Below are 144,179 nucleotides of genomic sequence, written 5' to 3'. Positions count from 1 at the left end.
CCAGGAAAATGCTGGGGCTGTACCTTAACTAAGGCCACGGCCGATTACTTCCCATACCTAGGCCTTTCCTATCCCATCGTCGCCATAAGGCATCTGTGTCGGTGCGACGTAAAGCAAAAAAAAAAAAAACCACCTTGATTATTGTGTTTTAGTTGACATGACGAAAGAAGAAACACTTCAACTTCAACTTCAACGAGCACTGAATTCCTGCCTGCGATTTATTTAAATTATCGGGCACGATGTTCATATCATCCCATAATGTCAGGCTCTCTCATGGCTGAAGCATGATACACATTTTAACGGTGGTGTTTAGAGTGTTAGCTGAAAATCAGCCACTGTATATTTCTTATAAATTCACTTTTTTATCATCATTTAACAACTTAAATACACGTTCGAGATCCTTTCTTTCTATTCCAATGCACCGAAAAAATAAAATTAATAGATCATTTGTGGTAACCGGTGCCTGCCAGTTCAGGCCAGAGAAAGTAGCACTTTATCAGGATTTAAGGTCACCTGCCGAGACTACCTACAGAGGATAGCTGACTGAATGGTTGAAGTATGAATTTGTGTGTGCCAGAGAAGTAGTCCGTTTTAAGTTTATAATATTAACTAGTTTTAATATTAATTTAGTTAGTACTTTATTAAAATTCATTTTCAAATCTAATAATTTACGTAGCTTTAACTATTTTAAGTGCCTTAGTATTTTATTTAAGATTTTGATTAGTATGTGGTTAAGTGTCAGACAGTGCCTCGAGCCCTACCTTCACCACTGTAAAAATACAATAATAAAATTAATTTAAAAATCTGTGCCTATTGACATTCTCAAACCTTTTCTGCCGAAATAAAAGTATATTAACTGTGTTAACGTTGTATATTTCAGTTTTCTGTTTCATTATATCAATATTGGTATGTTATGGGTTAATAACCTCTGGATTTTTTCCTTCATATACTTACGCACCAGCCCTGTGGTACCCCATTTCGGCACTTCTTGGAAGGGACTAGTGATTCAGCCGACCGGGGAGCTTCCAGCCAGCCTGGAGGGCATGGCCGGCAATTCCGTGTATTGTTCTTGTCGGCCGACTTACCTGTGAGTTTGTTGCAGATTGAACGGGAATGTTCCTCTTCTTGCCACCTCGCGAATGTTCTGGTTCACATCACCCGAGCTGTAAAAAGAGGGACTAGCCGCGGACAGTCAGTCAGTGTTGGCCTCCGTGGTGGAGTCAGTGTGAGACTCAGAGTGTCGGGTTTCGGTGGCTGGGCTGAGGGCGACTGAGGGCTGTCGCTAGTATCTCACTGAGGTCTGAACGAGGAAATGGGGCGTGTGTGTCGGAGTGTGAAGCGAATAGCTGTATTGCAGACGTGCGGAACGGAAGACTGTGTAGTACCTGAGAGTACTCTGTATTTGTGGAGACTGAGGATCAGCGTGATTCAGCGAGGAAAGCCGCTATCGTGTGAGTGTGAGTGTAAATGGACCTGTATTAATATTCGCTGTTGTGAGTATCGTCCTGCTGTTGAAAACTATTGAACTGTTGCTGTTTGGTTGTTCACTGCATATGGCTGTGTGAATTACTGGACTGTCTCTGGGGTCGAACCGACGAACAGTCATCGTTTGTTAAGTGTCTTGTAGCCCTATGTTCAGATACAGCGGTCTACACACAGCTGCCGTATAAGGTGACTAGACTCGGAGAAGTGAAAATAAGGATTATAGCCAGGCAATTCCAACCGGCCGGGACTCCCTGCTGAGTGTACAGAAGAGAGACTTGTAAATAGACGGCAATTCATGGTGGTATGTGTGTGTATGTGTGTGTACATTTATTGGGCCATCTTCAAATAAATTATAATAATAAAACAGACGCTATTTTATCATCATCACCATCATCATCATCTGTATCTGTTTATCCTCCAGGTTCGGTTTTTCCCTCGGACTTAGCGAGGGATCCCACCTCTACCGCCTCAAGGGCAGTGTCCTGGAGCTTCAGACTCGTGGTCGGGGGATACAACCGGGGAGTATGACCAGTACCTCGCCCAGGCGGCCTCACCTGCTATACTGAACAGGGGCCTTGTGGAGGGATGGGAAGATTGGAAGGGATAGGCAACGAAGAGGGAAGGAAGCGGCCGTGGCCTTAAGTTAGGTACCATCCCGGCATTCGCCTGGAGGAGAAGTGGGAAACCACGGAAAGCCACTTCCATGATGGCTGAGGTGGGAATCGAACCCACCTCTACTCAGTTGACCTCCCGAGGCTGAGTGGACCCCGTTCCAGCCCTCATACCACTTTTCAAATTTCGTGGCAGAGCCGGGAATCGAACCCGGGCCTGCGGGGGTGGCAGCTAATCACGCTAACCACTACACCACAGAGGCGGACCGCTATTTTATCCGTAACAATATATTCAACCATTTCCCTATTAGAGTCGAACAAACATACAAATAATCACGGAAGCTGAAACCACTAATATGGCTTGTGATCACCTATTACGGATAAATAATTCACAAAATTGCAAAATAAAACAGAATTACGTGTTCGATCCGGCTTTGTAGTCGATACGGTACAAGAAGAGTAAAGATAAGTGTTCAATAGATCGCATTGTAACCGGGAGAGTTGGCCGTGCGGTCTGGGGTGCGCAGCTGTGGGTTTGCATCCGGGAGATAGTGGGTTAGAGCCCCACTGTCGGCAGCCCTGAAGATGGTTTTCCGTGATTTCCCAATTTCGCACGAGGCATTTTCTGGGGCTGTATCTTAATTAAGGCCAGGGCACCTTCTTTCCCACTCCTAGGCCTTTCCTATTCTATCGTCGCCGTAAGACTTATCTGTGTCGGTGTGGCGTAAAGTAAATTATAAATTTAAAATAACCACATCGTACCCGTTGGAGTGATCGAAGCGATCGAAGAAAGTAAGTGAAGCGGTTCCATTATCTCGCATCGTCCAAGTGAATTCTTTTATTTGGGTTTCACACGGTCATTCTTTTCTGTGTGTGTGAGAGAGAAGCACCGTGTTGATCTCTGTGCTGCGTATAGCCTTGTCGGGATAACCACAAATACACTAATAACTAGGGAGCGGATTTTTATGTAATTACATATTTTTTTGCGTAAGTTTTAACGCAAGTTACGAAGTTCATTATTCCTATTGTGCATCCCCAAGTGTAAAAACTGAATCTTATTTCACATAAAAACACATATTTTCACATTTCTTAAATGTAAATACATATATTAAGAAAATGTATAATAAGCACATAAAACGGCAATATTTGTTGATCAATAAAATTTAAAATGCTTCTGTGTTGTAAAATAATGCTCATATTTTCATTTTACGATTACGGTATTGTTTTTAACGGTGTATTTAACATCATGTATCTAAATGTTTCGGCTATTTATGGACTTCCTTCCATTAGTTCTAAAACTTGCTGGTCACTGGCTACGTCGTTACATTTAGACAGCGATTTGATTTGCTGCACAAGATGTTTCCTTGCATGATGTCATTCCAACTCTTTATGAGTCAGCCCTCTCGGGTTTTGTTTATAGAATATCAGCGAAAGGCAATCACGGAGACATAAGGTGACGTAATTCCGTTACGACATGGGAGACTCGGAAGAATATTGCCCCACCATTATGTAGTGGAATCTCTCACTCCTAAGAGTAAAGTTAGCTGTTCGGGTCCATATATCATTCCCGTGGTCGTGTGATTTTGTCTGGATTTATAAGAAATCTTTCCTTCAGTGTCCGCTGCTATTTTTATTGAAACAGTGATTCACCGTAAATGCGTGTGTCGTAACCTGCAAAATAATGCCAAAAGAGAAGTCGAGTACAAGGTCGCGTCTTCAACAATATATAGTGGAATTTAAAAGCATTTTCACTACCGATGGAAAAGTATTATTTTGCCAACCGTGTGGTAAAACAGTAAGTGCAGATCAACGTTCTCAAGTAACCCAGCATTTGTCTGGAAATAAGCATACTGCGGCTGCTTCGCGTGTGCGTTCGCGACAGTTACTAATAGCTGAACCAGCTACTTCAAATGCAGGCCCATCTAAATATTCCCAGTATTATTTAGATGTGTGCAGAGCATTTGTTTGCGCCGACATTCCTCTTGGTAAAATAAATAATCCGGGACTGAGAAATTTTCTAACAAAGTACATTAATTTTGAGCCTCCAGACGAATCTCCCAAAATGTTACGAAGAAACTTTACAGAGAATTCGGGAAGTATGTGATAGCGAAAAACTGTGGGTGAGCATTGACGAAACCACTGATTCAAGTGGCAGAAAAGTAGGAAATGTTGTAGTTGGTGTGTTGAAGAATGACAAAACTGCTTGCGAACATTATTTGCTAGCGTGTAAAGAAATGCTTGCTGCAAATCATGTCACTGTAGCGAGGTTATTCAATGAAGCCATGCACTTACTTTGGCCGAAAGGTATAAAATACGACTATGTATTGCTTTTCCTTACTGACAGTACAGCTTACATGAAAAAGGCAGCCGAAGGCCTTTCTGTGAGCTTTCCGAAAATGATACACGTAACTTGCGTTGTTCATGCTCTACACAGGTTATGTGAAACTGTGCGGGCTCAGTATCCTCAACTGGATAAATTAGTGTCTAATGGCAAAAAAGTCTTCGTAAAAGCACCCTCAAGAATCGACCTCTTTAAAGAGAAAAAACCCGGATCTTGCGCTTCCTCCTCTGCCTATTGTTACGCGGTGGGGTACCTGGCTTAGCGGTGTGGTATACTACGCAGACAATTTCGAAAGTTTTGCATCCGTTGTGAACGTGCTAGAGAAAAACGACGCGTCGTCAATTGAGATTCTTCAAGAGATACTAAAAGACAGCTCTTTGAAAAATGATTTGACGTTTATATCTGTCAATCTAAGCTTCTTGTGTAAAATTATAGACATACTCGAAAAATCCACTAACCTGTTGTCCGAAACAGTGAAGGAAGTGCGCGCTGTTGAAAATAAATTAGATTCACTCCCGGCTTCGCAGGTACAGGGACTGTTAAAGGTCAAATGTCAAAATTTGTTCAGGAAAAACATAGGATTTCAAACAATGTGCCAAATTTCTTATGTATTAGAGGGTGCTCATGTTGGCAAAATTGATGGCGTTATTGTTGGTGACATTCCTCTCTTTAACTATGCTCGCCTGACTTCCTGTGATGTGGAGCGATCGTTTTCGCAGTATAAGGCGTTCTTTAGAGATAATCGGCATGCATTTGTGATGGACAATGTGGAGATGACCTTTGTTTTCACTGCAATTCTGAGACTACTTCTAGCAACTAATATTCCAGCGTGTGGTGGGTGAGTACGAACTGGTACTATTTTTTCAGAGATGATAGGTTGCTTTTGCCATATTTAAACAAAACTTTACGTTTAAAATATAACCATTCATAATATCTACTCTGGCATCTCAAAAATTAATATACCATACAGCACGTTTCCATACACAGACATCATTTTGCCTTAAGGAGCACGTTTGGTAGCACCATATTCTGATACAAAACATTATACTTATTTACTTCTTGAGCGCGACTAGTTATGTGATATTTAAAGGAAAATAATTTCAATTTTTTATCACATATTTGAAAGTTCTTCAGCACATAAAAAATAAATATTTTTCACATTTTTAGCGCATAAAAATCTGCTCCCTACTAATAACACAATATGCGTCGAAAGGGGGATATGTGACAATCCCGCAGTACAAAGATGTCAAGATGGTTGCTCACGTGTTTTACGTCTCGGCGTTCAATCTAAAGCTCTACTGCATCCTGTGCTTGGTATTAGAGAACTGTGGTGAATCAATACCCGGGGATGAGCGGTATTCACTTGTCCGAAGTCTGCAGCCCAATGTTCTTAAAATGTGTGTGTGTGTGTGAATTCCATTTCATATCCTGTGTGGCGTGGTGTCTCTTTTTGTAATTAATGGAGACTATGCTTGATAATGCATCCGCATGTGCTATACAATCCCGTGGCTTGTAAAACTACTCTGCAATTCTGTTTGGTACGAAACGACTCCACTCGAAGTTGGATACCACACAAAGCCGAAAATGTATGACAGTTACTTTTCAGTCATATTACATGAAATGCGAACGAGTGAAACATGTGTTTCCATACGTAAAATCTCCTTTGTGTTGAGGGAGATTCGAATCATGGTTCATTGGTGTGAAGCTAACTCATCTGTTACGCCCACCAATGTAAAATCAGAAAACAAAGCTCACTACGTACAGGTCTTGAAGACTTTTGGGGGAGTCGAAAATAAAGTCTTCTACTATCCATAATCTTGGCACTTACAAGGGGAGGGCGTGTGCCGGGGAATCACGGATCTTAGGTAAATTTTGCCCACACGTTAAGTGAGCCAGGAATAACACAATGGCCAAAATACTTCTTTCGGCAACTAAGTCGTACGATCTACAGAAAGCGTAAAATTCGTATGTTTGAACTAGGCCGCTCGGCTACACAGGCCGCTACTCTATACCCTACCCGCAACTCGTACTGCCCATCACGTAATTTGGGGCCATACTGACATACGCTTACAATAATTGCATGAGCCTAGTGGTTGTTTGTATAATGACAATCAACACAGGAAAAGTTATTTTTGCGTTGTGAGAAAAATATGGAATATGTGATATGAAACTCTTATCCTTGCTTCGTTAGGTGTGGTTGGTGTAGAACGGCTTTATGCTTTAGAATTTCTACCATGAGCATCATTCTCGCGACGTGTTAGTGACGAAATAAGAAAGAAAATCAGTGGTGCGCTCCCTTGACAAGTGAACCCAGCACGCGCGCAGTCCTGCGTAGCCAGGTGCGCCAATTAAAAATGGGAATTGTAACGATTTCTGTAAGTCGCATAAGTTAATTTCCGAAATAAATACCTTGGCCGCTGTGTTATAATACTGAGCTTATTTAACGTGAGTTAGCACTCACGTAAGATCCGCGATTTCCAGGTACGCTCCCTTCCTTTGCTGAATTCGTTAGCTTCATACCCAGGAATTAACTTAGTACAGTCTTTGAGAACACCAGGGCCCTGTGCCACTGCAGAAGTGGAAGTCTCTTTTCCTGATGGGGAAACGAATCTATGCCTTGCTGGATGAATCGACCACGTGTTTAATGTCCTGGAAAGGCAACACTTCGATCAAAAACAACATCTAATATGTTAGAGAGAGAGAGAGAGATTCCAAATAATCTCCAGCTGGGATCATGGAGTGTTACAATTTCCATACGGTATCACGATTTAAATCCTTCTGGAATCGGTTCCGAGCCATTTAGGAGGTAACTAAATAGGCTAACATCTATTCCATGGTGGCAAACGAGGTGCATATAATTTCGTATCACGGGAGAGGTGTGCAGTAGCAAAGTGAAGCTGTGACGTCTCACGGGACTCACACGCTGAACCAGGTAGAAGTAGTTCGAATAAGAATCGTTGCGCACGCAGAAGATGGGAGATAATAATACAGGGCCGTAGCATGTCTGTGGTGTAAAAGAAAGATAGGGCTGATTTCAGAAACGGTATTTGGGCGATGTTTACGGTTAGACAATGTCTTAGTATGGCTGCCGCAATGCCAAGACGTTATTTATCACTTACGTTAGACATTGTCTAAAACTGATGTTCGACAGTCCATGTTTAAACACAGCCTAAAACACTGTTTAACCGAAAATTATAGGAGTGAATCACAATCAGAGATTATGTACCATGAAACATAAAATGTACTATCGTGTTGAGACGATTCCGGGAAGAAAGGTTAGTCCGAGGATCTCTCTGTCTGTCGTCTGCTGCTGCGCAATCTCAGCATTTCATTTGAAATGTACAGTTTAAAATACGATTTTGCTTTTCAAGATATAATAATTTTAAGCTACTTCTTTCTTTTGACTGACACAATGGACAGTCCATTAACTGTCAACTTAAATACAATTCTTGGCAATCGATGTATTTTATTATGTATTGGGATAATTTTCCTGGAACTATAGGCCAGTTTGACTACATCTATCGTGAATAACTTGTGTCGATCGTCAGAGGGATGTCACATACACAACTGGAAGGGATTCAGATATATTGTGCTAATGCAGGTAAGTTTTCGGCAACTATGAGAGAGAGAAGACAAGGACTGGGAAGGAAGAGCCGTGGCCATATTAACAACTCTAGTACTTGCCTGGTGTAAAAATGGGGAAACTACGAAAAAATAATCCTTAGGGCTGCCCATGTTGCGTTTCGTACCTATGATCTGCAGATTGCAAGCTACATCTAATTGGCCCATACATCTCTTTTGGTTACACAGTAATATAATATTATCTTCCTTTCCCAGAAGCCATTTCGATTACACTCACCGTAACAGCACTGTAATCAAAGCTACACTTCCTCATACGGTGGCGGGTTGTTTCAGTTTCGATAATATTATGAGATTTTATTTCCACAGAAAGCGATAGCGGGATTCTTATCTATGGCAAGTCACGCTCACGCCTAGCCATATATGTATAATATACAAAAAGACGACAGCTGACTAACGTTTGGCGCGCGCACCGACGAATTTCATTGCTTATGACAAGCAAAGAGTTGCGTGGCAGGTACTTCTATTTCCATTTCCCAACCAATACTGAAACTTTAAAAGATGTCTAGCTAAACACCGACTGAACATTGTTTAAGGAATGGAAAATTGTGCGTAATTTAGACGTTGTTTAGGTAGGCATTGTCTAAGGCTTAAAACTAGTCATCGTTTCTGAAAATCGGCCCAAAGTGTTTATTTTATGGGATAAAACGCAAAAAGTAGTAATAGTGCACAGTTTTCAGTATGGCTTGGTACCCCATCGTAGGCTGCACAAATCATAACAGACACGCAAAGAAACGAAATATATAGTTTCATTCATTCCCTAAAGACGCTGACCTAGATGAACGGTGGGTCCATGCTTGTAAATGATATTTTCAACAATAATAAAAGGGTTTGTTCCGAACATTTGGGAGGTGAAGTTTACCAGGGATCAGCTATTCCCCATACGAAAGTTGAAATTGAACGCTGTTCCACATTTGAATTTGACATCTGATAAAGGTATGTCAAGTTTCAATGAACACAAGACCGAAAAAAGTGACTGAGAACAGAGAAAACAAAGAAACTGAATAAATTCCATTAATGCTATAGATCAGATGAAATGGCGTATGGCTTTTAGTGACGGGAGTGTCCGAGGACATGTTCGGCTCGCCACGTGCAGGTCTTTTGATTTGACGCCGGTGGGAGACCTGCGCGCCGTGATGAGGATGAAATGATGATGAAGACGACACATACACCCAGCCCCCGTGCCAACGAAATTAAACAATGGTGGTCAAAATTCCCGACCCTGCCGTGAATCGAACCCGGGACTCCTGTGACGAGAGGCCAGCATGCTAACCATTTAGCCATGGAGCCGGACAATGCTATAGATCAGTGTGTTTGATAATTAACCCTAGGAATGCCAACCTACGTTTTTATTTCATTGTATACCAACCGGGTAGGGTGTACTTAGTGACCACCACTTAATGTCCAGTTTCTGGGAATCTATGATATTCATTGTTGGATATATTTATACACACAAACAAATTATTTTACATCCCTTACAATCAACTGACAGAGCTTATCTCAACTTGGTCACGTTATCAGCTGTCAACCTTTCAATGGCTTGCCTACAAATAAACACTGACTGATCTATTGTTAAAATACATATATTTTCAATGTTCTACTTCCAGTCTAGTCACTTGCGGTGGTTCTGTAGAACAAACAATTTTGTCACATACATGAGCCTGGAAATGTCACTGTTTGTAGAACGGTGATTGGCATATGAAAAAATATCTTCTCTTTCCAAGTAGGAACTATCTTCATTCACGCAATTGATATCCTCAGCCCCTTCTTCATTTTCACCTACAGTTATATCACTGTCATCTCCTTCAGACCAATTAGCTAGCTCGGACAATATTTAAGCACCCGTTACTCATTCTGAATTATCTTGGAGTAGATACTAAACTATGAACTTTATGTCCAGTTAATAATGCCTAGTAGCAGTCAACTATGAGTTCCACAACAAAGGAACTATTTACATTTTACTCTTTGTGGCCAATAACACTGTAAGTATAGAAAAAGGCTGAGAATACTAAATAAGAAATTTGCTCGCCATATATCGACCGTGTTTGAATGCCCCTGTACCATATTCAGACGGCAACAATTAGCAAACCAACTACACCACTCGGCGTCATTGTTAGCTACAGTAAAGCAATTTCACAGCCTCTTCTTTTCAAAGATTAAAAGGAATAGAGGAAGAAATAGCAGGTGGTTTGTAAAAAGTATCCCCCCCCCCGGTTGGTATTCCTAGGGTTACAGTATGTCATCATTATTATAGATGTATAACATTCCCCTGTTTATATTTTACGAAATGAAGTTTAAAGATGCTGTATATGAAACCAGCGATAACAGCGTTGATATACTCGATTATCAATTCGCATATCTAATGTCAACGTAGAATTTGTTCCTCTCAGTATTGTTGAAACCTTTTGTACAGACCATATTAATTTTCAGATTAGCTTTCAGTGACGTATGTGCTGGATTCCCACCAGAAAGCCTGAGGTTATAAATCCGGTCTATCCTGGCTCGATATTTTCATCTCAAGGATCATATGGTATCAGGAAGAGAATCTAGTTTAAAACCCAGGTCGAAACCAAAATCAGTCTGGATGACTTCAGCGACCCAGGAAATAAGTTAGATATGCAGAATACAGTTTTCTTTTATTAATATTTCTTATTAATATTTCAGAAACGTTACGTGCATCACATTCATTTGCATGTCCAGTCAGTATTTCCAAAAAAACTGCAGCTGTGATGGCCTTGTTGTTTCCTCTAAAAACATCTTGTGGTGTGCATGGGTTGTCCAGGAAGGGACAGATAAGTTGGTTGTTTGGATCATGTTCAGCACCATATTCACACGAGGTGTCTGCGTTTGCTGGAGGGATTCCCCATTTCTTCAGGTTGGTCTTGCATCAAGGGATGCCCATTCTTAAGCGGTTGAGGGACCTCCATACAGGGTAAGGTAGGTCGGCTCCAGGAGCTAATTCTTCCTTTGGTGACATTTCTATGGGCAGTGAGCTCCTCCATCTGTTAAGAATAGTTTTCTCTGATGTTCCCTCCATCTGCATTGTCCTAGCAAGGAAGCTCTTGCGGGATCTGAGGCGAGACCTTGCAGCTTGGAGACCTTGGAGTCGTTCCCCTCGTCATGTGATGTTCGTCTGTCGCCGTGCTTCCTTGTTTCGTAGATGAAACGCACACACTTGTGTTTAACTGGGTTTCGGCTTCAGATGATTGGCATCATAGTACTTGGAGAGTTCATCCATCGCTGAAGTCAGCTTTCCTTCTACTCCTTCAAAGGATGATCGATGAGCTGCGTCATCGGCATAGATGAAGAGCCTGGTGCTTGCTGGAATTGGCTGATTATTTGCGTAGATGATGTACAGCGCTGGAGCTAGCACGCTGCCTTTGGAGGAGACCGTTCTTCTGGGTTCGCCACCTACTCCTCTTATCCTGTAGCGAGACTTTGACTCTCCTATTCTGAAGGAAGGTGCTAGTAAGGGACGTTAGCTAATGGTCCTTGGTAATAGAGCAGTATCCCGTCAGAGGTGGTGTTAATACGTCAACAAAGTTTTGTCATCTCTAACTTGTAGCTGGAAACAGATTTGCTCTCAGATGTGTTTTACTTTATACAGAAGACAAGGCGCTGTGAGATGTCTGGGTTCAGATGACGTCACAAACGGACAAGCATGTTGGGGAGACGTGCACGTATTACCTTCCAGTTACTCGAGCTACCTTGATTTCCATACTGTCAAAAGCTGAAAGCCTGGATGTCCAAAGACGTAAGTGACCTGGACTGAGCCGCAAATGGACGAAAATCCTGAGTATAACCGTGACATTTTGCTTGCCAATACTACTGCTGCCCAGCCCAATGTATTCGCATTTCTTGGAGTTCCACGTAGTTAGCATGATGATAACCACATCTGTATCATTTGACTTTCGTGAGCAGATCCACTGTTTATCCAATCAACATCAATTGGTCGCACGAAGCTGAAGGAACACCATTCTATCCCTCAGACCAGAAGTGAAATCGTTGAGCTGGCCAGGAATCGGAACCGGGGCTTTTTCCAATTACATAACGGGCGAACAAAAGGTTTCCGTTCGACGGCCGTATAGTCCTAAATCGGGACGCCAATCAGGAAAAATCGCCGTGAGCACTGAGGCACTCATTCAACCGACGCACCAGGTTGAAAATCCCCGTGTGGTAAAACACCGTGTTCTGTTGCGTGAAGAAGTCCGTAACCGCCTGCTGCACATCCTCGTCTGGCAGTGGTGGAGAAACCAGGTTGCTTGAAATCAATCAGAAAAGGGCCCGGTATTCAAAGCACCGGGTGAGTATCAGCTTTCCCCCCGACGGTTGGCTCTTAAACTTGTTGGAAATAGGGGACGATGAATGACACCACTGCATCGTCGACGCTTTCAATTCCGGTCTCCAGTGGTGGCTCACGATTTTGTCACCTGCAGCAGTGCGCTCCAGGAACATGCTTCCTTCCACACCTAAACGCATCAGGTGCTGCAGGCAAACAGCCATCAGGTGTGCTTTTTGTTCGGCATTGAACGGCGGGGGTATACACTGGCCGCAGACCTCCCAATAGCCAAACTCCTGCCGGATAATGTGTTGAACACTACCGAAGCTGACGTCGAGATCCATTGCTAGGACACGAATGGTTATGCGCCGGTCCGCCCTGATCGCCTCATCCGCCGCCCGTTTTTTGTTGTCCGTAATGGATGAGGCTGGCCTCCCAGATCGACCTGCGTCTTGTGTCGAAACGCGACACGCACAGAACTTGGTGCACCATTCCACAACGGTGGTTTTCGACAGACATCCTGTCCCATACACAGTCTTCATTCTCCGATTGATGTCCACCGGTGTTTGTTTCGTCAGTCAAGAACAGAATAACGACAAGTTGATCCTGTTTGGACGCATTTGGTATTAACGTCACCATAGTTCACGTGGTCGCATTTAACACACGCAATTCGACAAGACACGACTGCCACACTAATCCCTTTGCCTATATGTCCGTACGTATATACTTGCATCGGAGTCACGGTACGTTACATGTCCGCTGCAGCAGCGCCCTTAAACGGAAACTTACTGTTCATGCCTTATAATAACTGTCTGCGGTATGTTTAGAAATGAAGTAAGTGTGTAAAAATCAAGTACTGATACTAATACTAATACTAATACTAATACTAATACTAATACTAATACTAATACTAATACTAATACTAATACTAATACTAATACTAATACTAATACTAATACTAATACTAATACTAATACTACTAATATACATAGTGGAACGTGATCAGTTTCAAGTCATCTTTTCCACTGTGTCCTATCCTTTACCATCTCCTGCTAGGCGTTACTATTGCCGATATTTATCGGGTCTTTCTAATATTTATCGGGTCTTCACGAAGTCCTTCGAACTATTCATTTGGTCTACCCGGTGGCCTCTTCCCTCAAGGGATAAAATGCTTTTGACTCAGCTCAAGATTGTATGTTACTGGCTACTGCCCGGTCATCCTATCCTTCATCGCTTGAGTATGAGTGGTCCCGATAGACTGCGTGATTTTAGTTGATTTAGGCTTGAGTAATGGCGATTTACGACTCTGATTATCACCTTTGTCTCTGTTTCACATGATGCTTATTCTATGCAAACATCTCTATATTCTGATTCTCATAATTTCAGCACACAACAGGTCTCTGCAAAATATTCTCTCATATTGTTGAATATTTTTCCAATTTATTGGGGTCATTGATTGATGTCAATTAGTCAGGTTTTACGGATGGATGCCCTTCGTCAATTCAACTCTATATGGGTGGAAGTATTCACTATTGTATGTTTCTGTGGTGATTGGTAGAACGGTGTGTTGTATGTAATGAAGAACTGTAATACTCGCGCTAACTCTACTCTTGCAATTCCTCTTCATAATTCATCTGCGTATAACAATACTTTTACTGTGACCGGTTCCAGACTTTGGAATTCCTTACCAGTCAGTGTCAGGGAGAGTGACTCATTTACTAAATTCAAGAGATGTTGCCGAGATTACCTCTTGAAAGCTACCGACTGACATGCGCGTTGTACAGCTGAGTGTGTGAATGGCGATATACCGTCTTTTCTGGTATATATAGACCTAGTTGATAGTTGTGTAATATGTATATTTATTTTGTGTGTGTACACGTGTGTTTGAGGAATATTATTTCATAATGTTCAATGTATAGTATAATATTTTAATTCCTTTATACATGTGTGTGAGTGCGTGTGTGACAGCATAATGCAATTCTCCTGAATTGTAAGGTAATACTTCGTACATCCGCAGAATATTATTGTAAATGTGGTGAAGTGTGAGGGAGGGCCATACACCCTGACGTCTCTACTTGAAAGAAGATAAATAAATAAATAAATAAATAAATAAATAAATAAATAAATAAATAAATAAATAAATAAATAAATAAATAAATAAATAAATAAATAAATAAATAAATAAATAAATAAATAAATAAATAAATAAATAAATAAATAAATAAATAAATAAATAAATAAATAAATAAATAAATAAATAAATAAATAAGTAATTGACGTACCGGTATTAGAACAAATAACCATACTAGTTTAAATCCACCCGTCGGCCAGGAATTGAATCAAGAGCCCTCTGAATCGAAAGCTAGCACACTGACTATTAAGCCAAGGAACCGGACATTCTCTACAAAAAATATGTTCAGTTAAAATAAAAGGGTGGGCCTTTTGTTAGAAGCCTTGCTATTGCAACCCTGTTTTCTCCATTATCACAGTTCTTGTCCGGATTACTTGTTAGATAGTTAAGGCCTGAGCATGGTGACCCAGACTGTTCATTTGTTGTAAGCCCCACTGCTTTATATAACCCCGCAAACTGGAATTTAAATGCACACTTTGTAATGAGATATTATTTGTGGAGAGCTGCTAATGGCCCAGGTGCCGTGGTAATATTCTACAGTAACTCTTCGTACAATTACATGGCTGCCTGCCTTCAACATGCTGAAGTCGCCTTCCATGCTCGTAATAAGGAAGATGACATACATTATGACAGTTTGCTTTAAAAGCTACACATAACACATTTCTATATAAAGGTTCAAAAAGAACACACAGCACTTTCTGTACGTCAGCTATAAAGTAGCCTACAGGGTCATACAAGTTCCACACAACCCTTCCTCTAAATCATCTCAAAATGACACTATGTTTACTCCCTTCTTCACTGAATATTCTCCTCACTTCAATTTCATCAATAATAATTTCGGAACACGATCAAAAACTGATACACTCTTATCTATACCACCTCCATCGCACCACAATGTACACAGACTCGTTTGTTATTTCTTCAGCACGACACTGGAATATACTATCTGTTTCTGTCAGAGGTGCCTCATTTGCTACTTACAGACAACGTTGTCACCAATCTAGTAGGTAATAGATGAAATTGTTATTATTGTTCGTATGTTATGTTAGTATTGCAGATTAGCTTTCCTTCAAGATGTACTTTTTTTTTTGCTAGTTGCTTTACGTCGCACCGACAAAGATAGGTCTTATGACGACGATGGGACAGGGAAGGGCTAGGAGTGGGAAGGAAGCGGCCGTGGCCTTAATTAAGGTACAGCCCCAGCATTTGCCTGGTGTGAAAATGGGAAACCACGGAAAACCATTTTCAGGGCTGCCGACAGTGGGGTTAGAACCTACTATCTCCCGAATACTGGATACTGGCCGCACTTACGCGACTGCAGCTATCGAGCTCGGTTCAAGATGTACTACCACAGTCAGCAAGTCCGTGGACTGGCGCCTACAGTGCAGGCAATACGGCATACACTAATGTACTACAGTCAGTAACTTCTTGGATTGGGGCTTATAGTGTAGGCAACACAGTTTACTCCAGTTAATATACATACTCGGTTCAAAAAGTTTCCGGAATTTATTGATAACATGGGACAAAGGCTATTGCACAGCATCCCTGTCAAAATAGTTCCCTTCTGAAACAACACAGTTTTGCTAACGTATGTGAAGTTCCTGGAAGTCATTTTATGAATCCAATTTTAGTGCTCTTGTCGCGTTGACAGTAACCACATCAGCATCCATAAATCTCCGCGTCCCTTCAAATATTTTTTCAGGCATGGAAACAGAAAGTAATCAGGTGGTGAGAGATTAAGGGATTATGGTGGTTGCTCTAAAGCATTTAGGCTGTGTCTAGCAAGGAAATCTTGCACGATAACTACTCAATGTGCAGGTACGTTGTCATGCAAAAGGAACCGGTGTGTTTATTTCATTTTTCAGGATGTTTACTTCAAGCTGCGTCCCTGAGGTGATTAAGGATATCTAAGTACAGTTATTTCGTTACTGTAAGGCTGTTTGGAATAAATTAATAATAGACGAGACCCTGAAAATCAAAGAAAACTTCCAACATAACTTTGCCTTTGCAAGTATCCGTAGGAAAGCTTATTATTAGAGGAGATAATTTCAACTTCCAGTAACGTGATTGTTGTTTAAGCACCGAATCGAACAAATAACACCACGTTTCGTCACCAGCAACAATTTTGTTCAAGAAGTTATTATTTTCATCAGATATGGTGATCAGATCCCCAGCAAGAGTCATTCTTGTTTATTTGTGTTCAGGTGACAACATTTTTGGAACCAACTTCCGAGAAACGTGATACATGTTCAAATGTTCGTGAAGAATTTCCTGGACACTTCCTACTGAAATTTCGATCTCTGCTATTTTCTGCCCTACGCTTTTTGTCCGTCGTTTCTGACAGCATTACACACACGCTGAACGTTTTCTTCATTTGTTGAATTTGACGGACGGCCACTACGTAGGTCATCGTTGACGTTAGCGTGCCCATCAGAAAAACGTTTGTGCCCCAAGTAAACCTGATAATTTTTCATTGCAACCTTAATGTCTCTACAGGAGATTTGTGTAACAAAACAAACAAACTTGATGTTCGAGCGTTGTTCTGTAGCCATAACTATTAAATGCGACGAAAAAGCATGCACAATAAACAACACAGGCTATTATGTAACAACAACAATCGTTGTGACCGCGAGAACTTAACGGCAACAACGACATGATTGATGGCAGTAATATTCATTGATATGTATAAATACGTGCATATTCCGTTACCATTCCGGAAACTTTTAAACCTAGTTATTGGTGGACTGTCGCGAACAGTTCAAGCAGCACATTAGTATTTTGAACTGCTTTGTCGCTTTTTTCCCATCGTGGTTACCCGGCCGATTTTGACTTGATCATCTCAAACGGTTCACTAGCGGATTTGTCTAACTTTCGGCAAAATTTGCGCGTTGCTCGAACTATCAAGTTCTGCCACTGACATTCAACTGCTCTTCCAACATAAACCGTAGTTCTGCTTATACCATACGCACGCAACTGCTTCTTGCTGGGACTAGCGAAGAACTGTCACGGCAACATTCTATAGTGCAAAATCTCCTCTGTAGTGCTCCACAGCGACACTAGACGGCCAGTCCACGAACTAAATGACTCTACTGCGTATAAGCAAATTGTTGTCATGAAGGATAATATTAAGGATTTCTTTTAGATATAAATGAGCTAATTTAATATTTTGTGAATACTACAGTCATATAATAATTCTGTATATCACCATTATTTATTAATTTTTATTCCCATCTTGATATCGTAATACTGTATTGTTTAGTAGCTATAAGATGTCTCATTTATAATCTATTTATTTTGATTATGTAATGTAAATATAGTATTTTATGGTTAAATGGAAGAGAGGACCTAATGAATATAATATTACTACACGAAATAAAACTATTCTATTCCAACAAACACGCTGTATCTGCAGGAAGTGACGTTCTCATTGAATAGACACAATTTAAATCGTACGCGCCTTATACCCACATCATAGAAAAATGCATTTGATGTGGCAAGAAAATTCATAAACCCAGACCCAGTGGCTACCAAGGCTATCGGTGAAGCCCAAAACTCAAATGAGAACGATGGAAATCTAAAGCACATTATAATGTAAGCTTCTGACACATTGTTCCATTTACGAATCTTGAAAGCAATTAGGAAAAACGTCGCACGTATTTCTGAGAGAAAGGCATCGGAGACTGATATTGCCGCCCAGGTTCTGCATCCCTCTCCCTTCGACCCACTGCGTAGCGCTCCTTTGTAAACCAGTGAAAGAGCATCGCATCCGTAATTAGTGTATGTGGGACACTTATACGTGGGAAATACGGGGCTGGAGGGCCATCTGGTACATAGTAGGAACACAATATATCGATTATTCTCGTCCTGAAAGAGGAACTACTGGGGACAATCGACGAATGTAAACCCTATGACGAGGTAATTTATTTACTGCTGATGTCTGTGTAACTTACATTCATAAGCTCACCGAACAAAATTTAGTCACCCTAGTGAGCACGCACAGATGGATTGTTAAGCCTGTACATAAGGCGCAGCTAACGAGTTCCGTGCCCAGCCGGATCCGCACTGATTCTACGTGAGAATAAGTCAGTAGCGATCAGTGAGATATTAATGTTTCAAGCGGACAGTCCACATGGGTAGATGTAAGAATATGAGAGAGTGGCGAAAGGGGGCAATAGTGTTTGGCCATGCCCATGGCTATAAGGTGCGTGAAGTTGCTAGATTTGTTGGTGTTTCGCAGCGGACTGTTCAACGTGTCTAAGGGCAGTGGTGTACTACACGTGGCCACGAAACACAACGTCAGAACTGTGGTCGGAAATGATCCTGACTGAGAGGGACCGGAGACGCGTTTCATGGCTTGTGAATCGAAATCGCTTCCAAACTCGGCAGGAATTACTGCATTCGGTGAATGAAGGTCCATCCCAACCTGTTAGTGAGAGAACATTGCGACGAGAACTGCATGCAATGGACATTTAGAGTCGGTCACCTCTCAAGAGGTCATTGCTCACACAGGCACATAAAACTGCGCGTCTTTAAAGGGCTGGAAATTATCAAAAGTGGACAGTAGCTGAGATGGCGGAAAATAATGTGCTCTGAAGAATCACGCTTTTGCCTGTATTCCAATGAAGCACTTCGTCCAGCGCACCGAAGGCCAAATGAAGCATTTTATCCTGGATGTGTGCAAAGTCAGGTTCAGGCCGGAGGTGGGTGTATGTTTCATATCATGGATTGAGACCGCTTACTGAGGTGACCACTAACATTAACCAGTATGTTTATTAAGCATTCTGGGTGATCAGGTGTTGCCTTTCAGTCAACATCTGCATGATGAGTAAGCTATTGATATCCTGATTTTTCAAGATGACAACAGCAAAGTTCATCGGGCTGGACGCATACGTGCCTGGTTTTATGAACACTCCCCTACCATATTACATCTCGATTGGCCTGCAAAATCACCCCCTTGAAAATGTGTGGGACACGCTGGTACAGCGGTAAAAACGCCGACATTAGCATTCCCGCAATTTAGTAATATTGCGCTATCAAATCCCCAGCAAGTGGTTTAACTTGGATGCGATGTACCTGCAAATTCATTTGGACTCACTTCCGAATCGAATCCAGATGGTTATCAAGTCCAGAGACGGAGTTTTGCGGTGTTAAATGATGCTTGTAATGATTTCTTCAGGGGTGACTAATTTTTTGTCCGGCGACCTTAGTTAGTAACTATATAATGGCGGTCTAAGAGGCAAGATCATATTTTTTCTACTGCAAACATCGGAGATAAGTTTTAAAGAGTGGCAGGGATTTAAGATAATCTTCTTCTCATAATACGCTGAGTCAGTTGTTCTAATGCGCACCGGAGGACGTCATAGCCAAGTGGCATGATCACTGGCTTTTCACCGAGGTGACCGGGGATAGGCGCCAATGTATGTTGGATTTATCAAGTGAAAATTCACGTCCCAGCGGTTCGAATTCCACGTAAAACTAGATTTCCTGTGGCCATGATCACAATATAAGCAGTTACATAAAACAGCAAGCTATCCTTTGCTCCTTTAGTTCTCATAGCATCATAGGCAGCCTGGCGGTGAAGGTAAACAAATGTACCAATAGAGCGATTTATTACACGTACATGAGAAACACATTTCGACTTTTCCGTGGTTTAGAACTTTTTCATTGTGTTACATGATTACCAAGTGTTCGGTCGGAGAAATAGTGGCTCATTTGTTATAAAGTATATTTGTAGACGTGGGAGAATAGCTGGGCTGGATTTGAGCGGCTGAGGAATGTGTCTGCATTTGTCATTGCTTGGACTCCGGATCTAGGGAATTCCATTTCAAGGTAGGACATAGCTGCTGTCATCCAACCGGAGATGGTGATGTTGTTTATCTTGGTGTCATAGCACAGGAGACATGGTGCGGACAGGCTGACACCTTGAGCCGCTGAGCGTAGGCAGCCCGTACATACACTTTGTCGAGCGGGATAGGGGAACACACAAAAGGCAGGCGTTTACATAAGAAAATGGGATTTTTATTCTACCTGGTTTACGGTCGGATGACCTTCCTGATGGCAACCTTATGTGAAGGGAATACACCTACATAATGATAATCAACATGATAATTTACCGCTACATATTTAAGTGAGAAATCAAAAAATGAGAGGCAAAGGATTGGTTGCCGCAGACACCAATACCCCTTAGTCAGAGAATGCTCTATTTAGTTTCATTTGGATGCAGTGATACTGAGCCGAAATAATAACATGCACGAACATATTTTAAAGCATTTATTGATTATTATAGAATCTCTGTGGCTCAGGTACTAGCCTATCACCGCTGGGGCTCGTGATTCAAATCCCGGTTACTGCGCGTGAGAGTTGTGCTGGACAAAGCGGAAGCAGGACAGGTTTTTCTCCGGGGTACTCCGGTTTTCCTTGTAATATTTCATTCCAGCAATACTCTCCAATATCATTACATTTCGTCTGTCAGTCATTAATCATTGCCCCAGAGGAGTGTGACAGGCTACGGCATCCGGCACAATTCCTATCCTCGCCGCTAGATGGGGCTTCATTCAATTCCATTCCTGACTTTGTAGAATGACTGAAAACAGGCTGTGGATTTTCATTTTTCGTTTATAATTATGTGTAAGCAATTAAGGTTAAAATCTCCCTCCAGGCCGGGAATCAAACCCAGGACCCCGTGGCCAAAGGCCAGCACGCTGACCATTAAGCCACGAGGCCGGTCATGTCTCCAACGACCAACCCGGTGTAAGAATATCCGGAACTTCAAACAGCTGTCTGCCCTCATAATTTTATCATTTTCCTGTTTTCACTTTCAATTATCACACCAGCGTGTCCTCGTTTGTTCCTGTATAAATTGATCCGAATATCGCACTGGAACATATTCAGCAATATATTTGACCAGAGCTCGCACAATCAACACGACTCAACTACGTTATTCTATTAAAGATTACAGCCCATATATTCGAAGACTGCGGCAAAAACACTATAAATGAAAAAATAAAACAAGCTATTTACCTGCTCAAAATTTTGTTTTCTTCATGTATTTATTTTGTTTTATACTGACGTTCTCCTTAATATCATTATTTAATTTTTGTAATAATTCATATTCAGAATAAGTACAACTCAAGCTCTAGACTCTCTAAATAAATTCTGGAGCTCTCGCTATACTACTACAGTCAATACGTTCGTGGACTGGCGTCTACAGTGTAGGCAACGCTTCGTACACCCGTGTACTACAGTCAACAAATTCTTGGACTCACACTTACAGCGTAGGCAGCACTTCGTACACTCGTTTTCTACAGTCAATAACTTCTCTGACTGACGCTTACAGTACAGGCAACACAGTGTACATCTTCGTACTACAGTCAATATCATCTCGGACTGGCAATTACAGTGTAGGCAACACAGTGTACATCTATGTACTACAGTCAATAACTTCTTGGACTAGCGCTTACAGCGTAGGCAACACTTCTTACACTCGTGTTCTACAGTCAATAACTTCTCGGACTGACACGTACAGTGTAGGCAACACAGTGTACATCTATGTACTACAGTCAATAACTCCTTGGACTAGCACTTACAATGTAGGCAACACATTGTACATCTATGTACTACAGTCAATAAGTTCATGGACTGGCACTTACAGTGTAGGCAGCACAGTGTACATCTATGTACTACAGTCAATAACTTCTTGGACTGGCACTTACAGTGTAGGCAACACAGTGTACATCTATGTACTACAGTCAATAACTTCTTGGACTGGCACTTACAGTGTAGGCAGCACAGTGTACATCTATGTACTACACTCAATAACTTCTTGGACTGGCGCTTACAGTGTAGGCAGCACAGTGTACATCTATGTACGACAGTCAATAACTTCTTGGACTGGCGCTTACAGTGTAGGCAGCACAGTGTGCATCTATGTACGACAGTCAATAACTTCTTGGACTGGCGCTTATAGTGTAGACAACACAGTGTATATCTATGTACTACATTCAATAACTTCTTGGACTGGCGCTTACAGTGTAGGCACACAGTGTACATCTACGTACTACAGTCAATAACTTCTTGGAATGGCGCTTACAGTGTGTACTACAGTCAATAACTTCTTGGAATGGCGCTTATAGTGTAGACAACACAGTGTACATCCATGTGTTACAGTCAATAACTTCTTGGACTGGCGCTTACAGTGTAGGCACACAGTGTACATCTATGTACTACAGTCAATAACTTCTTGGAATGGCGCTTACAGTGTAGGCGGCACAGTGTACATCTATGTACTACAGTCAATAACTCCTTGGAATGGCGCTTACAGTGTTGGCGGCACAGTGTACATCTATGTACTAGAGTCAATAACTTCTTGGAATGGCGCTTACAGTGTAGGCACACAGTGTACATCTATGTACTACAGTCAATAACTTCTTGGAATGGCGCTTATAGTGTAGACAACACAGTGTACATCTATGTACTACAGTCAATAAGTTCTTGGACTGGCGCTTACAATGTAGGCAACACATTGTAAATCTATGTACTAGAGTTTTTATCATTTTATTTCTCTCAAATGGCAAGATACAGTATTAACATAGAAGAGTAAAATAACAAGCAAATCACTCCATCTCTTAGTACAGTATAATGTTCACTTGTCACATGTACTTCTGTCCATGAAAAACAAAACAAACAAAAATTTTTACATTTGCTCCCGTATCCTATTGTTCTACAACATTGTCATTTAAAAACATTGTCATTTAAAAACATTGGCACAGAACACATTGCGTGAAAAACACTGCACTATTCACTGCACTACCATGCGATTGTTATAATGAAACCCTCTCGAGTTCCTTAACGTGATGTTTCTCTGTCGCTGGCACACGTTCCAATAATTTTTGTTTGGCTTCTTTTAGAAGGCGGATGAATGTGTTCAGGGAGCACTGTTCGTTTTTCTAGACACAATATAGATACCCAATGACCAGCCAAGTTTGCGCAAATTTCAAGTGCTGCGAACCGAACTCTAGCTCTAAAGCTGCTCTGTAAGCTGCATTAGGATTAGGTAATCTTGTCATCTGTCTTAGTAGAGAACAAAAAAATTTCCAGACAACTTTGACACTTCCACAGGTCGTAAGTTTATGCTTCTGTGTGTCCACCTCCAGACATTTTTTGCAGAGTGGGGATTGGGTGATGTTATGACGGAATTTTTTTATCTTCTGTAGGAATAATTTCGTTTTTAGCTTTATATGGTACAACTTTCCAGTGGGTATATGAGGATCTTTGAAATTTCTCCTGATTTCGTTCCATTTCCTATTTGGGTACTTCTCCGTGATCTGGGGTTGTGTTTTGTTTTACTCTACTGGATGATTGTAGATTACTCTTGTAGGAGGTACGTTGTGTCCTGTCACTCGTATCGTATCTATCTCATGCAGCGCTCTTCTAAAACATCGTGTCGGCACTGAATACTTTGCATTTTGCTGACTTATATTCCAAAAATAAGTCTGATGAGCAGCTCCTGCTCCTGTCTTGGCAATCATTAACTCTCGCATTAAAAGGGCTTGGTATTTTTCACCGACTGCTATGAGACCAAGTCCTCCTTTCTGGACTGATTTGCTCACTTGTGATCTTGCTACGCGAAACATATATCCTCGCCATAAATAATAACTAATACAGAGTTCAACTCGCTGACATTTTTTTACCGACATGGGTAGAATTTGTGCCACATACCACAATTTAGATAAGGCAACAAGTTTATATGCCACACCTTTTGAATGATGTTCAGGTTTCGACTCAAACTGATTGGCAATGTGGCGCGTTCCCTTGAAACTATGGTTGTCCAGTTTATGTCAATAGTTTGGGCCATATTAGGGGTGAAACTATTCCCAAAATCTTAATTCTATCTTTAATAGGTACTGACGCTATTGTCGACTCATGTGACCACCTACCAAGCGGTAATATCTCGGATTCTTGCCCTACGTTGATGATGTTAGTAAGGTAGGATCGTATTCTTTTCGCCAGTATGTTCATGAAGAGTTTGTAATCGGTGTTGAGGAGTGTTATCGGGCGGAAATCTGATACAGTTCGTGGTGTGGGGACTTTGGGTATAAGGATTATAATTCCTTCATTAACGCCTGTGTAATGTTGTAGAATAATATTTGCATCAGTGTTAAAAGGGTTGATTTCGTAATGTTGCAGTACATTTTGTAGAAAAAATAAGTCAAACCATCAGGACCTGGAGCTGATCAGGTTGCTGGCCGTCCGTAGGGCCTAGAATAGTTCACTTTCTTCAATCGGACGAAGGAGCTGCTGCCCGTCATTATCATTGAGTTGTTGTTCGACGAAAGCCAGAATGGTCGTTTGATAAAGTGGGGAATTCTCACAGTCCCAGAACGTTTCCCTAAAGTATTTTTCAGTTTCATTTAGACAGTCTTTAGTAGAGAATGTAGGATGTTTTCCTGAATGACTGATATTCATCGTTTAACTGCGTCTATGTGACTGTTTACGTTGTAACCTGCCTGTTGACGCACTAGAAGGTCAGTTAGTATAGTGTACTAAGAGTGTAGAGTTTTCCGTCTGTTACTTCCTTTTTCTGCTCCATGTTTCTTAAAGCAGGTTTGAATCGCCGGTTTAACCTTATGCAGCCATTTGTGTACAGTTAAAGGTCCCTGTTTGGTGAGACGACTGAGCATATCTAACCACATCTGTTGAAAGTTCTCTTTCACTTGCTCGTTATCTAGCAACGCATTATTTAGTTTCCAATATCCCTTCCCGATAACAGGAATTCTCCTAGTGGTACGAATCTTCAGTAGGACAGCGTGATGAGCACTGAAGGGTATTAATTTAACACTGATGTCATGTACATTGGGTGCTAGATCTCTGTTTACGTAAAATCTATCAATTCTAGATGCAGATACTCTTCGGAAAAATGTAAATTGTACGAAGTTGCCGTGTTTACTTTTCCAACCATCGCGAAGCTCTAAGGCCTGACATAGTATTTCAAGCGCTGGAGAAGGGTTGAATTGTCCTCTCTGGTCTTTTGTGTGTAAAACACATTTAAAATCCCCACCGAAAATTACGTCTTTGTAGTTATGTCGTAAATAGAATGGTAGGTGTGTGGTCAGAAATTCCTCTCGCTCGTGGCGACGATGTGTTCCAGAGTGCAGGTAAACTTTTATGTACAGTGTGTTATCATCAGTTAATATTGACGTAATCCTTCCACTAGGGTGTGTTTCACAAATGTTAATGTTTAAACCAGATCTGTATATAATTGCAATACCTCTCGAGTCTTCCCCAGGATTGGCAATATATTGGTAATTATTCCCAAGGTAAGGCAAAGTAAAGACGTTAACTTCTTGCAGGAAAAGGACATCGATGTCATAATCTCTAATAAATTATTGTAATAGAACCTTTTTGCTGCGACTTCTCAGGAAATTAACATTAAGTGATGCTACAGAATGAAGAAATAGAATGGTAAAAGAAAATAACACAGCGCCAATCATAATGATGAGTTTGGAGATGGAGACGAGTGCTGAAGTTATTTATTCGGAACATGTTTGATAATTTTAGTGCCTTTATTTTCCCATTGTCTTCTCCCGGCCGCTTTAACCTAGGATCCCTGTGGCTAACTTGAGGTAGTTTTGTTTCGGTAATTTCCATTTCTTCTACCGACGGAGGACTCTCGTTTTCGATTGTCGGTGATATAAGTTATTATGCTCTTCTCTACTTTGCATGTTACCGTCTTTGAGGGATGTTGGTGGTGTCAATACACCTCCGCCCTCTGTTTTCACATCCTGATTTAGTGCAGGCTGTAACGGATTATGATTTATTTCTTGGGGGTAGCTGTACTGGCAGTAATGCATCCGACTCAGTCGTAGGTAGCCTTTCCGATTGCGGTAGTTGGTTATTAATATCAGAACTGTCGTTCTCAGTTATCTGATTCCCCACCCGTTGACCAAACAACTCTGTCTCACTGTGCGTCACAGAAATGGCCGGCACAGTGTTCTGGTGTTCATTTTGTGTTGCCTGTGTAGCTTCATGTAAGGCACTAGGGGAAGAACTGTGTGAGTTTTCTTCAGGAGTCAACTGCGTAGCTTGCAGCGGAAAGCGCTGTGTCGATAGTTTCCCACGGGTTTAAGTTCGCCCAGTTGGGACTAGCAGGCTGTTCGGTTAGCTGGACGGGTTGTTTTACGTCGTGGGCATTGACCCCGTAAGTATCCCACTGCATTACAAGACGAACATGTAGTAGGCTGATTTTCGTAACTGATCAGGGCTTTATACCCACCAATATCAAAGTAAGACGGTATATGTTGCTTTAACATTAATAGAACTGCTCGTACACCATTATGAACCTTGTACCGGAAACATGAGCTCCATGTTTCATCCTGAATCGAAAAAATGGTCCCATATTTATTAATATGTTCCACAATTATTCTGTGTGGTAACTCCATCGGAAGATTAAAAATTCGCACCAATTTTGTACCAAGACCTGCAGAATCAATAGTCACTTTGCTACAGAACCCATTACTGTGTAAGATGGACTGCTAACCTGCATAATCCTGTAGCAGTTATTCAGTTGTTCCTGCTTCTTGCATTTTATGTACACTTGGCGCGATATACCATTAAGCTGGATCATCTCGATGTCACTTTCTTCTAGCTTCAAGGTGTCAAAAATCCAGTCATGCACTTCGTATGGGGCTGGTCGGTGCGTGTTTCTTTCAGTGAAGTTGATCACAATCGTGTTATTCCTTTCCACTATCATGATGATTTTTAACTATAACCACATATATATCTTAAACAACCCTATCTGTCACCACTGTCAAGCGTTTATCAGGTAGTCACACACAAGTAATAACAGACTCGTTAGACCGTACACTCTGTTCAAGAGCTTTCTAGCTGCCCTGACTTACACTCAGCAGAACTGAGTTAATAACTTCTTGGAATGGCGCTTATAATGTAGGCAACACAGTGCACATATATGTATTACAGTTAATATATTCGTGGAATGGCGCTTACAGTTCAAGGATCACACAGATTTTTGACCTGCATTTTGGTGTCTTTTTCCCTAGTGATGATCCCGGCGATTTCGACATGATCATGTCAAACGTTTCGCTAACGGATTTGTTTAATTTTTGGCAGAACTTGAAATTTGGCCATTGCTCAAACTACGACCTTCCTAATTACCGCCTCAGACATTCATCTACCCTTCACAACAGAGACCGTATTTCTGCTTATAGTGCTTTCACGCAACTGCCTTTGCTGTGACTGGCAAAGAACTGTCACGGTAACATCCTGTGGTACTGCACCACAGCGACACTAGGCGGCCAGTCCACGAACTTAATGACTCTACTTTGTATTATACTGCCTTGCACGTAAGCCTATACACTAAGGGCACAACCTTACTCTTTCACCCCTCTTAACGCTGAAGGTTGCGATTTTTATTTATTTTCTAACTGTTAGGTTCGATTCAGTGTCGCTAACTATACAGTTTAGGGATATGACTTCTTACATTTATTATTAATCCGGCACGTTGGCACTGCACAGTCATGGTTTATTTCGTGACCTGCGAGAATTACGCATTGCCACTGCCCTATTGTTAAATCACTAGTGTTCCATTTGCGGGTATTAAAGCATATTTTCTTTCTCTTTGGGACTTTAAATCTGTTTGGGTAATACCGGGTAAGTAGAATTGTGGCATGTTCGAATAATGTATTTAATAACGTAGTGGTGATACATCGTACAGAACTTAGGTATAGAATTCAATTAGGATGTCTAAGAAGTAAGAAAATCAGCAAGAACTCCTCCCAAAAGGAAAGCAACATTACCTACTCTATATGGCAGTTGTGTATGCTGGGATCAAGACGTGGACTACCACCAGACTTACGTTACCCCTTTTCTATGGTTGGTTTAGTGAACGTTAAGCCTTCAGCGTTTTGAGCAGCCAATAGCCAACGGAGAAGACTGTCGTATAGTGAAGGCTGCTTCACAAGCTACTGCCCTACTGCCCTGGCCTCTGCTGCTGCTAATGCTCAACCCCTGATCAGTGGAGATAGTAGCCTAAGGTTTAGCAAATTAATTTCCGGCTTTGTGGTTAAAGTGCTGGCCTTTGGTCTGATGCGCCAGTTCAATTTTCAGAATAAAGCCCCTCATACTGTTAATTCCGCTGGATTGGGGACTGAGGGTTTATGACGTCTTCACCATTCACTTTATCTCATACAGCTACCATGCACTATTATTATTATTGTTACAGATATATCCGTGGAGCAGAAAGAGGTGACAGAAGGTGCGAGTGTTGAATGGGTCTAACTACGATATTAGAAATTGTGTTGACACTTTAAATAAATGTTATATTTCTTTCAGAATTTCAAACTTAACAAATTTTTCACTCAGTGAAATAATGAGGTTACAGGTACAATGACAATTAAAAAATTGGAAAATACAAGATTCAGAACTTTAACAATTCTTGGCTTCAAGCCCCTAGGTTACAAATTTACAATTTCAAAGTGGTATTATTTGGGCAAGGGCAGAAATCCCCCAATTCAAGAGCACTTTGCTCCAACAAATTTACAGCCTTCCAGAGGCACTCCTCAATATTACAATAAACTAGAAAAGAGCTTACGTGCCCTCAAATATTCACTCAATTTTAACCGCCCGCTTACGGCAACATTACACAGAACTTCATGATCTCTGGCTTCTCTAGGCAGAATTTACAATTAACAAAGGTAGTACACAGGTGTATCTAGTACCCAACCTACTGGGCCTTAGTAGAAAATGAACAGGTTAAATTAATGGCCCGAACCCAAACTGAATGGAGGCGTACACTTGCACTCCTAGATAATGAAGTATTAAAATCCTAACAGGGCTCTCGGCCCGATGATACAGGGGCTAATCCCAAGCTACTGAGGTGACTCGAAAGAAAGTTAATTTAATACATTGCAGGAAAGAGAAACAGTACTAAATCGTAGTCACCTCAAACCTAGTTGAAGGGGAACTCGAGAGGGAAACGCACTCTCTATCCCCGAACTACAGTTAAATATTTCATGAAATTTTACATGAAAAGGAAGAAGTTTACAACAAACGGTTTACATAGTCAGAAATTCGGACCTTCCCCTCGGATACGTTTGCAGAGGCAGCTAGAAAGATAGAATTTATGTGGCCATTACCTGGCTGATGTTCTGCGTGCCGAAGAATGAGGCGCCCCGCCTCCTGCCTTAACACATACTCAGAAAGACGACGATCAATGAGACAAGATAGCCAGAAAAGCCTCAGCTTTTATACCCGGAGGAGAGGTTCGAGAGGATTCTGGACTAGTCCGGACATACCCTCTCAATTCCATTGGTAAATACAAAAGTTACACCCGAAAAACCAAGAAGAAGCCTGTGATAGGCTGAAAAATAATTACAGAAATTTTAATTGGCCAGATTCAAAATTGGTGGAAAGAAAAAGAAGTGTTGCCAACCCGAAAATGAATGAACATTGATTCAGTTATGAAAACCCAGAAACACAAAACTTCTTTAAATTATAAGTTCTTCTACCTTGCACCAGAGTACATGACCAGAGTTTTTGAAATGACATTTATGAAGGAAAGTTTAAACTTCTTGAAGTAAACAAACACAAAGCAAATAAATCCGGTCAGTTTAGTCAACTTCACAATATCACCATTACTTACTAGTTCAGTAGTGACATCTTCTGATTAAAGTTCCAACTTCATGTAGTAGCATTTTCACGTTTGTTTAGATAGATAGAGTTCTTTAAGACGCATCTTTTGAATGTTCGGAGTTGAGGTCTACCTCCCGGTACAATTATTATTATTATTATTATTATTATTATTATTATTATTATTATTATTATTATTATTATTATTATTATTTCTTCTTCTTCTTCTTTTCTAGCCTATTTCAATCCACTGCTGGATATAGGCCTCTTCCATGTGCTTCCATCGTCTTCGGTCTTGAGCCACTTGGAACCAGCGTGTTCCAGCCAACAGCTTTATGTCGTCGAGCCATCTCTTCAGGGGTCTTCCAATGCCTCTCTTGTGTCCCCATGGTCTCCAGTGAACAATCCTAGAGGTCCACCTGTTGTAGTCTTGTCGAGCTAAATTAAATTAAAATGTTGAAATTTACAGCGGTCGTACCCATCGTTCACTGGTTAATTAGCTTCCTCGGGAGATCAGTGGTGTTGTCCGACCCATGAACACGCGTTCGATTCCAATCAACGAAAGAGAACACTAAACCTGAAATATTGCATTTCATTTTAGCAGATCTACAAGTGAAGAGAAAACTATATTACTCCTATAACAGCAGCCCTGCAGTGTCTTCCTACAAGGATGTAGAAATAAACGGGAGTGAAATACCAGCACTCTGTTATCTACCTATGCATATAATTCAGTCAGGAGTATGAAGTGAGAAAGTTTATACGATGGCTGTTGGTGAGCAGTGGCGATCTGATGGAGCGAAGACTAGCACACTTATCCCTCCTGGTCCCCGCACCAATCGGACATACAGCAGCAAGCTGCGTGCCGTGAGTTGAGGCGAGAGGGACGAGAGTCTGGCTGCAATATTAGTCTCTGATGCTTTGTGCTCAGAAATATGTGCGACGTTTTTTCTCACTGCTTTCAATTTTCTAAATGGATCAATGTGTCAGATGCTTACGTTACAATCTGCTTTAGACTTCCATCATTCTGAATTGAGGTTTGGGCTTCATTGATAGCCTTGGCAGCCCTCAGTATACGCCACTGCTATATGGTATAGATCAGTTCATTTCAAATGGAAAGACATTTTGTTATCAACCTAACTTTGTCTAACCTTGTCTTATCACGACTTTGGTACGGCTTGCAGACTTAGCGTTTGTGTATTATTATTGACTTATAGCATAGGTGCATGTAATATATTATTACGACGTGGTTTATTCCCAGTCCGACAAATAATAGCAATTGCCTAGAAGGGAGCTAAATTATTTACACAAGGCAAACACCGAAGAATACTGTTATAGTAATACGTATATGAAAATAAAGGCAGAATTATATAACATTAAACTGAGTGAGGGTGAGAGACAGTGTGTGTATTTCTTAATTCCTCATTGAGATTGAAAACCAACTTAATTATCATTTACTTGGGTAAGGGAACCTCCATTATTGATACTTACATTGAGGTTAGTTTGTTGATGGTTATGTCTAGCGATGCCAATATGTAACTAGTCAAGTTGGAAGCAGTGATGAGCCATTACAAAAAGAGTACAGAGCAGCGATATTTGCTTTACGTGACGAGTACTATACTATACTAAACTAAACATTGCTGGTCACTTCCCTAACATGATTGAAATACGAACGGTTATGGGAAAAATGTGCGTTGAGGAAATGCATAAGTTATTACAGATTAGGACAGGAAATATTTTACTAAGAAAGACCATAGGAGCGGACGAGGCATGCAAAGTTTCTTCCGTTTAGGAGTTCGCACTGTTCTTGTGTACAGTTCACTTGTAATGCGCGTCTCCTAAGTGACTGCATGGGAAACTCTTCCAGATGTCACACCATTAAGGCACCGCTAGGTATCTACTATTTTAATAAAGGATATTCACTTTTTATTATGTGTCACAAAACTTAGCCGGAGATAAGAAATCATTTAAAATTAATGAACTCTGAATTCTCATTATACCTCTCTGAAAAGCATACGCAGATGACTTAGCAACACATATATAAATTAGCTGAAATATCCGTCTTTGACTGGGCAACCACATAGCATGTGCATGTCATGTTGTTCCCCAGATTCTGAGGCGCATAAGTGGACACGCCTCCCCCTGTCAATGACTTCTTGTGGCGTACTCGCTTCCTTGCACTCTGTGGCCCTTTGCAGTTTCATATTTCTATTCATTGATGCCAATATTGATTTGGTCTCTTCCTTCCACTATATAAAAAAGCCAAGTTTTGGGTTAATATTAAAAAAAAATACTGACAGGTGTACACAACCTTTAAATCATTGCCGAAATTGATTAATTCTATTATCATTTTCGGTACGGTACAACTGTGTAAGAAATAAATGATCGGAAATTGTATTCTCCGTAACTTTTATTATGTAGTACTTTCCATAGGCACAAAAAATTTTTAGGCGCCTTCCCCTAAAGTACTATTTTATCCAGCGTGAATAAACTTATTTATAGCCTTATTATAGTTCCTTATTCTGCGAATTGATAGACCGATTTTCATTAAACTCTGTTCATCCATTTTCTCGTGGCTCGGCGTTGATATGACTTAGTAACAAAAATCGAAATGCAAATATCCCTGTTATCATAGCCGGTACGGTAAAAATGTATAAGTTATAAATGATCGGAAATGTAATTTTATATAACTTTACTTATATAGTATATATCGATAGGACCACTAACAAAATAGATTTTCGAGTATTACATTTTAGGTCTTCCCCTAAACTATCATTTCACTCAGTGTGAATGAAGTTGTCTATAGCCTAGATTGTAGTGCCTTATTCTCCGACTTCACATAACGATTTTCATGAAATTTCCTCCAGCCATTTAGTCCTGATGCGCGTACATACATACATACATACATACTTACATACATACCCCACTCTCGGCAGCTCTGAAGATGGTTTTCCGTGGTTTCCTATTTTCACACTAGGCAAATGCTGGGTATCTACCTTAATTGAAGCTACAGCATCTTCCTTCCCACTCCTCGAAATTCTTGTCCTATCGTCTCCATAAGACCTATCTGTGTTGGTGCGACGTAAAGCACATTGTAAATATATATACCAGGTGGCTCTCGAACGCCGTGCTTTCTACTTGTAAATGTTCCGCATGCATAAATGATAAATGGGACGTCTACCAACTGATTTTCACAGGGCCACTACTGCCAGCATGCAGGTTACGTCAGAATATGAAGAGATAAGAACCGGCCCATCGCTCGCAGCATTTTACTCAGCGCTACCGGTCTAATGCACCCCTTGCATTAGTAAACCTCGTTTCCCACCGCATAGTTCTAGGCTGGTGTGTGGTACAGCCGTACTATATTTGCTGTCTGCATTTCGGTAACGGCTAGTGTGTTCGGCAGCGACGAATACACAGACATTATTTTGATCTACGAATTATCTGGTCGAAATGCTGCCGAAGCTCGCAGACGGTATGTACAGCAGTTTCGAAATAGACGTCTGCCTTCTATACATATATTTCGCCGAACAGAGCTGCAGTTAAGGCCACGACCGCTTCCTTCCCTCTTCCTTGTCTATCCCTTCAAATCTTCCCCTTCCCCCCCTGTTCAGCATAGCAGGTGAGGCCGCCTGGGTGAGGTATTGGTCCTTCTCTCCGGCTGTATCTCCCGACCCCAAAGTCTCACGCTCAGACTCCCAGACTGAGGGTAAACGGATTAAGAGAAAAATATATAAATAAAGAACTAAGTTTCAAGCGGAAGATATTAGTGTGTAGCGTGACTGAAAGTTATATATTTAGATGCGTGGTTTACGATACGCCATCTAGTTATAAATAGTTCGTAGTGGTGAAGAGTGTTAAATATATCGAACAGTGGTACGTTATGTGTTGGAATATCGTTTATCGATAATGAAAGTGTATATAAGAAATTATCTAGAACGAGAGCACGATCCAATTTGCAGAGCACCACAATAAACAAAAACGAGGGGACGAAATATATATAAATACTACTGCTATCATTACGAGAGTGTGGTTTCCAGACCACGGCCGGCCTGTAAACAAATCTCACAAATGTTCAGCAGAATAGTAGACCTCCCAAGAACATGATTTATTGGCATTTACACTGGCAGCGGAGTCCGCACACTTAAACGTTAGAGAGTTTCCAACTGGATTATTAGACCAACTGAATCGGTTATTTGAGAAAGCGCACATATCCATTTTCGGGAAAAATAAGTTTAATGCATAACGGTATTCTAGGGTTGCCAGGTGTCCCGTATTAAAAGGGATATCTCGTACTTGAAGGTCTGAATTACTGTCCCGTTTTAATAGAATACAGGAGGCTCTTTTATCAACATATTAAAAAAATCACTTCTGCCATGATTAAAAAGATCTATTCACAGTAGCATTTACCGATCCTACATTTCAGTTCTTCATCTATCGATTCTGCACTATTATCAAAACGTGTAGTCGACAAAGTATACCATTTTATACTGACTGTATTTGCTTTACTTCTTTCTTAAAATTTACCTTCCAGGGCTTGTTTTTCCCTCTGCCACAAGGGCAGTGTCCTGGATCGTGAGACTAATAGTCTGAGGATACTACTGGGGAGGAGACCAGTACCTCGGCCAGGCGGTCTCACCTACTCACCTTTTTTACAATTGGCTTTACGTCGCACCGACACAGACAGAACTTATGGTGACGATGAGACAGGAAAGGGCTAAGCGCGGAAAGTAAGCGGCTGTTGCCTGGTGTGAAAATGGGAAACCACGGAAAACCATTTTCAGGGCTGCCGACAGTGGGATTCGAAACCACTATCTCTCGGGTGCATGCTCACAGCTGCGCGCCCCTAACCCCACGGCCAGCTCGCCCGGTACAATTAAATAGCAGTACGGCATGATTATGCAATTAAAATCATTTAGTATTTGAATACACACTAAGAAACTAACACACTAAAGAGACTGCCAGACTGACGAATGCGCGCGGCAAGCGGGTGAATTATAACTCAGTGTCCACGACCTTGGCATACAAAGATGTACCCCTACTACCCTTCCTCACAGCACATGCAAAGTCTCCACCACCTGCCGTAGTGTTATACAAATCACTTAGACTCGACGAACGGCATTTTGTACGTATTTCTGCCAATAATTAGGTTAATAATTAAAGACAGGAAAGGAAAGAAAGGAAAGGAAAGGAAAGGAAAGAATTAGCAGATAAGACGACAAGGCTTGTACAAATACTTTTTTAAAAAAATATTCCTAGTTCCAGCTGGCTAAGGTGGGAAAAAATATAAAGTTTACTCCACAAAGTGGGGGAGGTGACTTTGCCTCTTCGCCCCACCTCCTAATCGCCGCTACTGTCTGTAATCACGCCAAAGATTCGGAAAAGGCAATTTAATAACTTATTAAAACTTATTAATGTATACAATTGCAGACATTCTACCCTATAAAACTTGTTTGTGTGAAACAAAAAACTATACGTAATATTATGGCTTCAAAGGAGAGAAAATCAGAATGTCACACTTGGATCTACCAGAACGTTTCCGTCTACAACTACACATGATAGATATGCTCAAAAACATGTCCCTAATGGTACAGAAAGTGCTGAACATGTCTCGCAGCGTCTGCATGGACACGACTCAACTTTTCAGGTGTCACTGCAGCACAGGCCTCACGAATTCATTGTTTTAATTTTTTAGCATTTTCTGGCTCAGTTTCGTTTAAGTTCGATTTAATATATCCCCATGGAGAAAAGTAGAGAGTGGTGAGATCAGGCGATCGTGGTGGCCACTGCGAGGTTCCACCACGACCTATCCACCGTTCCGGATATCGTGCATCCAGATGTTCCCTCACGGCTCGACCGTTGTGAGGTGGTACGCCATCATGCTGAAACAAATGTTGCAGTACTAGCTGCAGTGGAATATATTCTAGAAGGTTTTGTAGAGACAATTCGGTCTCTAAAAATTCCAGATAACGCCTACCGGTGAGCCTAGGGGCTATAAAACCAGGCCCAATGTTGTAGTCTCGCAGGATACCGCACCACACACTAACCCCCCACTGGAGTTGCATAAGCCGTGCTGGAACTCAGTGGGAGTTTGCTCGAGCCCAATAATGGAGATTGTGAGTCTTGATGATTGAATCATTCGAAAAGTAACATTCATCGCTCCACAGGATATTCCTTATAAAAATGTGGATCTTGCAGTGATGCCGCGGCCAATCTTCTGCAATATGTTACACTGCAATCAAAATCATCTCCATATAGTGCTGGCCTTTGGTCACAGGGGTCCCGGGTTTGATTCCAGGAAGGGGCCGAAATTTTAACCATAATTGGTTAATTTCCCTGACACGGGGACTGGGTGTATGTGTCGTCTTAAAAATCATGTCATCCTCATCACGACGCGCAGGTCACCTACGGGTGTCAAATCAAAAGACCTGCACTTGGCGAGCCGAAGTCCTCGGACACATCCCGGCACTAAAACCCATACGCTATTTCATTTCCATCTCCATATAGTTGCTGATGTAGGTGCGCCTTGTATGGGTGCCATTTTCACTCCTTCAGAATCCTTTGTATTGACGTTCAGGATACTCCTAGCTCGTCCGCAGCTCGTCTTTGCCCTAAGTAACATTAAACATGTGCACGTTTGTGACAATGATGGTTTATATATTATTATTATTATTATTATTATTATTATTATTATTATTATTATTATTATTATTATTATTATTATATCATCAGAGTAAGGTGAAGTTCAACTTACCCTTTGAACGATTGCGTTCAAAGTATTGCAGTACATTCTGCACAACGCCAGTATTGTCGCAGACGTGTCTGTCCCTGCTCCTATGTAACTTGAATGATCTATTATTTCTTTAGTTACCATCCCGGCATTTACCTGGAGGAGGAGTGGGAAACCACAGAAGACCACTTCAGCGATGACTGAGGTGGGAATCGAACCCTCCTCTACTCAATTGACCTCCAGAGGCTAAGTGCACCCCGTTCCAGCCGTCGTATCACTTTTCAAATTTCGTGGCAGTGCCGGTAATCGAACCCGTGCCTCCGGTGGTGGTAGGTAATCACGCTAACCACTAGAATACAGAGGCGGATTCGCATTGTTGTACGAATTTGAATATTAATATATTTGTTCTTTTTTCAGAATAATTATGAAAATTGCAAATATGCATTTATATACACGTACGTCAAGAATATACGCGTATTCCGTATATATGCATTTATATGCGCTATAAAATTTAGCCATTCGATTTCAAATGGCTTGAAATGACTTTACTTCTCATAGGCATATTGTACTCATGTGTTGAAACAAGGAAAACATGCATATATGCCAAACTAGGAATAGATAGTGAAGATCTGACATTTGACAAAAAGCTGTACGAACTCCAAGAAGCTTCCGTAAGAATTTGAAACCCCGAGACTCGCGTTACTAGGGACAAACAGGGCGTACGGCAAAGTCGTGTATTATCTTCCCTGCTATTTAATCTGTTCTCTGAGCAGATATTCCGAGCTGCTCCTCAGGAAGCGGAGACTGGAGTAAGGCTGACACTACCCAGAGTCTTCAGCGTCTGGCAGACAGAAGCGTAGCAGAAGGGGATAAACTTGGTCTCAAAATTAACACCGACAAGATCAAGGTGATGACTATTTCCAGAACACGTAACACTCACGTTCTTATGACCATTTATGGGGAAGCAGTTGAACAAGTGCGGAGGATTAAGTTCCTTGGCAGCTGAATTACTGAGGACTTAGACCCGGATTTAGGGAGCAGTGTACGAATAGAAATGGCTCGTACTTGCTTCCTGAAAATGAGTGTGTGACAGAAGCCTCAACATGGAGACGTGGCAACGTCGTCAGATGCTGTGTATATTCACTGCTGAAACATGGACTCTGAAATGTAACACCATTAACAGAATAAACTCCTCGAGATGTGGGTGTTTCGAAGGATGTTACGGATCTCGTGGTCAGACCACGTCCCCAATGCTGCTCTACTCAAACGCAGAGGAGGGCACGAATGTTGAAATGTACGATCAAGAAAAGGAAGCAGGCCTACCTTGGGCATATTATGAGGAATGAAAAGCACAACCTACTCAAATTGATCATGCAGGATACAATTGGTAGACGTAGAGGTCGCGGTCGAAGGAAACTCTCTTGGCTGAGGAACGTAATGGATTGGACAGGACTAGATTCTAGTAGACTAATGAAGACAGCCGAACATCGTACAGACTTCGCTGTGGTTGTGGCCAACATTCAGTAATGAAGAAGGCACCACAAGAAGAAGAAGAAGAAGAAGAAGAAGAAGAAGAAGAAGAAATCATACATTTTGAGAAAGATAAGGAATAGTTAAAATTGTCCGGTTCCATGGCTAAATGGTTAGCGTACTGACCTTTGGTCACAGGGGTCCCGGGTTCGATTCCCGGCAGGGTCAGGAATTTTAACCATCATTGGTTAATTTAGCTGGCACGGGGGCTGGGTGTACGTGTCGTCTTCATCATCATCATTTCATCCTCATCACGACGCGCAGGTAGCCTACGGGAGTCAAATAAAAAGAAAAGCCATACGCCATTTCATTGAGTGAAAATTGTTTGGAATCCAGTCTGAACTACGTGTCGGCATTAAACACTGTATTAAAACAAAATTTTTGTTTTCAACATAAAAGAAAGGAACATCTTCTCTCAGGAGTTTTAACCATCATTGGTTAATTTCCCTGGCACGGGGGCTGGGTTTATGTGTCGTTTTCATCATCATTTCATCCTCACCAAGACGCGCAGGTCACCTACGGGCGTTAATCAAAAGACCTGCATCTGGCGAGCCGAACATCTCCTCGGACATACCCGGCTCTAAAAGGCATACGCCATTTCATTTCATCTCTCGTAAACTATCAAGCTCCTCTTCAGATTTTTCCAGAATCTGTGAAGTTGGTCACGACTATCACAGTACGGAATATGATACGTTATTGTGTGTACGTTATAATGGACACTGTCTGAAAGGATTGACCTCTTCCAGGAAACGTTTTCTCCGTAATTGAAGAAGATTCACAGCATATTCCAGTCTGGAATCAGGTTAAACTCATTGTTATAGACATTGTTTCCGTGACGACGATGAAGTGTGTCTCCTGGTGGGAGGGAAGTGGGTCGCAGGCCACCCACTGATGCTCTCAAACACTTACTGTACCAGATTACACTGGTATAGAACGCTGTTCTTTATACAGGGCGTCACACCGATTCTTATCAGCCGCTAGACTTTTACAGCACATGACAGGTATGTAGGCGCGGATAAACCTGTTGGTCTGTGGAATATTGTCTTTCTTTCTTTCTTTCTTTAATCCGTTTGCCCTCCAGGGTTGGTTTTTACCTCGGACTCAGCGAGGGATCTCAACTCTACCTCCTCCAGGGCAGTGTGCTGGAGCGTGAGACATTTGGTCGGGGATACAACTGGATAGGGAGACCAGTACATCGCCAAGGCGTCCTCACCTGCTATGCTGAACAGGGGCTTGTGGGAGGATGGAAAGATCGCAAGTGATAGACAAGGAAGTGGGAAGGAAGCGGTCGTGGCCTTAAGTTAGGCACCATCCCGGCATTTGCTTGAGAAGTGGTACACACAGAAAACCACTTCGAGGATGGCTGAGGAGGGAATCGAACCACCCTCTAGTCAGTTGACCTCCCGAGGCTGAGTGGACCCCGTTCGAGCCCTCGTACCACTTTTCAAATTTCGTGGCCGAGTCGGGAATCGAACCCGGGCCTCTGGGGGTGGCAGCTAATCACACTAACCACTACACCACAGAATAATATGAAAGACTAATTTTCTCTGTTAATTTATAATATGGAAGGTTATAGTTTTAAGGGAAAATGCGAATGAGATATTAGCAAGCTATCTCTGTCTAGCCGGGCTAAGTGGCTCAGACGGTTGAGACGCTGGCGAGGCGCTGGTCTTCTGACCCCGACCCCCTCTGAGTGAGGGCGGCAGAATAACACTGACGGTATCCCCTGCCTCTCGTAAGAGGCGAGTAAAATGGGGAACCCAGGGGCTCTTAACTTGGAAGAGTGGGGTTGGCGACCACGGAGCCCTTAGCTGGGTCCTGGTATTGCTTCCACTTACTTGTGCCAAGATCCCCACTTTCATCTGTGCTATCTGACCTTCCTTGGTCAACTCTTGTTCTTTTCTGACCTCGACGCCTTTGCCAGTTTTTGAATGAAATCTTTATTTTTCGAAGTGTCGGAATCCTTCCATTTTTCTCTCTGATTAGTTTTAATAGAGAATGGTTGCTCAGTTGTACATCCTCTTAAAATAATAATCACCACCACCATCATTACCACTTCTGACCCCAACTTGGCAGTTTCGATTCTGGCTCAGTCCTGTGGTATTTGAAGGTGTTCAAATACGTCAGCCTCGTGTCGGTAGATTTGCAGGCACGTAAAAGAACTCCTGCGGGACAAAATTCTGGCACTTCGGAGTCTCCGAAATCCGAAGAAAGTAGTCAGTGGGACGTAAAGCCAATATCATCATCATCATCATCATCACAACTGAGAGCTCACTGCATTAGATTTGCTGCACGTTGATTGTATTCCACCTACCATACAACCACTCTGTGAAAAGTACTTGCAGTCATCGACCGCTTCTATTTTTGTATTCCTTCTTGGCTTCTTCCCAAATGATGTCACTTTTGTCTCGGAAATGATAATTAAAATCAGTCAGGTCGGTATTGAAAGGGCTCACACTCAGTAGTGGCGATTGGGGGGGAGGGGTAGGAGGCGAGGGGGCAGTCGCCCTCCCACTTCGTGGGGATTTTTTAAAATTCCACTTTAGCCATCTGACTATTTTATAAGTTCCGACAGATTTAAAAACCTATGAGTTATTTTAAAAATAACCTGAAACTAGAAATTATACGAAAAAAGCTAAACAAAACAATTTGTACAATCCCTATTGCCTTTTCACCTAATTCCTTCCCTTAATTTCTGTAATTATGAAAACAAATACAAATCAAACCCCATGGCGCAACAGCCCCGAAGGCCTGCAGATTACGAGGTGTTGTGTGGTTAGCACGAGAGATCCTCTCGGCCGTTATTCTTGGCTTTCACCGAGCTCGATAGCTGCAGTCGCGTAAGTGCGACCAGTATCCAGTATTCGGGAGTAGTAGGTTCGAATCCCACTGTCGGCAGCCCTGAAGATGGTTTTCCGTGGTTTCCCATTTTCACACCAGGCAAATGCTGGGGCTGTACCTTAATTAAGGCCACGGCCGCTTCCTTCCAACTCCTAGCCCTTTCCTGTCCCATCGTCGCCATAAGACACATCTGTGTCGGTGCGACGTAAAGCCAATAGCAAAAAAAAAAATCTTGGCTTTCTAGACCGGGGCCTGCATCTCACCGCCAGATAGCTCCTCAGTTGTAGTCACGTACGTTTTGTGGACCTCGAACCAGCCCTCAGGCTCAGGTAAAAATACCTGACTTGGCGGGAATCTAAACCGGGACCTCCGGGTAAGAGGCAGGCACGCTACCCCTAAGCCGCAGGGTCGGCTATTAAGACAAATACTTAGCGAAAATACTCACAGAATGTCGCTCGTTGCAGCTAACCGATTCATACAGCCAGCAGCGTGTATCACGTGCTGTGACGAAGGGTAGCAGAAGTATATTGTACCAGGAAAAGTTGTGGGCAAAGGGCATGAGTAGGACCTCAGGGAGTGGAACTGGGTTTTGGAGCCGATACAGAGAAGGATAGTCTCGCAGAGCGAATAATAGATGGTAAATAATTTTTTTTCAAAACAATTTATTAATTTCTCACCCTGCGGTATGATTGTTGACTCAAAATTTATATTGAAATTAAATGTTGAAAATAATCTTCTTGAAAAAAAAATGGCATAAATATCATTGGTTTCAAAGTCTTTCATATGTGTGAATTTCCACCTAAAGTCTTTTTAAACCTAAGCACACTTTTATAATGGTAAATGGATATGAGAAATTATTAAAAGTTTTCAGTTCTCAGTTCGTCAATCTCGTTATACAGCACACTTGAAATCCTACAGTCTTTCTACGAGAAATGAAATTGAAATTAAATTTATCACTTTTGAGAAATTATGGAAATTGTTCACACGCGACACTGAAGTTTCACTGTTCAAAATAAATGAAAAAGTTTAGTCAGTTTGTTACTCACTTATGACAAGAACTGTTGTTACCAAATGTCGAAAGATGGACATCTGGAATGTTCCATGTAGAAGCAGGATCGGCGATGTTGACGTTCCCGATGAGGTGATGACAGCTGGAACTGTTGAGTTTCGCACACGAAAATTCATTTAGTGCGACTGGTTATCACTTACACTGTTGAACACTATTTATGGCGTATGAAGAATCACAGTCCTTTCTGTACTAAATACTATTTACAGTCGTTATTGAAACGTTCTTAATCACACAGTTCACACTTGAAGAAGAAAAAAAAAGAAAGCAAGTCGATAAGCACAGTCTGTGAACACAGTCATTAAGTTAGATTTTCTGCTAATCCTGTTATATTAACTCAGAGAAGTTCTTACTTTTTCATTCAAAATATTGATGTGACGTGAATAAAGAAATATAATGCAATACTCGAGAAAAAAAAATAAGTTCTGGTGATTCTTAAGTATTAGGCTCTGTAGAAGTTTAATGTTACTTGACGTTGCCTAAGTCCACACGTAATGAAATAGTTAATATTTGTACTCCAATAAGTTCACTCGTGTTACAGTCTTAAATGTCTTTTTAGGATTATATTGTAATCGCGACGCGACATACTAACTGCAGTGCGACGTCCTTTATCGGCGATAGAATTTCGCGTTCTGGAGATACGACGAAAGTACTTCTACCGTGACTGCGCGAACATACTGTACGCGGGCCGGTCTCTTCACTATCTCACTCACACAGTTGTCTGTTTGTCCTTGTACGGTACTGTACTGTACTGCACTGTACTGGTTTGCGGGCTATCTGGCCTTGACATATATAGATACCAGCGCAGGGAGGGGTGGCAGCTCTCTCTCGGCCATGTGACCGTAATTACGTAATTTCGTTGAGACTTTAAATTGTTATAACTCAACAACCGTTTGATGAATTAATTTGAAATTTACAGGGATTAACTTTTATGATGTTTGCTATAATTCAGCGTTTGTCCCGTTGAAATTGGTTAAGGTGTTAAAAAGCTGTTAAAAGAAAAATTCTTTCGAGAAATATCTCTAGGGGAGGTGAGCTTCGAGCTACAGGTGACGTCACTTGACTCCGCCTAGCGTACTCGTAGGGTCTGGCACATACTGGAACATTCTTTACATGGATGTTCGTACGTCGGTCGGATCTTTAATGCTGGAAATAACATTTCTTTCAATTAATATGGACCAGGACCTAGGCCTTCCTGGTACAATATGTTTTACCAAGGTCATGGACACTGGGGTATGATTCACCCGCTTGCCGCTCGGATCCGTCATTCTTGCAGTCTTGTTCAGTAAATGTGTCTGTGTAGTTCTATCTACTGTCTGTAACTTTGTTAGCGTGTAGTCAAAAACTAAACGACATTTCAATTGTATAATCACGCCGAACTTGTATTTAATTGTAATGCATGGGTAATTATTGTATAGTACTATTATTACCGCACTAAAGGTAGTAGGCTCAACCATTACATCTCTATCGAAATTCGCCCAGAGAACATTAAAATGGCCGCATATATTTCAAATTCCATACCCTACAAACCCCCCTCCCCGCCCCTTCTATGCTCTTGCCCTTAAACCCGGGTAAATTTTTGTGGGCCCCCCACTTCTAACTCTCAATCGCCACTATGTTCACACTCAGTCAGTTCTCCTGTGTATTTAATAGAGAGCAATTAGCTGTTATCTGACGTGCTGATGTCCCCCTCACAGCCCATTGATTCGTGTACGCGCTCAGCGAGCCAGCAACAGATATGCGTCACTGTGCTCCAAATCAGACGAGGGAACTCACGAGACACGTTCATCTACAAGTTTATTTATTTGATTTGCAGGCATTCGTCAGCTGTTGCTTCTTCACCCTTTTATACCTGCCTATTTACCATACAGCGAGCGTGTTGGCTACTTGTTATGAACTGTAAAGTTGAATTCAGTAGGTTATGAAGTTGAACCCGATCATCAGCAACACGGGAGATATTCATCCGTGGTATCCCCAGTCGACTCAACGGGGCAAATGCTACTTCTTTACTTCAATTAAAGGCCACGCCCGCTACCTCCCTATTCCTAGTATGGTTGGTCAGACCGGAACAGTCAGCTGTTCCGAAACATTGAGAGCTCACGATACAGTGTACCGGCACACGGCACACGGGACTGCAACTGCGCGGTAGAGAGAACTTGGTGAGGCCACATGGAATGCTCCGCGTCAGTGGAAATGTGGCTGTAGGCCGAATGCGAATGAATCTGTTTGGTACTCGTGGCGCCCCTGGTGGCAAGAAAGGACGAACCTAGACGGGAGAGTAGCGAACGCACCTAGTAGGCAATCATTAGTCTGGGCAGCATTTCGATGAGATTGTAAAATGGCAACCCACTTATTTTGAGGATTCTACAGTAAGGGAAGGAGAGCATTTCAATGAAATTCCCGATATTTGTCACGTAGAAGAAATATCGGGAGAAATATCCAGCCTGTGTTGAGGGGAGACATATTAATAAATCACCGTGTGTTGTAAAAATGAAAAAAAAAATCAGTTTTTGTTGCATACTTTAACTTATTAATTACTGCAACTACTGTACGTTGTAAGTTTAAAAGGCAGAAATACGAACACTATCCAATTACAAAAAAGAATACTCTTCAAAGATATTAACACATTTTCTGTACCCAAATATTTTTCAGGCTGACTCTGGTAGATGTCTTGGTATTTGGGAACTCTCTATGTAAGGCAGGCTTGTCAGAAAAGTTCAAGATCATTGCTGCCTGGTGTTTATTTGTAAAGTGAGAGAGACGCTTACAAAACTACGTGCTTGCAACAATGGTAAAAACCAATGCGTGCTCGAGAACAGAGGTATGTAGAAGGTGAAGAGATACAGAAGTTATAGAAACAATTTATATTTTCGCCAACCAATTGTCCGTAATTGTCTAATTGTTAACTGGTACTGCATTGGAAGGTTAATCGGGATGCGCGGATCATTATTTTCTACTGAGCAAAACATGGTTATAAAATTGTTCATCTTACTAGCCTGTACACTTGCGTCATCAATCAAACAGACATTAATACCAGTGACATTTTAGGCTGTGTTGTCAATATCATGCCTTCATTTTCGTCTTTTGTAACATTCAGCAATGATTTTCCTAGTAATTCCCGTTTGCTGTTCGAATTTGATGCCAAAAGTAATCTAAGTACACCTACATACACAGGGTTGTCAGGATCTCTTCAAAGCATTCATTTTACAAAATGACGGATGTAAATACTGGAATTGTTCGTAGGTGTTCTCGGTTTTTCATCTTTCGTGATTCATTTTAAAGATTTAGTCCACGCTTTCCTTCTGATCACATTTTGTTTGTCGTTCGGAAACTTGAAAAAGAATTCCAGGAGGAGAGTTTCTGTACGTAAAATTACACCTAACTCCAGGAATAATAATAAATTGTTGTTACTGTTAGAAATAGTGGAACCGCAATCAGTTTTGGGCGTCATATTACAGAAGATAGAAGCTAATGTCAATGCAAACCGCGTGCAACAATACAGCAAACAAGCACTATTCTCGGAACGTGCAGGAACAGACGGAACACTGAAGTTCGCGCCCAATAATCACGTTTAAAGGCTGTTTTGGCTTAAGATTTGTCGGTCCTGAAAATACACATAACATGGTTACAGTGGCAGCAAAGGTGTTTAAAAGTAGCTAATCCGAAGATATTTTCACCTGTTGAATGTCGGCCTGTATTATGGGCAATCAGGGCTAGGATAAAACTTCACGGCACGTGAAATAGCAGTCGGAAATCTGAAATACCCACCCAAAAAGTGTCTAAATGTTGTTTTTCGGATAAGAATGCTTTCATTCAATCTGAAATACACCTGTTACAATTAGAAAGGACTGCGGTGCGACATTATGCAAAGTTTGCCGTCTTTTGTATGGTATATATATTAGTAAGCTTCAATGAAAATACTCTTACGGAACAGTTGAAAACAAAGTAGAACATGTTAAGTTATTCGCATGTACCGATGGCCAGTTGCCGGTGCCGCGGAACTCACAGAACAAGAAGGATATGACGGAGCGCGGAACACGGAACAACACTCCAGCACGTGGCAGCACACTGCCGGTATCGGCAGTCAGCTAGTGGGCGAAGGGCAGTGCATAGTGGCGCTTCGGACGGGATAGCGAGTTACTGTCTCGGTCTGGATTGAGAATGTTTCGGTACAACTGACGCTCGATGTTCCGGAACAGCGGAACATGACTGTGTACCGGCTTAGTGTGCCGAAACAGGTACACATTGCCCCACCCTAGTTCCTAGCCCTTGTCCCATCCCAACTCCATCGAAAACATATTTGTGTTACATAACTACCAGGATGTAAAAATGTAACGTCTATGCAATCTGGTTTACTGTTAGGTAACAAGATGAGCAAATTCCTTCAGAAATTTTAAATATCTATCTTTTGTGTGGTCATAGTGGTGGTGTTGATTGAAAATCCACAATCTGTTTCCAGTCATTCGACCGGGTCAGGAATGGAACGAATGAACCCCCATCTAGCGGCGAGGATAGGAATTGTGCCGGCTGCCGAAGCCTGTCGCACTCCTCTGGGGCAATGTTTAATGATTGATGGATGAGAAGAGATGCTATTGGAGAATGTTTCTGGAATGAAAGATGACAGAGTACCCGGAGAAAAAACCCGTCCCACCTTCGCTTTGTCTAGCACAAATCTGGCATGGATTTGAGGCACGGAACCCAGCGGTGAGAGGCCAGCGCGCTGCTGTCTGAGCCACGGAGGATGCTGGTGGTGATTATTGTTTTAAAATGAAGTACAACTGGACAACCATTCTCTAAAGATGGTATGTGTAGGTACATTCACAATTTGAAGTACCCATTTCTAACCACATCTATGTATTTTATATGAGGTAAATTAAATCCGAGAATATCCGCGTAATGCCGTAGTTACTAACTTTCCTGTTAAATGACCGATGTTTGAATTGCAATGGGTCCTGCTGTGGAATATTCATTAATATCACCTGACGTCAGGAAAATCTATGGTTTTATTTGCCCTTTCAAAGTGGAAATGATGTTTTTCCCTGGTTTCCCATTTTCACTCTAGCAAATGCTGGGGCTGTATTTTAATTAAGGCCACCGTTGCTTCCTCCCTATTCCTTGCCTTGTCCTATCCTACCGTCGCCGTAAGATCTCTGTGTGTCGGTGCGACGCAAACCAGTTAGAAGAAAGAGAAAAAAGCAGAAAATGAGCAAGAAATGAGCAAGACTAGCTCTAACGACCCAGAAATAGCTGGGTTAACATTGTGTCGTCCTCTGGGACAAAATTTCAACACCCTGATGTGCCCAAAATTCTATAGAAATTGGCTGTACTTTTGATAGTTAAAGGAATAATAATAATAATAATAATAATAATAATAATAATAATAATAATAATAATAATAATAATAATAATTTTTACGTCGCTTTGATTTGTAAGATTTGCTGTGGTGTCAGAATTTTGCTCTGAGAAAATTATTTAACGTGTCGGGAAGGTGACTGCTCTGAGCTGTTGCATTTAAGAACCCTCAAATTTCACAGACATGACCTAGTATCAAATCTGCTGTCTTGGGAGCACAATGACCAAGCGACAGCAACAAAAAGTTCGGTTTGTTTATCTTTCCCTTTTGTGAGCGCGTACAGTATATGTACGAACATGTGATTTCTGTTAAGAAACTAAATAAACTGTTAGGTGGTAACGGAAGAAGAACCAAGGATATTAGTACCTTCTGAGTCTCACTGCATAGCATCATAAAAATAGAGTAGTTGTACTGCAATCGTATGTTCCGTTACCGTAGAGCAATAAGCCTATTAAACTAGTTTATAGGTCTACATGGGGGAACGTTATTACAGGTGTGTCGCAGTGCGGCTAACACGGCGTCAGTACTTCACGTACCGAACTCGATAGCTGCAGTCGCTTAATGGCGGCCGGTATCCAGTATTCGGGAGATAGTAGGTTCGAACCCCACTATCGGGAGCCCTGAAAATGGTTTTCCGTGGTTTCCCATTTTCACACTAGGCAAATGCTGGGGCTGTACCTTAATTAAGGCAACAGCCGATTCCTTCCCACTCCTAGCCCTATCCTGTCCTATCGTCGCCATAAGACATCTGAGTCGGTGCGACGTAAAGCAACTAGCAAAAAAGTACCTCACGTCATAGCATCGAAATGAGCTGGGCCTCACTGTAGTATGGTACGTGATAATATGCTATATATTAAAAGAGTTTACTAAAAACATCTCTGACAAATCTGTCCGTTCTACTGGACCGATTATTTGCTTTATTTTTATAATATTCTCTCCGGAATTACCTGCCGGTGAATCATGAGATAGGTCTCACAACTTTGAGTAATTGTAAAATAAAATAATTAAATTATCACTCCGTCCGCCTCTGCGGTGTAGTGGTTAGTGTGATTAGCTGCCATCCCAGGAGGTCCGGGTTCGATTCCCGGTTCTGCCACGAAATTTGAAAAGGGTACGAAGGCTGGAACGGGAAGTCGACTGAGTAGAGGTGGGTTCGATTCCCACCTCAGCCATCCTGGAAGTGGTTTTCCGTGGTTTCCCACTTGTCCTCCAGGCGAATGCCGGGATGGTACCTAACTTAAGGCCACGGCCGCTTCTTTCCCTCTTCCTTGCCTATCCCTTCCAATCTTCCAATCCCTCCACAAGGCCTCTGTTCAGCATAGCAGGTGAGGCCACCTGAGCGAGGTACTGGTCATTCTCCCCAGTTGTATCCCCGACCAAGAATCTGAAGCTCCAGGACACTGCCCTTGAGGCGGTAGAGGTGGGATCCCTCGCTGAGTCCGAGGGAAAAGCCGAACCAGGAAGGTAAACTGATGATGATGATGATGATGATGATGATGATGATGAATAATTTATCACTCCAATAATTGCAGGACAAGATTTACCCTAACCCGCAATACATTCTGTACTCAGCAGGTTGCTAAGAGACTAACACTTTCATTAATATTCTGATGCATGTGATTTTCATCCTTGGTAAGTTAATGGCATTTCTTGCAGCCATGTTCGATTACTACCTGTGAAGCCAGAGAGTATACACTTCCTCTGATCCCTGCTAGATACTCTTCGATTCTCTAACCTTCCCCAGCTTCCGAATATATTCAACAGATGCCAGAGCGTTCCTAATAAACTACATGCTGCTAAGAGAAAAGAGTGTACGTACAATGAGTATTAATACTCTAAGGTACAAACAGACAAACGACATACGCCTTAGATATTATCTGTGAACACCTATCGAAGGGTAACGTACTTGCATTAGAAAAAATGAAGGCCATGTAGGCTATCTCAGCCTGGCAAAAAACGCTTCTTCGAGACTAACCTACGAACTCACACAAGACAACCATTCTGTTTAGAAGAACTGCGATTAAAAATACCGTATGACACAACACAAAGCTTTACGTCAAGAAATGCAGCATAAAAAATCGAAATGGATATATTTTTGCCAAATAGACGGCATGATGACGTCAGAATGGATGAATTCTGACTACGAACTGTGGAATACCATAACGCGCTTCTTATTAAATGTTCATAAAACCATTCAAAAGGGTAGGCAAAACATAGGCATATTAAGACGAGTTCTCACCTATTTATTAGGAATTCTCCGGAGCAGCTCGGGTCCTCTAATAATAATAATAATAATAATAATAATAATAATAATAATAATAATAATAATAATAATAATAATGGCATACAAAAACTCAAGGGCATACCCTTCATTGATTTCAAAAAGGCATATGAATCGATTGATAGAGACTCTCTTTTATCAGTTTTGGAGGAAATGGGTTTGGATAAGGTAAGGTAAGGTAAGGTAAGGGTTGTTCTGCCCGAAGGCAGGTCAGAATCTCCGCAGAGGTGTTCCTGAGCCGGAGTTTACGTGCGGTAGGGTGGCCAGTTCCTTTCCGCTCCTCCATTCCCTTACCCCTCACCAACAGCGCGTGGCAACCCATCCAACTCCTGACCACGCCCAATGTTGCTTAACTTCGAAGATCTCACGGGATTCGGTGTTTCAACACGGCTACGGCCGTTGGCTACTTTGGATAAGAAAACAGCTAATCAGTAATACGTTTTCGAACGTTATATTCATGGACGAACTACCATATTCCTTCGGAATAAGAACGGGAGTACCACAGGGGGATGTTATTGTTATTGTTATTCAACTGTGCGCTCGAGAAAGTAGTTAGTGAATGGAACAAAAATATAAACAGTGGTTTTTCTTACAAGTTGTTTTATGTCGCACCGACACAGATAGGTCTTATAGCGACTATGGGACAGGAAAGGGTTGGGAGTGGGAAGGAAGCGGCCGTGGTCTTAATTAAGGTACAGCCCTCAGCATTTGCCTGGTGTGAAAATGGGAAACCAAGGAAAAACCATCTTCAGGGCTACCAACAGTGGGATTCGAACCCACTATCCCCCGGATGCAAGCTCGCAGCCGCGCGCCCGTGACCGCACGGCCAACTCGCCCGGTCCAGATCTCTTTGGAGGAAACCCAATTCATAACTAACATCAAGAAAGCATCTAGAGAGCTAAAAGTAAACCATGGGCCAATCAAACGGACAGTGCATAGAGTGGAGAGAACCAAACATGTCTGAAAGCTTTCATATCGCGCATGAATGAAACGAAAATTGCTTACCAAAGACGTTTATAACAAAAAGTCAATTTCCTAGAATGTCAAACTCTGATATTATTGCACTGTTATAAGACCAGAGGTTTTGTATGCAGCGGAATTCCTTGCTATGAACAAAAAGGATCTGATAGAAAAATTGGAAATTAAAGAAAGTTTTTAAGGGAAATTCTTTGCCCAATTGAAGATAAAGATGATTATAGACATCAGCATAGCCATGAGTTGTGTACCCATGTCCAAAAGATCTCTGATGTCATTCGGAGAAGGAGTATTGCATTTTATGGCCAGTTGCTAAGAGTGAAACCTACACGATTACCGAACCAGATCTTTACCCGTTTTAAAGATAGGAAGACCCAGCTAACTTGGTTCGAGGAGTTGCAAAGGGAGGCACAGGAGTTAGGGGATCACTTATGAATAAATTCAAGAATACAACCCACTCAAGAAGAAAATTAAAGACCACCAGGATTTTCAAGGAAGGCCAAAGTTGAAGACGGGGAAGACGTGGACGGTGGAAAGAAAAGAGCAACACCGGTAACGAATGAAGGAGCACTGCGCAGAGAATAAAGCCTAGAGAAGACAGCTGAAATAGCGTGGTCCTCAATAATAATAATAATAATAATAATAATAATAATAATAATAATAATAATAATCATGGAGCTTGAAATTCCATGCTTAGCCTTCGCGGATGACCTTGCCCTTTTCTCCAGCGATGAAGTCACAGCAATAAAGCAAGTTGAAATTCTCCAAGAATGTGCCAGAAAGGTTGGACTTCATATCTCCTTCCAGAAAACTGAGTTTTTCTGTGCAAAACTAGACATACATAGTCTCAATACAAAATAGGATAAATCAACAGAGTCCCTCACTTCAAATACCTGGGTGAAATCCTTGAACCAACCGCACACGAGAAAATAGCCCAAAACAACCGTTCCAAAAACCCAGAAGAGCTTATGGGAGAACAAGAGAAATCTACAACAAAAAATGTATGTCTCTCCACGTTAAGATTAAACATTACAATACTGTAATCAAACCTGAGGCTTTATATGCAGGGGAAACTCGAACGCTTCATAGAAAGGGCGAGCTGGAAAATATCCTAAAAGAAGAGTTAAAAATCACGAGGAAAATTTTAGGACCAAGACACACGGGAGAAGGGTACCGCCTCCAAACCCGGAAATCCACAGAAAAATTATCTAATATTGCGGCAGACCTCAGGAAAAGAAGGCTAAAATTTTATGCACATGTTAAGAGGCTTCCAGAAACCAGACTAACTCACCAAGTTCTTGAAAGAGATGATAAACTGAAGAATTTTCCTTGGATAATACAAACAAACGCGGACATGAAGAACGTACAAATTCAACCTGAAGACATTTTGAATCGAAATATATATATAGAAAGAAAATTGACCACTGCGAAGTTACTCCAGAGAATGAAGTACGAAAAAGAGCAGGTTCGAAGTGGACGGAAGAAAGGAAGAGGATCTTTAGCTAACAGATGAAAGCATCCTGGATCCTCCGCAAACGAAATCAGAAATAAAGCTTCGTGTGTTTCGAAAGGGACCATTCACGCATAATAATAATAATAATAATAATAATAATAATAATAATAATAATAATAATAATAATGGAGTAGCAACAAACGAATGTTTGATTTCTCCGGTCTAATGTTTTCTTAATGAGACTGACCAGAATAAAAATTACGTATAAAACGCGAAGTGGATAATGTAATAAATAATAAATGTATAATAACACTGGTCTATGAAATGAAACGTTTTTTCTTACTACAACTAATTTAACCGAGTCTAAGTTAGTACAATATGCTTCTAGATTTTTCCATAGGGACAGTGTGATTTTGTGCAACACGTTTAAAATTACGTAGAATTAGTACTAACGTAACACTAAATTATAAATATGCACCTCATTTGGGTTACTTAAAGAGTTTCGTGCAATGATTTTAACATATTTTGCCTTTGGTTTGTTTCCTCAGAGTTCAGTAGTAGCATACTGGGACTCCGTTTGTTTGGTACCTCTTTCCAATACTCTCGCCTTGTTCGTTCCTGACGTCCCCAAGATTTTCTGGAAAGAAGTCTATGTGCTACTCTTAAAGACACGTTGCATCCCGTACCTTTTTACAATTTCAGATCTCTCGCTATTTCGTGGTAGTTATCAGGTTCTTGAATGGTTCGGCTCGGATATTGTAACTCATGCTTGTTACCTGAGGTTGGAAGTTCTCTTCCAGTATTGCTGATATTGCCAATAGAAAATTACGTTAACATTACATTAGTAGTTAATTAGACCATGTATTTGTGTGCAACGTTGAGGGCCAATTTAACGGAGGTCATTAAGGTAATTTATTCATTGGCTGTTTTATATTACGCTGATAACATGGGGTGTGGGCTCTCGGCTTAATTAATTTGGTAAACGCAGTCATTTTCGTGCAAGTTTATGGGAGTGAGCTAGCATTAATTTGGAATATTGCGTCAGCATTCAAGAGCTTGTTCTCTTGATATGTAATCTAATTTTATCTAATATGTCCGCTTGACACTCTCCTAGTTGGAGAAAGATATGAAAAATAATATGCTTGCCGTAGTTGGGAAACACTTGTTATATGAAGCATGTGTGTGGTGAGGCCTAACAGCTGGGGGATAGCATCATACCCTAACATCTCACTAAGACCATCACGCTTCGAATTCCAGCCAACTCTAACAGGATTTTGAAATGAGCTGGTGCGTTGCTGTGTTTCGAACTCTTGATACTACAAAAACAACAACAATTTTTTACAATTTGCTTTACGTCGCACCGACAAAGATATATCTTATGGCGATAGTGGGATAGGAAAGGAGTAGGAGTGGAAGGAAGCGACCGTAGCCTTATTTAACGTACAGCCCTATTTGCCTAGTAGGAAAATAAGAAAGCACGGAAAGCCATCTTCAGGGCTGCCGACATTGGGGTTCGAACCCACTCTATGCCGAAAATAATAATAATAATAATAATAATAATAATAATAATAATAATAATAATAATAATAATAATAATAATAATAATAATAATAATAATAATAATAATGTTATGTCCTACTGACTGCTTATACAGTTTCCGGACACACATATTCTACTTGAAACATCATAAAATAAAGTAATGCATAATAATGTTACTATTTTTATGTTCCACTAGCAGGTGCCCGCGGCTTCGCCCGCGTTAATTAATTCAACCGCGTTAGATTTTCTAAACCGCTTAATTAAATACCAAAAAACCTATATATTATTAAAATACATCGTTTTCACTTTTATTAATGGTCGTTTTCTATTATGTTAATATTCCAATCCCTTACACCCCCCGCCAGTAGGGGTGTCGTACCCTACATTTTATTTCCTGAACAGTAAGTCATATGATTATCATGTTTGGTTGAGAGCTATGCTGGAATATGTACACGTACATCCACAATCTCGGTCATTTTGCACATTCCTTTCACGCCGTCTAACCCTAATCCCGATTGGGAATGAACTTCGGCTCAAACAGCATCCAAAGTATCACGGTTCATCTCAGCTATCCCAAAGACTATGAACTCGCCACTAATATCGGTCATTTTTCGGATTTTTCATTTCACCCTTTCGTTTAGGGGTCCTAGGAGTTTCTCGCCCCTACAATATTTTTTTCAGATATTAATTTATATGTGTATCTAGTTTGGTTAAGAACTATACTGAAACATACACACGCATTCACCCGTAATCTCGGTCATTTTAGACATTTTCTTTCTTCACTCCTTCTCACCCCCAATGTCATGGGGACTGAACTTGGACTTTTTATATTTAAGTATCGTTTATAGAAGAAGGAGAAGAAGAAGGAGGAGAATAAAAAAGAAGAAGAAATAAATTTAAGAAACACATCGTAATTTTTACATATTGTTGGTTAGGCAACCCGCTGATTAGACTTGGCATGCGGTTTACTTACCTTCTCATATCTTTTCTTTTCACCCTTCTCACCCCCTATGGCGATCTACCCATCAGATTTCGTTCAAACCACTTCCTAGACCTTCCCAGGGGTTATACGAACAAATTGTCAAATTTTCAGCGATATCAGTCCAGTAGTTTTTGAGTCCATTCGCGACATACATACAAACAAACAAACAAACATTCATATATTTAAACTAACTAAGAAATGCGCATGTGCCGGAATGTTGTCTAGCAGGATTTTTCGTTATTCTGTGGTAGTTGGTAGTGTTGTATGTTGCGTGTGTATGAAGAGGACTGGACTGAGACAAACATAAGTGCCTAGTCCCCGAACCAGAGGAATTAAACATCATCACTTGAGTCTAAGGGCAATGCCTTGTCTATGCAACCCTTCTTTTCGGTCCTCAGCTCCTCGTTTCATTTAAGTATAAGAATATTAATGAAGACTCTGTGCCAACACATGAAGGAATTTTTCCTCGATCGTCTTCGGCTCTTCTTTTCCAGGAGATTGGTAAGAAAGGTGTTGTGTCGCAAGGTGTGGCAGTGAATTTAACTCTTCTTCTTTGTATCGTTAACATCAGTTCTCTCTTCCCTTGAACTTCTTACAAAAAGCCTTTGTTTGTTCTCCTTTCAATCCATTTATTCCTTAAGCATTCGTCTCCAGACCCACATCTCAAACGCTTCCAGTCGTTTCCAATCTTGATCTCTAACTGTCAAGGATTCACAGTCATACAAAAGAAATCAAAAATTTCTTCCTAATCCCAAAATCTAAATTTTCACTGCTTAAAACATTTCTCTTATTACAAAACACCTGTTTGCCAAGCGCTTTTCGCCTTTTGATCTTCTTTCTTCGCCTGTTGTCATTGGTGATCTCACTTCCTAGATAAGGCAAACTAGTTCCATTATCTTGTCCGTAAGATATATGTTGGTGTGAATTCATTCAGGATGTTTACTCACAACTAACATTAACATTAACCTCTTAACATTAATGTTTAAGCGTGAATATGATAACACTGATGACAATATATTCAGCATCTTAGACCACTCTTTTTCGGAGTCTGCTACAATTGCTATGTCATCTGCAAATTGAATACATAAGGTGTGGTGCCCATTTACATTTACTGCTTTGGCACTCACCTTAAACTTATTTGTGGATTCTTCAACGAATACATTAAAACGGTACGGCGGGAGAAAACAGCCCTGCCTAACACCGTTCCTGATTTTATGCTGTTTGAATACTTTCTCTGATATCTACCAGCGCAGTATCAGCCTCCTGTATTTCCAGTCCAAACCTGTAGCTCAATTTTTTTTTCCCGGACGTGGAAATGGAGTCCGGGACCCTCTGAACGGAAAATCTTGGCGCTGACCACTCAGCGAAACCAGTGGCGGATATTAAATAAATGAATATAACGCACATGTTGTTACGTGCTAATAATACAAATAGATATAACAGCGATCTGAACTATGGAGTCGCTTTTCTCTTTCCATTTCTCAAAATTTGCTGCAGAGTTGTTTGCAGTTTATGATTATACGAAATATCGTGCTACATGTGAGACCTCTATTAGCAGCCTGTTCGTTACTCGGGATAATGCTAATGATAAGGAGCAGTGTCCAATTAAGTAGCAACAGAGCTCGTGACCTCCTAACAAGCTGCGAGCACTTCGTTACGATGAAGAGGACCACGACCGGCTCGCTGATGTTAAAGAACAGCAGCTCGATATATTCTTAAAAGCAAGAGACATAGAACGCCGTTCAGACTTCCACAGGAGTGTACTTGAAAGACGCGATAACACAGTAAGTTATAGAGATCAGTTGTTTAGGTAGTAATAAGTAGACATCGGGTTTGTATCGAAATACATATTTTGTTTGCCGATATGTAGATCAACAAAGCTTCTCATAACCATCAAGGAGCGTAAGCTCAGCTACCTCGGGCACATCATGAGAGGTGAACGATACGAACTTCTCCGACTGATCATTCAAGGAAAGATTGATGGGAAAAGATCTGTGGGAAGACGGAGAAATTCTCGGCTGAAAGACTTGCGGCGGTGGTATGGACATACGTCGATAGAAATCTTCCGTGCTGCCGTTTCGCGTGTAATCATAATCAATTGGATCGCCAACCTTCGGTGGGAGACGGCGTCATAAGAAGAAGAAGACCAACAAAACCGACAAGAAAGTGCGTCTGACCGGGTGAGTTGGCCGTTCGCGTAGAGGCGCGCGGCTGTGAGCTTGCATCCGGGAGATAGTAGGTTCGAATCCCACTATCGGCAGCCCTAAAAATGGTTTTGCGTGGTTTCCCATTTTCACACCAGGCAAATGCTGGGGCTGTACCTTAATTAAGGCCACGGCCGCTTCCTTCCAACTCCTAGGCCTTTCCTATCCCATCGTCGCCATAAGACCTATCTGTGTCGGTGCGACGTAAAGCCCCTAGCACACACACACACACACACACACACACACACACACACACACACACACACACACACACACACACACACACACACACACACACACACACACACAAAGTGCGTCTGAAGGTGAAACTGGATGAATTATTAAGTTTAATAGTATGCATATATTTGCATATTTGCATATATTTGAGTTTAGTGCAAACATTTCAAATTTAGAATTTATCGAGCATGTTTCTGTTTCCTATTGTGCATTTTTTTAACGTGTTTTACAATCAGTCTTCAACAAAATATAAAGTAATTAATGCCGTGAACTCTTTTGGCAATTAAACTGGCCCTTATCAAGATGCACTTCCAAATCACACCAGGATCAATAAACAAGCTAGAAACACGTGAATTGCGTCTTGGTTATTCGCTGGATATTACGGAAAACGTGAATCGTGAAGTGGAAGGTATTCCAGGAATCCTCGAACTCCGTCTGCAAACGAACTATCGTAATGTTCTGAAATGAAATCTGGGCTACGACATCATAATAGCTATAAACAAATAAAGTGGATCCACCAGAATTTTTAACACATACACTCGCTCCCGAATTCAAATACTGTCCTGAAACATCCGTGGATGTAGAGAGATAATTCTCCGCAGTGAAGCCAGAACGCCACAGATTTGAACCAGAAAACCTGGAGAAGACTGTTGTAGTGTACTGCAAAGCAAATTATGGACAAAAAAAGTAAGATGTGCAGTGTAAAATAAAAAAGGAATATGTAATTAAGTGTGTTCTCTCACGTTTGTTGTTTTTTCTACACTGTTTTCTCAAAAATGTTACTAATGTTACTAATTGATGGCTCCCGAACGCCGTACTTTCTACATATAAATGTCTCGCATGCACAAATGATGAATGGGATATCTACCAACTGATTTTCACAGGGGAACTACTGCCAGCGGGCAGGTTACGTTAGAATATGAAGAGATAAGAACGGGAGTGTCGCTCACAGCATGTTACTCAACACCACCGGTCTAATGCACCCCTTGCATTAGTAAACATTTTTTTCCACCGCATACTTCTAGGCTGGAGTATGCTACAGCCGCACTATATTTGCTGTCTGCATATCGGCAATGGCTAGTGTGATCGGCAGCGGTGAATACACAGACATTATTTTAAACTGAACAACCTGGTCGGAATGCAACAGAAATTCCAAACAGACGTATGCCTTCTACACACATATTTCGCCGAACAGTATTCGTTTTTGTTTCATACAAGCAACTCTTTTATCGAGTGGAATGTCTATACGTGTATAAACCAATAATTTATTACATTTCCTTTATTGCATCTTTGGAGTGTCTACAAACAGTAGCGGCGATTAGTGGGTGGGCTAAAGAGGGACAGTCGCCCCCCCACCTCTTTGTGGGGTAAACATTACATTTTTATTCCCCTTTAGCCATCTGGACCTAGGAATTATTTTTAAAAAGCTATTTGTACAAGCCTTGTTGTCTTATATGATAAATCTTTCCTTTATTTTCTTTAATTAACATAATCATTGGGGGAAAACGTACAAAACACCGTTTGCCGCCGCTAACCGATGCGTATAGCGCTACGGCAAGTAGTGGAGACTTTACATGTGCTATGAGGAAGGGTAGTAGGGGTACATATTCTTTTTTGCCAAGGTCGTGGCCACTGAGTTATAATTCATCCGCTTGCCGCGCGCATCGTCAGTCTGGCAGTCTCTTTAGTGTCTGTTAGTTTCTTAGTGTGTATTCAAATACTAAATGATTTTTAAATGAATAATCATGCCGTACTTCTATGTAATTATACCGGGCGAGCTGGCCGTGGGGTTACGGGCGCGCGGCTGTGAGATTGCACTCGGGAGGTAGAGGTTTCGAATCCCACTGTAAGCAGCCCAGAAGATTGTTTTCCGTGGTTTCCCATTTTCATACCAGGCAAATACTGGGGCTGTACCTTAATTAAGGCCATGGCCGCTCCCTTCCCATAAGTTCTATCTGTGTCGGGGTTACGTTATGTCAATGTAAATAGTAATTGTAATTTTAACGGGATAGAATACCAACTTTACTTTCACCGGACTAAATTATTTCGTTTGTATTATGTTACTTTATATGTAAATGTAATTAGCCTGCCCAGTGGATTATTAGTAATAGTTTTTTGAGATTTTGATTCAATGCTGTAGCCTATAATACATTTTTCACCAGGTCTTCCAAACATACTACGGGGCAGGTTAAATACATTTACTTAATAAATAACATAACACAAAGAAATAATTTAGTCCAGTGAAAGGAACGTTGGTGTTATCTCCCGTTGAAATACAATTACAACTGAATATGTTTTTTAATAATTGGCTTTACGTCGCACCGACATAGATATAATTTATGGCGACGATGAGACAGGAAGGGGATACGCGTGGAAAGGAAGCGACCGTGGCCTTAAATAAGGTACAGCCCCAGCACTTGACTGGTATGAAAATGGGAAACCACGGAAAACCATCTTCTGGGCTGCTTACAGTGGGATTCGAAACCTCTACCTCCCGAGTGCAATTTCACAGCCGCGCGCCCGTAACCCCACGGCCAGCTCGCCCGGTACAATTACATAGAAGTACGGCATGATTATTCATTTAAAAATCATTTAGTATTTGAATACACACTACTATCCTTCCTCATAGCACACGCAAGTCTACACTACTTGCCGTAGAGCTATAAAAATTGGCTAGCCGCGACGAACAGCATTTTGTGCGTAGTTCCGTCAATAATTATGTTAATAATTAAAGAAAAACGAAGGAATTAGCATATAAGATAACAAGGTTTGTACAAACATTTTTTAAAAAATAATTCCTAGTTTCTGCTGGCTAAAGTGGAATAAAAATATACCGTTTACTCCACAATATGGGGGAGGGGACTTTCCCTCCTCGCCCCACCCCCTAATCGTCGCTACTGTTTGTAAACACGCCAAAGATGCAGGAAATGAAATCTAATAACTTATTAGTTTATACACGTATAGACATTCCACTCGATAAAAGAGTTGCTTGTATGAAATGAAAAAAAAAATGAAAAAAAAAACAAAACTAATACTGTTCGGTGAAGTACGTGTGCAGAAGGTATACGTCTGTTTGAAGCTTCTGTTGCATTCCGACCAGATTGTCCAGATTAAAATAATGTCTGTGTATTCGGCGCTGCTGAAAATACTAGCCATTGCCGATATGGAGACAGCAAATACAGTGCGGCTGTACCATACACCAGCCTAGAACTATGCCGTCGAAAACGGTGCATTAGACCGGTACCGCTGGGAAACATGCTGCGAGACACTCCGGTTCTTATCTCTTCACATCCTGACGTAACCTGCCCGCTGGCAGTAGTTCCCCTGTGAAAATCAGTTGGTAGACACCCCATTCACCATTTGTGCATACGGGACATTAATAAGTAGAAAGTACGGCGTTGGAGAGCCACCTGGTATTAACACACTGTGTCTTATTGAGGTGAAGTATGCATATTGTTTTAAGAGTAAACACTTATAGATTGTCTTACTCGTTGGCTGAATGGTCAGCTTGAAGTGACGGTTTTGAAATGTCTTTGACACAACCACCCTCAGAATGAAATGTAGGTGTTCGTCACTGATCCGAAAACGCTGTTTTAATTTTAATTTTATAAAAAATTTTAAAACCCCTTAAGTTGCTCATTTCGTCATTCCCATATATGAGAGAAAATGAATGTTGCATTATCATTGCATCATTATATGTAGACATCCTGTAAGCCTGATGAATAGAATGGATATGAGGATACTGAGACATTTTGGTCTAGTTTTCAAACTCTAGAAATCATTGATTCGCGGGATTTGACAACATAAGGATTGTTGACTACAAATCCTGGTGGCCTCCACTCTTCAAGAAGTCTGCCCTGCCCATATAATCCCATGGAAAGGAATGGCCTCGTGACAAGAGAGTAACATTTCTTGTATTGTGGTATAGCTATTCAGTATACCGTAGGGACCACTGTGGTATGGTTAATACTAGCCAGTACATTGATAGTCTTGTAAGCTACAACCTCAGGCTTCTTAACAACACTCCCAGTGCCATTGTGACACGTGAAGATAAGAGCGTGCAAACAAAATATTCCAATTAACATACTGAAAATTGAGGACTTAAAAAATGGAATGCATACCAATTGAAGAGGAAATTCAAACATTCTCGAAAACCGTGTATGCCTGGTATATCATTGGCAGAACGATTGGTTAAAACGGATGTTAATTTTAAACTGTGGTATGTAATTTCATAAAAAACGCAAATTTCGTAAGTTTCTAGAAATATTTTTACTAATTGAATTGTGAATTGTTTCCTAGATGAACACTGTATTTCAACATTTTATTGTAAGAAATATGTGCACTGTTATGATAAACATTCCTCCATTTATTTTTGAAATCCCGCAAATCACGAACATTGAAACCAGACGAGCAGCAATTATAATATTCATACAAGCAGATTAAATACCTACAGTGGATATCCAACCGAGATTTACATTTTACAAGCATAAAAGCATATAAAATATACCTATGTAATTAATTATTCAGTTTTCTTATTTTTCCAGAAATTGACCATTCTTGACTTAAGAGAGTTAACCGATTCATTTAAAAAATGTTTGTTCACAAATGTAGGTACTCGCAAACGCGCACAAGTATTTTCTCGCAAATTTTAAGAAACCCGGAAAATGTTCATTATTAAGTGCCCTGTAAGAGTTAATAAGATTTCACTTCGCGAACTGTCCTTTAATTAGGAACAACACTGTAGTTAAATTAATTCGACCTGTAGTTACAATTACACCAAAGTTCTTATTAACTAGGTTCTTCGGTACCTACGGCAAACATAAACTGAATCTTAAGTACATTATAAAAATTCGGTCAGGCGAGCCAAATAAAATACGTTAGCGGGCAAGAACCCTTCAGAAACCACATAGAAACAAATACAACGACGGAAATGAAATTACAAGGCATTCTCTACCACATCACAGGAATTTCTGATCCCACTGCTCTTCCTCATGATCATTCACACTCCCCTTAACTACCGCTCTCCGATATGGACAACAGCCTTCCCCTCCAATATTAACCAGTTTTACAGAGCAGCGTCTTTCTTTGCTGCAATTGTTAGCCACAGAAACCCCAAGCTCAGAAATCTATCTACACCGCAGGTATTAAGGGCAATAAACGTGTCACCGCTGCACATCAGGCGATAGGGAGCTGACCTGAGTATCCTCCACGGGATCTCAATTGGGCATTACCGCTCGGAACATCTTATCTCCCTCTTCTCTCTCCGTTCAGCACTCAATACTTCAACCATATTTCCTAATACGCCCCCCATCTCCCTTTGACACTAGTATGAATAGGAGACAAGAGCTTGATATAGCAGGAAATAGGATAAGTTGATGTGTAATGTGTAATAGATGGAGCAGGAACGAGTCCCGTGCTCAACCGCACGCGCGCTGCCTCTACGTGAGCAAGACAACTTGACCCATGACTACTTGGCTATGAACATGGACATTCTCATAGTTTTCGATTTGGGCGGTTGTTATTAGTAGGCTGTGTGCCTGTTCTTGTTATCTTTTGTTATGTTAGTCATATTTTATCATGGAAGTTTACGTGTGTTAATTAGACTGTTGACAGTACAAGTAAAATTTGCTCAATGATGCTGTATCTTTTACTTCGTGAATAAATAAAGTCCTGGCCGCGGGCTGCATGTTGAACAATTCTTCTGTAATTGATGAAAGGGCGATCAAGCTTTCAAGAAGGTGAATATCAAATATGAGATTGCTGTACGACAGATCGCTGCTGCCACTAAAGTAAACCCACTTTCACGATTCAAATTTACAAATGCAAATTTTATGTTTGCTCAGGCACACGCTTTCCGTGTTATACGTCCGTCCTTGAAATGGTTATTGCTTTTCATATTCCTGGTTTGTAGTCGCTAGCGGTTGAGTGCATTCACGGCTAAGAAAGAGATGGAGAAATAGAATAAGAAAGAAAAGAAAGGGTGCGTCGTTCTGGCATCGAAATATACAGACTCGTAAGCGTGAGGACGTGATTCGCGTACAAAGTGTTTTGTGTAGATCCTCGAGTGATTGTGTGCCAAGTGTTCATGTTTACTTTCTGTACAGTGCAAGTGAAGTGGCGTAAGAATGAACTAAGTCCAGAGAAGAAGAAATTACTTGGCAATATCACTTGAAAGTCATTCACAATACTCAGAGAGACAGAGTTGCTGTTTATCTCTCCTTTTTTTTGGTGTATATTGGGTTCACTACAATGTTTATGCATAAGTTAGATTTAAAAAAAATGTTAACATTGAAGCTTTCTCTGCGAAACGGAAAGAGTTTCACCTTGTTTTCTTGATATGGCATAAGCCCCATAAAACGACACCATGGCTACAAATTCTAAAAGATATTCATAGTAGTTTCTTTCCCTTGAAAACACATTTCTTAGCTTAGCAGCATATTTAAGAAATCGAGCTGACTCCGTAGTTCTGTGTAGCATCTATTTAAATCTCCGTATTCATCGTAATACTGGCGATTATCCACCTGTAAATTGTATTATATGTAGTTTATGTGCCTTTCCTCATCTCAGAATATACGCATTACGTTTGAATTTATATTTATAGCGATTAATTCAATAAATGTATTCTTGTAAATTCACCGGACAAAAATTAATGACCCTAGTGCGCACGCAGAGATGAATCGTTCAAGTCTGTAGATATGGAGCAAGGAACGAATCCCGTACTCAACCGCACCGCATTGCCTTTACGTGAGCATAAGTCAGTAGGGATCAGTGAGACATTGCTGTTTCAAAGGGACAGTGTACGTCAACATGTGTAAAGGTAAGGATGCGACAGAGTGGCAAAAAGGGGCGATCGTGTTTTGCCGTGCCCATGGCTATACAGTGCGTTAATTTGCTATATTTGTTGGCGTTTCGCATTGGACTACTTAATGTGTCTATAAGCAGTGGTGTACTACATGTGATTACGAAGCCCGACGTCAGAATTGTCGTCGGAAGAAGATCCTGACTGAGAGGGACCGGAGACGCGTTTCAAGGCTTATGAATCAAAATAGCTTCCAAGCACGACAGGAATTACTGCAGTTAGTGAATGAAGGTCCATCCCAACCTGTTAGTGAGAGAATATTGCGACGGGAACTGCATGGAGTGAACATTTGGAGTCGGTCACCTCTCAAGAGGCTCACTGAGGCACATAAAGCCGCTCGTTTTCAATGGGCTAGAAATCATCGAACGTGAAGAGTAGCTGACTGGAGGATTGTAATGTGGTCTGGCAAATCACGTTCTTGCCTGCATTCTAATGACGTACGTCGCCGAGTGCACCGAAGGCCAAATGAAGCATTTCATCCTGAGGTGTGCAAGCTCAGGTTCAAGCCCAAGTTGGGTCTGTGATGTTTTGGGGATGTTTTTCGTATCATGGATTGGGACCGCTCAATGAGATGACCACTAAAACGAACCAGTATGTTTAGTTAAACATTCTGAATGATCAGCTGTTCCCTTTCAGTCATCTGCATGATGAGCATGATACTGATACCCCTATTTTTCAAGATGACAATAGCAAAGTTCATCGGGCTGGACTCATATGTGACTGGTTTTATGAACACTCTCCCACCTTATTACGTCTCGATTGGCCAGAAAATTCACTTGACTTAATCCCCACTGAAAATCTGCAGGACATGTTGGAACAGCGGGTAAAACGCTGACATCAGCATCCCCGCAATTTGGTGGAATTGCGCGATCAAATACTCAGCGAGCGGCTTAACCTGGATGCGATGTACCTGTACAACCCTGTGGACTCTCTTCCTAACCGAGGTTATCAATTCGAGAGGCGGAGTTACACGATATTAAAAGATGCTTGTAATGATTTCTCCAGGGGCGACTATTTTATTGTCCGGTGAGATTATTTAAGTTTTTAATTTTTTTGTCACATTCCCATGAACTAACTATGTTGTATTAGTGTGGACGATATATACAGGGGCTCATTAGCTTCGGTGGAAAATTGTTATAATAATTCTCTCTACTTTCTTAAGTCTACCTTGAACAGGTCAAGCCATCACCATACAAGCCATGAAAACCGTTTCAGGAGAAGGCTTCCACTACCCGTAAACTCTGCCTTAAGTGGGATGCGGTGGTTAAATTTGTATTTTTTTACAACTTGATTTACGTCGCACCGACAGGAATAAGTGTTATGGAAACGATGGGATAGGAAAGGGTTAGGATTGGGAATGAAGCGCCGTTGCCTTAATGAAGGTACTACAGTCCCAGCATTTGCCTGGTGTGAAAAGGGGAAACCACTGAAAACTATTTTCTGGGCTGCCGACAGTGGAGTTCGAACCCACTATCTCCCGAATGCAAACTAACAGCCACGCATTCCTGACCGCACGTCTATCTCGCTCGACGTTTATTTCTTCACTCGGCCTATACTGGTCCTGGGAATTAAACTAGAACTCATTTTATTTTTTTGCTTCAAGACAGGCGAACTATATGGTCACGTGGCTCTCTACAAGTGAAAATCTATCTTATAAATTATAACATGGATATGTGTTTTGGACTGAAGAGGTCTGCGTGGATTTAGCGTGGACAGAAAACCGACATCACGGTAACCAGACAACCAGTCTTTTTCATCTTGCTCACGTTATTGCAGTGTACAAACAAGACTCTGCCATCTGTACACAGTGGGTACAAATGGCACCGTGTTTTAAACGAGTTTCCACTGTTTTTGACTTCGTCTAGTTCACAGCAGAGCCCCTTACATACGGTAACGTTACCTAAGGTCAGTAGCATAATATTATACGCATTGATGGAAGAACACAAGCACATTTCTTCGCGAAAAATACTAAATTGAACCTCTACACTTCTGTAAACTAATACAGACTCTCGTACTAGGAAATATCTGCGAAGATGTCCAGAAATTGGCAGTCTGCAGCACCATTCATAGGCCACTTCCAGTGGTTCTGCTTATTCATTTGTTTGTTTCTTTGTTTGTTTGGTGTGTTATTTAGAATTTTATTATATTTATTCGCTGGAGCCGTCGAGGACCACGCTAAGTCCCGTTACATTTGGCAGTGAATTTTGCTTTCTTTTGAGCCCTCAATTCCCTCATTCTTTCTGAGTGGGCCTCCTTGCGTTTCTCTGTCCAAAGGACACCGTGTCTTCTTTGCGGTTGTTTGTCTCGGTTTATCCCGTTCTTCATTATCTCTTTTTCGGAAGAGACTTCTGTCAAAGGCGTATTCTAGTTTTAAACCTGTTTTCGTCCATTCGTTTGGGGTGACAGTAAATTTCTGTCCGTCTTTTACGGATCATGTCTGTAATTTTCTCTTTTTTTGTAGACTTCATCGTTGCATCTTTTTTGGTGGATGCCATTCTTGTAGTTGGATCCTATGATTCTTCTACAAATTCTGCGCTAATTTTTCTCCAGTTCTTCTAGGAGTCCTTTATTGACATTTAGGGACATGGTTTCAAATGCATATATGACTACTGGATTCAGAACCGTTTCATAGTGACGTATCTTAGTGGTCTCGGAAATGAATGTTTTGTTGTAGGTCGCGCGTGAAATTTGATAGGATATTTCAAGTTAGCGTATTCGTTCCCTAAGTCCTTCCTTGACCAGTCGATTTTTATTTAGAAGTTATTTTACTTTTACTTCTTCTACCTGATGTGCCTTGGAAAGTACTACACACAGACTGTTAAACCGATATTTTTTTACCCTCCTAAAAGACATAACAATGTAATCTTATAAATAGTATTAGAGTGGGAATCCGCTGTCTGTAATGTCATTTGTTTTACCATATTTTGATATATTTATCCATTTTAGGTGAAATCAAGACCGTATCAGTAGTTTTTAGTTTTCGTGTTTGTTTGTTCCATAATCACTGGTAAACGGCTGTTTAGATCTAGACAAAACTTCATATTTAGAATCTATTTATCTAGGTGCATGTTTTGATATGCATCATTTTAAAATCTCTGAATAGACTGGGGATTTATAGGAAGACGAGAAGATATTTTATAATTTTCTCTTACACTATTTATTATATGAAATCTGTAGAATATATATGACACGCTCCTTCATTTGGAATAATTTTTATTTTGTAGAGAATCTCGCTCACTCTTCAAATGACGGAGAAATTTGCTATTTCCTACGTGATTAATGCTCTGCAGCCATTGACGGACACCCTCGCTGAACTAAAGTTACTTTTAGGATCCATAACAGGAGAAAAAGCAGAGAGTGCCTAACATTCCCCTCGGCTTTGAAATTAACCCCACCTAATCTAACTGAACACCGAGAAAACATGAGGTAGAACTCTTCTTTTTGGTGTCTCCTTATCTGTTCGGTTATCCATCTGTTTGTATTTTCATAAAGGTGGAAATATGCTGGACTTAATTCAACAAAACTATGTATTTGAAATCTACTGTCTCAGGATTGTGTTATCAGGTGCATATGATATCATGGTTGATCACACGGAGTTGGTATTTATGGGAAGATTATTCTCAAAAATTTTTGTTAACATTGTGAATAACGAATGTATAAGAATACGTTATTCCCGTTCCTTTATGCCATGTACGTATTGTACCCGTAAAAATGTGTTCATATCTTTAAGGCGCTTGATATTAAATTAACGAGCATGATTCTTAACCTAGGGAGTGGCTTTATCATTGGAGCTGGTACAGAGAGGGGTATAGTTATCAATTTGAGAGATTCTTTTGATAAATTGAGTTTATTGATCATCAAAAGCAAGTTCATATCACCTTCGTACAGCAGCGTGGAAGTGTCGTGGCTGGTTGGTACCTCCAAGTCCTGGGATGGTGCTGGACATCGACTGGGCAGGGACCACACCTGCTCGGATGAGGAGTTCTGGAATGTCTGGAGGTTCTGGAAATGTCTCGACGTTCTGGAAGTCTCGACGTTCTGGAATGTCCCGACGTTCTGGAATGTCTCGAAGATTGGCACACGTTCCTGGGTTCGATTCGAGGCGTAATTCACACTTGAATTTCCTGCACGGCACTCCACACATTCAGGGCACTGTCTGAACAGATATGACCTTTTAATTATGGTTACTGCACTCTAGATATTAAATCAAAACGTTCTGGAATAATCACTCGAAGAACAAGTGCTGGTAGAAATGCAAGTTCATAATGCAAGCTCACTGTAAGTCAGAATGTTCTAGAGGATTACTGTCACTGCAGTCCTAAACGCATAGTTCTGAAGATTTAAAACATGTTGGCAATGCACTGAGTAAGTAGCACTCGGAAACTGTCCTGTTCCGTCAATAGGCGAAGTGAATAGCCATTAAAGAAAATAATATTTGAAAGAAAAAGTCTGACTTCATAAATTATGGATCACTCAAAGTACTGGAAAGTTCTAGGCTTTCTGGGAACGCGATGTGCGTATTCTGAATTGTAACAGTCTTTAAGAATCAAAACATAAGTTCCTGTGCAGCACTTGGAAAGTATTGCATATTTCACAATTAAACGTAATGTTGAATGTCCACTAAGTTTCATAGTCTTTACAAGGCGTAAATTCAATGAGGCACTTGAGGAAACAAGTCACATCGTTTACACGAAAGTTTATGTTGGTAAGGCACAAGTTCATCCTACACGCTCGGAAAGTTTCAATGTTCCAGAAATTGATTCAAAGAATACAAGTTCGATAAGTTCGAAACGTAAGTTCAATGCTGTACACAACACTCGTGAAAATTCAAAGTCCTTTCAATCGTCGTCGAATAAGTAAGTCCCTATGTGGCACTTCAAAAAAAAACAAAGTTCCAATGTGTAGAAATAACAAAGTTCCAATGTGCCAAAATATTAAAGTCCCAACACAACACTCGAAGAAAATAAAGTTCCGTGGTGTCAAAATGTTAAAGTCCCAACACGACACTCGAAGAAAATAAAGTTCCAACGTGTCGAAATATTAAAGTCCCAACACGACACTCGAAGAAAATAAAGTTCCGATGACAATGTTCCAGTATGTCACCTTAAGAAAATAATAAAGTCTTATCGCGACACTTGGCGAAAATAACTAAGTTCCAATGCGACGCTTCAGAAAAATAACAAAGTTCTTATATGGCACTTTAAGAAAATATCAAAGTACAATCACGACACACGAAAAATAACAAAGTTCCAATGTGTCAATGTGACAAAGTTCCAATACGATGCTCCGCAGAAAATAAAGTCCCATTCAGGCACTTCAAGAATATGATAAAGTACCGATACAACACTTAGAGAAAATACCGAAATACTTGGATTTCGCAGACTGTCAACTAGAAGTTCGACACACACAATACATCTCCTGTCACCCGTGTCACAGAGACGGCGGAGTGACAGACACTGAATTCGTAGGTCGGGTGGTCCTCCTTTTATACACGTTCGCATGGAAGTGTCTAGAACTCGGGTACTATCTACCCTTATAACTTCTATAATACTCGGTGGATTTTCTTGAAATCTTGATAGATGATGTCCATTGTAAAGGCTTTTAAGATGGTAGTGTCAAAATAGCGATAAAGTAGCTCAAAATGTACTTTTGAGGTTGAGCTGGAACATTACCATATATGGCACGAATAGCTGGCTTACGGCGGCCACGTCACTCGCTGGGTATGTCACTGCGTTCGGCGGGCTGCGTACCTTCCACCTCGCGCGATGTTCAACAAACATACTTCGGACTTCTCTCGTTGCGGCGTTCCTGGTACAGTATTTATCGTACGACTGACAGTAAAGCATATGATTTCAAAAATTTGGGTTTTTAGTCCAAGTCCCGTGGGGCATGTCGTGCATGTCACTTCAAGGTTGGCAAGGGAAAAAGCTTAAGGGCCATGTTACTCTTTTCGACAGGACAGATATTAAAAGAGGTATCATCAACGTCAGAGCGCCACGCCAGTGGTCAGAGATACAATATGCAATCTGAGAACCATAGAGAATTTCGCACAACTTCGGACCAGGACTGTACCGTGCAATAAATTCGGAAATCGTCCTCATTCTCTCTTTTTGTTCAGTTTTACAATTTTTCACCTACTGCCACGTTCTTTTGTAGGAAAAATATCATTTTAACATGTCACATTAAAAATGTGAATAGAGCCATAAATTCGCATAAATTGCTGAAGGAAACATGTAATCCACTGCAAATTCCCGTGCGAAGAACGGGTGTAAATGCTAGTCTATCTCTATGAGTTACAGAGTCATCTTACCTCATCTTCCTGCGACGTCGCCAATTCCGGCTCATTCTCCTCCAGTTTTGACAGTAACTTGTCCTGTAACAAGAAACAAAATAAAATCATACTTACAGTTCATGACAGTGACAGAACACAATTTTACACTCACAATTTAACAACAAAACATAAATTTACAGATAGTGTATATTAATGTCCTTAAGGTATAATTGAGACATTGATATAGGAAAAGTCATATAAAGTGAATTTTACAGGCGAAGAAAACACAGTCTTTCCAGCATTGTGAAGCAGATGATATTGAATGAATATCATGTAAAAATGAAGGAGCTATCCATTTATCAGTTTAATACACAAGGCATAAATTATGCGATAACATACATAGTGAAAAATCACTGTCTATTTTATGTCAGGTGACGTGTGTGATTCAAGCACAAATTTCAGAGTAGAAGGCATGATATTTTTCATCGAAGAAATCCAGCATGGCCAATAAGTTCACTCTTTCGGCTCGATGATGGTTGGTCTCCTTCCAAGGAACGCGTGATAAGACCGCCCTCTTTTGACGATGTTGTGGTCCTTCCACGGTTCAATGATAGAATTATCTTGATTGATGGAAGTTCAGCTCTGGAAACCGTTATCTACCTCACGGTTCTTAAAGTGATCGGTATTTAAATATATCTTGCTTTCCATGGCGAAGTCACAAAACTCCCCAGGCGTCATCATGGTTACATGAAATGTTTGAAAATGTTTAGCCTCTCTGATCATTTTTGGAACTTATTCTGGCACCATTGTTGGACACATGTAATACCTATCTATAAAAACAAAGAACCAGTATGAACGTCATGTCAAGATGCTGGCAATAACCACTTAACGTTTTGAGCGAAATATTTACCCGGGGCATTCGGGCAACTGAAATATCACTATGACGAACTATAATAGCTATAAACAAGGTTTACACGCATTTGACTGTCAATAAATGGCAAAGCTTATACCTAAATCCACCAGAGGCACGGACTGACTCACTACCTTCTCCATACCAAACCTCGTGAACTTAGCACAGGTTTCCTCTTGCGTCAATCGTAGAAGCAAATCTATTCTACCAATTGACTTGCTACCACCTCCATGTCATTGGCATGAGCGTTTACTACTTTCTCCGTAAAAAAAAAAAAAAAAAAAAAAAAAAAAACGAAATTTCGAATCTTTTTGATTTACTACCTTTCCCATGTCAACGCCCCAACTATCCCATTCGGCATGTTTTTAATATCTACTGTCCAGAACTGATTTCCAGCCGTGAATTCTAGACAAGGACGGAAGGACTGAGATGTCCATACAGTGTCGAGAATGAAACGGATTGGGCAACGAAGTCATCGAGAGATAGTCCTTAGAGTGGAACCTGGAGGGGCAAGACAAGGGACACCCGGGCACTAGTGTCTACACTGAGGAATTGGAAGAAGGAAAGTTCTGCGAAGATGTCAAGAGTCTGGCTGCCTGCAACAGCGGACGACGATACGTTTTTGTTGCCGTACGTTCTACGAGGAGCCTACCTAATAACCATGATCATTAAGGCAAGTGACCAATTATTTCATTCAGCCAGTCACTCATTCATTCACTCATGTAATGATAAAAGCTCTCACCCCGGTTGGTGGTTATCCGTCACTGGGAGAGAGCTATTTTCATTCATGAATGAATACAGGTCATTTATTAATCATGTATTCATGAATCATTCATTAATTCATCATTTATTCATTTGTTCATCAGTCAGGCATTCATCCACATGGAACATTCTCACCTTATCTGCTGGAGTTCCGTAGATGTAGACTGTGAGCATGTATTTTATTAATTCATTTATAATGTGTATTGTAAGCTAAGGATAACATTGTTCAGACCCGTGACCTAAATAAATACCTGCAATAACAAGAATTAATAGGGGTAAGGTACATGTTCTGCAAGAATATATAACAATGTTAACGTCTAGGACAAAAATAAACAAAAATATTGGAAATTACAATTTTAAGATCGAGTGTAAATAGTGACTACGCGTAATTGTAATACTGTATTTATGCTATAATAGATAAATTAGTACTAACAAAAATTATGATGTATCAAATAATTTGGGTTGTAATAAATTATATTACTCTCTCCCCAATTCCTGGTGATGCGGAAGTAGGGGATGGGAGTATTCTATTTTATTCTACATATAGCCTAACCAGTATCGCAGCCCGGCAGCGCAGCCTGCACACGGGTGGTGCGTATATGACAAGACGCCCGCACGTAAGCTATTTCCAACAAACAAACAAACAAACAAACAAACAAACAAACAAACAAACAAACAAACAAACAAACAAACAAACAAACAAACAAACAAACAAACAAACAAACAAACAAACAAACAAACAAACAAACAAACAAACAAACAAACAAACAAACAAACAAACAAACAAACAAACAAACAAACAAACAAACAAACAAACAAACAAACAAACAAACAAACAAACAAACAAACAAACAAACAAACAAACAAACAAACAAACAAACAAACAAACAAACAAACAAACAAACAAACAAACAAACAAACAAACAAACAAACAAACAAACAAACAAACAAACAAACAAACAAACAAACAAACAAACAAACAAACAAACAAAACAAACAAACAAACAAACAAACAAACAAACAAACAAACAAACAAACAAACAAACAAACAAACAAACAAACAAACAAACAAACAAACAAACAAACAAACAAACAAACAAACAAACACACCAGTCGAGCGCAAGCAACGAATGGAGGTGGGCATGCGGGGCATTTAGTGAGAGAGATGAGGATCTCCTTAGCGCAATATAAAGCAGTTATTTGAGGATGGCAGAGATGCAGGGGTATGAAACTGGTAGGAAGAACGATAAGCTACGGGTTTCTGGAGAAGAGGATGGTTGAGGAATCGGTTGCAGTGGTGGTGGCAATTTTGCTCATTTTCGGTGGCGTGGAATTTAACCTAGGCCCCGGTCCAAGTGGAAACATCGGTTGGATGGAAATTTAGACTATTAAAGAGATTGTGAATGAGGCGTGTCCACTAGATCAAGTAAAGGAGCTAATAAAGTAGTTAATGAAGGAGCAGTCGACAGAAATTAAGGATATGGGGAGGTTACTGGAGGAGAAAATGGAGAAGCTGAGACTGAAGACGGAAGATGACGCTGAGAAAGTAGTGGCTTTAAGAAAAAAAGGTTAAATCTGTGGAAGAGAGCCTGAGAAGATGAAGAGAGAAGAGGCAATGAGCTGCCAGGAATGCACGGTATAAGGAGAGAGTGAAAGGAAATAAAGTGGATATATTGTACAAGGTGGTGGCTGTGATACAGAACATAATGAAAAATAAATTTAGTGAAGTGGATATAGATGATGTGGAAAGAGTAGGTAAAGTGAATGGGCATAGGTCAATTAAACTGAAGTTATTATCCACTTTGATGGCGGATATTGTGGTTGGAAATGCTGGAAACCTACAAGGTGAGAACATGTTGGTGAGACGAGACATGGGGAGTGAAGAAGGAGAATCATTGGATTTTAAATAACCATCTAATGAGAGCTAAGAATCAAGGGCTGAGAGCTTTCTTTAGGGGACAACTCTTGTTAGTAGGAATGGACGTTGGTTTAGAACGTGGTCTGTGAAAAAGTTGCAGGAAATAGATAAAATTCATAAACAGGAAGGGTGATTGGTGTCAAATCAAGATGTTGCAAGGAGGTTGAATTGCGATGATCAAGTAGGCAGCAACAGCGTAAGCGAGTCCAAGGTACGTGACGGCGCTAGTAGAGAGAGCAGAGATCAACAGGCCAAGGTGAAAGGGGGAAACGATGAAGAAAGGAACGGAATCGGCGGTGAGAAGTATCGTGAAAGAAGTGAGGGAGAACGAGGTGAAGAAAGAAGTGAACTTCAGAGGAGGGGAGCATCCTTGAGTGAAAGACCTGTGGGGAAAGAATAAGTGAGGTCAGGATGAGAAAGTAAATGAAGAATGTTCAAAAATGAATAAGGAGAGAATGAGCGATATAAACAAGAAGTTGGGCAAGTAACGTGAGCAAAGGGGATAAGAACAAGGAAGGAAGATGGTCAGTAGGGGATAGAAATGCATAACCAGAATGGAAAATAGGTTTTGTAATTATAGGTTTGTTAGGTAAGATGGGGAACGAGGAAGTGATTAAATTAGTAGAGTGTGTTCATATTGTAGCCGTGTTAGAAACGTGGCTAGTTGAAGAGGAGGTGTTTACATGGAGAGAGTTTGTGGTGAAGAATAAAACAAAAAGGAAAGAGAGGGTAACGGGGAGGAACCCCGGAGGTATTGTGGTCTTGATAAAGGAAGAAATTAGTGAGCGAATGGGAAATATCGAAAACAAGATACAGGAGGTGATAATATTTAATATAAGGGTCGGGGGGAGAGAGAAAGAGAATAACGTATGCTTGGCCTTTATGTACAACCATAATGAAAAATCGCTCTACGTAAATGAAAATTTTTCGATGATCTTTTATTAGAAATAAACGTGATTGGGGTGAAATACGAAATAGATGGACTGATTTTGTTTGGAGATTGGAATGCAAGAGTAGGGGGCTTAAGCCCTGCCTATAGTGAAGATGTAGGTGGGATTATGAAGGGATCAAGGTGAAGTGAAGGTAAAGAGTGCAACGGTTACGGTTAAAAGTTGCTGGAATTATGTGGGACAGGTAATGTGTTTATCTTAAACGGTCGGTGGAATGCAGATAGGGAAGGGAAAATGACATATATTACGCAACAGGTGGGAGTGTGATAGATTTGTTAGTCAGCACGGTTGATATGCTTGATAGAATTAAGACTCTTGAGGTAGGTGATTGTATTGAGTCTCATCATGATCTGGTATATATCATGTTAGGAAATGATGACGGGGAGGTAAAGAGAAGAGGTAGTAACAGAGGCTCAGGTAAGAGTTCGAGGTATCCTTAATATATATGGTCGGATGATTTAAAATGGGGCTAATAAAGTTGCTAGAAAATGACATGCAAATGATTAAGGTAGGATGGGAGGTGGCGTTAAGTGTAGGTAACGTCGTTAGGGCAGTTAGTCGAGTACCCGATAAAAAACTGTAGATACGGTTGCAAAGTTTAGTAATAGGAAAAGGGAATGGGGAGGAGGTTGGTATAATAATGAATGCAAGGAATTGAGGGTAGTAGTTATGAAAGCGCTGAAGGTGTTCGAAAAATATGGAGGGAGCGTAAGAAGAAAGCAATTTTGTGAATTAAGAAAAGAATATGAGGCGAAAATTGTTGATAGAAAGAAATCATGTCAGAGAGAGCGGACGGAGGGGATAAATAGAGAAATGAATCAACCTGGAGGGGGTATGTAAAAACGAAGATAGACTGCGAAGATTGGGTAGATTACTTTCGTAAATTATTAGCTGTAGGAGACAGATGGAGAGAAACAAGAGGAAAATTGGTCATACAGAGGGGATTAGTGGTGGAGATCTATCAGTTGGATAAAGAGATAACAGAGGATGAGATAATGGAAGTGGCAGGTAAAATGAAGAACAGGTGAGCAGGAGGTAGAAACGGGATAATTAATGCATTCTGGAAACATATGGTGATAAATAGACAGATGAGGGAGGGTATACTAAAGTTATTTAATAAAGTATTTGAGAATGGAAGGTTTCCAGTAGAATGGGAAAAGGGAATTATATGCTCAATATATAAGAAGAAAGGAGATAGAAATCTTCCGAGCAATTATAGAGGAATAACTTTGCGGATTCGTTGAGTTAGATTTATACAGGCCTTTTGGCTAACAGATTGAGAGATTGGGTTGAGGAACTTGAGATATTGTCGATTTTTCAGCGTGGATTTAGAAAGGGTAGGAGGACGACTGACAATATAATGTTAGAATGATTCTTGAAAAATATCTGAGGAAAGAAAGAGGGAAACTGCTCATAGCAGCTATTAATTTCAAAAAAGCATTTGATACAGTGAGTCGAAGTGCAATGGTTGAAAAATTACGAATAGTTAGGCTTTAAGGAAAAAATATACGTGCGATAGAGGCTACATAGAGTTCTGTTTACTGCTGTATTCGGGTTGAAATGAGTGATCAGTGAGCTGACTGAATGTGACATGGGTTTAAAGCAGAGTTGCAAATCATTCCCTATTTTATATTTTATATTTATACATGATATGTTGCAGGGGCATGGAGGGGCTGCACGGGCCTGCCCTGTCCTAGAAGAGCTAGGGATCCCAGGTCTGATTTTTGCAGACGATGATTTATTATTGACGTTATCAGAGGGAGGTTTGCAAAAGAAAACAAAAAACAAAAAAACAAACTAAATGCTGTCTCGGAATATGCTAATAACTGGGCCATGAAAATATATTTTAACAAGAGTAAGGTGTTTGTAGGCCGGAAAAGTCCGACTCGTTGGCTGAACGGTCAGCGTACTGGCCTTCGTTTCAGAGGGTCCCGGGTTCGATTCCCGGCCGGGTCGGGGATTTTAATCTTAATTGGTTAACTCCAATGGCACGGGGACTGGGTGTATGTGTTGTCTTCATCATCATTTCATCCTCATTACGACGCGCAGGTCACCTACGGGTGTCAAATAAAAAGACCTGCACCTGGCGAGCCGAACCCGTCCTGGGATATCCCGGCACTAAAAGCCATACGACATTTCATTTCAGGCCGGAAAAATAAAACGAGAAAGAGCAAAAGGATGTGAATAGTGCAAGGCGAAATAATTGAAGAGGTGGATAGGTTGGAATATCTGGGGGTCTTTATTAATAAAAATGGGGGATGGGAGGACTAGATCAAAAGAGTAAGTGGAAGGGAGTAGCAGCTATGTCAGTTATAAAAATCTTCGAAAGCAAATTCCCGGGAATAAGGTATGAAACACAAAGGGTGGTATATAAAACGGTGGTCTTAAGCAGAGTTCTTTATGGTGCTGACGTGTGATGGGTTGTGAAAGATAGAGATAAGCTAAATCAGATAGCCAGTAAATTCAGTAAAACGGTGATGAGTGTTCCGCTTTGCACTGCCAGTTCTGGGGCGTTCTGACTGTTCTTAGAGGGAGGTCCGTTTACTGCCTGCCTGGGTGGGGAGAAGGGAGTAGGGGGTACGGTTGCCATGGAAACGTGGGGCGGTACCACTACGGTTGCCATGGAGATATGCTTGCCGGTCAGCTTGTGTTGTTAGGAGTTGCCAAAGCTCTCACTTCTGAGTTACGTACAACAGAACACAGCGGTCTGAACGAACGAACAAGAGAGGCGAAAGCGAAGAGAAGGAGAAAGGAATGCAGGAATTTGTCAACACCGTGCAATGACACTACAGTTGCTCCTCACTCCAGCCCTATATGTCAAAACGCTTACTTTAATATTACGGGTATAGACTCGCGTAATGACCTTCGTACCCTCAGGTGGTAGTACGCAACTCCTTGACCAAATATGGTGTGCTAGTAAATAACTATCACAAACCACCTATCATCACTGACAATGGATTCGCATCCAATAACGTAATTCGCTCAACACAACGAACGATACACAACTTATACATCCTTCCTGTAAAGTTACATCACGTAAGTGGAACAGCTTCAACCAGTGTGCAATACTTCTGAATATTTTTAGAAATGATGAATCTCGAGAAGCAGAAAGAAGAACATAATAAAATATTTCCAATGAACACAACATTTTCAGTTATGAATTTAGGAATTATTTAAACCAACATCTGAAGAACAATCATTTGCTTTCTCATATTTTAAGGACTCTCTGTTTTTGCTGTTATCATGAGACGAATTTACAGAAAAAAAAGTGATTGTTTTTACGTCCCACTAACTACATTTCATAGCTTTCTGGGACGCCGACGAGTAGGAATTCTGTCCCAGAGGAATTCTTTCACGTGCCAGTAAATCTACCAACACGAGGCTGACGTGCTTGAGCACGTTTAAATACCACCGGATTGAGCCAGGATCGAACCTGCCAAGTGGGGTCAGAAGACCAGCGCCTCAACAGTCTGATTTGTTTATCAATTTGTTTTACTTCGCACCGGCACAGATAGGTCTTACGGCGACGTTGGCATAGCAAGGAGCTAGGAGTGGGAAGGAAGCGACCGTGGTCCCTAATCAAGGTGCAGCCCGAGCATTTGCCTGGTGTGAATGGGAAAGCAAGGAAAACCATTTTCTGGCTGCCGACAGTGGGATTTGAATCCACTGGGTGCCTGCCGAATGCAGGCTGTTAGCTAGGGGAGACTAATTTACAGAAGAGATAAAGTTTTGTCTCTTGAGAGGTAGGCACTTGTCTGTCTATTAAGTCAACAACTGCTTGGATCGCCAAATACCACAACGGAGAGTTATCCGATTTGGGGTGAACCGCAAAATCCCATAACTGCGTACTAGGTCAGAGAGAGGTAGTTTGCTATTGCTATTCTCACCGAGCCAGAAACTGGTAACACAGGACGGTATATCGTATAAGTAATAAGCTCACCCTTGTGCACACGCACAGATGGATCGTTTTGGCTTGTATTCTAATGACGCATGTCGTCGAGTGCACCGATGTCCAAATGAAGCATTTCATCCTGGATGTTTGCAAGGTCAGGTTCAAGCCGTAGGTGGGTCTGTGATATTTTGGGGCTGTTTTTCGTACCGGTATCATGGATTGGGCCGGCTCACTGAGGTGACCACCAGCATGAACCACCATGTTTATTTAAACATTGGGGCCGATGACCTTCGATGTTAGGCCCCTTAAAACAACAAGCTCAGATTATTTAAACATTCTGGATGATCAGATGTTGCCTTTCAGTCAACATCTGCATGATGAGTATGCCATTGATACCCCGATTTTTCAAGATGACAACAGCAACGTTCATCGGGCTGGACGCATATGTGACTGGTTTATGAACATTCTCACACCCCATTATATCACCTGCATTGAATCCCATTCAAAACGTGTGGGACATCTTGGAACAGCCGACTTCAGCATCCCCGCAAGTTGCTTGAATTACGTGATCAAATTTTCAGCGAGTGACTTAACCAGGATGTGACGTACCTACACAACCTTGTGGACTCACTTCCTAACCGAATCTAGGTGGTATATGCGGTATTAAATGAGACTTGTAATGATTTCTCCAGGGCTGACTAAATTTTTTGTTCGATGAACTTATCTTTCACAGTATCCATACTCGCTATTTGCGCTTCAGCGTCATATCACAGCAGCGTCCATGCTGACACAGCTAAAAATAAGAGGAAGACTTCATTGGAAGCAACGATTCCCCGTCAGGAAGTCTAAACATTTAAGAAACGTGATTTTCACTTCTGGAGTGGCACATGATGCTGAGGTTCACTCAGCCTACTCCAAAACTGAGTACTAGCTAAATTCAAAGGTGGCCCACCAAGTGCTGAGGTAACGAAAAGTGGAAGCCCTTACCTTCCACTCCTCCAAGTACCTTCATTGCCTGTACGGAGTTGACTATGCTGTGCAGTAATAATGCACATCTAGTCAATTCCTCTACAATCGACTCCAGCGTAGTGCCATTACCTTTCATGCAGAGAACGCAAGGAAGGTTGTACTTGACATTAAACAGATCTACGACAGGCAAAGAAAGAGCTTTATAGATAGAGATGCATGTGAAGCGTTTCTCAATCCTCTCACATTCTTACTGCAGGGTATTTTTCTTCTTAATGCGAACTACTGCATGAGGTACGCGCTCTGCAGACGTTTACAAAATCTCTCTCTTCCATCTCCGTTATAAGACCTAGAACTCTCTCCAGATCAGAACTGCTCCACAGACGAGAAACTTCACGTCAACCTAATGTTCGATGTTATTCATCGTTCTGTGGAACCAATCACGATTCAAACAGGCTGCGTCATGAGCGTTTAACTCGTAGTATACCGAGCGAATTGGCCATGCCGTTATGGGTGCGCAGCTGTGAGCGTGCATTCGGGTGGTAGTGGGTTCGAATCCCATTGCCGATATCCCTGAAGAAGGTTTTCCGCGGTTTCCTGTTTTCACACCAGGTAAATGCTGGGGACTACGGACGCTTCCTTCCCACTCCTAGCTACTTCCGTCCCATCATCGCCATAAAAGCTGTATTGGTGCGACGTAAAGCCAATTGGACTGCGGATTTCAATAGCACACAAGAAGTACTGAGCTGGGGGAAATTACGAATAATAATAATAATAATAATAATAATAATAATAACCACTTTTCAGCTTAGACCCCGTATTTCTGTAGGACCTGAAACTATTGTATAGTTTTTGCGCTTCCTTCCTGAATATTTGAACCCGAGACCTACTGGGATTCGAATTCTGACAATTCAGGTGGAAAGCGAGTATCTAATTTACTCAACTAATCATGCCTCCTTGGAATTAAGATTAATTTTAATGTATATCGAGGTTTCGCCTATAAAAACCGCTATATGATATTCCAGCTTAGAAGTCTGATAAGGAAGGTTCTATCACCGAAAGTTCAGTGTTGTACGAACTATATCAACGAATTTTTCTTGTAAGTGGTACATGTGCAGCAGGTTCTCCCCTGAACATTTTCACATAGCGGTATTTCGAGGCGCAACGACATGTTATGGTAAATATAGTTAATTGAATATTATACATAATAAGCAGTTGTTATGTATAATAATCAATAATATTTGTAAGTTTGATAAATACGGATGAATTATTTATTTCTTACTGAACATTATACATAATTTTCAAAACTGACTGGTTAATTTTAATAAATGCTTTATTGAAAATGAGAAATATACATACAGGTCATTCAAAGTATCTATAGTTGTCGTTCAGAACAAGGGAAAAGGCTAAGAAGATATCGCTATTTCATTTTTACTATGAACTACTTGTTCGGAACAAGGGAATGAACAAAGACGGTATCGCTACTCCTACTTCACCATGAACTACTTGTTGTTCAGAACGAGGGAAAAGACAAAGACAATATCGCTACTCCTACTTCACCATGAACTACTTGTTGTTCAGAACGAGGGAAAGGACAAAGACAATATCGCTACTCCTACTTCACCATGAACTACTTGTTGTTCAGAACGAGGGAAAAGACAAAGACAATATCGCTACTCCTACTTCACCATGAACTACTTGTTGTTCAGAACGAGGGAAAAGACAAAGACAATATCGCTACTCCTACTTCACCATGAACTACTTGTTGTTCAGAACGAGGGAAAGGACAAAGACAATATCGCTACTCCTACTTCACCATGAACTACTTGTTGTTCAGAACGAGGGAAAGGACAAAGACAATATCGCTACTCCTACTTCACCATGAACTACTTGTTGTTCAGAGCGAGGGAAAGGACAAAGACAATATCGCTACTCCTACTTCAATATGAATTACTGGGGTTCAGAGCAAGGGAAGGAGCAAAGAGAATACCGCTACTCCCTCTGCACTATGAGCCACTTGCTGTTGAGAGCAACTGAATGAGCAGATAGACCATTGCTACTCCCACTTTACTATGAAAGACTCGTTGTTAAGAACAAGGGAATGAGCAGAGAGAATAATGTTACTTATATTTCACCATCAGCTACTTGTTATTCAGAATAAGGGAAAGAACAAAGTGAATAATCCTACTCATATTTCACCATCAGCTACTTGTTGTTCAGAACAACGGAATGAGCAAAGAGAATAATGCTGCTTATGTTCCACCATCAGCTACTTGTTGTTCAGAACAAGGGAAAAAACAAAGACGACATCGCTAGTCCTAGTTCACTATCTCTTACTTGTTTTTTAGAACAAGAGAAATAGCAAAGACAAAATCGCAACTCTTACTTCACAATTGTTGTTCAGAACAAGGGAAAAAACAAAGACGACATCGCTACTTGTACTTCAGCATGAACTACTTGTTATTCAGAACCGGGGAATGAACAAAAAGTAGAAATCTACTCGTAACTCGTGCTATTGTGGGAATGTTACTATCATTGGCCATAGTGAACATTAATTAACAAAGCAATCAGCAATTATAATCCATAAGAACTGATGCAATAAATTTAGATATGAATGGCCAAGACGGCGAACCTTGACCTATTGGTGCACATTTTTGTGCAGAATGCACATAAACGTACGCGCTAGTTTGGTATGTCTCATATCGACCTGCTGCTTGATGGGCTTCTCTCACGATATGTGACTCATCTCACGAATGACTTCAACGGCTATCGAAAGAATTGCGTATTGAGTCCATCCACCGGCCAGTTTTGACATGTTGGTTGGACTCATGATAGACTACCAAACTTGAAATATTTTAACTACCTTTTCAATAACTCATGAATGTATCGGTTGATCACTTTCACTTAAATGATTCGACAATTTTTCTCATTGATTAATTCGCTCCTCTGAAGGGAAAGAGTTATCGTGGGAGTTGTTGTGCAAACCTCAGTGGTGGAATCGGTTAATAATTGTCCTTATGTTTTTCAAGATAAAACGTTCGCTTGTTAATGAAGTTCATGGCATCTGTGGGTGTTTGAATTCGCCGTTGGCTATTAGCATCCTTTTAAAGGGCATATCGGTATCATCAATCAATCACCACTGATCTCCATTTAGGGCAGTCACCCAGGTGGCAGATCCCGATCTGTTGTTTACCTACACCTTCCTTAAATAACTGCAAAAAAATTGGAAATTTATTCAGCATCTCCCTTAGTAAATTATTCCAATCTCTAACTCCTCTTCCTATAAACGAATATTCTCCCCAATGTATCCTGTTGAATTCCAACTTTATCTTTATATTATGATCTTTTCTACTTTTAAAAACACCACTCAAAGTTATTCGTCCACTAATGTCATGAGACAGGAGAAGTGCCACCCAATTTTCGGCAGAATGTTGTTATACCTATTACCAAGAAAGCAGGTGCTGCAAGTGTGATAACTATCGCACCATTAGTTTAGTATCCCATGCCTGAAAAATTTTAACACGTATTATTTACAGAATAATGGAAGGAAAAGTTGAAGCTGAGTTGGGAGAAGATCAATTTGGCTTCAGAAGAAATGTAGGAACACGTGAAGCAATCCTGACTTTACGTCTGATCCTAGAGGATCGAATTAAGAAGGACAAACCCACGTACATGGCGTTTGTAGATCTTGAAAAGGCATTCGAGAATGTTGATTGGACCAAGATATTTAAGATTCTGAAGGTGATTGGGATCAGATACCGAGAACGAAGAATTATCTACATTCTGTACAAAATCAGTCTGCAGTGATAAGAATCGAGGGCTTTGAAAAAGAAGAAGCAATCCAGAAAGGAGTCAGGCAAGGCTGCAGTTTGACCCTCTCCTTTTCAATGTTTACATAGAACAGGTAGTAAAGGAAATCAAAGAGGAATTTGGAAAGGGAATCACAATACAAGGAGAGGAAATCAAGACCTTGAGATTTGCCGATGGTATTTTTATTTTATCTGAAACTGCAGAAGATCTTGAGAAGCTGCTGAATGGTATGAACGAAGTATTGGGTAAGGAGTACAAGTTGAAAATAAATAAGTCCAAAACAAAAGTAATAGAGTGCAGTGGAACGAAGGCAGGTGATGCAGGAAATATTAAATTAGGAAATGAAGTCTTAAAAGGAAGTAGATGAATAGTGTTACTTGGGTAGTAAAATAACTAACGATGGCAGAAGTAAGGAGGATATAAAATGCAGATTAGCACAAGAAAGGAAGAGCTTTCTTAAGAAAAGAAATTTGCTCGCTTCAAACATTGATACAGGAATTAGAAAGATGTTTCTGAAGACTTTCATCTGGAGCGTGGCATTGTATGGAAGTGAAACTTGACGATAACTAGCTCGGAAAGAAAGAGAATAGAGGCTTTTGAAATGTGGTGTTACAGAAGAATGCTGAGGGTGAGATGGATAGATCGAATCACAAACGAAAGGATACTGAATCGAATTGTTGAGGAGATGTCGATTTGGCTAAATTTAACGAGGACATATCTTAAGACACCCAGGACTTGTTCAGTTGATTTTTGAGGGAAGTGTGTGGGGTACGAACGGAAGGGATAGACCAAGGTATGAAAACTACAAGCAGATTAGAGCAGATGTAGGATGCAGCAGATACGTAAAGATTAAATGTTAGCACAGGATAGGGTGTCAGTGAGAAGTGCATGAAATCAGTCTATGGTCTGATGACTCCAACAACAATAACAACAACAACACTGTGTCCTACGGCAAGCAAGTTGAGGGTAAGTTTCTGTGATAATGAATTTTATATATCCTGAACACTGTGTCAGTGTACTTTGTCATCTGGCAAGCCAGTGACGATGGTAACTTCGTCACCTTTTTTCAAGTAGCCCCGCCTGGCTCTTCAGGTGTCCCACAACCCTCATTACAGCGTTCCGGGTTAATTAGTCTGCAGCGCAGCTCTCAAGGAGACTACAAGACAATAGACGAGTCTTCTACACGAGACGTTCTCTACAAAGATAGAGAGTAAAGCAAAGTAAATGAAATTATTCACAATTCAAATTCATTATAATGAGCAGAATCTTGCACGGAAGATATATTTTTTACGTTGCACCGACGATGGGACATGAACTGCTAAGATCGGGTACAAAACGACTGTGGCCATAATTAAGGTACAGCTCCAGTATATTCCCGATGTAAAAATGGAAAACCACGTAAAACCACATTTAAAGCTGCATTTCCCTGGTGTGAAAATGGGAAACTATGGAAAACCAAATTCAGGGTTGCCGACGGTGGGACTTACCATCTCCAGAGCCAACTCGCTCAGTGTATCCAATTCTTCTTCTTCTTCTTCTTCTTCTTCTTCTTCTTCTTCTTCTTCCAATTCTTCTTCCTAGCCTTTTTTCTCCCTTTATTGAGATCGGTACTTCATATTAATTTCGCGTAGTTTTACGGCCCATTACCCTTCTTGATGTCAAACCTATGTGTAGATGAGAAAAGTGTGTATTATGATACACACAAACATCTAGTGCCCGAGCCAGAGGAATTCACCATACGAAGTTCCCCACCAGGATTCTAAACCGAGACCTCCAGACTACTATAGACAAATATCATCCTGAATTTTGTCCGACCCCTTGGCTGAACAGTCAGCGTACTGGCTTTCGGTTCAGGGCGCCTCGGGTTCGATTCCCAGCCGCGCCAAGGATTTTAACTGCGTATTATTGTTAAGTAATCTGGTTTGCGTAATAAACCTCTGTGGCTCAGGCGGAAGCACGCCGGTCTCTCACCCCTGGGTTCCTTGGTTGAAATCCCGGTCACTACCTGTAACATTTGTGCTGGACAAAGAGGAAGCGGATACTCTTTTTTTCCCTGTCTCTTTCATTCCAGCAACACTCTCTAATACCGTTTCCCTTCATCTGTCAGTCATTAATCATTGCCCCAGGGGAGTGCGACAGGCTTCGGCAGCCGGCACAATTCCTATCTTCGTCGCTAGAGTGGGGCCTCATTCAATCCATTCCTGGCCGGCCAAACGGTTGGAAACAGGCTGTGTATTTTCACTTTTAATCTGGTTTGCGTACTGATTATTTGTATCGTCTTAACACAGACCTTCATCTACATACATCACATCATACTACAAACCGCTATAGAGAGACTCAATAGTTAATACATCCCAACTCATAAATAAAATAATTATGATAGAAGTAACACTGGCATGCCACGTAGGCGGCTGAAGGTTTACGGAAACATTCTGACAATGGACAACGGCAGGTTTACGAAGATCTTCTCACTCATTAAGAGCTATAAGACTGGAACCATGCCACTAAATGAAGTAAAATAAAGACTTTGCTTCCGTTGGGATTTCTGGTACTGGTGTCTCAGACCGTACTAAATTTTCTAAAATGGTAAACTCGTGGTCTCCTCTACCGAAGGCTGTTAAATCTCGCAAACCTCTTTCACAGGAAGGAAAGGAAAAACTAATAGGTATTGGGAACTGAAGCAAGCATCGAAGAAGAACTGTTCATAAGCGCTCCCTAGTGGGCTTAAATCAATAATAATAGAATCACTAATAGAAGTCGTGAACAGACGAGATTTTCTTCAAGACCCGCAGCAAAGTTCTCTATGAAAATTTCACCAAGTTTTCTCTCTTTTTCTTACAAGTTGCTTTACGTCGCACCGACACAGATGGTCTTATGGCGACGATGGAACAGGAAAGAGCTAGGAGTGGAAAGGAAGCAGCCGTCTCCCTAATTACGGTACATCCCCAACATTTTTCTGGTGTGAAAATGGGAAACATCGGGAAACCATCTTCAGGGCTGCCGACAGTCGGGTTCGAACCCACTATCTCCTGAATACTGGATACTGGCCTTTTTTACTTGACACAGCAAAAAACGAAAAGCTTATTATCGTGACTAACTTTTTATACATTTCTAAATATTTTCGAGTTTGATTTCGTGGAACCTAATGATGTACTTTCGAGAACGAAGCCTGTCATTCTATATTTAAAAAATGGTTTACATTTCAGGTAGTTTATACATTTATTCCAATAGACTAAAGAACCTAACTGATTCTAAATAATCTGACTGAATGCTGAGAGGATTCGCTCTCTTTGTCTATCGTGTCGATGTCCACTCAGAGAAAACCTTCCATGTGATCCAGTCTCTGTACTGCCGATGTAGACCCTTACAATCAGGTTGGAGGGCGACAGTTCGAAACCCTTTTGTAATTTAATACACGACGTGTTGCATTTTTTGGGATGGTAGAGGTTTCTTCAAAAAAAAAAAAAGAAATAGAATTCACACCCATCGCTATATCCGAAGAGTTATCAAACGTTAACGCCTCGCAGCGCGCATATTAAACATTTCCAGCATTTTCTCCTCTATTTAAATATGAACAGTTTGAAAAAAGGTGACGAAGTTACCATCGTCACTGGCTTGCCAGATGACAAAGTACACTGACACAGTGTTCAGGATATATAAAATTCATTATCACAGAAACTTACCCTCAACTTGCTTGCCGTAGGACACAGTGTTGTTTTTGTTATTGTTGTTGGAGTCATCAGACCATAGACTGATTTCATGCACCTCTCACTGCCACCCTATCCTGTGCTAACATTTAATCTCTACGTATCTGCTGCATCCTACGTCTGCTCTAATCTGCTTGTAGTTTTCATACCTTGGTCTATCCCTTCCGTTCGTACCCCACACACTTCCCTCAAAAAGCAACTGAACAAGTCCTGGGTGTCTTAAGATATGTCCTCGTTAAATTTAGCCAAATCGACCTGTCCTCAACAATTCGATTCAGTATCCTTTCATTTGTGATTCGATCTATCCATCTCACCTTCAGAATTCTTCTGTAACTCTACATTTCGAAAGCATGCTCTTTCTTCCTTTCTTTCTGAACTAGCCATCGTCCATTTTTCAGTTCCATATAAAGCGACGCTCCAGACGAAAGTATCCAAAAACGTCTAATTCCTATATCAATGTTCGAAGTGAGGAAATTTCTTGAGAAAGCTGTTCCTTGCTTCTGCTAATCTGAATTGTATGCCCTCCTTACTGATGCCATTGTTAGTTATTTTACTACCCAAGTAACAATTTGTATCGTATTAACACAGACCTTCATCTGCTTCCTTTAAGACTTCATTTCCTAATGTAATATGTCCTGCATCACCTGATTTCATTTGACTGCACTTCATTACTTTTGTTTTGGACTTATTTATTTTCAACTTATACTTCTTACCCAATACACTGTCCATACTCTTCATCAGTTCCTCCAGACCTTCTTCAGTCTCAGGTGTATATATATATTAAATAGTATGTTAGTGTATAAATAATAATATTATAAAATGAAGTGTTTGTCTGTCTGTCTGTCTGTGCGCGGTGCCCAGCAAAATCTACAGCACATAGAGATCTGAAATTTTGAACATAGGTATATGGAAAGGGGTCCGAATGCACCTCGAAGCCGGAATTTTCATTTTCGCTTTCGTTGGTGAGTTATGAACGAAAAACCATCGGAAAACGTGCATTGGGATATGACAATCCAACGTACTGTCACCAAGATTAAATGCATAGAGTCGCTGTCGCTAGGCAACGTACATAAGATAGGTAGAGAACACAATATTCAAGGAGCCATTTTACGTCCAGGACGTAGGAAGCTGTTTTTGGAATTATATAGTGGGAGGGCATATGACGGTGTTGATGATGATTCGTCCGTCCGATCGGGACGTTAAGTCTTGAGCTATTCGAGAGGAGTGGCACATGTGCCGGCGCCGGGTTTCATCCTCTTCATTCTTGCTATCATATATCATGTCATTCATTTCTTTCAACAAGCAAGTTTTACAAGAATTATCCGATGTTCTACACAGTTACAAGTCTATCGACTACACGGCAGAGCTTCGAAAGACTTGGAGTCACCTGGAGTACCCTCGAACATTCAAGAGCGGACGATTGTGGCACCAATTATCCTTCTTAAGAATAAGAATCCTTCCCTCTGCAATGAACACGGCTCTGAAACTGATGACTAATATTATTGAAGCCATTCTCATGATTGGGCATGCCGCGAGCGAAGTAATATTCACTCCTCGGATTCGAATAATTTCTTCGGATATACAGTTTAAGATTAGATCTCTGCAGTGTTCAAAATAAAAATTCTCTATATGATAATAAAGCAAGCATAATCTTCTTCTTCTTCTTACTATCTATAAAAGTGGATGCATGCATGTATGTGTGTGTGTAAATGACACATCTCCTCCTAAACCACTGGAGCAATTTCATCCAAACTTGTACACTTATGACTTACTATCTGGAGACGAGCACTGTGGGGGTAAGCCATCCGTAGCTCCCTTAGGGGTGGGGGGTCAGGGGGGGCAAGGTAAAAAAATAATCGAAAAAAGTGCCGAATCCTCAGTTTCCGGGGTCGCTCAGATGAACAGTGACACTCCCCATTTTTAAAATGTCAAAGTTCAGCTCCCTTTCGCATGGGGGCGAGGGGGGGAGTGATATATAAAATTAAACGAAAATAATGTCGAATACATAGTTTTCGGGGGTCGCCGAAGTGAATTGTATACTCTGTATTTTTAGTATCAGGAGACAAACTACGTGGGGGTAAGAAAGCCCAGGAACCCTTAGGGGGGGGGCGAGGGGTCAGATAAACAAATTAAGGAAAATACTGTCGAATCCATACTTTTTGGGGTCGCTGAGATGAATAGTGACATTCCGGATGTTTAAAGTCTAACTTCAGCCCCCTTTGACATACGGGTGAGAAAGGGTGAAAAAATAAATTGTCAGAAATGACCGAGATAATGGACGTGTGTATGTTCCAGTATGACTTTCAAGTATGACTTACTACCTGGAAAACGTACTGTGGGAGTAAGACTCCCCTAGAACCACTAGGGAGGAGAGTAAAATTTTATCCACACTAATAAATGGATGTCTGTTGGCGCGATCTATATATACTGTACTGTAAATTAAGGCATAAAAATGAAAACAGACGTAAATTAGTGAGACCATTCTGGGCATCTTAGAAATTTAAAACTTGGTACCAGACAACCTGATGACTTCAGGATCCCAAAAAAAATCTCAAATTCTCATAATTCTCTGAGGGGTACTTGCTGGGAGTTTCAAACCTGCATAAGAACACAGTCGGTGACATTTATCCAGAACCTACAGATTTTATGGGCTTAAAAGTTTCCTTAAAGTCCTGATTTTAACCCACTTCCCCATATCAAGATCGCAGCACAATCTCCATGACAAGTTATAAAATTGAAATTTTGCAAAATTATAGCTTTTAGCATGTAACCGACCGAAAATTTACGATATGTTTAAAAATTTTACTTTTTACCCCCGAAAAATATCGAAATATGGAGGCAATTTTAATGACGGTGGAGTCCTTCCTTTCGATATATTTCGTGGCTAAACGGTAAGTCGTATCACAAAACGGATGGCACAATCTCTGTTCAATTTGGAGTGATCTACAACTTCGGTCCTATGACCTTTTGTCGTATCTCTATCCCTTGTATCCAAATAAAAGAAAGAGCTGACCCGCTCTCAATTTTTCAAGCCTATCAAAGGCCACAACGGACTTTACTATTAACTGCCCTCAAGGCACACTTACAAAGAAACAGGGGTATCTTGTACCCGACCTAATGGGCCTTAGTAGAAAAATAATAGGTTAAGTTAACGGCCCGCAACACCAAGTAGAATGTAGGCGAGTACTTGCACTCCTACATGAAATCTTTTAAAACCTAACAATAAGAGGCACTAGGCCGATGAATCAGGGGCTATTCCCAAACTATGGAGGTGACTCGGATAAGAAAATTTAATACATTAAGGAAGAAAAGGTTACCAAAACGTAGTCACCCCAAAGCAAAATGAAGGGGAGCTCGAGAGGTTAAAGCACTCTCTATCTCCGATTTACAGATAAAGATATATGAAGTTTTACAAACGTGACGGCAATTTACATGTTTGGAGATAGGTTACATAATAAAGGTTTCGGACCTTCCCCGCGGTTTAAACTGCTGAGCTAGCAAGAAATAAAGATGGTTAAGTGGCCATTACCTTGTAAATAATATATCAACATATAAATATATTGTATTACTGATTATGGAAGAGAATATTATGACTGATAATTCTTATTAATTTCTATACCATTGCTTATGATCGTAATAATAATACAAGCCTACATGCTTTCACAGAGCTGACCGTCTAATCACCAACTCGGCTCTCCTGTATCCGAAATTCTCTCTATATATCAACCATGACCTTAGGTAAAGTTCTTCTCCTTCCCACTAGTAACCGAGAATTTAAAAAGAAAGCGAAAATATGCGGAAGGTAAAGGCTTCCAGTATCCATAACATCCACACGTGGTGCGGTAGAGGGATTAGCTCTACGTTCGACAGCCTCGTCTTCAGGAATTAACGTCGTGTAGCCTGAGTCAAAATCGGGGCCATCTGCACCTCCAGAAGTGGAAATCTTGTTTCTTAAGTTTTTAGACTTCTTGACGGGGAACTGAAACTACGTCTTCCCAGGTAAGCTGAACATGGCTTTACCGCCTCGGCCAGGCAGCCCCTAGTAAACCGCAAATGGTGCTTGAAACTTTTCCTTGACGTACGAAGACACGGGCGAATAATACGATTGCTTCTTGAGGAGGAGGAGTTACGATTTTACACCCTCAAGGAACTCCTACCTACTGTAGGATGTTTTATTATGCACACTGGAGTTTAGGCCTTAATTACTAACGAGCCGATAGGCCTATGTGAAGATGAGTTATATTAACATTTTACTTGTTTAATTCTGCTTTAGACTGTATAAGATGAATTGTTGTTGACGTTCATTAATTATTTTTTATTTGTGGTTTTAGTAAGTATTGCCCGAGATTTTGGCTTCTTCTCTAGGAACCGTTCACTTATCTGATGAGAATTACACTTTTGAATGTTATTGTCGCATATATTCCTAGTATAATAATCAAGTTACAATTTTCTTCAACCACCCCAAAGAGTGTTTTTCTCATTTTTATAAAGAAACTCTTTCTCATCCCAGGTAAACGTAGAACAAGAAATTTGCGCTTATTTTGAAACACTACGTCGTGGTTATCAGAAGCTGTAACTGCTATATCCGCACAGTGCAATATATAATTTATGAAGAGTAATGTTAATGGGAAGTTTTGTGCGCGCTTGACCTTGCGATTGGCAGCAGATGGGATGGAGAAATCGGGTGGAGCGTTGCAACGTTACCATCAGATAAGTAGTTTTCCGTATAAACCAGGTGGCTCGCGAGCGCCGTACTTTCTACTAATAAATGTCCCGCATGTAAAAATGATGAATGGGATATTTGCTCACTGATTTTCATAGGGGCATTACTGCCAGCAGGCAGGTTACGTCAGAATATGAAAAGATAACAACCGGACGGTCGCTCGCAGCATGTTCCTCAGCGCTACCCGTCTAATGCAACCCCTTGGATTAGTAAACCTCGTTTACGACCGCATAGTACTAGTCTGGAGTATGTACTAGTGTACAGCAGTACTACATTTTGCTGCCCGCATATCGGCAATGGCTAGTGTGTTCAGCAACGAGCAGTACACAGACATCATTTTATTCTGTGGAGAATCTGGTGAAAATGCAGCCGAAGCTCCAAACAGGTGTCTGCCTTCTACACACGTATTTCGACGAACAGTATGAGTTTTTGTTTCATACAAACAATTCGAGTTAAATGTCTACACGTGTATAAATTAATATTAGATTTTCCTTTCTGCAACTTTGGCGTATTTAGAAATGCGCCCTGTTATGGAACGTGTGCAGTAAAATGACTGCTATTGTTTCACAACATCCGAAATACAGCACGTTGTAGTACTCCTTCGGGGGACACGGAAAGAGCCTCCCCGAAGAGTGTATGATTTACATTCGGGCGTTCCCTGGGCAACGGTGAGGTGTTAACACCGGCTGATCTTTCCAATCCAGAAGTAACATCAACTATTATATAATGACATTCATAAGTCGGGAAAGGTTCTTTTCAGAACCGAAAATGACCATCATATCTATAAACATAGAAGGTATGTCAACTTGTAAACAACAGCTCTTACAAGAACTTTGCCAAACAACAAACTGTGATGTAATATGTGTACAAGAAACTCACAGGGATGTACACCAACCACGTCCTAGAATACCAGGTATGAAATTGGCAGCAGAGAGACCGCATGGACGATATGGTAGTGCAGTCTTCGTCAAGCCAGATCTCCAGATTCTCTCCACATCAATTACAGAAGAAAATGATATAGAATTGATCGCAGTGGAATTGAGCAATTCGGTTATAGTTTCCATCTATAAACCTCCTAATGTAACATTCTCATTCATGCCACCTAACAATCTCGATGATTGGAAGGTATCTTTCTTCATTGGTGACTTCAACAGCCACAGCAGTATTTGGGGTTACGAACAAGACAACGAGAGTGGTGAGAATGTTTTAGAATGGGCTGAGGAACACCATCTGTCTCTTATCCATGATAGCAAGCTCCCTTCTTCTTTTAACAGTGGTAGATGGAAGCGGGGTTATAATCCAGACTTAATATTTGTGAGCGAAAAGATAGCACATCAGTGTGTTAAATCTGTATGTGCTCCTATTCCGAATACACAGCATCGCCCAATAATGTGTCAACTGGTAGCTGCCATTAGACCTCAAGAGGTCTACTTTAAAAGGAGATATAATTTTAAGAAAGCTAACTGGGAAAGATTCACCAACTTACTGGAAGATAAGATCAAACCACTCAATCCAAATCCAGAAGCGTATGAACAGTTTAATAATATCATCAGGGAGTGTTCTAGAGCTACAATCCCTAGAGGATGTAGAACAAACTACATACAAGGTCTAACTCAAGAAACCTCTGCCCTCTTAACAGAGTATCATAAACTCTTCGAAGAAAACCCTTTCAGCAATGACACCATCACAATGGGACAACAAGTAATCTCTTCTATTTCTGAAGTAAAACGGGCACAGTGGTTAAGGTTGATGGAAGAGATTGACATGGGTAGAAGTAGTCAAAAAGCTTGGCGATTACTTAGACGACTCAGTAGTGATCCTAATAAAACTTCAACACATTCCAGTGTCACAGCAAACCAAATAGCACATCAACTTCTACGAAATGGACAACCATCAAATCCATGTCGGCTTCAGAATAAAGGAATTGAGAGGGATTATGAGCAGGAGACAGATACACTCACTAAACCTTTTACTTTATCTGAGCTGAACAGAGCAATAAATCAGTGTAAGAATGGTAAGGCTGCCGGCCTAGATGAAATATGTGTTGAGCAAATTAAGCAATTTGGACCTGTTGCTAAACAATGGTTACTGGAACTGTACAACAATTGTATAAACACCTGCAAATTACCACGTGTGTGGAGGAAATCCAGAGTAATCGCAATTCTCAAACCAGGAAAAGACCCAAATGATCCAAAAAATTACAGACCTATCTCACTGTTGTGTCATCTGTACAAGATCTTAGAACGGATGATCCTGGAAAGACTTACTGTAATCATTGAACCACTTCTTATTCCAGAGCAAGCAGGATTCCGTAAAGGAAAAAGTTGTACTTCACAGGTCCTCCATCTGACACAGTATATCGAAGATGGATATGAAAATCATAAAATCACAGGGGTGGCTTTTATCGACTTATCTGTTGCATATGATACAGTTAATCATCGTATACTGTTGCGCAAATTATACAACATGACAAAAGATTACAAGATGACTCAAGTAATTTGCAATCTTCTCCAAAATCGTAGGTTCTTCGTTGAATTTCAGGATCAGAAAAGTCGATGGAGGAAACAAAAGAATGGTCTGCCACAAGGCAGTGTTCTCGCCCCTATGCTCTTTAATATCTATACGAATGACCAACCTCTTCCAGTTGGCACCAGAAGTTTCATATATGCGGATGATCGAGCTATTGCTACTCAAGTAAACTGCTTTGAGGTTGTAGAAGAAAAGTTATCAGAGGCTCTTTCTGAACTATCCTACTACTACAGAGGAAATCAATTGAAGCCTAACCCATCTAAAACTCAGGTATGTGCCTTCCATTTAAAGAACAGACAGGCGTCAAGGAAATTGCAGGTAGTATGGGAAGATACTCAACTAGATCACTGCCCAACACCTAAATATCTAGGTGTAACATTGGATCGTGCTCTCACCTACAAACAACACTGCATGAACATCAAGCAGAAAGTGTCGGCTAGAAACAACATCCTCCGCAAGTTGTCTGGAACCAATTGGGGTACACATCCAAAGACGTTGAGAACTACAGCCCTGGCTCTGTGTTACTCCGCTGCAGAGTACGCTTGCCCTGTTTGGTACAGATCAAGTCATGCTAAACAAGTTGACATTTCTCTAAATGAAACATGTCGACTCATTACTGGCTGCTTGAGACCAACTCCACGAGATAGAATCTACTGTTTGGCTGGAATCGCCCCACCAGATATAAGAAGAGAAGTTGCATCCATGAATGAGAGAACTAAAGCACTTGCCTCATGTGCACACCCATTAAATGGATATGAACCTGCCCACCGAAGATTGAGGTCTAGGAGGAGTTTCCTGAATACAACCGAAGACTTAAACGAATCTGCCCAATCCACACGGTTGAGATTATGGAGAACTAGAAATCCTCAACTTGCTGATTGGATGCTACCAATTGAACATCTCCCCCCAGGACACGAGGAACATTGGTCTACGTGGAAATCGCTGAACAGGCTTCGCACTGGGGTTGGTAGATCAAGAACCAATATGGTAAAGTGGGGCTTTCCTGGCACATCCAGGCAATGCGAATGTGGTGAAGACCAAACCACAGCCCATTTCATGAACTGTAGTAAGTGTCCTTTAAGTTGCACAATAGAGGACTTGATGGCTGCAACACCTAATGCCCGTGATTTGGCAAAATTTTGGGCAGACACTATTTGATATGTATGTCATTAAGTACCATTATGCAATGTAAAATGTATGCTTCTGATACGAATAAATAAATAAATAAATAAATAAGTACTCCTTCGAAAACAAGTGATTAGGCATCCCATACATCACTAGTGCATGCGGGACAATTGTAAGTAGAATGCATGGCGCTCGCGAGCCGCCTGGTATACATACATTTGAGTGAGCGGTTCCTACAGAAGAATCCAAAATTTCGGAAAATATTTACTAAAACAACAAATAAAAATAATTCATTAACGTAAAAAAATTGTCTTGTACACCCGAATGCAGAATTAAACAAGGAAAGTATTGGTAGCCTATAACTCATTTTGAAATAGGCCTATCGGTTCATTAGCAATTAAAGCCTAAACTCGAATGTCCATAATAAAATACCCCGCATTAGTCAGACTTCTTGGTTGAATGGTCAGCGTAGTGACCTTCATTTTAAAGGGCCATGGGTTCGATTCCCGGCAGGGTGTAGATTTATGGTTAATTTGTCTGGTTAGTTAACTGAATGCATCCCGCCACATAAGGGATGCAGCAGAAAAACTAGGCTGAATCATCAAGTGCCGTTGCCCGAAATTGGGGAAAGTAGGTCACGAAGTAGAAGAGTTTTATTTCTGTCACAACATATTTTGTCACATGCGACTGGACAGCTGAGTGTACCTAAGATGGGTAAGGTTGCAACAGCGAGCAACCGGCAATCCTACGCCCCAAGACGCATGCAACAGTTTTGCCACCCATCTGAAACCAACCTGCAGTATGCCAGGTGTACGCGTTTCTTCCGGGTTTTGTGGTAAGATAACCACGCAATTTTCAAGGGAAATTCATATTTTGTTTATTCAAAATATTGGCCACCGGCTTCTACAAACCTCGCTCATCTTTCAGGTAAGTTATGAATACCATGCCAGAAAAACTGCTTGCCTTTTGCGGCAAATCATTCGTAGAGCCATTTTCCAACTTCCTCGAAATTGCTCAAGTGCTGCTCTGTGAGCGCGTGCCCCATTGATGCGAAGAGGTGATAATCAGATGACACCGGATCGGAGCAGTACGGGTGTTGCGGAAGGATGTCCTATCCAAGTGATTTCAAGGTGCCTTTCACTAGTTTTGCGTGAGACGGCGCATTGTAGTGTAATACAATCACTTCGCCATGTCTTGTAGCCCATCCCGGTCGTCTTTCGATCAATGCGTGATTTAAATTAATTTGTTGGCGATAGCGTTGTGCATTAACGGTTGAGTTGGGTCATCATCCAGTAACGACTGAAATTGCTCGTCTTCGCACTTTTGTGGTCTATCAGAGCATGCCCTGTACTTCACACTGAGATCACCACGTTTAAATTGTCGAAACCATGTCTTCCATGTTCTAATCCTGGAGCGTGTTCAGCATAGGTTTCTACCAGCAAACGATGACTTTCCAAAGAATTTTTCTTTTGATAAAATAAGAAAAGCAATGCGTGCCGCAAATGTTCTTTTTCAGGCACAGACGTCGACATGATCACTGAACGATACAACACAGTCGCTAGTGTTCGGCGTACTCAACTTGTGTGTGTTGGTAGGTTATTGTCAGGCAAACAAACTGACCTACAGTGAGTGTAAAAATTATTCGCACGACTCCTCATATTGTAGAAAATAATGAATTTTTCATAAGTTTAGTTAGGTTTATGGATGAAAAAAATAATTCATGTACTTTTCAAATACCTTTATTCATTCCATAAGCAATATGAAAGCAAAACTTTGTCATAAACTTGTAAAAAATCACAGAAAATAAATTTTGGTTTGAGGACTCGCAAAAAGTATTCTACGACCCCCGCTTTCACGAGTAAAATCAGCCCCTCCACTCTCTGCTAATGACGTTGTGCATTCTGCTTTGGCTCATTTCGACTCAGATGTTGACAGGACACCATGCTTTCACACGTTGTCAGAATTGGGCGAAAGTGTCCGGAAACTACTCCAAGAAAAGTTATCATCCGCCTTCACAACAAGACATGGTTGCTCAAAAGGATCGCAGAAGCAGTTGGGAAGTCTAAGTCAACCGTGCAGTCGACCGCTTTTGCGAAACAAAAAGCTACAATAACAAGCCTAGAACTGGACGTCGCCGGGCCCTGTCTCAGACAGACAGGTGCTTCATTGTCCGAGAAATGAAGGAAAATCTGCGATGCAGTGCCTTGAAAGTTGCTGCTGAGCTGGAAGGGCGAGCTGCTAGTGTTAGTAAGTCGACAACGCGCAACACCCTTCGTCAAACGGACTTCCACGGTCGTCGCGGAGTAAGAAGTTCTATGTGAGCAAGGTTAATCGTCTCAAATGGCTACGCTTTGCCACGGAGCACCTAAACACCGGTCTGGAGGTCTTCAACAGGACTGTCTGGACTGATGAGAGCAAGTACAACATCTTCGGGTCAGACGGGAGTCTCCAAGTGTGGCGGTAACCGAACACCGAGCTACAGCAGTGGAACCTGATTCCTACTGTGGAACATGGAGTGATGGTGTGGGGGTGTATGAGCGATAAGGGAGTGGTAAAAGGAAAGATGGACCATCGAATGTACATAAATATTGTGAAGCAAAACTTACCTGCTAGTGTTGATAAAATGGGACTGGGAAGTGATTATCTTTTCCAACAGGCACAAAGCTAGAAACAGCCAGCTCTGGTTGTTTTACAACAATCCCAAACGCTTGGAAACCCCTCCCCAGTCCCCTAACCTAAGCCCATTTGAACATTTATGGCACTACCTTGCAAACAAATTAGGTTTAGATGCATTTCAAACAAGTGAGATTTATGAAATGCTCTCAAGGAGGAATGGGAGAAAATACACATTTCTTACTGTGCTAATTTAGTAAAACCAATGCCCAATCGCATCCAGTCTGTCATAGCCGCCAAGGTTAATCGTAGGAAATACTGATTTACACGAAATAATCGAGAAATATACAGAAGACAGGGGTCGTAGGAATACTTTTTTTGGTCCCAAAAAAGATATTATTTGTTTCTTACGTTTTTACTTTATGACAATGGTTTGTTCTCATACTGTTTAGGAAATGAATAAAGGTATGTGAATAATGCATAAATAATTTTCCAATCCATAAACCTAGCTAAACGTATGAGAAATTCATTATTTTCTAAAATGTGTGGGGTCGCACGAATACTTTTTACACTCACTGTATGTGTCAGATTCATACGCTGCATACTGTTCGCTGGCGCCATCTCTTAGTGAAATCGGAAAAGACATCTGGTGGTAGTATCGTGCTTCACGAGATGAATTGCGGGTGGTTTTCTCAGTTTAAAGCCGCCTAAAGAAGTTGCATCACCGCGGTTGGCGGGGGCACAGAAGTACACCCCCCTGAGGACGGTTAATGGTTTTGGTATTTAGCTAGAATGTTTACTGCCAGTTAAGCAGAATGAAGTTTGTATATTTATCAGGTACAAAGATAAACAATGATATTGAATAGGGAGGTTTAAGAGAACCCTCGTGTTATGATGTTATGGTGATGAAGATTATTATTATTATTATTAGTTTTATTATTAATTTGCAATTTATTTTCGAGGTATTTCATTGTAAATTTGACAATTTTGTAGCAAGTTGAATAAAGCATTCGAGAGGACACATTATATGCTGTTGAGGAAATATTTTGCAACATACCATGTAATATATATCACTGCAGTCTTACATTCAGTCTAGAAGTTTTTATTCAAAAATCAATAGAAGAATCATTTCTGTGTTTTATCGACTTGCCATTATACACACGACATACAGAAGATGCAAAGATGGAGTAAAGGTCGCTGATATACAGAAGGTTAAAGGTTAAACCATTTCATCTGCGTTTCGCGAGAGCTAGAATTTTCATGAATGTCAAAGAAGAATGGCGTATTCTTCACAATTATATGACAAGTTGGATGTGGTCGCAAGTTTCGTAAGATAAATTACTCTGTGCATGATTTAAACAGGCTTTGATTGGCTCACTCCGTAGGACATAAAAACATTCGAGTAAATATACATTCCACCAATATATTTAGACGCAACGAACTTTCAGTGATAAGAAACGACCAATATGTAAGAGGTGCAGCGATTTTTACACTTTAATTTACATCGCATCGACAGAGATAGGTGTTATGGCAACGGTGGGGTAGGAAGGCATAGGAGTGGGATGGAAGCGGCCGTGGCCTTAACTAAGGTACAGCATGGTGGGAAAATGAAAAAAAAAAAAACATGGAAAACCATCTTCAGGCCTGCCTGCAGTGGGGTTCGAACCCAAATGCAAGTTCACAGCATGGCCAACTCACTTGGTCGGTTGGCGATTGTACCACTTGATTTTCATGTCTGTATAGTGCAGAGAATCAAAGGAAATGCTGGTAAAATAATTCCGGGTCAAGGAGAAGGCGAAAGAAGTAAGCATTCCAAAATTTGCGGATGGTATACTCATCTTACTTGTTGTCTGCGGGGGATAAGGTTGCATTTGTTAATGAACGATATGAAGTACCGTATTTATGCCAATAATACCCGCACATTAAAAAAAAATTGGGGCACGAAATTGGGGTGCGGGTTTTATTTGCTTCAATGTTGGCATTTTTAAAAATCAGCCTTCCTAAATGTAGGGTGCGGGATTATTCGGTGGCGTAAATACGGTGGCGGTGGCGCACATTTAAAAAAATTAGACACAACATTGGGATGCGGTTTTTTGAATCAAAGTTGGCATTTATTTTTTTCAAAATAAGCCTACCTAAAGTTAGGGTGCGGGGATTATTCGCGTAAATACGGTAGTTTTCTGCCTGAAGGCAAGTGGATTCCCAAACAGCTCCATCCTCATCTGTCACACACAATCTCGGTGTCACTGAAAAGGCGTTCTTTCCTCATTGAACCAGAAAAGGACGGGGGGAGACTATTACATAACAGTCTATCAAGCTCACCAACCGAACCTATGAGTGACAATTTCATACCATTCATCAGGGAGTGGCTGCTTAAGCGCCCTGCACACCTCTACACATAGTGAAGGAGAAATGTCCAAACAGTCATCATTCCCTTGAATGCGGTCGAAATGTGTTGTTCCAAGTTACTTTTGTTCCTTAATGAAACCTGTCTTCTATTATCTACTTACCACTTTCTAAGCTACCTTATCAAGCAAACCACAAAACCTAAATACCAATATTGCTTAAATTTTCGTAGTTTTGTTGAGATGATGATGATGATGATGATGATGCTTATTTTTCAAAAGGGCCCTAACATCTAGGTCATCGGCCCATTTTTGTTGAGTGCTGTTGCATAGTTATGGTGAACTGTATTCGTAAGCCTACAGTGAAATGTGTTTATCCCTCTTATAATAAAATCTCAGTTATCAATAAACATTTTTTGTTTGCCCAGCTCTTTGTCCCGTTCCTCTGTGGGGTTGGGTATGAGGTGAAATGAATCTGTCGTAGCGAGTTTTTATGACCGGATGCCCTTTCTGACTTCAGCCACATCAGAGGAGTTACTGAGATGAAATTAATGTGATATATGATAGCAGGAAGGGAGAGGGTGAAACTCGGTGCCGGCACATAGCCTACTCCTGTCGACTAGCAACAAGGGGTCTGCTCAATGCTTAACGTCTCCATCCGACAGAAGAATCGCCATCAATAGCGTCATATGTCGTTACTCCGTATGAGCACTGGGGATGGTTTGGAATTTCATCCAGGCTTTTGGGACGCAATCTAGTGATTAGAAATTGTATACCACCACCTCCTCTACCCATCCGGCCAACATTCTGATGGTGAAACTTTTTTGACGAATGAGACTTGAACCAGCTAATCATGGTATCAGAACCTTTAGACTTCAATGCCTTAACGATCATGGCCACCAGGGGGCTAATTGTCAATAAACAGCAATAAAGTAAAATGTCTCGCGAGTTTCTTAAATTACTTTGTCAACTGCTTCCTTTTCATCTTGAAAAGTTGTTGATGTATTCCATGTCTCGTTTACGGCGATGAACCATAGGATGTCGTAGTGCCAAAATCGTAATTTATATACGCTCTATTCAGATGTACCAGATTTCCTTTCTCAGTTCTCTTCGAAAGCTCTGCTTCAGTGACCAGTTCTCTTTTTGAGAAACTTAATGTCAGCACCGGGAATGGTCTCGCGAGTCATGAGCAGAATGTTATTCAAAGTTTCGTCACTCTTTCTCCTCTATTTGTACTCGCCACATTCCATAAACACGGATACTGCCGATAGGCTTCAATAAAATGTTTCAGTAAAGAAGGCTTCATAAACTTAGCACTATCACTATCAGCGAGTGAAAAAACACATTGTAAATACAAACAACTCTAAAGTGTATCGTTCCTAGGTGTAGCAGTGTCTCAAATGACGAAATGGCGAACAAGGTGAGTGTCATCTACACACAGGCGAACACCCTGAGAACAGGTGGCGAAACGAACAAATATTTTCCAACCCAATGGAAGATCGAGTTCTTCAGGAACTTCGTTCGTTAAACCTCAACACACACGCAAAAAACGGCGAATTTTGCTCGTGCGAAGCGAGATCGGCGAATCAGGTTTCCAAGAGTGTAGGCGGTTTAAGGAATGAAATTACTAGTTTCGCTCATACCTCAGGTCAATGAAAGTGACACATTTGTTTCAGCTCGTGCAAGAAGAGACAGTGCACTGCAAACGTTTCGCCACAGATGGGCATCTTCAAGCACCAGGAATAAAACCTGGAACTCTAACCTTTTCTCCGCAAAAACTTGGAATCATGGGTATGTTTGTGGGCTTAGAAGACGAGAGAGCGAATACAGAATCTATGGCTGTTACTCTTCTAGTAGCCTCTTACGACATGCTGGGCGTACAGGTGATGCATCCCTTCACTCCACCCACAGCGAGCTCAGATAAATAGAAATAAAAATTAATCTATCTACAAAAGAATGGTAAGACTCATGAATTGTGAGAAAATGAAAAACATTTTACACCCCCTAAATATAAGGTGTGATCAAAATGTTACCGTTCGAGGGCGTTGCTACAGCGGACGTGCAACGTAGCGCGACTCCGATCTGAGCATATAAGTACGGACATGTAGGCAAAGGGAGTAGTGTGGTAGTCGTGTCGTGCTGAGGTACGTGCGTTAAATGCGACCACTTGAACTATGGCGACGTTATTACCAAATGCGTCCAAACAGACCAATGTGTTGTTGTTCTGTTTTTGGCTGCAGAAGGACATCCATCGGAGAATGAAGACTGAGTATAGGGAAGCATGTCTGTCGAAAACCAGCGTTGTGAAATAGTGCACTGAGTTCCGTGCGAATCGCGTTTCAACATAAGACGCTGGTTGATCTGGGAGGCCAGCCTCGCGCTGGATGAGGCGATTAGGGCGGACCCATGCCATTATCACGCTTTCGGTCCCATCAAAAAACACCTGGCCGGTGGGATGAGTGCCGCGGCGATATTGTCTGATTGGCATCCCGATTCGGGACTCTACGGCCGTCAAACTGAAAATTTTGGTTTGCCATCTATGGGTAATCTTTGCAGTATTTTTAGCCTTTTCTGCCTTCACTCCTTACCATTATCTTTTCATTCCTCCTCCTACTTCCTGCTTCTGTATAGGCCTTTCCTTTTCTCACTAGTGTTTCCCCAGTCTCCCGGAAACCGATGAGCTTTTTGATGAGTTCTCTAAAGTGATTTCCATTCATGATAAAACCTTCGTCAAGTCCAACCTCACTTGTCAAAACCATTATAGCTCTGCCTTCTTCTTCCTGATTAATTCAAAGATTCTCTTCCTCAGTCTGTTATTGTCCATCCTCAACAAGTATCCAAAGAACTGTAACCTTCCCTTCCTCAACAGTTCAATTACTCCGTACATTCTTTGAAACAATTATTTTTAGATTTGGACTTCCTCTCACTATTTTTTTACATTTGGCCCCAGAATTTTTCTTAACAGTTTTCTTTCTCTCTTCGGGATATCATCGATTCCACCTTTTCCTCAATTAAGCTTCATTGTTGTAGGAGTCCCTTGTCAGTTGAAATGCAACTTCCATTTTTCTCGCCCGCTCCTTAATGGCATTCTTTTCCACCGCATTCTCTTGTAATGTATTATTATTATTATTATTATTATTATTATTATTATTATTATTATTATTATTATTATTATTATTTAGGATCGTTTCAAACGGGTTACGATTGCACAACTTCCTTGGCTTTTAGTGTTATTTCTTTTTACGCCAATACTCCTTCATTCTCTGGCTCGCTTTTGCTCGTTTCTCATCCGAGAACACTTTCTTGTTCTCCTGGGTTTCTCTACGAACCGATCCGTCACCTCCGCAATTTTCCTTCTGAACACTTTTCTGTTTGTAATATCTCCCTCCTCGATGTTACATTTTTAAAGATCCTGATGAACTTACCTCAGCCATGGTACTTGGGTCTTCCTTTTTTCCTGGAAGATGAGGATCTTGTTTTCTAGGCTTTCTGGTACCATTCTATTCAGGTGTTCATAGAATGTCAGTCGCCTTTTCCTTATCGAGATTGAAATGTTTTCACATTTTTCATACAGATCTTGATTTGATCCCAAACGGAAGGTATACTAATTTCCTGTTGCTTTCTTCGGTCCCAGAATTTTACTCAGGAATTTACGCCCTTTCTTTTTATATTTCGCTTCTGGGAATTGTCTCTGCTGCATAGAGGCATTCAGGTTTTATCACGGTATTATAGTTTCTGAGTTTGGCTTGATAGGAGAGGGATTTGGATGTATGTTTCCTGGCATAGTCTGATTGCAATCTCCATCTTCTTTGCTCTTTCTTCGATAGCTGGCTTCTCGTTGTTGTTAGGAGTCAGAATCTCCCCTGGATATCTGAATTTGTGGACTCACCATACTTGGTCTTCATTGTCCATGTTCTTCTCTTATTTCCTTTCGGCCAACTAAGGACCATGTCATTTCAACTGTTTCCTTTGAGCTTTAATGTTGGTCCAGTATTCCTTCATTCGTAGACGGTGTTGCTCCTTTCGCTCTTTCGTCCACGCCTTTTCAGTTTTCAGCTTCGGCTTTGGTTGGAATCTCTGATGTTCTTGGACTCCTTTCTTAAGTGGGTAACCCTCCTGGATATTTTAAAATGATATCCAAATCTCCTGCAGATCTTTCTCTACCTCACTGAATCATGCCCTCTTTGCCGTTTTCTCTTGGAGGAAAGTGAAAATGCGGTTGGTTAACGGTGTTGCTTCATTCGGGCCATGTGTCCATAAAAAGTAATCCTCCTTTTCCCCATCACGTCGGTTATTTTCTCTACATGCGCGTACATCTCCTGGTTGTGCCGTCTCTTAAACTCGCCATTGTCTTTGACTGGACCCAAGATTTTCCACAGAATCTTCCTTTCCTAAGCCTCCAATTTCAGCATCATGCCTTTTTTGTTCATGGTGATACATTCCACTGCATGTAGAACCCCTGGCCGGATGACACCGCAATAGTGTTTGATTCTTGCATCACAAATATAGATTGTTTGTTATAGACATTATTAGTCAGATGGTAAGCCATTTCAATTTTACTCATGCGTGATGCAAAGGCTTCTTTTTAGGGCATGTTAGGTTCTATCCATTCATCAAGGTACTTAAATTTATCCACCTGCTTGACTTTTCCGTGAGTCCCTTCTAGCTCACTCGGCGCCATTTTGATGTTTGTAATGAATTTCGTTTTCTCAAAGGAGATCTGGAGGCCCACCTTTGCAGTTTGTGTTTGAGGCTGGTTGATCTGCTTCGTGGCCACATCCGAAGAATCAGAGAAAACCGCAATATCGTCTGCAAATGCTAGAGAGTCAATTGAAAGGGTCTTGTTCTTGTGGCCTAGTCTGACTCCGCTTTCGACTCCTTCGTAACTAATTTCTCTGCGCCAGTGACGGATCACTTTCTCAAGAACGCAGTTGAACGACAGAGGTGAGAGACAATCTCCCTGCCTAACTCCTGTCCGTATTTAAAAGGCATCTGTAGTCTCTGAACTTCACTTTCGAGATGGTATTTGTGAGAGTCTTTTGGATGATCACTTTTGTTTTGCCAAATTCGTTTAAGATCTGGATTAAGGTTGTTCTGTCAAATAAATCATAGGCCTTCTTAAAGTCTATGAACGTTACTGCGAAGGGCTTGCTTATTAATTTAAGATATGAAACGACAGATTTCAGATTCATAATCTGCTCCACACATGACCGTCCTTTCCTGAAACCACCTTGGTAATCACCCAGCTCTGGATCAAGCTGTTCTTCTGCCCTGATTTGAAGAGCTTTCGATAGAATTTTGTAGGTTATGAGTAGGAGGGGGATGCCGCGATAGTTTTTAACATACAACTTGTCGCCTTCCTTAAGAAGTAGGTGGATTATGGCAGATGACCACTCACTTGGAAGTTTTTCGGTACCCCAGATTTCATGTACGATGTCCGTTAATTTCTCCACTTCATTGTCACTAGCAAACTTCGACAATTCAGATATCATCGAATCTTCACCTGGCGCTTTATTGTTCTTCAAGGATTGGATATTCTGTCTGATTTCCTATTTCGTGGGTGGTGCTGAATCTGGATGGACTTGTGTTTTATCTTCAAATGCGAATCTGGAAATTGGAGCCTCGCAGTTAAGAAGGGATTCAAAGTATTTTGCAAGGACCCGGCAGTTTTCCTTGTCGTTATGGGCTAGTTTTCCATTGGAATCTCTGAACTGTAGGCTCGGTGAGTCTTACTTCCTCCAGTTGCTTTTGAATGTTTTATAAAAGTCGCGGGTATTGTTCTTGAAATCCTGCTCAATTTGAGCCAGGTGGTGTTTATCAAAAGCACGTTTAACGCTGCGGATGGGTTTTGCTGCACACTTTCTCTTATTTAAGAAGTTAGTCCAGTTGACTTGGTTCTTTAGCGAGTTCCGTTTCTCCCAGGCGAACTGTCTTTGCCTTATCGCTGCATCGCATTCACTGTTCCACCACGCATGCTTCCTGGGCTTAGTAAGCTGAACCGTATCTTTAGCTGTTTCGACCAGGGCCTCGCGCAGTTGTTCCCAGTTCTCTGCATCCGCGGATTGTAGTTTCTGGGTGAACTCTTGGTTTGATCCTAGTTTTTTCTCTGTCAAATCTTTCAACACTTTTGACTCGAACTCTCCTTGTATTTCTTGGGAGCAGTTTGATTTTTATCTTGGAGAGATAGTAATCAAGAGTCCAGTTTTGCATTTCTTAGAACTTCCACGTTCTGAATTTTGTCTTTGAGCCTTTCGTGCGATCGCGACATGATCAATCTGGAATTCACCAAGGTGGGGATTTGGGAATTTCCAGGTCTTCTGTTTCTTGGGCAGAAAGCCTCACACAGCGCTATGTCCATATTATTATTATTATTATTATTATTATTATTATTATTATTATTATTATTATTATTAACCAGCGCTGTGGTGTAGAGATAGCGTACCTGTTTCTTATTCCAAGTCTCTAGATTCATTTCTCGGCCAGTTCAAGGATTTTAATTCTGGACTGAGGGGTGGAATAGGGTTCACTTGATACTAGATTTTCTTAAGCTCTTAGTTACAGGAAGAAAGCGCACAGTGAGAAGATGGCGCTACTGACCTAGTATTCGTAGTCTAACTCTGGCTGCCATGGTTACAATCCACATCCATATCAAAATAAATAATTCTGAAAATGAAACGGGAGGCAGATGATGCAGGAAATATCAAACAGGAATTTTTTTTGTGGGAAGTAGTTGAACATTGTTACTTGATAGAAGTAAGGAAAATATTAAACATTGACCAACCCAAGCAAGGCAAGTTTTTCTTAATAAAAGAGACTTACTTAACTTGAACCTAGATATCCATATAGAAAACATATTTCTGAAGAAGACCTTTATCTGCAGAAAGGTATTATTTAAAGGGGAAACATTCTTAAGAAATTTTTTCATTCAACAGCCTCGGAAAGTGACCTGTTATAGTACGAGTGACATTAATACGGTGAGGACGGAATTTCGAAACTATTAACACAAACTTATCACTTTAATGGCTGTCGGTTTGGTCCATGCAATGAGGTTTTCTTGTTTTGTTGTTCGTGTTTTGCTATGAAAGGTATAAGAGGTGTATACATGGGGTTATGTTATAATGGAAATCTACAACCTGTTTACAGTCATTCGACCGTTTCAGGAATGGAATGTATGAAGCCCCCATCTAGCGGCGAGGATAGGAATTGTGCCGGCTGACGAAGCCTGTCGCACTCCTCTGGGGTAATGATTATTGAATGACAGGTGAAATTATATTGGAGATATTGGAGAGTGTTGCTGGAATGAAGTATGACAGGGAAAATCGGAGTACCTGGAGAAAAACCTGTCCCACCTCCGCTTTATCCAGCACAAATCTCACATGGAGTGACTAGGATTTGAATTACGGAACCCAGCTGTGAGAGGCCGGCGTGCTACCGTCTGAGCTACGGAGGTTCTCCTATGCTGTTATTTTAATTAAATAAAAAATAATGTTATTTGGAGCAGTGAACAGTCCACTATGCAAAGGTAATGCGAACTTTATGATATGATGTGATAAATGCTATATTTATCTGTTGGAAATGGATTAACCTACACATTAGTCAGTTTTGTGATGCTGCGATTACTTCAGCTGGGAATACAGAGACGTCATTTATTGTTTAGATGAGTACGGAACTATAGTGCTGCCATCAGGCGGGGAAACAATTCAGAGGGTTAAGTTTGGTGTTCCTTGATTTATAATCTCTATGAATGTCCGTATTTACATTGCTATGAATTGGAGTGTAACCAATCAGAGACGATCAGAAATAAAACAGTGCGGAAAGTAGTTACAGTGCGTAAAGCAATTACAGCGCTGAAAGCAATTACAGCGCGGGAAGTAATTACAGTGCGGAAAGCAATTACAGTGCGGAAAGCAATTACAGTGCGTAAAGCAAATATAGTGCGGAAAGTAATTACAGTGCGGAAAGGAATTACAGCGGTGAAAGTAATTACAATGCGGAAAGTAATTACAGTGCGGAAAGCAATTACAGCGCTGAAAGTAATTACAGTGCGTAAAGTAATTACTGGGCAGCTTTTTCTGACTTTTTCCTCTTGATCGCCAAGAGGAGCGACTTCGGATGTAATTGATTAGCATTAATGCTCACGTGTATGGGCATACTTGAACATTTCGTCCGAGCAGTGTAATAATAATAATAATAATAATAATAATAATAATAATAATAATAATAATAATAATAATAATAATAATAATAATAATAATAATAATAATAATCATCATCATCATCATAATTATAATCATAATTATAATAATAACACACATACACACATACATACATACATACATACATACATACATACATACATTATCACTATAGACTGTTATAGCGTTCTGTCGGCAGCCTCTGTGAATGTACCAAACGTCGCCACAATTCTCTAGTGCTGTGGCCTCATTTAGTTCTATACCTCTTATCTTTAAATCGTTAGAAACTGAGTCTAACAATCGTCAACTTGGTCTACCTCTACTTCTCTTACCCTCCATAACAGAGACCATTATTCTCCTAGCTAACCTAACCTCCTCCATTCGCCGCACATCACCCCACCACCGAAGCCGGTTTATGCGTACGGCTTCATCCATCGAGTTAGTTTCTAAATTAGCCTTTACCTCCTCATTCGGAATACCCTCCTGCCATTGTTCCCACGTGTTTGTACCAGCAATCATTCTCGCTACTTACATGTCTGTTACTTCTAACGTTTGAATCAGATATCCCGAGTCCACCCAGCTTTCGCTCCCGTAAAGCAAAGTTGGTCTGAAAACAGACCGATGTAAAGATAGTTTCGTCTGGGAGCTGACTTCCTTCTTACAGAATACTGTTGATCGCAACTGCGAGCGTACTGCATTAGCTTTACTACACCTTGATTCAATCTCACTTACTATATTACCATCCTGGGAGAACACACAACCTAAATACTTGAAATTATCGACCTGTTCTAGCTTTGTATCACCAATCTGACATTCAATTCTGTTGAATTTCTTACCCACTGACATCAATTTAGTCTTCGAAAGGCTAATTTTCATACCATACTCATTGCACTTATTTTCAAGTTCCAAGATATTAGATTGCAGGCTTTCGGCATAATCTACGGTTAACACCAAGTCGTCAGCATAGGCCAGACTGCTTATTACATTTCCACCTAACTGGATCCCTCCCTGCCATTTTATACCTTTCAGCAGATGATTCATGTAAACTACGAACAGCAAAGGTGAAAGATTACAGCCTTGCCTAACCCCTGTAAGTACCCTGAATCGAGAACTCATTCTGCCATCAATTCTCACAGAAGCCCAATTGTCAACATAAATGCCTTTGATTGATTGTAATAATCTACACTTAATTCCATAGTTCCACAGTATGGCAAACAACTTTTCCCTCGGTACCCTGTCATATGCTTTCTCTAGATCTACGAAACATAAACACAACTGCCTATTCCTCTCGTAGCATTTTTCAATTACCTGGCGCATACTGAAAATCTGAATCTGACAGCCTCTCTGTGGTCTGAAATCACACTGGTTTTCATCCAACTTCCTCTCAACGACTGATCGCACCCTCCCTTCCGAGATGCCAGTGGATACTTTGCCTGGTACACTAATCAATGAGATACCTCGATAGTTGTTCCAGTTCTTCCTGTTCCCTTGCTTATAGATAGGAGCATTTACTGCTTTTGTCCAATCTGAAGGCATCTTACCAACACTCCGTGCTTATCTTACTACTCTATGAAGCCATTTCATCCCGGCCTTCCCACTATACTTATCATTTCAGGTCTAATTTCATGTATTCCTGGTGCTTTATGACAGTGGAGTTTATTTACCATCCTTTCCACTTCCTCAAGCATAATTTCACCAACATCATTTTCCTCCTCCCCATGAGCTTGGCTGTTCACAACACCACCAGGAAGATATCCGTTTACGTTGAGAAGAAGTTCAAAACATTCCCTCCACCTCTCCAGTGATTCCCTGGGATCTGTTATGAGTTCACCTGAATTGCTCAAAACACTGTTCATTTCCTTTTTCCCTCACTTCCTAAGATTCTTTATTACTGCCCAGAAAGGTTTCCCTGCTGCTTGACCTGGCCTTTCCAGGTTATTACCAAAGTCTTCCCACGACTTATTTCTGGATTCAATAACTATTTGTTTCGCTCTGTTTCTTTCATCTACATACAAATCGCTCTCTGCCTTGGCCCTTGTTTGGAGCCATTTCTGATAAGCCTTCTTTTTACGTTTACAAGCTGCTCTCACTTCATCATTCCACCAAGATGTTCGCCTTTCCCATCTTTACACACAGTTCTGCCTAGGCATTACATTGCTGTTTCTACTACAGCATCCCTGTATGACACCCATTCTCTTTCTATATCCTGAACCTGCTTATTGTCTACTGCTCGAAACTTCTCACTAATCAAATCCATGTACTTCCGTCTAATTTCCTCGTTCTGGAGATTTTCTACCCTATTCTTTGGCAGACATATTTCACTTTCTCCACCCTAGGCCTAGAGATCCTTAGTTCACTACAGATCAGATAGTGGTCTGTATCATCGAAAAATCCCCGGAAAACTCGTACATTCCTAACAGATTTCCTGAATTCGAAGTCGGTTAGGATATAGTCAATTATGGATCTGGTACCCCTAGCCTCCCATGTGTAGCGGTGAATAGCCTTATGCTTGAAGAATGTATTCGTAACAGCTAAACCCATACTAGCACTGAAGTCTAGCAAACGCTTCCCATTTCCATTAGCTTCCATGTCTTTCCCACATTTACCAATCACCCTTTCGTATCCTTCAGTTCTATTCCCAACTCTCGCATTGAAAACGCCCATTAGCACTATTCTATCCTTGCTGTTGACCCTGACCACGATGTCACTCAATGCTTCATAAAACTTGTCAACTTCGTCCTCATCTGCACCCTCGCATGGTGAATACACGGACACAATTCTTGTCTTAATTCCTCCAACTGACAAATCTACCCACATCATTCGCTCATTTACGTGCCTAACAGAAACTATGTTGCGTGCAATGGTATTCCTGATAAAGAGCCCCATCCCAGACTCTGCCCTTCCCTTTCTAACACACATCAAGTACACTTTATAATCTCCTATCTCTTCCTCATTGTCTCCCCTTACCCGAATATCACTTACTCCTAGCACATCCAGATGCATCCTCTTTGCTGAATCAGCTAGTTCTACTTTCTTTCTTCCATAAGCCCCATTAATATTGATAGCTCCCCATCGAATTCCATTTCGTTCGCCAAGTTGTTTCCAAGGAGTCCCTCGCCTGTCAAATGGGAGTGGGACTCAGTTACTCCCATAGGTCCGAGGCTTGTTTAAAATGTTCTGAGCTCGGTAAATTCATGAAGCAGGATACTGCCCTACTTACACATAGTCCAAGTGAGGATCTCTCCTCTAACGGGTTATGGACCACCGGTGGATTGCATAGCCCTAGCCGCGTGAGCACAAGGAGGGCCACGACTCAGAATATGTCCGAGATGCCCACTCCCATTCCATAGCAACTGGTATCCCGACTCTCAGGACCACTTACTAGGCCACTCAGCCGTTGCCCATGGTTCACGAACTAGGACGTGACTACAGTAACCCACACCACGAACCATTAAAATAATAATAATAATAATAATAATAATAATAATAATAATAATAATAATAATAATAATAATAATAATAATAATAATAATAATAATAATAAGAATAATAATAATAATGACATTCATATTTACAGTTTTAGGTGCTGAGGCACAAAAACTTTGTCCCACAGGTGTTCCTTTACGTGTCTGTAAAGCTACTGACAGAGGATGACGGATCCAGCACCTTCAAATACCTGAGCAGTTCAGTCCAACATATTATTATTATTATTATTATTATTATTATTATTATTATTATTATTATTATTATTATTATTATTATTATTATTTACTACTTATTTTACGTCGCACTGACACAGATAGGTCTTATGGAGACGATGGGATAGGAAAGTGATGGGAAGGGGAAGGAATCGACCATGAACTTAGTTAAAAGTACCTGGTGTGAAATGGGAAGAGATGGAAAACGGTCTTCAGGTCTTGGACCCGTTATCTCCCTAATACAAACTGATAATTACATGACACAAACAGTAAAACCAGCTCGCTCGGAATAATAATAATTATTTTATGTATTATTCACGAGGGATCGCCAAAATAAAACCTCACTTTTATTCATTAGCTTATCGAAATCACTTGTGTCAAATGTCAGCCCTATACCTTTTGAGGAAGTGTGCGATCTATTGATATAGTGTTAGGGTAGCTACTCCATTTTGACCCCATTTACCACAAAACATCGGAATAAACCTTCTTTTTGAATATTGAAATCGAAACTAAGCTCCAGCCTATTAGGTCGTGTTCAGCATGTGTTGAGGAGATGTTAAGTACAGGAACAAAGTGGCCAACCGAACATCAGTGGAATCCGAACTCACAACCTTCCCAGTTAGCTTATATGAAACATCTGTGCAAAATTAAATCCTTCTAGCGTTGTGGGAAGTGTGAAATATTGTGATATTGTTTTTAGGGTAGTTATCCCAATTTAACCCACTTTATTACAAACCATCTGAATAAAACAGATTATTATAATTATTTTACAGGGACACCTGCATCAAATTTTAACCTTCTAGTTTCGCGGGAAATGTGAGAATTAGTGATGTGTCTGTGGGTCACGGCATTCGGTTTTATTATTATTATTATTATTATTATTATTATTATTATTATTATTCCTTTAATGACCATTTAATTGTAATTCTGCTCATTTATTCATTTTATCTTTAACTCTTTGAAGCACAGGTTGTAAGCAACATATTCAGCCCTTTTATGCACAGCGTAATTACTAAACATTAATTTGTTGCGAAATGATATTTTGAGGTAGATTAGGCACAAAAATCAAGATTACACCATTGATGATATCAAAATGTGGCATGATCTCTAAAATAACTCAAATGTACAGGAGTTTGCTCTAGAGACCACCATGCAATTCTTGGTACCATAACTTATGCTAACCATCTGATGATTTAAAAGCATTTATATTATTGGCTTTCTAGACCTGGGCCGCTATCTCACCGTCTGATAGCTCCTCGATTGTAATCACGTAGGATAAAAACTCCTGATAAGAAATAAGCACGCTACCCGTACACCGTGAGGTCGGAGAATCACAGGACAGGTGGAAGAATTATTTTCAAAGTCTCCTCAAAGTAAAAAGAAAACTCCCTGTTGTCATCACGAACAATCGGGCTCATGGTGAAGAGAACAATGATATTAGTGAAATTATGCTTGAGGAAGTTGAGCAGATGGTAAATAGTACCTACTCTTTTTTTTTAGCTAGGGGGCTTTACGTCGCACCGACACAGATAGGTCTTATGGCGACGATGGGATAGGAAAGGCCTAGGAGTTGGAAGGAAGCGGCCGTGGCCTTAATTAAGTTACAGCCCCAGCATTTGCCTAGTGTGAAAATGGGAAACCACGGAAAACCATTTTCAGGGCTGCCGATAGTGGGATTCGAACCTACTATCTCCCGGATGCAAGCTCACAGAGTACCTACTCTCAAAACGCAGCAGGAATAGAAGAAATTAGGCCTGAGAATGTGAAATAAAATGGGAAGGCAGGGATAAAATGGCTGCGCAGAGTAATACTATTAGCATGGAATGTTAGTAAAGTACCTTCTTCACACACCCCGTTTAATTGCATGGTGGTCAGCAACACTAAGCACTTATTGCACAACAAAACTCACCCCCCTTAAGATATTTACATAGTGAAGTTACCTCAAGTTATAAACTTTCTAAATGTTTTAAAAGATCTGTGCCGAATAATAATAATAATAATAATAATAATAATAATAATAATAATAATAATAATAATAATAATAATAATAATAATAATAATAATAGTTATTTGCTTTACGTTCTACTAACTACTTTTACGGTTTTCGGACACACCGAAGTGCCGGAATTTAGTCTCACAGGAATTCTTTTACGTGCCAGTAAATCTACCGACACGAGTCTGGCGTATTTGAGCACCATCAAATACCACCGGACTGAGGCAGGATCAAACCTTGCAACCTCCGTCTGAGCCACTTAACCCGGCAACTTTCAAATACGAAAGGTGTTATGCTTTATATTGATCTGTAGAAACAACTTTGCAAACTTGTGTGTTGCTGGTGCAACTTTGCATGCTTAGTTACTGTTCTGGTGGGAAATACAGTCCCGGTCAAAAGTTTAGGACCACATAAAGAAATGTCATCTAGAACCTAAAATTGTGCACCTAGACCTCTGTAATTTTCTTTATGAGCTCTCACATTTAATAGGATATATGTCGCCTGATTGCATTGAGTTAGTCCAAATACTGTAGAAGTTATGAACTTTTGGAAGGTCACGCCAAAAATTCAAAAATGTTGGTAATGTAATGTGCTGTATACTATAATTGGTTGCAAGTATCACCACCAAATTTTTTGTAGACTTAGCAATAGATGGGGCCATTTTTGTAAAAATATAAACATTTCTAAAATATGCAGCGCCGTTTTTCTAGTATTTTATTTTTTCGAACCAGCTCCAAAATTGTTGAATTTTCTTTGCCTTTGTCATGTATGGCCCAAGACCTCAGGGAGAGCTATCGGCATCAGACTTATCTGCCCTGAGAGTTTCATTTGCACTCTGCGGATGGCATCCAATTAACACATTTCTGATGCTGAGAGCTCACACTGAGATCTATGACAAGAACAAGGAAAAATTGACCCTTTTAGCGCTCGTTCGAAAAAAATAAAAATTAACGCACAAAAATCGATGCCACATTTTTTGGAATGTTCATATCTATACTAAAATAACCCCCAACTATTGTAAAGTCTACAAAAGGATCTTGCTGGTGATACTTAAACCAATTAGAATATATAGACGTAATATTTCCAAAAGTATTTACTTTCTGACGTTACCTTCCACAGTTAATAATGCATTACTTGTACGATACTTGGCTTAAATCAATGAAATCAGGCGACGTATATCATGTTAAATGCGAGAGCTCAGTAAATAATACAGAGGTCTATTAGCACACTTTTAGGTTCTAGATGACACTTCATGATTTTTAATGTGCTCCTAAACTTTTGACTGCCGACGGCCGTAGCCGTGTTGAAACACTGGATCCCGTGAGATCTCCGAAGTTAAGCAACATTGGGCGTGGTCAGGAGTTGGATGGGTTGCCATGCGCTGTTGGTGGGGGTAAGGGAATGGAGGAGCGGAAAGGAACTGGCAACCCTACCGCACGTAAACTCCGGCTCAGGAACACCTCTGCGGAGGTTCGGACCTGCCTTCGGGCAGAATAATCCTTACCTAAACTTTTTACTGGTACTCTATATGCAATAGATTGCAGCCTGCCGTCTGTTGTACTCTTAAGTAACTACTCAGAGCTTGGAGATAGTATCAAGACAACTTGATGGCAGGGTACTCATGATTGAGTAGGTGGTTATTGCCAGTAACCACTGTGCTTCTAAGGTCGCCCAAAAGGTGGTCAACATAGGCATCCACCGTGCTTGAAAGAGTTATGGGACCTTTCTGTACCGCTTATGATTTGTGGTTATAAAGCAATCTCCATACAGGATATGACGACCCTTGGAGGAATGCCAGGTAAGGGTTATGATATTCGTAACGTCGATAACATGCAAGATACAGTTGTTAGCTTAATGTCCGGTGATCTTTATCCCCAGGAATTAACCTGGTACTCATTTCAGGTGTAGGATGAGTGAACCTCAGAGTCGCGTACCACTCCAGAGTTGGAAATTCGCTTCTCAAGACTTCCTGATCGGATATCGTACCCACGTACTTTCGGAAGGATTGAGATCACCTTTACCACATCGGTTAGGTAACTCTCTAGATTACTCTTATTACGGACTGATAATCTTGTTGTTTCATCATTATCATCAACACTGTCCGACTCGTTGGCCGAACGGTCAGCGTACTGGCCTCCGGTTCAGAGGATCTCGGGTACGATTCCCGGCCGGGTCGGAGATTTTAACCTTAATTGGTTAATTCCAATGGCTCGAGAGCTGGGTGTATGTGTTGTCTTCATCATCATTTCATCCTCATCATGACGCGCAGGTCGCCTACGGAAGTCAAATAGAAAGACCTGCACCTGGCGAGCCGAATCCGTTCTGGGATATCCCGGCACTAAAAGCCATACGACATTTCATTTTTCATTATCACTGGCGCGACAGACCTTTGTGGGCTTTGGCCTTCTGAAGAAGTTTTCCCCATTCTTTCCTGTTAAGTGCAGATCTCCTCCTATTATTGACTCACTTACCTTTACATCCTCTCTCGCCCCTTCCTCCCACCGTAACTCTGGTCTTCCAACTTTCCTGATTCCTTCTGACACTGCATTAAATATCTTCATAATCATTCTGTCATTAGCACGCAGCACATGTCCTGCCAACTCTAACCTTCTGATCTTTATGCAGTTAACTGTGTTTGGTTCGTTATATAAATAATACAATTCATGATTATGACTTCTTTTCCACACACCGTTTTCTTCCAGTGGCCAAAAGATTTGCCTCAAAATCCTTCTTTCAAATATACCGAGCTGTCTTTCATCAGATTTTGACAGTATCCAGGTCCCAGACTTTATTAAAACTTTATACATTAGGACTTTAGTTTTCCTGAATATCAGTTTAGACTTCAGTTATTTTCTGAGGTCATGATAGCACTTGTTATCAGAAATCTTGCTGTTTAGCCACTTAAAATAAAACAATCACTACCAGCGTACTTCTAATGATTGTTAGAAACGAATCTTCCAGAAATAATTGAGAATTCCTTCCCTAAACTTCTAACCATAATATAATGTTGTGCATAAAGAACCTTGTCAGGTTTTGGAGTTCATTATTTACACGTCTTATCAATGTTAATATTAATGTAAATTACAGGAGGAAGACGAATTTTAGTCCGACCTTGACACCGGCTCATCCATCAAGTCTCCTTGAAGGAACCACGCCCCATAACAGCTGTCGGATCAATTCTCCGGAGGGAGCAAGGAGTTGTGTTATAAGTGCTCTCTTTATTCCCCGGAGATATTTATATAGGAGTAGATCCCTGTGAGCTGCACGACAGGAACATAGCTCCCACGGGCAGTTAGATTCTCATCCGACAACATCTTGTATAATGAAATATGAATAAATTGGACTCGTATTAACATCAGGGGCGTACTCATAAATTATTTTCTTAGGGGGTGGGTATTTATTATTAACACTTGAAGATTTCTATAAAATAATGTTGGGGCATATAACGAAATTAGAAACACTAAATTTATTTACAAAAACAGAGCGAAAATTTTGATTATTACAAGTAATGAACTTTTCGGTTCCGTAATGTCTTTAAATATCTAGGATAACATTCTAAAAATAATTTAATTGTATTAAGTCCCCCTATTCAATACAAATTATTGCCATTTAATAAAGGGTCTATCTAAAATGCCACATAGTAGGACAAAGTGAGTAATGTTTGCAATTCTTCTTTGTAACTTTTATTTCTATTTTTTTACAAGTTGCTGTACGTCGCATCGACACAGATAGGTCTTATGGCGACGATGGGATAGGATAGGCCTAGGAGTGGGAGGGAAGCGGCCGTGGCCTTAATTAAGGTACAGCCCCAGCATTTGCCTGGTGTGAAAATGGGAAACCGCTGAAAGCCATCTTCAGAGTGGTCGACAGTGGGGTTCAAACTCAATATCTCCCACTATCTGGCCGCACTTAAGCCACTGCAGCTATCGAGCTCGGTGAAACTTTTATTTCAACCCCATATGTTTTCGTTCTCACACTCGGCTTTTTGGTTTTACTTATAGATCCTGGTTACATTTTTGTTCTCCGTGAAGAAATTTACGGTGCCACCTTCGTGGTATAGTGGTTAGTGTGATTAGCTGTCACTCCCGGAGGCCCGGGTTTGATTTCCTGCTCTGACACGAAAAATGAAAAGTGGTGTGAGGGCTGGAACGGGGTCCACTCAGCCTCGGGAGGTGAACTGAGTAGAGGGTTTTCGATTTCCTTCTCAGTCATCCTAGAAGTGGTTTTCCGTGGTTTCCCACTTCTCCTCCAGGAAAATGCCGGGATCGTAGCTAACTTAAGGCCACGGCCGATTCCATCCCTCTTCTTTGTCTGTTCCTTCCAATTTTAGCATCATCCCCCCACAAGGCCCCTCTTCAGCATAGCAGGTGAGGCTGCCTGGGCGAGGTACAGCATCCCCCCTCAGCTTTGTCTTCCCGATCCAAAGTCTCACGCTCCAGGACACTGCCCTTGAGGCGGTGTAGGTGAGTCCGAGGGAAAAACCGACCCGGGGCGGGGGCGATGGTTAACGGATTAAGAAAGAAAGAAAGAAAGAAAGAAAGAAAGAGAGAAAGAAGGAATTTACGGATCTCTAAACTTTACACCGTACCGGAAGCGTGACAAACAGATAGCATTTTAGAGTCTTCATGATTTTAAAGTATTTCTCCATCCAGTCAATAGTTGTGGTATACACGGTTGGACTCACGCCTGTTATAACTAGATTCATCTTACAACAAGGCTGAAGCAATAAACATTGTTTGTACTTTACCTCATTTAAGTTTTTTATGTAACACCATTTATGTACATGTTTTTCAACCTTGTGTTATTTTAAGCTGAAGATGACCTCTAGGATAGGCTAAAACATGTTCTACTATGTAGAATTTTAGACAGACGATTTATTAAATAGTAATAATTCTTACTGAATAGGCGAACTTAATACAATTACCCTTTGGTAGAATTTTATTCAAGAAGAGTTTGAGCAATAATGCCGGCTTCTTTTTTGGTGATACTTCATATTTTAGTGGTTTCTAAACTCTTCTTTGGCATTCCTCCATTACTTGAATTGTTTTATAACCAGAGAACCAAGCGGAACATGACTGCCTTTTCAAAATCAGGTGAAAACGATTCCTCAGTCTTTACGAAAGGCTCTTGGTTTTTCATCTGAATAACCCAACCATCGAAAATCGTGCGGACAGTTCTACTGGAATTTTAACCCTTAAATGCGCAGTTTATTATCTCTTTTAATCTTGATGTTTTCATTACAAAAATAATCTATTGTTAACAGAAAAATATTTAAAAATTATTTGTCAAAATTAACATATTTTTATTGATTTGGATTAGTCGAAATGTTCAGAGTTTTGAATGCATCGGTATATGCAAAGCTGTACGATTACTGCAGCTACAGTACTGCAAGACTTCAATGTTAGGGATGTCTTTGCTCACAAATTTTATGAGGTAAACAACATTTTATTTGTTTTTATTTACCTTAACTGTTAAGAGTATACACCACTTCAGCTAATTAGGAAGAAAAGTCATAAAATATAATATTGCTCATTTTAATACACTAGCGACAATTATTTAGTGAGTTCGTCTGCAAGACGGAAGTAAATGAACACTTGTAAAATCATACAGCAGATATAACGAGCAAGCATATTCTCCTTTGCACGTATGCAATGCTGTGCATTTAAGGGTTAAATTCCTACCTCCTGCTGGTAACTGAAAGTCGTCAGCGGGAGTCCATGTTTCCTTCAAGTATTTATATTTTTGTTAGTCAGAAAAACAGACAGATGGATAGAGACCTGTATCATAGTGAGAAGTACGATCCAGTTTTAAAGGAAGCCTCTTCGGATAGAAGTAGAAGTAGGCCTACAAGGGTTGAGATAACACATCGCTATGTATATATATTTATTACACAGTAACACTTCCTCAATTTAGAGACTGTCTAAAAGACAAAGTATACTTAATAGCAACTGATATGGAGCAACAGAGAAAAATACATAGAATGTTAAAGCAAATCACCGAAGGTGGTTTCTTAAGATACTTATTGATGATTTCAAGGCAGAATGTCCAATATCAATACCCAAGAATTTTGGCAGGTTGAATGCCTTGCAAAACCCAACCAATTTTCTAAGTATCGTGCCCCTACTCCCGATTAGCTTGTGTTCTTCCTTCACCTGCATCGCCTTTATTAGATTCTCGTATTTCTTCGGTAAAAAATAATTGTCTAATTTATTAATGTTGTTAAAAGTTAATCACGTCACTGTAACCACATGCACTCACACACATTGCATCAGCAACAATTACGTATTTCCTCAGAAACCGACATCACTAATGCAGTCTGGTGTTTCACTCTCTCTGTCTCAAGTTCTGAGCTTGTCACATCACAAATATTTCATTTGTTCATATCATCCATTGTTCACAAAGCCCTGTGCTGTTGTCCATTCAACTTCTGGATTAACTGTACCCTTTCTTCATAGGTCTACACTTCCTCTCACTCAAGTCTTTGGCGGTAAAGGTAAGCGAAACCCCATTCATTTAAAAACAAATTACCGCGCAGAGGCCTTACGAAACCCTTTCCATCTTTTGCTAATGACGTATGGGAATTACCTGCGAACTGCATTGTCTTAACAATTGCAGAATACAACACAGATTGAAGGTTAAATGTCGGATCAAGCTCACTCTAATATTCATGAATGGAAGCATTACCACACTATTGCCATATACGTAGTTGAAATTAAAGAAAAAACAATGAACCATCAAAAATCTTCATTTACGTGGTTGCCACAATTAATCACAAGTTCTAAACTCTCAGGTGTGCACCAGATGTCGCAGGAAGCTCTTGGAACTGCATTGCATTACAGTACTTTTCGTCCAATAGGTTGTTGACCACTCAGGATACAAATTTTCTCACACTAAATAAATTGAAAGTCCGTCAGTCAAACTTTTGGGTTTTCATATTGATGTCAAATTGAACTGGTAAGCACATATTGATCATGTTTGTAAAATAGATCATGAGAGACCTATTTGATATGGAAATTGAGGGATTTAGTTAGCGGTGACTACCTAAGGATGGCACATTTTGGTCTCACAATACTTACGGGCTGTTATTATGGGGGCATTCTTCTTATATATACCAGGCGGCTCGCGAGCGCCGTACTTTCTACTTATAAATGTCTCGCATGCACAAATGATAAATAGGATGTCTGATAATTGATTTTCACAGGGGCACTCCTACCAACAGGCAGGATACGTCAGAATATGAAGAGATAACTACCCGCCGGTCGCTCGCAACATGTTCCTCAGCGCTACCCGTCTAATGCAACCCCTTGCATTAGTAAACCTCATTTTAGACCACATAATACTAGTCTGGTGTATGCTACACCAGCACTAAATTTGCTGCCTGCATATTGGCAATGGCTAGTGTGTTCAGCAACAACGAGTACACTGCATCATTTTTTTCTTGATAACCTGGTCGGAATGCAGCCGAAACTCCAACCAGACATCTGCTTTCTACACACGTGTTTCGCCTAACAGTATTCGTTTTTTAATAAAACAATTCTTTTATAGAGTGGAATGTCTACACGTGTATAAATTAATAATCTTTTCTGCATCTTTGCCGTATTTAAAAATGCACTGTGTTTTGGAACGTGTGCAGTAAAATGACTATTTGTTTCACAACATCCAAAATACAGCACATTGTAGCGCTCCTTCGGAAACGAGTGATCAGGCAACCCATGCATCACTACTGCATGCGGGACAACTGTAAGTAGAAAGTACGCCGCTCGCGAGCCGCCTGGCATACATATAATATTTTTCTAATACAGAAAGAAGGTTGTGCGCACAATCTGTAGGGTTGGTGCAATTGGCCATTGACGACCCCTCTTCATTAAGCTTAAAATACTGAAAATTGTAAATCTGCATATTTATGCTTCTTTGACATACGTTAAAAACAATATAAATGAATTCAGTACTAGGAAAAACATTCACCTAAATGATAAAAGTTAACTCATGTCCTCAGCCTGAAGTGGTGGCGCTCTTTTCCACGCACACCCCCAATGTACTATTTTAACCACATACCAACACTCCTGCCATTCTTACATTTCTGGCAGTACCAGGAATCGAACCCGAGCCACCGAGGACGGCAGTTAACAATGCTAATCGTTACGCTATGCAGGCGGCACCTACATGATAATCGGGGCAAAGCAGACATTGGCATCCCAATTCCTAGGCTGTCAAAAATTGCTCACTCACATAAAATCAGTCGTTGAAAATTGTTTAGTAAATTCCCCCATTCTGTATGGTCCAGTCCTTTAGGCAATATTAAGAGGAAATTGTAGGATTGATTAATAGAAACTACATTTTATAATAGCTCTGAATTTTTAGGAATGCATAATGTTAGTATTTAGTTTTCGTAAAAGGTGTTTGTACATATAGCCTTGTTAATATTAAGGGAATCGGGAATTTTGATACTCTCAAAAACGTCAATTTTTGTTTTAGAGCTTAAGAAAATCTCCAAACATTCCTGAAGAACTTGGTGTATCAGTTATTGTGCTGAAAATATATTTGAGGCAATAAAAATAAGTTTGACAGCTATCAGTCAAATATTCTTTTTGGATTTTCTGTAAGTTTTTTGGAACTTTTTACTTTTTCAAAAACTTTTTCCTTCTCTTTCTTAATCCGCTTACCCTTCAGGGTTTGGACTTTCCCTCGGATTCAGCAAGGGATTCCACCTCTTATTGCCTCAAGGGCAGGGTCCTGGAGAGTGAGACTTTGGATCGGGGGGGGGGGGGTTGAGCTCAGGTGGCCTCACTTGCTACACTGAACAAGGGCCTTGTGGCTGATGGGAAGATTGGAAGGGATAGACAAGTAAGAGAGAAGGAAGCGGCCGTGGCCTTAACTTAGGTACCATCCCGGCATTTGCCTTGAGGAGAAGTGGGAAACCGCGGAAAAATAATTCCAGGATGACTGAGATGGAAATCGAATCCACCTCTACTCAATTGACCTCCCGACGCTGAGTGGACCCCGTTCCAGCCCTCTCACCACTTTTCAAATTTCGCGGTCTTGTCAGAAACTACCACATCAATGTATTTGAAAGTATTCTCTTAGAAACTGTATAGATTTGCTTGTGGAAAATAAAATTAATCGGATATCTTGATTAGTACATGGAAGTCAGTTTGAATAGGGCTGAACATTTTACAGAAAATTTCAGTGTTCAACTAGGATATAAAAAACGACATCTCAGCTCCTGTAAACAATAGGGCAAATATTTTACTTCAGCAGCTCAGAAAAGGTTTAAATATTATGCATTAAAATTGGTTGGGGTCTGGTCGAGTATTTTCTGAGGAAGATGTACATCAGTTGAGGGAATCTTTAACAATATTATTGAAAAGTATTATTTTTATTGTTATTTCTGACAAAAATATTAAACATGGAAGCTTCATATTCCACCCAAATAATGATAAATGAACATTCAAGGAAATACCACTTAGTTTCTATGTATCTAAACATCGGATGTTACAGTTTTCTATCGTTTCATATTTTCCGGTTCCCTTAAGTACTAAATTATTATCAATTGATGAAATCTACTTCATTGTATTCGGTCAATGGTAAATATTCTTGATTCTTGATTCTTCGTTATTAGTGCTTTAAGCGATCGATAATTTCATTGTTTACTCTTGTTACGGGGTACTGATAACTTTGTTATCTCATAAAACAACAACTAATGGTGCAATTAGTTTGCCAGACACTTGGTCCTCCACGAGAGGTGAGTGTTGTTCCTTCTCTCTTCGTTTCCTGCGACAGAGCGCACGAGATTTTATCGCAGCAGCAGAATTTCCGACGAATGAGGTCACTCGACTCATTCATATTCTTGATGCGGGGAGAGAAGCAGAGAAAGAGTGTTGTGCTCAAGTTGTTGTGGATACGACGGGGAGGCATTCCACTGATATGTACACACTCACCTCACACTTGAACTCTCAATGTTTTATGGACCGGCAGCACGTGAACTGACTCACCAGAAACAGGTCAACCAGAATATTGATGTCCGGTCAGCTTCTTAGTCATCACTAGGAAAATCAATTTTAGACTCTTCTTTTCCCACTTTTCCCACACCTTGTGGGGTCACGGGCACGAACTGTGTCGCACATGTGGATTTGGCCTCGTTTTACGGCGGGACGCCCTTCCTGACGCCAACCCTATATGGAGGGATGTAATCACTATTGCATATTCCTATGGTGGTTGGTAGTGTGGTGTGTTGTGTGAATATGACGAGGAGAATGTTGCGACAAACAACCAGTCCCCAAGCCAGAAGAATTAATCACATGTGATTAAAATCCCCGACCCGGCCAGGAAACGAACCCGAGACCCTCTGAACCGGAGACCTCAACGCTGACCATTTAGCCAAGGAGTCGAACAAATTTTAGGCACTTAATATTGTAGTCACTTATTAAAGCAAGTCACCCCTAATATTTATGCACCTCGCCTACATAATAGTGCAGCGGGCTAGATGATACGAATTACATAAATCACTTTTGCATTCTAACCTAATAGTGCCTTCCTTTTCCTAGTCATCAGTCATAATTTTTGATTAAGGACTTTGTTTAGAGCTCGTATTGTTTATTATTTTCGTGGGGGCATGATAGTCGAGTGACAGCGTCGCTGCTTTCTCACAAAAGAGGCTGCAGCGTGAATTCTACTCAGAGCATGTGGTATATTTGAAATGGTATTTCACGTCCTTCGGTTCGCATCCCGCAAAAAATTGGAGGTCCCGAGAGCGCTCTCTCCAGATCCCAAGATCACGGGTTCAAACCCAGTAGAGGTGATCCGATTCTTGAAGGGTGGGGCAGAGTACTTACAATGATGTACAATCGAAGAGTGACAACAGAAAATGGTGAGTGTCACGATGGAGAACTTCCGACCTTCACCATGGTACGCCATTTGGTCCTTTCAACCAATTCCGAATTAAATAAGACAATCCACCATTGTGGCACATTCACCCTTTTTCGTCTCTTCATATCATCACTTAAAACTTCTTTAGTGACACATTTTGTGTTTACGCGGCAACTTAGCCACAGATCGCCCATCAGAGTTCCGTTTCCCTGTCACCCGGAAGAGTAAAGCAGAATGTCTAAATTGACACACACCGAGAAAGTTGGTCGTGCGGTTTGGGGCGTGCAGCTGTGAGCTTTCATTCGGGGTTCGAACCCCACTGTCTGCAGCACTGAAGATGGTTTCCAGAGGTTTCCCATATTCACACCAGGCACACCTTAATTAAGGCCATGGCCGCTTTCTTCCCACTTCTAGCCTTTTCCTATCCCATCGTCGCCATAAGACCTGTATGTATCCATGCGACGTAAAACAGATTGTTAAAAGGGAATTATTATTATTATTATTATTATTATTATTATTATTATTATTATTATTATTATTATTATTATTATTATTATTATTTGCTCTTTCTCCAACCAAAAGCATGGTACAGTATTTCCTACCGATGTGCTGACGTCAAATGTTACTAAACTTCAGACATCTCATGGAAATCAGTGAGTGTTTCTGTACGGTGTACCTTCAAATGGGGAGGCACTCGTCTCCTAGTTGAATTTCACATCTTCTTCTGGCGGTTCTTCTCAACTGCCCTTGTTATCCAGGATCCAGTGAATCTGGTCTTTGCAAAGTTATGAGGCGATTTCCTGTCACACATCATGCCTTTACGAAGTGTTGTAGTTTTTAATTTTCCTAGCGATGTCTCACCGACCAGTTATGATGGTCTCTATATTCTCTCTCGCAATCGCAACTCGGCGAGAACAATTAAGGACGAGTCTGTAATTTGGAAACTTTATCTCTTCTGAAATGACATCGTAAGTCTTTTTCTCTTTCCCCTCACCACAACCAGCACCACTCTCGTGTAACTTAGTTGTGAAGTAGAGAGGAACTAAGTTGGAAATGTAATTCGAACTCCTCCACAAAGAGGCACATTTTAACATGCCAAGTGCACGAAGTCTGATATTTAATAAGTGCAAACATAAATGGATAAACTGGCTTTCTCCTGCCGGACTGTTTGGCTCAGGCGGTAGATCGCTTGATACCTGAGCCCAAGTTGGCAGGTTCGATCCAGGTTCAGTCCGCTGGCATTTAAAGTCTCGCTGGTGTCGTGTAGGCAGATTTACCGGTGCGTAAAAGAACTTCGGGAATACATTTCCAACACCTCAGTGTTTCTGAAGACCTTAGATCTTCTTCTTCTACCGGTTTCCCCAGACCTGTATGGTCACGGGTGTGAACTGTGTCACACATATATATATGTATGTATGTATGTATGTATGTATGTATGTATATCGCAATCGCAACTCGGCGAGAACAATTAAGGACGAGTCTGTAATTTGGAAACTTTATCTCTTCTGAAATGACATCGTAAGTCTTTTTCTCTTTCCCCTCACCACAACCAGCACCACTCTCGTGTAACTTAGTTGTGAAGTAGAGAGGAACTAAGTTGGAAATGTAATTCGAACTCCTGCACAAAGAGGCACATTTTAACATGCCAAGTGCACGAAGGGATATAATCACTATTGCGTGTTTCTGTGGTGATTGGTAGTGTAGTGTGTTGTCTGAATACGAAGAGGAAAGTGTTGGGACAAACACAAACACCCAGTCCCCGGGCCAGAAGAATTACTCAGAGGCGATTAAAATCCTCGACCCGGCCGGGAATCGAACCAGGGACCCTCTGGACCGAAGGCTTCAACGCAGACCATTCAGCCAATGGGTCGCACGATGTAAAACCCATTTTTTTCTTTATTTAATTTTTATTAATTTTGTTCTTCTTCATTGTTAGGGCCACTAAGGACCGCGAGATATCAACTGTCTTCTTGCGGGCCCACCAGGTTTTCATCATTTCTGAGTGTGCTTTCTTCCATGCATGAGAATAGACATGCTTTAGTCGAGTTGGGAATTTAAATAAATTGCCCTCACAGAAGTAACACTAAAATTCACCACGAAATTGAAATAGCATCGTATACTATTAAGCATTAGTGTCCAACTCATTGCCTGAATTGTCAGCGTTGAGGTCTTCGGTTCAGAGGGTTCCGTGTTCGATTCCCGGCCGGGTCGGGGAATTTAATCGTCTCTAATTAATTCTTGTGGCCCGGGGACTGGGTGTTTGTTTTTGTTCCAACACTTTCCTCCTCATATTCAGACATCACACTACACTACCAACCACCACAGGAACACGCAATAGTGATTACATCCCTCCATGTAGGGTTGGCGTTAGGAAGGGCTTCCTGCTGTGAAACAGGGCCAAGTCAACATGTGTGATGCAGTTCGCACGCGCGACCCCACAGATGTGGGAAAAGCGGTGCAAGAAGAAGAGGAGACTAATAAGCATTAATATATCGTATGACAAATATACTATTACTGAATTAGGTAGTTAATTTTAGTGGCAACTAAATGAGACACGGTCATCAGAACGAAGGCAGACAGTGTGTACACCAGCTGACTTGTGAGATCGAGAGACTTAACTTTCACAAGTATAGTGGCTTACGCCAATTCACTGGTACAACTTCAACGTTGGTTACGTCAAGTGACTTGCTTGATCTTGTCATGTGTTGGGTTACGTCATCAACTTTCTTTGCACTGAAGGAAGTTGTTGAGGGTTAAGCCAATTTACCAAAATGTGCGTTACAGTGTTAACTGCTTGATCAAACATAACCTCAATTTGGAAAATCAGGAGGGTTACGCCAATTGAAGAGCCCGGCGCAAGAACGAGACCGCTCCAAAATATTAAAAAAAATATTGAGGAGACACAAGAAACTTCATAAACTTACTTGAAAAAGTAAGAGTTATCTACGTACATTATCTAGACTGAGTAATAACATACATATTGAAGTGGAAATGATGAAGCTTTGTTACTGAACTGCTCTCAGTTTATTCACACATCTGCTGGAGCTGTCTTGTTTCATGCTCCGGTAAACTACGTTTACTATGGAGAATGCAATAACCAGTACTATTTACCTGATTTATCAATGTAAGATACTGTATTATACAGCAGAATTACTGTGAGAGTAAATGTCGTTACAATGCAACACGTTTTACATACACCAAGAAAATTAGGTTCAGAGGAAGTTCATCATTATTCAGCACCAACATCACCAGGACTCCCAGTAGAATCACGAACAGTCATGTGGAACATATTTCGAAGCTATATTTGTAAGATACTTTGCTTTATTTTCATTGAATTTTGAGACAGTGCCATATAGGACACTTGATGCGTCTGGTAAGGAAAGAGTAAATCTCTAAAACAAAGACATCCCTTACCATGGTACTCGCATTGACACTACACGACAGTCCATTGCTGTTGTATTCAATGTATCTAGGTATATTCTGACACTGTCAACGTTAGACCTTTACGAGGACTGGCCTTTGTTTTGAGGAAGGTTTTGAAGTGAGTTGTGTAGTACGAAAACATTGTTCGGGTTACATCATGAACAATGAACTTGCGAGTCGCATTCTGTACCAGAGCACGATAATATTGTGGCAAATATATTCTCCCTCACTTTTTCCCTTCTCGTTTACACCAAAGGTCCGGTCGCAGGGGAGGAAGCTGTGTCCGGGTTCTGGATACCGGTGTATTATTTTTTCGTATTTCCCAAGTCCTTTGACAAGTGTATAAGGAAAATGAAAAATACCGAGGTTCTTATTCTGTGCCGAGAACAAATGCAAGACTGTGGTATCATCACTGATCTCGCTTTCAATCACATCATTTTGACCCTTTCTACCAATAGTTTCATCGTACATATTACAGAATGATTTGCCTGTCTTTTAGAGTGTATACAAATGTTATAAAATCACAACGGCCTTTTATAAAATATAGTATGCCTCCACTCGAACACTGAACTATAGACGCTGCAAGAAACAGACAGCTCCAGGAGCCATCTGGGTTTATGAACAGGCAGAAACAGTTAAAACAATACTGACAGCTCCTTTTACACTTATACTACGCACCAAATCAGTGGAGAAGTACAGTTACTGCACCGGAAGGTAGAGCTTTTTTAATGATAGCTTACAGCGAAAAAAACCAAAATTGACCATTAGTGGGGATCTCTGGTTCTTGCGTCGGGCCCTTCAGTTGGTCTCTACACCATCAATATGCATTTTTCCGTAATTTACTTCTTAAAACATTGGAGTTGTTACTTAAAACTTAAAACTTTTATCAAATAATTGACTATCCTACATTGTACTTAATTAATTTACAAAATTATTTTCCTAAAACAAAAACCCGGAAAAGTTCTTTTAATTTTCAATAACTACAAGAATGAAATTGATGTTGAAATTACAGTTAAATGCATTAGCTTTTTCTTCTTCTCAGATCATGTAGCAAAAATTTCCAGTTAATTTCCATGCTGTGCTTGTAGTGGCTTAATAGCGCCTGGTGTATACGGAATCCCGCCGCTCGACTGACTCTTCCAGGCAGTTAGACACTCATTAACTCGCGGCGCCACACTCGCCTGCATAACCTACCGGAAACAACGAGCACTTGCTTCTACTGCCGCCGTTATTTATTCATTTAACACCGGGTTCTATAGCCACCAGCTATAGAACAATCATATTGGAGGTCGTGGTTGACGTCATATACTGCAGAAAAGATGCTGTTTAGCCGAGACGGTAAGGGCATACTGACTTCACCTGGAAGGACGTGAGTTCAGGAACTCGAAACATTTAGAAGCGAGATTTCCATTTCTGCAGAGGAAAATAGCCCTTAAGCTCACTCAGCCTGCTACAGAAATGGGTAACAGGTTAATTCCTTGTGGCGATGGTTACTGGACATTGATCAAACCACTCTGTCCCACAAAGTCCTGAAGTACCTTCATGGTCTGTACTTATAAGACTTCTCTTTGGCTTTGCCGTATACTGCAAAAATCATCGATATTCTTCTTCTTGTTTCGTTTTGGATAACTAAGGACCACGTCATTTCAACTGTTTCCTTTGAGCTTTAATGTTCATTCGTATACGGTGTTGCTCCTTTCGCTCTTTAGTCCATGCCTTTCCAGTTTTCAGCTTCGGCTTTGGTTGGAAATCTGATGTTCTTGGAGTTTTTCCTTAAGTGGGACACGCTCCTGGATATCTTCAAATGAGATCCCAATATTCTGCAGATCTTTCTGTACCTCCCGGAACCATGCCCCCTTTGCCTTTTTTCTCTGGGAGAAAAGTGAAAATGCGGTAGGTTAACCGTGTTGACTTCATTCGGGCCATGTGTCCATAAGAAAGTAATCCTCTTTTTCCGCGTCAAGTCGGTTATTTTATCCACAAGCGAGTACAGCTCCTGGTTGTGCTGTCTCCTGAACTCGCCATTGTTTTTGACTGGACCCAAGATTTTCCTCAAAATCTTCCTTTCCTTAGCGGAACATTCCGCTGCATATAGAGCCTCTGGCCGGATGACAGGGCAATAGCGTTTGATTTTTGCATTCATAGATGTTGACCTTCTGTTATGTCCGACTCGTTGGCTGAACGGCCAGCGTACTGGCCTTCGTTCCAGAGGGTCCCGGGTTCGATTCCAGGCCGGGTCGGGGATTTTAACCTTAATTGGTTAATTCCAATGGCACGGGGGCTGGGTGTATGTGTTGTCTTCATCATCATTTCATCCTCATCAAGACGCGCAGGTCACCTACGGGAGTCAAATAAAAAGACCTGCACCTGGCGAGCCAAACCCGTCCTGGGATATCACGGCACTAAAAGCCATACGACATTTCATTTCATTTTTATCTTTTGTTATAGAAACTTTTAGTCAGATGGTAAGCCATTTCAATTTCATTCATGCGTGCAGCAAAGGCTTCTTTTTCGGACATGTTAGGTTCTATCCATTCTCCAAGATACTAACATTTTTCAACCCGCTTGACTTTTCCTTGAGTCCCTTCTAGCTCACTTGGCGCCATTTTGAGGTTTGTAATGAATTTTGTTTTCTCAAAGGAGATCTTTGCAGCTTGTGTTTGGAGCTGGTTGATCTGCTTCGTGGCCACATATAAGGAATCATTGAAAACCGCAAGATCGTCTGCGGTTTTCGCTGATTCCTTGGATGTGATATTTATTATTTATTTATTCCGTTTACACTCCATGGTTGGATTTTCCTCCCGGATTCAACGAGGGATCCCACCTCTACCGCCTCAAAGACAGTGTCCTGGACAGTAATATATATGGTCGGGGATACAACTGGAGACGAGGACTAGTACCTCGCCTAGGCGGCCTCACATGCTGTTCTAAACAGGGACTTTGTGGGGTATGGGAATATTGGAAGGAATAGTAAAGGTGGAGGGAAGGAAGCGACCGTGGCCTTAATTTAGGTACCATTCTGGTATTTCCCTGGAGGAGAAGTGGGAAACCACGGAAAACCACTTTGAGGATGGGGGAGGTGGAAATCGAACACCTCTCTATTCATTTGACTCCCCGAGGCTGAGTGGACCCCGCTCCAGCCGTCGTACCAATTTTAAAATTTCGTGCCAGTACTGGCAATCGAACCCGGGCCATCGAGGACGGCAGCTAATAACACTAACCACTACACCCCAGAGGCGAACAATCGCCCAATAACCTTCCCCTTAAAGTCAATGGAATAATTATTCAGTAAGCACAATGGTGTACATGGCAGCAAGGAGCATACTGTGTACGTTCACCATAAGACTTTCACTTTACATTTGTTTTTACAACTTGCTTTATGTCACACCGACACAGATAGGTTCTAAGCTGACGATGGACAGGAAACGGCGGGATGGATGCGGCCGTGGCCTTAATTAAGGTACATCCCCAGCATTTCCCTGGTGTGAAAATGGGAAACCACAGAGAGCCACCTTCAGAGCTGCCCACAGTGGGATTCGAACCCACTACCTCCCGAATGCAATCTGAGAGGTACGTTACAAAACCGCGCAGACACTTGATCCGTAGAATTCCACTATATCTGAGGATCTTAAGAGTATTTAAATTAGTAAATGAATGAATGAATAAATAAATAAATAAATAAATAAATAAATAAATAAATAAATAAATAAATAAATAAATAAATAAATAAATAAATAAATAAATAAATAAATAAATAAAAAACAAAAGAAAAGACCGCCTTTGTGCTGTACTGGTTAGTGTAATTAGCTGCCACCCCCGGAATCCAGGGTTCGATTCCCGGTTCTGCCGCGAAGTTTGAAAAGTTGTTCGGGGGTTAGAACACGATTCATTCAGCCTTGGGAGGTCAACTGAGAGGAAGGGGGTATCGATTCCCTGTTCAGCCATCCTCGAAGTGGTTTTCCATGGTTTCCCACTTCTCCTCCAGGCAAATGCGGGGATGGTACCTAAGTTAGGCTACGGCCGCTCCCTACCCTCTTCCTTGTCTATCCCTTCAAATCTTACTATCGACCTCCATAACGCCCCTGTTAAGTATAGCAGGTGAGGCCGCCTGGGCGCCGCCCCCGACCCAAGGTCTCACGCTCCAGGACACTGCCCTTGAGGCGGTAGAGGTGGGATCCATCGCTGAGTCCGAGGTAGAAAACAACCATGGTGGATAAACAGATTAAGAAGATAAATAAATAACATAAGGAAAGAGGTATAATGAAGTAGAGATAAAGGGAAGACGACGAAGTGGACGGTAGAAAAGAGAGAGAAGCTAGTTCCTAGAAATGACAGCTGCTCGTAAAGTGAACATCACTCGCTAGTGAAGACGTTGATAGGAAGCGATGGCTTTTTAATCCTATAATGAAGACAATTTTGTCACAAGCGTGAGCCGTTCTCTTGTTATTTATGACCCCTGGCATGTTCGAGTCTTCATTAAGCAGCACCTGATCTGAATACAGACCCGCCGTACCGAGACAAAGCAGATCGTTAAGAATCCCGTGCTGATGCTCCGTGTGGTGAGCTCCTCTCCCCTCCTGGCTCGTCTCCAAGTGGTCCATTGTACCAAGGGGCGAAACGGGGACAAACTCACAACTCAACTACTTTCCATTTCCCACACATTGCAGTCGGTACTAAACTTCACATTGGAATCTCAGAACTTAGGCTGCCGAACAAAGCGATGTGGTGAACTTTCGGTGGATGATAGCGGGCGATTGGTTGAATTAACAGTGAATTTTATGGCTGTGTCATGTGCTTCGGAATTCTTTTTTCAGGAGCATGAATTACGTTACGTCCTATGCTATTGAGTACCGTTTATTAATTAATTTATTAATTACCAGGTGTATGCATAAGTGTTTTACGTTTTCATTTAGAGATGGCGCCAGCGAACAGTACGCAGCGTATGAATTTGACTCATACGTCAGTTTGTTCGTCTGATATTAACCTAACAACACACACAGGTTGAGTCCGCTAAATACCAGCGACTGTGTTGTATCGTTCAGTGATCATGGCTACGTTTGTGCCTGAAAAAAATAACATTTGCGGCACGCATTGCTTTGATTATTTGTTCAAAATAAAGAGGCTGTGGAAAGTAATGTTTTTCTGAGACACGGTTTCGAGTAGTTAAACGTGGTCATTTAAAGCGGAAGACCGTGCGCACTCTGGTAGACCATAGAAGCGGTGTTGTGTATTATTAACTCTCGAAGCCCGGCGAAACGGTTAATGCACAACGCTTATGCCAACAAATTATTAATTTAAATCACGCATTGATCGGAAAACCACCGGAATGGGTCAGAGGACATGGCAAAGTTATTGTGTTACACGACAATGCGCCGTTTCACACAGCAAACACACAGCAAATCGCTTAGATGGGACATCGTTCCCCACCCGCTATACTGCACCGATTTGGCCCCATCTATCACCTCTTCGCATCAATGGGGCTCGCGCTCACAGAGCAGCACTTCAGCAATTTCGAAGAATTTTGGAAAATAACTCGACGAATGGTTTGCCGCAAAAGACATGCAGTTTTTCTGGTATGGTATTCATAACTTACCTGAAGGATGGGCGAAGTGTGTAGAAGCCGATGGCCAATATTTTGAATAACCAAAAAATGAATTTCCCTTGAAAACTGCAAGCTTTATTTACCAAGAAACCCAACAAAACCTTATGTATACACCTGGTAATCCTAAAAAGACACATGCTATTATAATAAGGCAACAAGGTCAGCTAAATTTCCTACAGAAGGGGTCATTGCCTTCACGTTTACTTTGCAAGGTAACGAACCGAATAAATCGTAATTACCTTATTACTCTGTAACGAGTCCCTTACATCAGTGTACTCAGAAGGTATCTCTGAATCTTTGTCGGTGGAGCTCGGATTCACCCTGCATATGTCCCCAGCCTTACAGGATAATCCCTCTTTTCCTTTTCTTTCGTTTTCCCCGTCTTTGGAGCACGTTGAATCAATCATTTCTCTGTGTGCTGTTCTTTTCTTTTTGGCCAGTATTTCTTCATTTTTTGACCTTCATTTCTTTTCTTTTTTTGAGATAATGGATTTGGTTTTTAATGCATATTTGTATATTTGTCTTGGAACCTTATATTTTCGTCCTTAGTTATTACTTTAGCTGTTCGATCGAATAGTGGATATTTGATTCTAATAGGTCTTTTTCAGTTTTAAAAAATAGTTGGGTTTTGTTTTGCGGTTACGGTAGAAGACAAGGATTTCTTTGCTTAATCTCTAAGAGTTCATCTGAGAAGACGACCGTAAACATTTATCCTTCTTTTTGGCTTAGAATCTGAGAGATGTTCGATTTTCTTGTAGAGTGTTCTATTCGTGATGTCTATTATCTATTATCCTGAAATTTTGGTCCTGTGACCTTTCTGAAAAATTTTCCTTTGTTTTAGCTCGAGTTTATCCATCTGTCCTTTGAAATTCACGTTTAGTGTTTCTGCTCTGGTTTAATCACCGTTTTATAATGTGTAATTTTGGACTTCCATCAAAGGGATTTCTGGTTGTATGTATCTTATGTATCGCACCGGCAAAGATATCTTTTATGGCAATAATGGGACAGGAATGAGCTAGGAGTAGGAAGGAATCTGCCGTGGCGTTAATTAAGGTGGAAATTGGGAACCACGGAAAACCATCTTCAGGGCTGCCGACAATGGGGTTCGCACCCGCAACCCTAACCTTAACCACGGCGAACTCGCTCGGCTGTTACAGATTGAACATCATACCAGAATTGATAGACTGTCAGAGATGATGGATCTGGAAAGGTCCAAGACTTGGAAGGCAGTAGCCATGACCTTAATTAAGATACATCCAATGCTTTTTCCTGGTATGAAAATCGGTAAATGCGTAAAATCAACTTCAGTGCTACTGATAGTCGGTTTCGAACTCACTATCTTTCGAGCGCAAATTTACCGCTGACCGCTCCCCCTTACCGACCCGTACGAAGTAGCCAGAATTGTCTATAGTATGCAGAGTGCTCAATTCAGGTGTGAGTTACAGAAACGGGTCATCTGGAAACGCTAGAAAAATTATTAGGCTCATTGAATATTAAAAGTTTCAAATAAACTTCGCTTTTCAAAAAAAAAAAAAAAAACTAGCATCACTTACGTCCAGTTAACTAACTTTAATGTTTCCGGAGATGCTGAGGTGCCAAACAGTTCTTTCTACGGAAGTTCATTACAATGTATGTCGTCATTGCGCCTACGAAAACCACTATGTGATAATGTTGAGGGAGAAATACTGACCCGCAGTACATACTGTATGTCATCGAGAGGGAGAGTATTCTTCCAAACAAACTCACCCAGTATTGCACCACAAACAGCGGAACCTCACCGGGCAAAATTGTGAGCTCAAATATTTCACATAGTGGTTTTTCGCAGGCGCAACGACAATATGCCACTAAGTCAGCAGATACGAAATGGGAACATTTGAGTACTTTCAAATACCACTAGGATCGAACCCGACAATTTTGGATCAGAAAGCCAGCGTTCTACAATCTGAGTCAATCAGCTTGATGTCACTGAAGTGGCCCACTTGTGGAATGAGCAGTGGGATAGTTTCTCGTTGCTTTCCTCACTGATCCATTTGGCGATAACATATGACAGTTTTCCAAGTACACTGAATTGTATAAACCAACCGTAGCTTTATACTCTCACATCATTCATCATAATCACTGGTCGAATCGGGATGCTGTTACCAGCATCGTTCATACGCCAGTCACATTCATCAAAATCTGAGAATGAGGCTGGTAAATAATTGTAACAAATGTGTTATAGATCACACAAGAATACACAGTGCATTGTAAACACAGTGTCTCACCACAGATAGCCCGGTTTCTTCGACTCTGTGTTAAATTTTAATTGAAAAATGTTAACTAACAACTCTACGTGAGTGTCTTTTGTTTATTTGCATAAAGCGCTCCTAATGGTATGTTGGAATAGTATTTCGTCAACATGGTTGGCATTGTTATAGGTTATGGTCAGCGGAGACCGCTAAGACCTAAAATGTTCAGTAAGAGGTAACAAAAGCGTTATAATGATGAATGTGGGGCAAATGTTGTTAGAGATTTAATTTGAAAGTATGCGAGTGTGCTAGAAAAATGAAAGAACAGAGTGTTACTTCACAACATTCAATATATTCTTATATGTGTGCAATGTAAGGCTCCTACATCACCGGAAATTTGTGATCATTGATGTGCCTTGAATGATTTTCGGGCATTCCTTTACCGCGGGGAAAATAATGTAATGCCTTGTTAATGCTGCAATAAAAGCATTAATTCTGTGCAGAATTCTACACACTCTTGTTTTACACTCATGAACCTAGTCGCATACAATTACATGAAAAGAGTCTGAAGCATAATATCTAGTAACTACTCGTACAAACAATTACTGCTCTGGAGACACTGATAAGTTTCACTCTATGGGAAAATGTAACCTATTTTAAATTTCCTCTAGTACCTTGTTCATTATGGCTTCGGTAATTAGGTATCTTTGTAGAAAAGTTACTTCTGACAACTCTAAAATTTAGTTTTGCCTTGGTATGGGTCGTCTACTACATCTTCAGTTTATAAATAGTCTTCATACAGCAGTAAAGCTTCAAACTTACGTCTTCTACATGCTGCCGTTAACAGCTGTTAAGAGATTTAACACAGGCCTGCTGTCATGTTAATTTAACACAAGTATTAACAATTTGTTAGAGTTAACAATTCTTGATGAGACGGCCATCTTGTTAAATTATGTGTTAAGTTTCCTTAACACCAGAGTTAACTCTTAACGTTCGTTGAAGAACCTGGGCCCTGGTCTATTGTTAATTGACTACAATAAAACCAACTCTACTGTTTAAGTGAACAAATAAACCATAAGGAATGTATCTCTAACTTGTACAAATGTCTAAGATTCAGCGTTAAAAAAGCAGTAGTGCGGTACGTCATCTGAATGAGCTCCCTCAAACAAAGTTGCGCCTTATTTTATATTCTTTGTCTACGGGTACAATGAATTATGTGCACACAAGTTGTTCAAACATGCGGAGAAGGGAACAAGAGTAGAGAAAAGACAAATGAGTGTGCTTTGCAAAATGCAAACTAAGGATGCTGGATGCTAATTGGGGACTCACTTATAAAAAAAAAGGATGCTAGTATCTTAAGATGTTCTGTTTAAGACCAGCAGTATTTTAAAAGAGAAAATTAATGGGAATAAAGAAACGTATTTTCTTCAAGTCATTCAAATAATAACAATAACAATAATAATAATAATAATAATAATAATAATAATAATAATAATAATAATAATAATAATGCCGGACTCGGGGTGAGTGGCTCAGACGGTTATGGGTCTGTCTTTCTGCGCCCCAGTTGGCTGGTTCGATCCTGGTTCAGTCCTGTGGTACTTTAAGGTGTCCACCTCATTCTACAGTAGTGCCGGTAGATGTACCGGTACATGAAAGAATTCACTCGGGACAAAATTTCGGCACCTGGGCAGCTCAGAAAACGGTAAAAGTAGTTGGTGGGGCGTAAAACCAATAACAGTAATAATAATAATAATAATAATAATAATAATAATAATAATAATAATAATAATAGTCAGGCTCATCGTGTAGGGATAACGTGTCCGTCCCTTACATTGAGGCCCCAGGTTCGATTCCCCCCCCCCCCCGAGTTCAAAATGTTATTTCGGAACTTCAGCTGGAACGGCGTACACTTGGGTTTATGAGGGTAAATGAGGAGCTGACGGCTATTAGGGACAGTGGACCCGCTCACAGAAGCCATGCGTTAGGATTTATTTTATGTCCACTTCCGTAGTGCAACGGTTTAGTGCAGTTATCAGACATGCTTGGAGACCAGGTTGCCAGACATTTATAGTACGGTTAGCAGGAGGGTGCTGGTACGTGGCTAAATAGGTAAATAGGTTCCATTAGCTTGGAACGAGGAAAATAATTTAGTCTACTTACTTTGTTATTATATACTTTTGTATCATAATTTAAAAAAGTAATTCCTTTTTTATAAAACGTATTTTGATAATTTAGAATGATGTATTTTCTCCACCTAAAATGAATTCAGCGAACGTACCATCGACATCCTGGAGAATTTGATATTAGTATAACTAGAATCACATTTGGCTTAGTCACACTAGGGTTACAAACATTGGAATTCAGAAACATCACCTCCGTTGGCTTTGAAGTATATCTCAACAGTCATCTCCAGGATTTGAGGCTCAAAGGTCCGTCGTTGTGATACTTGAAGAAAATTCTCTACATATCAACGGATATTAAGGGTTCATACTTGAAGCAAGTGAGATCTTCCTCTTCAAAAACACTGACATAAAAATGCTCTCCTTTAAATATTTCTCATACCTTGCACACAACTTGATACCCCTGATTTTATCAATCACCAGTTTAATTTTTTCATTTCACTACATTTCCTCTCTTTTCATATATATTTCATATAAATGTTGACTAGGGAAAGATGTTTAAGAGGTAATGGATGTACTAATTATGATTCAAATTGAGAATGGGCAGTATAAATATAGCCGAAAGAAGGTGAAGTTGTCAAAACAGCCAGTGAGACCTAAACAATTGCTAAAAGGACCAATAAGACAAAAAACGCCGTAAATGGCAAAAAAGACAAATGAAACCCGCTATTTTCTGGTCTACAATGACCCAGGATGAACATATATTATTTTGGGCCTCGTCTTCCGAGCTCTAATTATTATTATTATTGTACCGGGCGGTACACCTCCACGCCGCTAATTCAAACCTTGCGCCAGTTGAAACTCCTCTGCTGGAGGAAGTCTGAACTTTATCTACTGTATTAATTTTCAAGTTTCTCAGTAGATGTCACTACTTGGAAATTTTGAAGTTTCTGAACTGGATCCTTTTCGACGTATTTTTGTTTTTCCTGTAGTAAGAAGTGTGAACTTTCTCTTCTAGAGGACACTACTGAAGAACTACAATGGTGCACCCTAGTGCGCAGTGAAAGAACTGTTTTTTGGAGAAATTTTTATTTCAAAAGTTTGTTCCTTGTTAAATTTCTTTCTGTTATTGTTTAAGTTGGCTGTATAACCCTTTCTTTCCCCTTGTTTTGAATTTAGCCAATCCCGAATTTCTTTAATTAATTTATAACCAATCAGGTGTATCTTCTCCAACTTGAATATCTTGCTTAACCCTCGCCAATAAAGTTTTTGTGGGCGGGTGTTCTCATTCCTGAAACGCCTCGAACTTTCCGCGAGAGTATATAAACTGCTGATTTTCGGGTCTCTGCGCCACTTCTGTACCTGCTTTCAAGGTGTAAAGTACGTAGCAGGGGGCGGGAAGCGCCTCTTTCTTCGGGCAGCAGTTCAACGACAAGGTAATGGCCGTTTAATAACTTCTTTTCTTGCTAGCTCAGCAGTTTAACTCTCGGGGCGGGTCCGAAGCGTTTCCACCATGTAACTTTTCCCTAAAATGTAAAGACTCTTAGTATCTATTCTCTTTTAAGCTACATATTGGGATAGAGAGTGCTTAACCCTCTCGAGCTCCCACTCATATTGTTTTGAGGTGAACTTATTTTTCACAACCGATTCTTCCTTAACGTAATGTAAATTGTTTCTTTCTAAAGTCACCTCTTTAGTATGGGATTAGCCCTTGCATTAGCGGCCTAGAGCCAGATTAGGTTTTAAACAAAATGTATTAGGAGTGCAGATCGCCTCCTCTCAAATTGGTATTTTAGAGGCCAGGTAATTAACCTTTTCTCACTTAATAGGCCTCAGTAGGTTGGGTATTTTACCCCTGTGTTTATGTCCTTAGAGGACAACTTGAAGGTGGAGTTTGGTGTGGCCTTTGGTAGGCTTAAAGTTTGAGAGCGAGTGGCTCTTTCTTGAAAATTGGGTGTTGTATGCCTCGAGGAGGCTTTTCTGTGTAATTTGGAGCAAGTGCTCCTGGGCATGAATGTGGTTTTCTGCCCCTCTGTTAAAACTTATTTTGGAGTAAAGTGGGGCTAATTGCCCAAGAATTGTGAGTTCGGGGCTCGAAGCCCAAATCCGGTAAATACTGTAATTGTACTTTTGTTGCCTTGCTAGTCTGTACCTGCCATGCTTGTTATTTCCTGATTTTGAAAAGAAAATATAACCTTGTTAAATTTTAAATTAATTTTAATTTCGTAGCCTGAGACCTGTTCACCACCCGCACCTTCTTTCACCTCTGCTGTTCCACAGATACCTCGGAACAATTATTATTATTATTATTATTATTATTATTATTATTATTATTATTATTATTATTATTATTATTATTATTATTATTATTATTATCTCTCGACGTTTTATCTAGCATAAGTGGGACGGATTGGGAATTAACATATATTAAGCTGGGACAAACTAAGCTATATATATGTATAAACCTCAGAAAATCAGATAAAGAGATATGTGAGGGTGGGGAGAATAAACTGATAGAGGTAGGGTGACGACGTGGGAGCTGTGGAATTGTTTAATTCATTTGCAAGCTTATTTCATATAGCAAAGACGGGCGAACTCCAAAACTCCTGCGGGAATGTATACTGGCTGCCACTGATCTGCTTTATACTGACCACATACGAATTCAATCTTACTACCTGGAATTGCGATGCTTACATCTTTCAATTACTGGTATATGCAACCCTTCAGGCAAGAGGGTTCAGCGCGTTGCGTATACAAATCTTAGTCGCTGGGGCTATAAACTCCACGTGTCTCCTCAAGACAAGTGATCAGTTTATTTTACGCGCGACCTGTGACGTAATGAGATACTGATCGGGTAATGGAGTGTATGGAACACACATTATTCACGTTTAACGAAGGCTGTACCTTGCTGCACGTAAACAAACTCTGACACGAAATAAAGTTGTCTGGCTTCAAGCGGAACTCTATTATCTGGTTAGTGAACGACGGGGCAGTAGTTCAAGTAGTACGCTTTAGGTGCAGCTCTACTTTATCCAATCAGCTAACTGCAGTATGTTACTTTAAAGAAAGAAGTAGGTTAATAATTTACACTAATCTATATTTGTCCTCTACTTCGCTGCTGAGGCAGTGCAACTCGAAATCATATACTATCGAACGAACCGGCTAATTGATATAGATCATGTAGTTTATGCTTGCATTCAGCAAAGAGTCAGTTCGAACTCCACCGTCGGCAGCCATGAAGGTAGTTTTCCGTGATTTCCAATTATCACACCAGCTAATTTCAGGGTTGTATTTTAATTCAAGTCACGGCTACTCTTTTCCAATTGTAGGCCTTTCGGATCCCAAAGTCACTGAAAAAGTGCGTGTACTTGTGCGACATTAAACTTAAGAGAGGAAATATAAATTAATAATAATAATAATAATAATAATAATAATAATAATAATAATAATAATAATAATAATCGAGCTAATTCGCTTTTTCTCCTTCGCCTACCGAACGAACTGACTCCTCATTACGAGTCGTGTAGCTATAATCGTACGTTTTGAGAATGGTCGGTTCGAAAGTCTCCGTCAGCAGTTATGAATATGGTTATCCGTGGCTTCACATTTCTACGTCAGTCGAACATTGGCATTAACTTTCCTGTGAGTGGGAACATGAAACACATTCACTGAACCTTCAACACGTCATAAGCGGGCTATAGAAAGTAAGCTTAAATCGTTGTCAACTTAGAGGGAGTGTCGGCTGGTAACTAGTTGGTCCCTAGCTGTGTCTGGCATTGGTTTCCTTTACTTAACGAGCCTTATCACTGACCTCCCTTGGTCAGCTCATGTTTGTAAATCCTACCGAACCTTTCACTTTCACTCTTCTTACGGTTCGTTCCTTTCTTTCGTCAATACTCTCATTCAAAGTGTCGAAACTCTTTTTTCTCTGAATAGTGTTAAAAGAAGAGAATTAAGGCTTTGAAAATGCTTCGGAATAGAATATTATGTAGCATCTATTACTTTTTAGTCCCATATCTTACCACAGTAAATATTTCAAAGTTACTTATTCGAATAATATAAGGAGATATTAATGAAAAATGAACATGCATACATCTTCATTGTAGACTGTTATGCCTTTCAGCGTTCAGTCTGCAAGCCTCTGTGAATTTACTAATCGCCGGCACAATCCTATACATGTAACTAGTTCCGTGGCCTCGTTTAGTTCTATACCTCTTACCTTTAAATCGTTTGAAATTGAGTCTAACTATGTCATCTTGGTCTCCCTTGGTGAATCCCTTTTACCCTCAATAACAGAGTCTATTATTTCCTAGGTAACCTATCCTCCTCCACTCGTCTCACAAGACCCCACCACCGAAGTCGGTTTATGCGTACAGCTTCGTCTATCGAGTTCATTCCTAACTTGGCCTTAAAAATTAACTACATATAATAGTCAATTTATGATTTGTTGTTTACCTTCAAACATTCATCAACACATAAATCAGCTTCTACTTAACTCAATAAACGACTTGTGGGTGACATCCAATCATTTTCAAGATAAAATTAATTGTGAGAATATTAGTAACATACTATTAATAATTAATTAATTAATTAATTAAATGACCTCCTGGAAGTAGCTATTTCCATACGCTGAGAACTGTAGGTTAAAATCTTCAATGACCTTATTGAACACTGACTTCACGAAAATTACCACTGACAAATGTTCAAGAATTTTTAAAACCTGAAATGGAAACAATATTTGTAATAACGGAACACATTACAAGAAATGTAAACCAATAAGAAAACACAGCCGTACTACTTGGTCATCATTTCAAATTCATGTTCGCCAATGACAACCTGCGTTTAACAGCTTGATATAACTTGTGCACCACCTAAAATATAAGTACTGCTGATGCGTCTGTTGGTGTGTATTTGTAACTGACAGGAACTAGGATTGCGAAAATGAACTATTGAGGTCTTATGCTACGGATTATCCTGTCATTTGCTAGTAGCTGAAAAGCGCTTTAGGCTGCCCGGCAGAGGCATAGGGGCCGTAATGTTTTCTTATTTATATAAAATACAAAAGCAAAACAAAGCAAATTCATCTTCATACAGGCTATGAAGGCCCTTGGAGCCGTGGAAGGTAAAAGGCTTCCACAATACGTAACCTCGGCACTTGATGGGGTAGAGTGGTTAGCTCTACGTCCGGCTGCCTTTACTCCCAGGAATTAACCTGCTACAAATTTTTGGTGTAGGCTGCACCTCCGGAAGTGAAAATCTCGTTTCTTAAATTCGACTTCCTGACGGGGAATCGAACCCACGTCCTTCCGGGTGAACCGAGCACGCCTTTACCACCTTAGCCAGGCAGCCCTTCTC

This window comes from Anabrus simplex, chromosome 1 (genome assembly GCF_040414725.1).
Source record: "Anabrus simplex isolate iqAnaSimp1 chromosome 1, ASM4041472v1, whole genome shotgun sequence".
NCBI classification, from domain to species: domain Eukaryota; kingdom Metazoa; phylum Arthropoda; class Insecta; order Orthoptera; family Tettigoniidae; genus Anabrus; species Anabrus simplex.
The sequence above is the reverse complement of the archived record's forward strand: the minus strand, read 5'-3'. Positions refer to the sequence as shown.